General features: G+C 43.6%; 2 protein-coding genes and 1 long non-coding RNA gene across 4 annotated transcripts; 1 reads left to right on the top strand and 2 right to left on the bottom strand.

The window, feature by feature from the left end:
• Positions 1-7,762: 7,762 nt before the first annotated feature.
• CDCA4 (cell division cycle associated 4) lies at positions 7,763-16,678 on the bottom strand. The gene is given in 5 exon segments (XM_062630691.1): positions 7,763-9,735; positions 9,871-9,977; positions 9,980-10,139; positions 11,975-12,055; positions 16,618-16,678. Coding segments are annotated over 4 exon segments (1,062 nt in total). The 5' UTR covers positions 12,014-12,055; positions 16,618-16,678; the 3' UTR covers positions 7,763-8,979.
• A 1,343-nt stretch (positions 16,679-18,021) lies between these two features.
• Positions 18,022-24,486, top strand: LOC134169826 (uncharacterized). Its single transcript, XR_009967019.1, has 3 exons — positions 18,022-18,156; positions 24,181-24,269; positions 24,355-24,486. It is a non-coding gene; the product is annotated as an uncharacterized LOC134169826 (long non-coding RNA).
• A 6,959-nt stretch (positions 24,487-31,445) lies between these two features.
• GPR132 (G protein-coupled receptor 132) lies at positions 31,446-110,656 on the bottom strand. Of its 2 annotated transcripts, none has more exons than XM_062630688.1 (2): positions 110,389-110,656; positions 31,446-34,128 (listed from the first exon to the last, which is right to left on the bottom strand). In XM_062630688.1, the coding sequence occupies exon 2, from the start codon at positions 34,102-34,104 to the stop codon at positions 33,010-33,012; it is 1,095 nt and encodes a 364-aa protein (XP_062486672.1). In that variant the 5' UTR covers positions 34,105-34,128; positions 110,389-110,656; the 3' UTR covers positions 31,446-33,009. The 2 variants fall into 2 exon arrangements, with proteins under 2 accessions (XP_062486672.1, XP_062486671.1); XM_062630687.1 differs by lacking the exon at positions 110,389-110,656 and adding an exon at positions 44,336-44,656.
• Positions 110,657-144,179: the final 33,523 nt, after the last annotated feature.

Below are 144,179 nucleotides of genomic sequence, written 5' to 3' on the forward strand. Positions count from 1 at the left end.
GGAGGAAAGGGACCATCTCTGTGGGGCCTCCTTTCTGCTGCAGTGTGCCGCCCGCCGCCGGTTCCTGGCCACAGCTGTGCTTCGACCGCGCTGCCGGGGTCACAAAGCGCAGGAGGGGAGCGAGTGCTGCCCTGAGAAGCATTAATGAATCCTTTTTGACGCGCTGCCGGGGCTGTGCCTGCGGGAAGGATGCCTCCCGGCACGGCTGAAGGATGACACCCCTATCCCCACGGTCCATCTGCTCAGCAAATGTGAGCAGGGGACCGGTGGCAGCGCTACGGGGGAAGAGTGAATCGAATATCCCTACCCTTGTACCCCTTCCCTTCCCACCATGTGCTGTGGTCCAGGTGGAAGAGTAACTCCAAGATGTTCAGGATTCTCTCTGCTCAAGCCAAGCAGGGCCAAACAGGAGGAATGCAATAGGACCGACCCCTGCCATATGCTAGGGATTATCTCCAAAGAATAGACAGGAGAGGCATACAAAGGGAGCTGGTGTTGAAGGGAGAGATGGAATGATTATGTCTAATGCAGTATATAAAGTGGTAATTTAACCAGCAGCACCAACAAAGTATTTTAATAACTTGAGCAAAAATTAGGTTTTCTAGAGTTGATCCCCGCTGGACAAAAGCACGCAATTTCCAATCAACCCCATAGCGCTGGTACAGGGGCAATTAGTTCCTCTGTACAGCCTCAGTGGGTTAATGCAGTACCAGAGCCACCATGCTGTTCTCCCCCTGTTCAGCTGACCTCACAGAAAGACACCAACACCAATCACCCTGCTTTCCCTGCCCTTCCTTAAGTTATTAACCTAACGTGGTCAGCTGTTCTGTAACCAATTTTTTGTTTGTGTAGTAGAAATCGGGGCTTCTCTCTTCTACAGCAGGGATTTCTAGAAATGTTAGTTCTATTTCACAGATGCTCTGACAAGATGTATGGAAAAAACACTGACTTGTTTAAATACACACATCAGAACATAGGATTTATGGCCTAACATTTTGAGAAGTTAACAGAAGGTATACTGGTTATTTGCAAAGGTTTTTGTCACTTTTTTTGCTCGTGTCAATGGTGGGATTCATGGAATCATAGAATAGAATTACATAATTGACTAGGTTGGAAAAGACCTTAAAGATCATCAAGTCCAACCATTACCCCAACACTGCCAAGACCACCACTAAACCATATTGCTTAGGGCCTCATCTACATGCTGGAGGGAAGGAATGCCATCCAGAGGGACGTGACATGCTTGTGAGGTGGGCTGATGCCAACCTTATGAAGTTAAACAATGCTAAGCGCAAGGTCCTGTACCTGGGTTGGAGCAATCCCAGGCACAGCTACAGGTTGGGCAGAGAAGAGATTCAGAAAAGCCCTGCGGAGAAGGACTTGGGGGTGTTGGTTGATGAGAAGATGAACATGAGCCAGCTTCAGTGTGTGCTTGCAGCCCAGAAAGCCAACCGTATCCTGGGCTGCATCAAAAGGAGCATGACTAGCAGGTCGAAGGAGGTGATCCTGCCCCTCTACTCTGCTCTTGTGAGACCTCACCTGGAGTATTGTGTGCAGTTCTGGTGTCCTCAACATAAAAAGGACATGGAACTGTTGGAACAAGTCCAGAGGAGGGCCACGAGGATGATCAGGGGACTGGAGCACCTCCCATATGAAGACAGGCTGAGGAAGTTGGGGCTGTTCAGGCTGGAGAAGAGAAGGCTGCGTGGAGACCTCATAGCAGCCTTCCAGTATCTGAAGGGGGCCTATAGGGATGCTGGGGAAGGACTCTTCATTAGGGACTGTAGTGACAGGACAAGGGGTAACAGGTTAAAATTTACATAGGGGAAGTTTAGATTGGATATAAGGAAGAAGTTCTTTACTGTAAGGGTGGTGAGGCACTGGAATAGGTTGCCCAGGGAAGTTGTGAATGCTCCATCCCTGGCAGTGTTCAAGGCCAGGTTGGACAGAGCCTTGGGAGAGATGGTTTAGTGGGAGGTGTCCCTGCCCATGGCAGGGGGGTTGGAACTAGATGATCTTAAGGTCCTTTCCAACCCTAACTATTCTGTGATTCTATGATTCTGCATGGTTTCTGAACACTTCCAGATTCCACCACTTCCTTTGGAAACCTGTTCCAAAGCCTGATCACCCTGTCTGTGAAGATAACTGGAATCTAGTTCTGTTTAGCAATGTTTATGTCCCACGCAACTCGCACCTTAAGCTACAGGAGCCACATTCTGTCTCACAGGCTTAATAATTCAGAGGTTTGAGCTCGCATATAAGGTCTTCCCTGACAAAAAATTGCTTTAAAAGGCCCTTACTTTCTCAAATGCGGTCATGTTCCAGGAGTCTTTCATGCTTTCTCATTTTGTCTGAAACTAACCTGGAGGCAAATAGCAGACTTGACAATATGATTTTTTTTTATCATTTAAACATGGTCTTTCAGTATGACAATACTTGCCACAGCAGGCCAGCATACCATTCTCATGAGCAGCATTTTTTGCTTTTGCAGCAAATTTCACATGAACCAGAAAAAAATGAACCCCCAAACCAATCAGGGTCTCTATATAGCTCATCAAAAGGGTTACTAGAGGTCTCTTACTTCCACTTACCTTGATAGCAGGCATCTATTAAAAAACACAGTTCCAGGAACACAGGAACTAGTGAATACTGCTTTCTTATGGATTTATGCCTGTGATTAATTGCCTCTGTGTCTAAGGTATGAGCTCTAATTGAAGCTGGTCTCATGCCTGGAAACTTAAGAGATGTCTCTCTCTTATCTGGATTACTGGATATCAGTACAGAATGCAGTTTTCTTCTATCTCCACACTTAAACAAACAAAAAAAATATCTAAAAGTGTAGTTGCTGTGAGATCTGCCAGATTTGGTTGCAATTAGCTACTTTGAAGCTGGATGACAGAACGATCATGTATGCCATACTTTGACAGCGAAGTCAAAAGGGGTAGCACCTGCTGCACTAAAGCATGGGTAGTTTTTCCACCTCTTTTTGGTGGTGAAGCTTTTGTGAACTACTAACTAATCCTACATTTACTCAAGTTTAAAAAAGCTATGACTCAAGATGGTAATTTGAAAAGAAACAAGCCCACATTACTGGATATTTCTCAGGACACTAAATAAGCCATTATTCTATTTTGTCAAAAGAATTGCAATTTACAAGAAAAAGAACTTTCTCCCTATACCTTTCAAGCAAACCAAATGTTACTAGGCTTCAATTAAAACAAATAACCATTCAGCCATTTTATCTTCAACTTCAGTGAGCTCACAGGTCAACAAAAAAAAAATCCCAACATCCAGTACTTTTTATATGCAGCACATCTCTTGGTGATGATCTCTGACTCTGAAAAGCAACTTTGTTGTAAGTACTGTTTTTCTCCTCTGAGTATTAAAACTTTTGGGGTTTTGGGGGACTGTTTCAGGTTTTTTGTTTGGCGCTTTTTTTTTTTGGCAACATACCTGCTTTTCCCTTCAGAAGTCCTGCTTTGGAAACTTTCACAACCTGAGGTTAGAGTTACATTACACTGTCTTGATCTCCAAAACTTATCTGTAATTGGCACAAGAAAAATACAATATACTGCTTCTTTGTTGTGGGATTTTACTATTGCAGTATGTACTTGCCACTTCCCACATACTCTTAGGGGACTTCCAAACACAGCACATATGTGGATACCATTTCTTTTTTATTTCTGTTTTTGCAAGAAGTCACGTAATTACCTGCATCTTTAATTGTTCTTCCCTAAAAAGATAACCACTGAAATTACCGAATGTTCTCCTTGCAATGGAAAGTTGCCTCTACCTTTATATTTTCCTGCTGACAACGCTGGTTGTGCATCAACACAGTAACTCTTCAGGTCATAAACCACTAATTTTGGGGAAATCTTAGTTAAGCAAAGGAGTAATTTTTTTTTTTTAAATCTACCATACAAAATTATGAAAACCATGTCAGATAATGAAATTTTTAGTACTTTTCACTGGCTTATAGAAACCCTCAAATCACTGCATCTGAAGTAAATCTCTTTTCTGACAATTTAAATAATTCAGCAGGATTTCATCTCTTTGTGTAAGTTCCTTGAAAAAACAGGAAAATTTATCTTAACTGTCAACTTTGCAAGAGAAACCAAAGGAGTTTAGACAGTCCTTGTGAAAGCTTATAGCCGAATAAGCCAAATTAACAAAAATACATATGTTCCTAAAATGTGTATTTCATTTCTTTGGAACTCGGTGGTTTTGTACGTTTAGTATTAGTCACACAGTGTGAAATCACACTCATTTGAGTTGATGAGCAATCAAACTTTGTCATGATCAGTCATGATTTTTTGCATAAGGGACTATACACCATAGGCCTGAGACATAATCATACTTTCACTTTGAACAGAAGTCACTTTTGAAAGCATTTTTATTTGTCTTGTCCTATATGTCAGTAAATAAATAGATTCTTTTTTTCATCCTAGCTTTTTACACAAGTTTGTTTAGTTAGATGGGAACATGTAGTAAGTTGCATAACTGTAAAGCAGTCATACCCTCAAATCAATATCTGACACAAAAGACATCTGTAGTAGTTGGATAATTATAATATAAAACTATACTATCAGTCAATTTGGAATAGTGTTTTTTAAAATGCTTACTAAAGAAGTCCAGACATACCTGAGACTTCAGAAATAGTCTACAGCTTCGAAAACAGGTAATTCCTGGCTTGGGTGAAGGCTCACACATGAATCCCTAACCTGCTCAAGGCTGGACCCTCTCACTGATGTACCTCTGAGGCAGTCTGGAATGGAGCTTTTCATCCAGAGAAAGAACTCCCTCTTCTTGTTTACCAAATCTGTCCTTTAAGCAAATAAGGCTACATTCATAGACACAGGCAACATCTGCTAGATAAACTCACAGAGCTATGGAAGAGAGTGGGGATTAAAAGAAGCCAACCAGCAAACACCAAAGAAACAGGGGAGCAATAAGCAGATAAGCTTTCATGTGCACAAGTGTTAATGCAGCCTGGTTCTCATGGTTTTTGCATTTGCAGAAAGCCCAAGCTTTAGAAGCTTGATGTGTTCTGCATATTCTGGCAAAGGAGAAGGGGAACTAAACCCACAGGCACAGAGGCAGAAGGGACAAATATTCAAGGTCACCTGAAAAGGAAGCAGATTTGATGTTAGCTATTTACTTGAAAGTACTTTCTTTTGTGCAAGTCTGCAGCTGAGTTACGTCATTCAGACCAACAGCCTTGTTTCAGACACAGTGCCAAGTGCCCTGCAAGTTTCATGATTCTTTTCTCTAGGAGCACATAAAAGAAAAAAGGATACTAGAAGTGGTAGCGAAATCTGACAGAAGCCTTTCCTAATTTAGCAGAGGTTAGATTATTGCCCATTTATATGTAGAAATTAATTATATCACCACCAGCAAGTATCATCTCTCACCATTTGTAGTAACAGTTCACAAAATAAGTAATTTAAAATTCACCATCTTACAGACATCCTGTTATTTCTGATGTCTTTCAGCATCTTAGAGGAATACATAGATGGGAAGTGTAGTATATTAACCTTTAAGCGATGCATATGTAACTAAGACCTCTTTGGACTAGCAAAAAAAATTACAATGCAAGGTAGAAAAATAAAGTGTTGGGTTTTTTTTTTTGTTTTTAAATAAGCAAATATCCTACTCCCTCCTCCCCCTCCCCTAAAAAACCCCAAACAACCCACACAAAGCACACACAAAACCCCAAACCGACACAGAAGTGCAGTTACCTAGCATGAGCAGCTGAATTAGACTGAAGCATGCCAAGAAAGCTGTAGGGAGACTAGCCGATTTTAAACTGACCAGTCCTTGCAAAGTCAGACCAGTTCCAGGCACACATCAGTTCTGAACAGTGACAGTGCAAGTTTCAGCAATACAAATTATTATACCTGCTGAAGGCCTGGGCCAAGATACCAGGCATGTGAAAGCACATAAGGTTTGGCATAAGTTTTAAGAACATAATAAAACAGGATATATATTTCTGTTTAAATGCTTAACTACATAAATGCATACTTATTCAACTTAACACTGATGTTCCCTTTATAAACCTTGAAACTGCCTGGCTTTCTGCTTTACCTTAAGGCATCTGCTGCCTAATTCAAAGGACCTATTCACACACAGAGAAGCATCAAGAAAAATATTTTGAAGGAATATCTGTTGCTGCCACAAACACTGCCAAATAAAAGACTGTTATTTCCCCGTGAGATATGACAGTTCACATTAATATTTGTGTCCTCCTGAAGCAGGATGCATGATTGCAGCACCTTTCAGTTATGTGGTACCTCTATTAATTAAAACATGCAATATAGTCTTGTTTCTTTGGTCCCAGCCACATCATATGGACTGAACTGGCAAGTGTCTATATGGTATTTCATCCTTTAATATGAAGTTATTAATCAAGCTTTAATTGAGGAAGCAACACTCAACTACTACAGCAACTATGGATGATCTGATATAACACAAGAAACATGTTCAAATTCACTGAAGACTCACACCAGTTGCATGGTGTCATTCGACCGAGTCAATATGCATCCAACTAGCGAGTTTGAAACATTTAGCAAAATTATACCATTTTTTCCCAAAACAGATGCTTCTGAAGTTCTTGTTGAAACTCTTAAGTTCAGCAGTCTCCTTTTGTGGAGGTGACAGTGAAATGTCAGTCATAGAATGGTCTGAGTTGGAAGGGACCTTAAGATCATCTAGTTCCAACCCACGTTCCATTACACCAGGTTGCTCAAAGCCCTGTCCAACCTGGCCTTGAACACTGCCAGGGATGGAGCATTTATTTCTTTGAGCAACAGATTCCAGTGTCTCACCACCCTCACAATAAAGAATTTCTTTCTTATATCCAACCTAATCTTCCCCCATTTAAGTTTGAACCTGTTACCCCTTGTCCTGTCACTACAGTCCCTAATGAAGAGTCCCTCCCCAGCATCCCTAAAGCCCTCCTTCAGCTACTGGAAGGCTGCTATGAGGTCTCCACACAGCCTTCTCTTCTCCAGGCTGATCAGCCCCAACTTTCTCAGCCTGTCTTCATATGAGAGGTGCTCCAGTCCCCGATCATGCTTGTGGCCCTCTTCTGGACTTGCTCCAACAGCTCCATGTCCTTCTTAGGTTGAGTACTGTGTAGAACTGTACACAGTACTCCAAGTGGGGGGCTCATAAGAGCACAGGGGCAGGATTACCTCCTTGGACCTGCTGGTCACACTTTGTCTGATGCAGCCCAGTATACTATATATATCTCACATTTTTATGACCACCCTTTGGAGATGCTCCAACAGGTCTACATTCTTCTTATGCTGGGGGTCCCAAATGTCCTTAATGCCCCCTTGTCCCCACCCTTCCCTTTTTAGGGGTTTGAGAATCAGAAGAGGATCATGGGTAGGAGGTAAGGTCACTTGTGAGAAGGAAAAGCCTGTCAGATGCAGAAAGGTACTCTCCATGTTCTGCAACTTGCTTGGTTCAACACTACAGAAAACAACTAAATTACTAGCAGTTCTCTTCCCCTGTGTTAGCACAGTGAACGCTAACGCGTTCCAGAAAAAAAGAATCCTTTTCCCCCTTCTTGTCTACCTCACTTTTATTTTGGGGCTCTGCCCCAGTACCAGTTTGCAAAGGTAAACATTTGTCATTCTAGAACAAAACCATACACTGTGAATGACCTATCCCTTTCCCCTGAAAAGGTCTCATAAGCTTTAGCTTAATTATATACACTTTACAATGAATGTACGTACTTGAAGAAAAGAACACCAGCCCATGTTGTATTATCTTTTGTTATTAAAATAAGGCAAGAGGAAACCCTTGGTAAGAGTGAAGCATATTAATTATGACAAGACATCATGACATATCAGTTGAGATCTAAAGGCCATTAGTAATACTTTTTGTAGTAAGTAGTGCAAGAGAGCTAACCCATGAGCAAATATTTGATGGTAGACCTCAGTGCTAAAACAATTCACTTGATGACATTTACATGTAAATATACATAAATAAAAACCTATGTAATTTAGGTTTATAGTTAACAAAAAGTATGGTCTGAAGTGAATTAACTGTATCTAGCTGGATCAAAGCTCTTCTAACGATACTGACGCATATGGGGTGTAAAAAGCATAATTGTACAATTCTCAATTTAGTAAAGTACTACTCTATAAAACAGAATAATGAAAACAGCTCTTACATTTTAATGTAAAGTATAAAATCATGTATTTACAGCTATATACACTTTACTGAACTACACTGGGTAGTTCACGGTAAAAAAAAAAAAAATCCCTTTTTGAAAACCTTTCAAAAAATACATCAACTGCAGGTATGATCAAAAGTTACTAAGTTAGCAGCTGACATAACATCTGTAGTAAAAATATATTTTAGGAAAATACCTGAAAAAATCTAAACACCAATCAACACTTTAAAACTATTCCTGAAGTAAAAATTGTAGCAAAAAAGAGAGTAAACTAGCTAGGATAACAGGAACTATTGCATACTGCTCTTTAAGAGCCATGTAGCGACTTAGAACAGAAGCAGCAGATACGGTAGGAGTTTTGTGATATAACAAAGTGGAAACTGGCAGAAAATAGGAAACCAGTTATCCAACTTGTCTCCATTTATTACCATTTTTACTGAACGAAGTGTAAGAAAAAGATGAGAGAATCCCTCTCACTGAGCATATCCTCCATCAAAGGCTAAAACAATTGGTAGAAGGATCCCAATTTCAAGAGCCTCGGACCAAAAACTTAAAACCACATTTACCGTATGTACTTACAGTTCAATGGACAATAGATTGGCTTATTACACTACAAGTTGCAAGTTAACTTTAAGAGTTAACACTATTTTGCAATATGAAGTGCTTTTTAATATATGTATCTATATAATATATAGATATTTGTAAAATACATGTGCAGATCTGACAGAACTGTGGAAACAGCTTTTGAGTCTTTTCTTCCCATTAACAAACCTTTACATCCTAGATAAGGAGTTTCAGGATTCAACAAGGATTTCCACAATATGATCAAGCTCATTAAGATCAGATTTACAATTAGAGTTAGAAGCCGTAGCTGTTGGAGAAGAAAATGTTTCCAGCCCATCACAATGTCCCATTTTTGTGTTGCTCATCATGCCTGTTAACATAGTATCAAGATCATAGTAAGAATTGTCAACTTCTGAAAACAGATCTTCAACAGAATTAGGATTTTTATTCTCCAGTGTCTCAAATATTTGATCTAATGATTTTTGAAAGTTTCCTTTATTTTCTTGTGGGTTCTCCATTTCCCACACATTGCTTTGCAGGTTTCTCGGAGCTTGCACTGAAGAGACTGTTGACATAGTTTCTGAATTATTTTGTGCCTGATCACCTTCAAAGTCCTTACTGAAAGTACTATAGTCTGGAACATGCTTTCCCTCAGCTTGTTCCCTAGATGAACGACAAAGGATATCTGTTGAAACAAGACGATCCAGGGATGCCTGCCCTGTACTCTGTGTGTTTATCATCTGCCAAGTCCCATCTTGAGTCATTTCCTCTTGGATCTGCCGTACCGTGTTGGCTATAAGTACCGAACGACAAAGGTTAGGTTCAACCAGCATGTGACACAGCTGAAGTTTGACCAAGGACATATCTAAAAGTGACTGCCGCTGAAGATTATATGAAGGAATAGCCTTAATACCAGCCAGAGTTCCTTCAATGTCTTCTTCGCCATCAAAACATTTTCTCTTTAATCCTCGCACAAACATTGTGTCCTGTTTTAAAAAAAAAAATAAACTTTATTGTACAAAGCCAACAGCTCAAGAGGGGGTAAGGAAGGACTGAAAAACAAAACATAAAAATCTTAAACAGCAAATTTCTTAAAGATAGAAACATCAGAATTGTCATACCAGGTTACAGAATGGCCAGTGTGGTACAACAGGGGTCAAGACTGGGTCCCAAAGACGGCACTCGGGAACCAAGGGTGAGCAGGTCCATAAGTCATGGCATCGGAGAGTGGCAAGGGCTCCCAGCTCCTGGCTCCCATTAAGCTCCACACTTGATGGAAGTCAGGAGCCACTGCTTCGCACAGAAGCAAACATCTCAACGGCTGTATTTCACTTACTGGAGAGGCAGCTTCTCCTTCCTCCTCCTGAGTTTCTACTGGCATGCTTAACCTCTAATTTTGGAAATAAAAATATAGCCTGGCACACGATCTTCAAAAGATTTGACCTCTCCAGAACATCAACATGCCTAACAGAGGAACATGAAAAAAACAGCATGTGCAGCATACTTGAAAAGGTTAGCTTATTTTCTCTACAGAGAGAGTAAGATTGAGATTTGTTCCATAGAACTTGAGACATTCAACTGAGGTGCCTAAAGCAGTCCTTCCGGTTCCCTTACTCAGGCGAGTAAATTAACTGTGTAATTCGAACATGAATTGTGCAAGTGCATAGAGATAGGCACAGCCATCCTCTCTATGGGCTTCTGTACTTCTTTCACAGTTGACTATAATAAAGCAAAAATCCTGTAATCCTGGTTTTAAGTTCACCAGCTAGAAGGTGGGGTGCATGCAGGCTTCTCATTATTTACACCTCACCTAAAAATCACTTGCTGAATTGCCCAAGGTATGACTGTGAAGCAACAGCCTCCAAGTCTTGTTCTGATCTGCACTAATTTTGACAACACTGCCCCATGCACATACAGCAGATGATGTCTTGAAATAGAGCAAGTTCTATTTTTTTTTTATGTAGTAGACCTCACTTCTTTTAGTCTTCTAAAAATTAGGCGGAAAATGAAGCTAGGAGTTGATCTTTACATTTTCTCACCTTTGTTATGTCCCTTGTAAGTCTTCCCTGCTTAGAATTCCTCTTTGGCCAGTATTTGGGGATTTATTTTTTTTTTAAATGCAGTGACCCAAACAAAACAAAGTTTTTCAACTAAAAGCTGATAAACCCAAAATACTATTGCAGTGTCTTTCTGTATAATTTTCCATTTCCCTCGGTAAGCCCTAACCTCTGCTTTGCTTTTCTGGTTGCTATGGTATGTTCCACATATTTTCAGAGAGCTTTTTCAGTCACTGAAAATCCAGCAAAGTGCAACAACATCGTTCCTTTCAAAATATATTACATATCTACTCTGAAAACCTGGTGATAGCACAGCAGCTAGATAAACATTTGGTTTGACTCTGTACAATGCTTCTTATATTGCTGTATATATCCATGGATAAACCTTTGTTTGGATCTTCTGACTCTTGAAGAGTCTTTCTACTAAAGGTAGAAAACTCCTTAGAAATCATAATATGCAGACATTGTAATATGCAGATACTACAATACAGACTTGGTCTTATGGTCATTTTTCATAGACTTTTCAAAACCTATCCCTGATTTACCAATATATTAAATGCTTTGGATGTTTCTTTTAATTTTTTTCTTCTGTAACCTAACCTATTTGCATTACTCCCATTAAATACAACCCAAATTAGTGCCTTTTCCAGCTAACCTCCTACTAGAGGACATCCCATTTAATTTTCCCAAAGTCATACATACAGTAATTTCTAAACACACAGACCTTCCCCCATGTAAAACTTTAGAGACATCTTTTGGCACTACTAATTGACTGTGCATGATTATATCATCAAAAATTAAACACTTTGTGCAGAGTTCGAAGCTTCTTTTATTGTAACTTACATTCTTGTGAAGAATAATTAGCACTTTGAATGTTAAGCTGGTTCTCGTACATCTACTATTTGGCATTTAAATGCCTTCTAAGACACATCAACAGAAGAACAGAACACAGCAGAAAATTTAAAAACCAATACATAACACACATTTGGGTGTGTACGAGGAGGGAAAAAAATGTTTATGGATTCTGAAAGATACTCCTGCCACAGGACTCACTGGATTTTTTTTGCTGTAACACTTGCAGTCAGTAACTCACATCATAAAAACAGCTGTCACCCTGTTCCTAAGACCACACAAAATATTACAGCTTCATTTAAGAAGTATTACATACCAGTAATTGCGTTTGATGTAGTCCTTCCTCTTCTCCCATGCTACTGAGCAAGAGTCCATACAGTAAAAGTTAGAGCACCACCTACCAAGTACCGGGAAGCAAGATGTCAGGCAAGTACAGGAGATGCAGGACAAAATAGTTTCCCATTTCCAGATCTTACACACCTTCCTTCAACAGCTCTATCTTCACAACACTCCTAAAAACTTGAATAGTACTATTAAACCAAATTTACAGCTAGAGCACAGAGGTGGTTCGCCCAACAATATCCCAAAAATTTGCAATAGGAGAAGGAAACTGCTTGTCTAGTCCCAGGTTATTACCCTGACCTTCGGACTGGCCTCTCCCTTATCCCTACACCTTTGCTATTTAAAGAGCAAACAAAATCTTGAGAGATCATCTGAAAAATTTAAACATGCTCAAAAGCATACGTGAAAGCAAGTCCTCATTACCTTCATACTATAGAATCATAGAATAGTTAGGGTTGGAAAGGACCTTAAGATCATCTAGTTCCAACCCCCCTGCCGTGGGCAGGGACACCTTATGCTAAATCATATCACCCAAGGCATGCAGGATTCATCTCTGTTGTACAAAACCATGTCTCTCTGTTGCATCTAAAGAAAAACAGCAAGCACGCACAAATACAAAACTGAAACAGAGTAAAACCAGGGAGAATTTTCCTTTACCAGCACAGAAACTTTATGACTAAGATTTACTTTGCAGGATGACAATAATGAAAGTAATGACAGTAATTAAAATATTGTAACTATGAAGGCTGAGTTTTTAAAACACATTTAAGATAAATTAATATTTGATATACCAACTAAAACTACCAAACACATGCAACAATTCCTTTACATACTGAAACAAACAAAAAAAAGCTGTTTCAACAGGCTACAAAAGCTTATACAATAAAATATAACAATTTAGATACTTTTCTACGTGTTTCTGTACAATATAAGACAGTTCAGCATCTGCAACTGAAGTACATACCTAGAAAAAAAAGAGGATGCATATAGACATAGAATCTTAGAACAGTTAGGGGTGGAAAGGACCTTAAGATTATACAGTTCCAACCCCCCTACCATGGGCAGGGACACCTCACACTTAACCATCTCACCCAAGGCTCTGTCCACCCTGGCCTTGAACACTGCCAGGGTTGGAGCATTCACAACTTCCCTGGGCAACCCATTTCAGTGCCTCACCACCCTTAGCTTCTTCCTTATATCCAATCTAAATCTGCCCTGTTTAAGTTTGAACCCGTTACCCCTTATCCTGTCACAACAGTCCTAATGAATAGTCCCTCCCCAGCATCCTTATAGGCCCTCTTCAGATACTGGAAGGCTGCTACGAGGACTCCACGCAGCCTTCTCTTCTCCAGGCTGAACAGCCCCAACTTTCTCAGCCTGTCTTCATATGGGAGCTGCTCCAGTCCCCTGATCACCCTCGTGGCCCTTCTCTGGACTTGTTCCAACAGTTCCATGTCCTTCTTCTGTTGAGGACACCAGAACTGTACACAATACTCCAGGTGAGGTCTCACAAGAGCAGAGTAGAGGGGCAGGATCACCTCCTTCGACCTGCTGGTCACGCTCCTTTTGATGCAGCCCAGGATATGGCTGGTTTTCTGGGCTGCGAGCATACACTGCTGACTCATGTTAAGTTTCTCATCCACCAATACCCCTAAGTCCTTCTCTGCAGGGTTGCTGAGTCTTTTCTCTGCCCAACTGTAGCTGTGCCTGGGATTGCCCCGACCCAGGTGTAGGGCCTTGCACTTCTTTTTCTATTGTGGCTAGTAGTAAATTGTTTTTGAAGAGTGAGTGCTCTCAGATCTGAGGGGAGTAAAAGGTTGACAAAGGACGGGCCAGGGGGAGGGAGGTGGGCAGGCACAGAAAACGTGTTTTTTTCAAGAAGCTGCACACTTGTTAAAATACCACAACAACACCACCCGCCACAAAACAAACAAATGAAAAACCCCTCATAAAATAAAAAAAACAAACTAGCCAAAATATTTGTATTTAATCCCAAAATATTCAGACTGAAATGCTGTTATGTCATGGAAACTGTATTTTAACCAACCCATAGTCTCATCCTCATTTGCAAAGAAACTCACAGCAATATTCAAGACAGAGTCATGAAGCATCTGAACCACCACTCTCTAGTGAGACACCAAGATATCAAAGCAATAAAGTATTTCACCTTGATGATGTTATAAGAGTTCTGGTTATGCTTTCAGAACATCCTATACCTGAAGTGCAATCTCTTTGAGAGCCTCTACATTGTAACTGAATCCCCATTTTCTACTTTAGGGTAGGTGACATGGGAATAAGCTTTGCTTAAAAAAAGCTCAACCCAACAACCTCCTCTCCCTCCCACAAGTACAGATAAAGATGATGCAGTCATGAGAAAAATAACTTAAAAATATCTTCTGATGCTATTTTGTACATCTGATGATTTTAGAGGAAGAGACTTTAGCTGTTCACCTCCCAGAATACCAGACTGAGACAGGTGGGGACTGTTGATGGAACACAGGAGTTATTGGTAAAAGAGCCATTATCACATCCACAAACTTGAAGACATAGTGGATGTTGGCAGTCCAGATCAGTGTGTAGTCTATTAACACACTAAAGGAGGAAATGGTTTTCCCATGGAATTAAATAACATGTAAGGCCTGCTGCATGTGATTCGAGGTTCTTCCCTAGAGCAATAAATGAGCCATGTGGACTTCTGTTAGCATAAAGAATATTCCCATCACAGCAATTATCTCCTCAGATTCTATTAACTGGCATACCAGTGTACCTCAGAACCTACGTTCACAGTTAAAAAAAAAATAATATTAACTTCATAGCCATTATAATTAAAACCTTGCAAATAAATGACCTCCCCCGGACATTGCTGCACTATCACCAACAAGCACTCATCTCAAGAGAATGCTAAATTTAAAGCCTAATTAATTAAAATTTAAGTACATTTCTCTATTGATTTATATATTAACATACTCAAAAAGGCATTAGCTATTGTGTAAAGCTTCTTGGTACATGCCAGCAAGACCGCTGCTGCTTTAGAGTCACAGTATTCAAAATCAACTGCTAATTTCAAGCAGCATCTGTCTCTGTCCAAGAGGCACTTGGACACTCTGTCTAGACTAGCTATATCATCTCCCTTCTTCCACTATTATCAGAGTGTCAAGAGCCCAAATCAAGTGTGTTAAACTTAACCACTGTTTGAAATATCTGTACAAAAAAAAAAAAGCTGTCAAGGAGACAACAGCTATCCAAAGCATAATAAGGCAGGAAAAATGAGTTTTGGGAGTGTAGTATTATGGAATTCACTAAAAGCACTGCTTTTGGAATTGATAATTTCCCAGTCTGCTTTACAAAGAAGCTGCTTGAAATTTGATCCAATTCTTACTAAAGCATCAACTTAAACATTCCAGATTTGCACTCAATTCAGAGTCGTGTGGTAATATGCTGCCAAAGACATACTTGAGTGTTGAATGGAAAAAGTAACTTTCCAATAGTGGGGGTAACAGGAAATTTTACACTGTTCATCTTTATGAGAAAGCAGACAAGAGCTACCTTGGCTAGTGCTGGAGGCTCACTTAAGCAGAGTGCTGTTTCTTTTTGTACAGCCATAAATACCATGATGGTAGTTAACAAGGGAACACAAGGTGTTCTATCTCCTGTCTACCACTCTAATCCTAGTCCAAAACTGAGCCTTTATAACAATTTTAGGAAAAAGTCAAAGCTACATGGAATAGCGAAAAGAAGATGGAAGGCCAGGTACTCCTCTTTAGGCATGTGTATGTACAGTGATCTTCAGTTCTAAGTTAGGCTACAGACACAGCAGAGGGCTGATAGGGCCAGAAACATCCCTATTCGGGCCTGGACAAAAGCACCTATAGCTCCTATAAGGCACGGGGGTTGGGTGTCTCTCTCCAACCCCAGTACAGGGGGCTAGCAGGTACCTATGCAGGACCCAAGGGCTTCGGGAAGGAGCACTAGCTCCAGAGGAAGGGCAGGCTAGGAAGCTGGGGCAACGGCAGACGGTGCGCCGGGCAGAAACCTCGTGGAAATGCAGGCGCCCGAGGCCGTGGCGGCTGAGCGGTGGGGGGGGAGGGGAGGGCTGCCCGCCAGAGCCGGAGGGGAGAGGCGTGACCGGCGGACGCAGCCGAGACGGGGAGCGAGCCCCAGCGCACATAGGCTGGGGAGGGGACGCAGCGGAGGCCGTGGCGGGATCAAGATGCGATGCGGTCGCCCAGGATGCTGAGGGAAGTCCGCAGTCACAGCACACCAGCGGTGGGCGGGCAGCGGCGCCGGACGGGCGCCCGAACGTGGAAGCGCGGGCTGTGCGGATGCAGCGGCTTAGGAAGAGTCCGAGTAGAGAAGAGGAGTGCCCAGCGCCCGAGAGGAGACAGGCTCCCTTGGCCCACCAGCCCCAGCCGCGAACGGCCACAGGCGGCGGTTACTCATCGTCCCGCGCTCCCGGCAAACGGCCCGCCGCCATTTTGAATCGACTCCCTCCTCCGCGGGTTCCGTCGGCACCGGCTCCCCATCCGCGCCGGCCCCACACCGAGCCCTGGGAAAGGCGGGCAGGCCGAGGGCACCGCACCGCGCCGCACCCTACCCAGCCCAGTCTATTCTACTCACCTCCTCGCCACTGCTGTCGCCGTCGCCTACCAGCGCAGAAACCCCCTCTCCCGCCGCTCCGCGCTTCGGGGGGGAAAGGCGGGGCCAACCGTGGAGATCCGCCCCGCCTTCCCCCGCCCGCCATTTTATTGTCGAAGCCCACAAAGGAACTCGTTTCCTCCCCCGTCCACCCGCTGGGGGGCGGGCCTTCCCCGGAAGCCACGCCTGCAAGGAAACGGCGGTTCCTATTGGCTGTCGCCAAACACGCAGCCGCCGTTCGGCACTGCGATTGGCGAAGCGGTTGCCATGGCTCCCGGGCTTTCCCGCCCCCAGGCCCCGCCTACGGGAGGTTGCGGGTTGCCATGGCGCCCGAGCTCTTCCCCTCGGCCGTGAGAGGCTGGCGGCAGGCGGAGGCGGGGAGTGAGGCAGAACCGCCCCGATTTCAAACGGCGCCCAAGGGCCCGCGGCGTGTCTGGGCTCCAGGCCACGGGCTTCGGCGGGAACAGGTTCAGGCCTGGCCCTGCTGCAGCCCACGGGGCGCCCAGGGAGCTGCAGGCGTGACGGGAAGGCGGGGGGGGGGGCGTCTTCCCCGCTGGGCCCGGCTGCCTTCTGCTGTCGAGCGCCGCTTCCTTCCAGGGCGGGAGCCCCCAGCTCCAACCGCGGCCGCCTCCGCCCCTGGAGCTCCCGCCCCGCGGGGGGTGCCAAGCCTCATGACTCCATTAGCAAGGCTTGTGGCATTTCCTGTTTGGGCCTGGCCTCCCAGCCTCAGGTCTCGGGGCTAGAGCACGGGGAAGCCGCTTCCTTGGGGCAAAGGGAAAGGCTAAGGCTTCGCACCCTTCAGGAAGCTGTTCTTTCAACCGCTCTGCTGAACGAAAAAAAAAACAATCAAACATAACAAACCAAATCAAAACCAAACCGAAAAAAAAAAAACAGAACATCCCCTCCACCCCTCAAATGCTTTGGACGCTGCTGTGACCTCCAGCTCGCGGCTGCTGCACATCTGCAAGTACTTAGTCTGAGCGAGCGTTTCTCCGTCACATTCGCGGTCTTGCAGCTACGTGCCACTGTCTCCGAAGTAGCCAGAAAGGAAGGGGACCGGGAGATAGTCGCAGGAACACGGCAGCTGCTGCAGCAGCCTCAGGCCAGAGGGGGTGGGGTGGGGGCTGCTGCCCGCGGTGGGCGGGGAGAGAAAGAAAATGGGGAAAAAGGAGGGTAGGCAGCGTGTGTGTGTGTGTGTGTGTGTATGTATGTATGTATGTATGTATGTATGTATGTATGTGTGTGTGTGTGTGTGTGTGTGTGTGTGTGTGTGTCTGTGTCTGTGTGTCTGTGTGTCTGTGTCTGTGTCTGTGTGTCTGTATCTGTGTCTCTGTGTCTGTGTGTGTGTCTGTGTCTCTCTCTGTCTGTCATCAACTGGTCCTGGGGGTGAGGTTCAGTAGGAAAGGCTGTAAACAGCAGTAGCGTGATACGGGATAGCAGGAGGAGATTAACCCTTCCATAGCAAAGCGAGATCAGCTTTTGGGACAATACAGGTTATGAAGTGCAGTGTTTTCCCCTTGGGTAAGTTCCCCTCACAGTTTCTTGCAGTGGGCTTATGGCATCATGGTGTAAAAATATGAGTCAAAACTTTGAAAGAACAATACCACAAAGAGATGTTCCCATGCTCTATTCAGCTTGATATTGGCTTCTAGTTTCGTTGCAAGATACAGAGAGATAATACAAAGAGGTAATCCCACAACAAATCCTGCAAGGACCTTTAGCCTTTCTGGACTTCCCTTTTGAGGTAGTGTGGGGGGTGTTCACTGGAGGTGCTCAGCTAGAATAATTCATTGGTATTGCTCTTTCTAGTGATAGCATCATCTATATAGTAAGGTATATAATTACCCTTTCTTTACCTTTATATATATATGTGTATATATATATAAACACACACAGTGAGGGGGTCTTGTAATTTTTGTGTTGTGGGTTGTTGGGGTTTTTTTCTTCCAATAAATTCTCCAGTGAAACAAGAGGATCTCTGATTGCTTAAAACCTGTATCATCTATGTTTCTGATTAAACCACTGAAAGAAAAATTGTGAAAGGTTCTCAGCACTCTGTCTTCTTTGAAAAGCTGCAGAACTGTCTTGTCGAGGTATGATTTGATTATTCTCAGGAGGAAAAAACTCCCACATATCACATGTGACAAACAAAACTTGCAAAGTCAAAATGGAAGAATCTGGGCAGACCTATGCAAAACAATGCAGCCCTAGAAAGCAAACAATCCCTGGTAAGACTAAAAGTGTTATAAATAATTTAATCTAATTGTAAACACAATGTGACAAAGATCAAATTTTAGCTATGCACTAAAATTTTTCATCCTCCTACTGGTTTTGGTAAACGGTTCTAACACCAGAGTTAAAACAGGTGAAAACCTGGTAATTTCCTAAACATATTTATATTTTGACAAAGCTACCTCAGTGCATGAAACTCACTGCAAGCAAAAGCAGAACCAATGCCTGTGTTGAAGTTCTAGAGACAAAGCATGGAGCAGAACTGAAAAGAAACGTCTGCCAAGCAACTTTATAGGGGAAACTGAAATGAAGACAATAGCTGCATACACACACACACACACACACACAAGAAGGGAAATTACTGGTCAGAAATGGCAGGAGACTTTTAAATCGAAAAGTGATTCTGAATGTGTATTCAAAGCTTCTAGACAACTGAGAAGCACTGTACCTAGTAAGACAGTGCAGAGCAACCTGCTTGCTGATGAAATGAGTAATACAGGTGATGGGGAAGAAAATTATGTAAATCAGCTCAGCAGATCTCTCATAGGAAGATGGGTCACTAGTGGGCACCTAGCAAAACCTCCAGAGCAAGTGGCAATCCCAAGGGGATTCAAAAGGACTGGCAGCCTTTATAAAGGTGTGATTGTCAAAGAGGGGTGAATGGGATGTCTTTGAAAACAGGAGGTACAGGGCTAGTTTAACAGGAGCAGACATTGCCTTGACCTCTCTGAGAGGGTCCTAGGTGCAGCTCCATCCTTAGCACACGGTGGGGCTTATTTGAGCTGGAGCCGCTGCTGCATAGCTAGAGGACTGATTGAAGTGGAACAGCTACCCCGAGCCCTTTCTCTTGGCAGGCCGTGGTTAGCTTGTGCTCGGGGTGGATGAGGGAGAGATCCAGCTTCAATCTGTGAGAGCTGCATGTGCACACGGGCTCCGTGCAAGCTGTGGTGGCAGCCAGCTCGGGCTCTCCCCATCCCACAGCCCGCCTGTGCCGGCAGAGCCTCCTCGCCGGGAGTCCCTGACTGCCTCTTCATCCAGCAGTGGCTGGTACTGGGTGGTGTGACCTGCGTGCCATGCTCATTGGAAAGCAGCCAGTGCTCCCAGCCCCCTTCCTTCCCTTCTGGCGCAAGCCTGTGATGGGCTGTGCTTGATGCCTTTGGAGCTTTGCTGCTCCTTTCTCAGAGCTGCTCAGCCCCCGCTGAGCTGGCCAGACTTTCGCACATCGGCAGTGCCGGGAAGGCTGGTTCAGAGTTGGACAGTGTTTATAAATCCACAGAAATGAATACAAACTCGATGGCCAGGAGCAGGGCTGGAACTATTCTTTTGAAAGACAGAAATAACCAGACATGACTCAGCCCTGAACTGGAAGCCATGAGCTGTCATCAGTGCAGTGCTGTACTCTGGGTAGCGAGTCTTACTGAAAGACAAGGTGTGTTAGCTCAAGCTCTGTGCTGTACCGGCGTGACTGCATGAGATTTGGAAGTTTTGGCTCTGATCCCGCTGGTTCAGAGCAGGAACAGAGCTTGCTTGCCTCTGCCTGCTAAAGACAATGTGGACTTGGTCTGAGTCTATATTGTTTCTCTCATAATTACAGTTTGATTAAAGCACTTAAGATACGTTTGTCTTTTTAATTTGGCTCCAGAGTAGGGCAGGAGGCCCACTCATAATGTACCATTTCCTTTGAGCCCAACCTGGCAAATTCTGATTACTTGTGAGATAGGCAGCATTATGAAACAGGCCTGAGTGCTTCTGCAGACAAGCACATTCCTGCAAGCAGAGCTAGCCTAAAAAATCCAGGAGCAGATGGAAGAAAGGCTAAGGAGGGTAATTAAATGTGGCTGTTCCCTAAGAAGTAAGCCTGTTGTAGCAGCTCAGGTGGGCCCTGTAAGGCAGGTACAGGATACAACTTAATTGTGTGAGGTCTGCAGTCATGGTGCATTGGGTTTAAGTGAGTTTATATTACAGCTTGTTAATGTGTGGACCACCAAAGATAGCTGGAAGTTCTGCTCAGCATTCAGTGAGGATAAGCTTCTCCTTCACTGTTCTGAGCCTGGAAAGGCTGTTGCTCTACCTGTAGGAGGGGGTTGGACAAAGAACAGCAGGCGTCTGGTGCCTGTAAAACAAACCGAAGCATTCATACTAAGAGTGAGCATTTGTGGGCTAACTGTAGCTTGATGTTGGATGAGAATGATGCTGGCATCAGATGTTAATGGCTTGCAAAATGAGAATAGCATAGTCAGAGCAGTCATTACTCCAACTAATCCACACACCAGATAATACATGTCTGAATATGGCAGCAGTTGGCTGGCTGTGTTGGCTGAGCTGGGTGTTTGTGCTAGTGAAAAACCTAAGAGCAGCAGTAAAGAGGTGATGGAGGGAGGGTATGTGGCTGTCAGTACAGCAGTGGCAAAGAAAATCTGTTCTTAGGCAGAAATCTGTCTGCCTCAGGCCACCAGCCTCAGGCCCTAGGTTTTATGGCTGTGGTTATCTGAATTACCTGGTAGGAGGCCAAAGGGATTGAAAGTGACATGAGCTAAGAAACAAGTTTTCTTTAAGAACTTGTACAGATCAAGAAACTCTGTGAGCTAAAACCACCAACACTGTGTTTATCTAAGTCAGCTACTAACTTTATGGAACCGATAATAAATTGCTAAGAAGTATTAATACGTTTTGACTAGAGGAAATAGAGTGGAAAAACAACACAGGAAAGCTATTAGACTTGTACTAGTCTGAAAAATTTTAGCCTGCCTGGCTAAAGTGGATGTGTTGGAGTTAAGGACCCTTCACAGGCAGCTGTAGAAGCTGCTGACCATATTTCCTCTTATGGTGGCAAGAACTGGAAAGAAAGAGTGCCCTCATATTACAGTATTTATTTATGCTCCTCAACCACTGAGATGTGCAAAATAAAAATAGAAGGAGCGTTTTCAGCAAGATTTACGGTTGCCAGATAAATTGGAGTAAGTGTTCTGCATGGTGGCTGATACACAAACCAAAGGGGCACAAAGCATCCTTGAGAAATTCCAGCCATGAAACCACATAATGTGTATGGGCACTGTCAGGCAGGGGCCAACAGCCAGTACGTGCATTTGTGTTGGTAGTGAACATCTGTGGTAGTAACAAAGCCCAGATGAGAGGAAGACTTTCCAAGTGGACCTAGTGAGATGCTAAACTACAATAGAAATCTCCAGTGGCAAAGCACCATGCACTGTACTAGACAGGAGAAGTCTTCAGATTATGCAGTAGCGGTCAGCAAAGGGATTTTAAAGCGCTGAATGTTGTTTGGGGGTTTATTTTAAGGCTTCTAAGCCCTCTTCTGGATCATCATGGTAGTTCTGTTTATGTTTATAAGGGGCAGGATTGTTTTGTTGTTGCAAAGTGTTGCATTATTATAATGGTTTTCTAATAACTAGAGGAACACACCTACTTCCTTCATAACAAGGATTTTCTTTTAAACATACATTTTGGACACTTGAATGCCATGTTGTCTGATGCTGCTTAAAATACATGTTCCATATCTAAGCATAAATACCATAGGGTATGACAGTTGCTATAGCAACTAAGCATCTACTGTTAAATAGCACCCACAAGCTCAAAAAACATGTGCACCCTGTCACTACACAAGGTATTCCTTTCTTTGCAGCAAGCTAAGTACCATATTTTCATCTCAGCATAGTCTGTTTCTGATAACTATGTTTGTGCTGTGCATGTGAAGATCCTTTTCCCCCCACCACCTCTGCCTTTCTTTGAAAACTGCAGATACTGGAAGAACAAAATAGCCTGAAGCAGTTGCAAGCTGAAGAGGTTAATGAATAATTCCTGTTTCGTATATCCTTGAACGTACATTAGAGTGTGGCTTTCAGATTTTTTAGGCCAGATTTGAGGCTTACACCTTTGCTGTTCTCCATCTTTTCATATTGCAGTGTTTGACTCTTAAAACCAGCCTTTTGGAAGGCACTGTGCTTTTTCTAGAAGCTGTGTCGCTGAAAATTACAATAGCAGTGGGAAACAAATCTCTGCTGTAGTGGCAAACTGGAGAGTTATAATTCAAAAGCACAGTTAAAGCTAACAAAACTTTTAGGAGTGTGTAGGTCAGTTACTTATTTTTAGGTTTGCCTTAATCATTTGGACCATGAAAAATAGAAGGAAAAAGTAGAAAAATAAAAACACTGAGTATGCAGTAGTTTAATCCTGGTGGTTGTGACTTTAGTAACAGCTGTTGACAGCGTTAGTTGTTCTACACTTTCCAAAACAGAAATGTGATTTTCTATTGAATAAAATTGAGCATTAGTAAGAGAAATATGCTGGTTATAGAAGTTAACTCTTTATCTGCAAGTTAAAATGACCCTCTGTGCTCCATGGAAGAATAAGTGAAGGCTGTGATGGCTTGTTGGAGTGTTTGGATTGTTTCCAAATTATGTTTTAGAGTCTGGTGAATTGATAGGTTAAACTGGAAAACGTCCAAAAATTATTGCTGTCTTTCATTTCATGGTGGCTTATCTGAATTACACATTCCTTAAGAAAAGAAGTCATAAATTATAGTAGGAACATCACAATTATAGTTTAATGAGGGTATAAAAAAGTGAGCTTAATTGGGTAAACAAGATGCAAAAAAGAATATTAAAAATGTGATTTTTTTACCCTATTTTTTCCTAAGAGGATGATTGCTAATGCCTGCCTGCCTGATCCGGTTAAAGGGTTAGCCCAATTAAAAGCATGAATATGAACATACATAAATATGAACATACATAACAGGCTGTGAGCTGATCTTGTTCTCGTTCTCATCCTGTCCCATGATGGGAATGACAGCTTTGACTTTTATAGCAATAAATGAATGTTAACTCATGTCTCCTGGTGCTCTGTCAGTAGCCAGTGGTTTCCCAGCAATCATTTCAACATGTCTAATGTTAATGGAATAATAAATGTTTAATTTGCCTTACTTAATCTGGCTAACAAATAGCACTAAACGCCAATAGACTTGGGAGAAAGTCACCTGTGCTGCAGTGAGCAGTGTTGTAGGACCATGTGGAGAGTGGTTAGCTGAGACAGGGAGGCAAAGTGGGACTCCTGAAAGAATTGTTTAGAATTTGCTGGGTGTTTAGTTACTGCAGGGGCTGAATGCCTTCGGTGGTATGTTTATGCAGTCCTGGCACTTGAATCCTCTCCAGGGAATCATGGACAGATCCCTGCAAGTTCCATCATCCTCTATTTTTTATTATGTAATGCAAGGGTATTCTCTCTCTCTTTTTCTTTCCATGATTCTTCTTGCTTGCTTTCACTTCTGTTTTTTTGCTTCTTGTTTTTCTGTGTTTGTAGCCGCCTTTTGAAAAAAGTTGCATATTTCTTTGACAGTTGGATAGATATTATAACCCAACCTTGTGTCTGCCTCAGCAGCTGTCTGTATGGTAAGCATGAGCATAAATACACACAAATCATCCGTACGGACTGATTTACCTAGCAGCACAATGTCTTACAAATTTATGATTACAGGCTGTGCACTTAAGAGATACAAGAGATACTGTTTTTTTTTCTTCCATTGTGAAGTCCATTGGCAGCAGGAGAAATATGGTAGAGTCTGGTGCCCTCTTGTGACTACATTAAACTCGTGGAGAAAACATCATCCCCTGAATTAAATGTGATCGAGATTGAATTACACTGGAAAGCACAAAGAAATTTATCCAAAACAAAAGCTGGAAGTATAGCAAAAGGGAATTGATCTCTCAGGATAATTTCTGAAATGAAACTTCTGCTGCATGATTCAGAATAGAGGCAGAAGACTCACAACCCATAGTTGACTGATGTGTTGAATGTTTCATTGATTTGTTGCTTTCATGAAAGCTTTTCTTCATGCTAGTCAATTAGACATGATACTGAAGCATGGACAAATCAGGATGATACATTAGTATTGCTTTACATCATGGAAGAATATGTCCAAGCTACATTTCTACATTAAAATAAAAGAGATTTTTTCTCCAAACTATGGATGTTTGAAGTCATTATGATCTGAAACTATGGACCAGCAAAAAAAATTCAGATTCATATTTCATTTTCCACAGCTAGTTTCACAGCTCTGGTTTAACTTCATGTAGATTTATTTGTAATGGTATTCAGTAACTCCAGAGAGTTTTTTTTCCTTGCAGAGTGTTATTTTTAATCTTGGAATTTGACTAAGAAACTGTTCTAGTATCAGAAATTGAATGTTAAGAAACAAAAAGACAAATATTTAATATAATTTCCAGCTTTTCCCCTCTCATTAGAGGGGATCGTTTCTGGTCAGAAGAGGGAGTGAATCATCCTTGGATGAAGCATGCAGAGTCCACTCAGCCTCCTATTAGGGAAAGCCCCTTGCTGAGTTCTAAAATCACACATGCCTTTGAATTCTGCTTTTGTGGATACTGAAGTTACCTGCTGACCTTTAGTTTCCCTTTCTATTATTACATTACAGTCTGTCAGTATCTGCTTCATACTGGTGTGTACAAAGGAAGTTCCACATTTGCCCTCTTTTTACTTGTTTCTGATAGAAACTTAAGATTTGTACTTGGCCTGTGTGGAATCTCCTGCCTTTTGTTGACAGGCCATTCCCACGGTAATAATCAAGACAGCAAGAAGTCAGCCATACTCCTGAGTTCCCTTGTTATTTAATGTACATTTTCCTTCTATTTTGCATATTGACGCATCTAGTCTTGAGTTTAGTTTGAGGGTTGTGCATTTGTTATCTTCCAGACACAGCTATTACTGCAAACAGTGCAGTTAAGTGCACCATTTCACTGACAGCTATAGACTGGCTGTTTTCCTAAGCGTTATTTTAGGAAAGATTTGAATGAAAGAGGTAGGCAGGAACCATACATGCAGCTAAACAGAAAATTACAGGATTTTTTTTTTATTACCTCATTAAATGTCCTTTACCCAGCATTTTGTCAAGTCACCTATAAATGTCAAACATACAATAATAAAAACTACCTGTAGTGGGTAGTGTGAGCCTACTCTTCTAGACTACATTTAAGAAAGGCCCCCTACCCCCTGAAATTAATCAAATAAGTAAGCAATAGTGCTGTTGCCTCAAGCATATCAGGCTCAGACTTTCAGAAAACCATTCCAGAAACCTGGTGCTAAGAAAGTGCTTCCCAGCACATGTAAATAATGCCAGGAAGGGAGGAGCCTGAGAGGCAGTGTCTGCATGGTTACATCTCGAAGCACTAAGGATTTTAGAGATTATTACCGGTGGCTTACTGTGTACCCAAGTTGCAACAACAAATGCTATTAGTGTTACTGACTGTAACCTCTCCTGTACCTGGAGAGGTCCTATGAACCTTGTGTGCACTTGGCCCTGAGCGTTTCTAAGTATGAATCGCTGTTACTTTTACCTTTTGTAAGCAACAAAACACCTCCAAACACCGAAATATCCCAGAGAAGAAAAATCCCAGTGAAGTCCACAGAGGCTTAGTGCTCATGTTAACAAAAGGAGACCCAAAGTTAAAATGAAAACTTGCCTTTTTTTTCTTTTCTTTTGTTTTTTTTTTCTTTGTGATGCCTCAGGGTAAAGGGGAAAAAATTAAAGTACTTTGAATCTGCCCCTGAAAGTGCAGACGCATTAGAATTTGAGGTTTAGTACTATTTGCCTCCATGCCATTCATTGCTCCATTGCAGTAAGCTCTGAATATGCACATGACACACCTGCTCACTCTTTCTAGTATCTTCTGCGAAGGCTTGTATTTTAAACTGAGAAGACAGACAATGCTCAAGGGAAGAAGTGTCCCATTTTACAGATGGGGAACTCTGATACAGCTGGGGCATTTCTAAGTAACTTTCTGAACACTCAAATATTTGCATACTCATTCAGAACATCTGCGACTTAGTGTTTACAAGGCTTTTCAGAACTTTGTGTATCATACAACACGCTTTTCCCACAGTACCTCTCTTCAATTTGATTCTTCACCTCCCTCATCAAAATATTTCAAGACAGACCTTTGAACATGCAGGGGATTCTCTGTGATCATGGGCTGAAATGCATGGGCCCTGTCACAGACTGAGGCTGTGGAACAGGATGGATCATTTCATGGTGTACCAAGAAGGCTTATTTTGAGGCTGCTCATGTAGATGATTTTCATGTGATGTTTTGTGAATTTCTTACCACATAACTTATCATCTCTCCTCAGCAGACTTTCCATCTGTCTGCAAGGCTGGTTTTTGATTTGTTATCTCTGAGCATTTCTTACAGGAATAGGAGGGTTAAAACCCTAAAAGTTTTTTCAGTGATCTGAATTACTGATGAGACAGTGAATTTAGAGTCCTACTTTTTCTTACCAATGGCTCATAATGACAGCAACTAACATCTGTTATTAATAATAGTCTAATCTGGGGTAACAGATTTCTCTTTTTTATGGTTCATTTTCCTTTCACTTGAAGATTGCATGATGAGGCCATGGGTCACCCCTGGTGGAAATAGATCGTGAGAAGCGCCCTCTCCTGTGGAAAGGTTAATTGTGCAGGAGAAAAGGAGCACAGCGGAGTGAGATGGAGGGAGCACTGGCAGATATCACATCCTCGAGACACTAGTTGCAGAAGGCATGCTGGAAGATCCATCTCTGGGGATGCTGCCACCTGTATGCTTGCCTGCGCAGCAAAGAGGTTAAAAACATGATTTCACCTCTCTAATGCAATCCCCCCTACCCTTATTTGCTACCTTTGGCTTGTGCTGATTTGAAAACAAGACAGGTATTCTGGCCTGTGAGACAACTTTGGCATAATTTCATTATATAAAGGATGTTTCCTAAAAGATTATTTCCCAGTGTGACCTCTAGGATGACAGCATGCTCACAAAGAAAAGCCTTTAGACTGTGGATGTTTTTGAAAGCCTCATTCTGAGTTAGGTTTCATTACTCACTAGCCAACAGAAATTCAGCATGGGGTTGTACACGATATCAGAGAATAAACAAGATCAGCTACAGGGCCACCAACTGCAGAAGAAACTTTGTCATGCATAGAGAGCCTGAGTTCATTTGTACCTGGTTTTGCCTGTTTTGTGTAACTATCCTCCTTAAGTAGAATTCAGTGCTGAACACGGAAACATTTCTTAGGTAGGAATAGGGTTTTATAAGTGAGTTATTCAAAACAATTACTTAAAAAAATGGATTCTTTAGAAATAATATAAAATTGATGAATAAACAAAGCAGATATATTGTCTGCAAAACCTAGTTTGGCCAGCTGTAGTTCATTGGCAGAAATTATTCACTTCATGCTTCATAGTCACACTTAAAATAACCAGCAATCCAGTTATCTCCCAGGTATGTTATGAATGTCTGACACAACTCTTCTACCTAAAACTACAACTATTCTACCTAAAAGAACAACTCTTACTCCTAAAACTACACCTATTCTACCTAAACCTACAACTCCTAATGAAAAACGAACAATCTTCTTAAAAAACAGCAATCTTCAAGGAAAACGGGAACTCTTTGAAGGAAAACTTCAAACAGCATGAAAACTCCCCTGTCAGCCAGCCCTGGAAACAAGCAGCACAAGGTCATTTCAGTGAGGCTACTGATGGTCATTGTGTTTGCCACGCGCTGGGGAGAGCGGGACTCTGCCGCGGGGCTCAGCCCTGGCTGGGGCTGGGAGCCGGCCTCTACGCGATCACACTCAGCTCGAGTGTCCCAAAGGCAGCGCAGGGCAGCGCGGCGGTGGCGCTTGTGCCGCCAGGATGAGGCCACCGGGCACCGTGTCCCTGCGGCGGGGACGTCACACACAGCCCCAGCCCCAGCGCGGCAGCAGCCAGCCCACCCTGACTGCCAGCAGTGGATGGGGGGCACGCGCTGCCTTGCCACTCATCAGCTGGTATCCATCCCCTCCACATCCACCTCCATCAGTTTGTCCTCCTCCACCTTCATGTCCACATCCATTGGTTCCTCCCCTTCATGTCCACATCCATTGCCTCCTCACCCAGCCCCACTTGGGTCTGCATTTGCTGGCTCAGATACAGTGCCCGAGGGGCAGGGAACAGGGCAGTAGGGATGGGAACAAATGAAAAGGGCCGGGAGTAGGGCAGAAGGGCAGAGCAGGAACAGGGCAGAAGGGATGGAGCGTGCAGGTGGGCGCAGGGGAGAAGTGTGGGGTCAGGGGTGAAGGTTTGTGCTGTTGTCTGGACACGGGCAGTTGCCGCTGTAACGCGGGCTGTGACATCACCCCAGAATTCCAGAACTGCTGTGAGCAGGGGATGGGGACGAGCCCTGAAGGGGCTGCAGCTTCACGGGGGACATTGGGCAATCGTTACGTGACCCCCTGAGACGACAGAGACACACTTTGGTGCTTAAATAATCAATAAAATGTTTGAATGCTGCGCTGGCCATCTCCAGATGTGCCAGGGCCATCTCCTGTGCTCCCTCCCTGTCGCACAAGCAGTCAGTGAGCGACCTGAGCAGTGCTCATGTGCTGCAGTTGGGATGTGTCCATGGGGCTGGGATTCAGCGCTGCCCAGCCATGTCGTCCAGCCGTGCCCATCACGGGTGAGCCCGTGTGAGAACCTGCGCCCCATGCGCAGTGAAGGCTGCGAGGGCAGCACAAGATGTGGTGCCAGCAGCGTGTGTCCAGGGCTGCCTGCTTCAGGAGGGGTCTGCAACAGCTCCGCACCTTGATTGCAGCGATCATGAGATGGTCGAATTCGAGATCCTCAGGACAGTGCGAAGAGCGTGCAGCAAGCTCACTGCCCTGGGCTTCAAGAGAGCAGACTTTAGCCTCTTCAGGAACCTGCTTAGGAAGGTTCCATGGGATACAGCCCTAGAGGGCAGGGGGGCCCAAGAATGTTTTCTGATACTCAAGGATCACCTACTGCAAGCTCAGGAGTGTTGCATCCCAACTAGAAGGAAGTGCATCAGGAGGGCCAGGAGACCTCCTTGGATGGATAAGGAGCTGGTGAGGAAAATTAGAAGGAAAAAAGAGGCTTATAAAAGGTGGAAGCAAGGACAGGTGGCTTGGGAAGAATAAAGGGATGTTGTTCGGGAAGCTAGGGACCAGATTAGGAAAGCTAAGGCTGTGCCTGATTGCAGCACCAGACCAGGTGCCCTGCAGCCACCGAGGGGCTCATAGCAGCCTTCCAGTATCTGAAGGGGGTTTATAGGGACGCTGGGGAAGGACTCTTCGTTAGGGACTGTAGTGATAGGACAAGGGGTAACAGGTTAAAACTTAAACAGGGGAAGTTTAGATTGGATATAATGAGGAAATTCTTTACTGTAAGGGTGGCGAGGCACTGGAGTAGGTTGCCCAGGGAGGTTGTGAATGCTCCATCCCTGGTGGTATTCAAGACCAGTTTGGACAGAGTCTTGGGTAGCAGGGTGCAGTGGGAGGTGTCTCTACCCATGGCAGGGGGGTTGGAACTGGATGATGGTAAGGCCCTTTCCAACCCTAACTATTCTTTGATTCTATGATTCTATGAGTAAGTCAGAGGACAGATCCAAATAGCTGTGTTGAAAACTGCAGATATGATGTAGTAGGTGAACCTTTCTTCACAGCACAAAGGAGCCTTGCATTCTCACTGGTAATGTTCTGCAGGAGAAAAGGATGGAAAGACCCACACAATCAATCCACCCTTCTGATCTGCTCAGACCTGAGTAGTGTCCTTTGCTGCGTCTCTAGCATGTGTCCCTGTGCTGAGGCCTTTCCTTTGCCAGTAAGGCACAGTCAGATACTATGTGACAGAACAGATCACATGTTTGAATTCATCAGATGAGAAACAGTTGGTTCATCTGATGGGATATTTTAACAACGCAATAGCATTTCTCAGTGTCATCACTCAGATGTAAAGCTGCTTTTCCGTCTTTCCAAAAAAGTGAGGATTTGGAGCTTTCCCTTGTGGATACATTGCTTGGTACCTGACTCCTAATCCCTGCAGTAACCGGACACAGAATATTTTACTTTAGAAAGCACCTCTGGAGATCATCTAATTAGATGATCCAAGTTAGATCAGGCTGCTCAGGGCTTTGTCACTTCTAAGAATTTTGTTTCAGAGTGCATCTGAACAAACAAGCTCCAAGGATTTTTGTTAAGAGAAGATGCATAATGACATAGTAATTTAGAACAGCGTATAAATTAGGCAACACAAAAGAATTACAGACTCTGCATCAGGCCCTTCTAATCCCTGTCCCCTGCATCTATGGCCCGGGGCTCCAACAGTGATTACTCTGAAGATACTCATTTTATATCAGAGGAAAAACATCATAGAGATTTCTAAATTAATTGAGGTGAATATTCAATGTGCATCATTTCAATTAGTTCAGAAGTCTGTACCTTTGGTTTCTTGTAAATTCACTGCTATTATTCATCAAAGTTTACATTTTGACTATGAAAATCCAGAGGTTAAGGCAGTTTGCATATGCGTCTCCAAAGATTAATCACCAGCGCTCACCGGCGCTGTTACAAGCAATGCTTGCTGGTGAATTTTTTAGCAAAGAAAAGTTTGATTTTCAGCAACGGAAAGTTTGATTTTCAGCAAAGTTACAGCTATTCAGCACTTTGTAGATCTCTCCTTGATACCTTAGAGAGTTTGATCTCTGGGATGCATGTGAAAAGAGAAAAACTGAATTCGTTAATTAGCATCACAGCAGAATTTTACATTTTTCCAAGAAACAATCTCTTAGTAAGTATTATGTGAACTACTTCTGCGGACACAAGCATTTCATAGATAGATGCAAGAGAAGTAATTAAATAATGCAAAAATTAAATATGTCATAAATATAATAACTTGAGGAAATGCCATTTTAGCACAATGCTTTTCCAAAAAGTGTATAAGAATAAAGCATAATCTATAGAAATATCTATGACAATTTTAACATATTAACAAGTATTCTGTTTACATTAACATTGGTCAATATTAATGCAGAAGTTTGAACATTAATAAGAGTGTTAAAATATTACAGAAATAAAACATTACAGATAGAATGATTCTGTAAAACACTTTACAAACTTGTACTCAAATAAACATGCAATTGATTCATGATTTTTGTCTGTTTTACTTTGATGGCATGAAAATATGAAGAAGCTGTTTAGATAGATCTTGCCAGTTTTGTATCATTCCTATTTTTTAAATTGTGGTTTCAAGGCACAGGAAACTACTATCAATAATTTATTCATGGTGAAAGTGACAGCAGCAGCAACACAATCTGCCCCAGCATAGTGTCATGTGTGCACCAGCAGTGTGTTTGAGGGAGTTCCCTCTCTGGGGCAATGGGACTGTTCTCCATGCTGCCAGCCCTTCCTTGTCAGTAAGGCACTTAACTCTTGTGCAGACTTCTACACAGCAAAAGTTGGATCAATACCAAAAGGGAAGCCAGAAATGAAAGATTAAGCAGAAATGAAACACAAGTTCAACAAATGTTTGGAACTGACATAAAAAGTCCCTGACTCCACTTAGAAATGTGAAAATTTTCTATGTACTTCTGTGCATTCTAGATTTAACTGCAAAAAGTTTACTAATCATAAAATATCAAGCATTAGAATTGTACATTTTAAGACTTTCAGGACAGTGCAGGATCTTGACTAATACAGAAGTACTGTTGTTCTGTGTTACCAGGCCACTATTTTGCCCTCTAATTCTTCCCAGAATGTGCAAGGTAGATAAAGCTGCCTACTGAAGTATTAGGAATGTTTTCAAGGCTCTTGTTGAAAGACTTCCTCAGTGTTAATATTTTCCACTGGTTAACCACAAACGTTAACAACAGAGTATGTGTATGAGAATCTGAATATGTACCTCCTCAAGAACTAAACATTTCAACCACAAAAATGGGCCTTACATGTTCTCCTCAGCAGGTATATTTTTTGGTCCAGCTGAGAAGATAAAACTGGTTCTGTATTCATATGAGTAAGAACCAGACCCAAAATAAGTTTTTAAGATTTCAGTGTGAGTCAAAGTAAATTATGTTGTTTATTCCACATGTCCTTAGCAAAGCAATGTTTTCACCAATGATACTGGTGGGCAAACCTTATTGTAGGAGACAAGCAGAAATAAGAAGTATCTCTTCCATAGCATCCTCAAGGAGCTGCTAGCCTATGTGCTGTGGCAAAACTTCCTACGGACATCAGCATGTAAGTTGCGTGCTGCAGTGTGCATCCTGCAGCTGGTGTTGGGAACAACTTATTTGTGCCAGGAGCTAACTGCTAGCTTCCACCTTCTTGGTCTTTGCCGCTATTGCAGGTTTTCTGAATGTCAGATGAATCTGTTATTTCCTTGTTTTCTTCTCTTACCCCTCCTTCCTGTGATTCTTTTGACATTTTCCATTTTATGCTGTCGCTCTTGTGATTAATGGATGAATTTAGCCTGGATGAGTTCAATCTCCATCTTCTCAGACTCCTATAAAAGTCTTTTCTGACGTTTTCACTAACCAGCACATAGATGATTGGATCAGCAATGCTGTTTGCAGTGGCTAAACACAGAAACACTGTAAAAACTGAATAGATGTCTTCTTCAAATGGACATGAGCAATTTTGATGAAACATGAAGTATATGGATCTTATTATGAGTACCACATGGTAGGGAGCAAAACACATCAGGAAAATGATAATGATGGCAATAGCCAGATACTTCACTTTGGCTTTTTGCCGACAAGTCAAGCTGCTGCTTGTTTTAGTACTTTGGAAAATTTTATAGTTTGTGAAAATGAGGATTATGAAAGGTATGGCAAATCCAAATAAGAATCTAGCAAAGCTGAAAGAAGCCAGTTTTATGTCAAGGGGCAAAGTCTCAAAGCAGGTCTTACTACCTGGATTGTCTTCCATGTAAAATACTGGAACATAGATTATTGTAACCACAGCAAAGAGAAAAAACACTATTATGATTGCCTTTTTCTGTCCTCTTCTCCCCCTTGATTCCAGAGCATACACCAGTGCCACATAACGATCCACAGAAATGCAGCATAAAAGCAGAATGCTGATGTATATGTTGCAGAAAAAGATGAATCCTGTTACTCTGCAAGCTTTTTCACTCATAGTCCACTGGTGATCATCTTGCACATAGAGAATCCAGAGAGGCAAGGTACTTAAATACGTCAGCTCAGACAATGATAAACTGAAAATGTAGATGGCAATTACTTTATTCCTTTGGATTTGTATGAATGTAAGCAGGGAAGTTAAGCAATTTGCTGGAAGGCCTATGGCAAAAACAATGCTGTAAACAGCAACCAGAAGTGTCTTGCTGTCTTTGTAGGGAATTCCTGTGCAAATGGAGCTCTTATTTGTGTCTGTACAATTTTCCATTATTCTTTTTCTGGCTGGTGTTTCCTGAGAATCAGAAGACAAGACAAAAAGTTAGCATTTGCATCACGTAAAAGTATGTCAATAAAGGTTACAGTCCCTTAGGTGCCAACAGGGCACCAGGGGAACAAGTGGGATGCTTGTCTTGGGGAAGCATCTAAGACAGGCACTCCGGGCCACCTACTGAGCTGCTGTGTAGAGGGGATAAAAAAGGGTTCTTGATTTCAGGGCCAGCAGTAGTTCTCTGCCCAGACATCTTCTGGGATGTGGCATGTGAGAGCTTGACCAATGTGAGAGCTGCTGTACACCTGCATACCATAGAGGTCTTGAAGACCTCTTCTATGGTAAAGCACAGCAGATGACTACAACTTGTACATGAGGCAGCTGGTGGCAGGGACACCACACAGTTACACGCCATCTCAGCGGCTGTCTATGCCAGGCACCTTAAGAAAAAAGCCGTCAAGAGTGGTTGAAGGTTTGTTCTTTCCCCCTCTCCCAGGCTTTGCATATGTCCCTTAACCCTGTGTTTGTCTTCACAGTCTCTTTTCTGCAGTGCCTGTGCCTGCTGTTTGTGCTTGTGTGAAGGCATGCTTCCCCCAGTGCAGCTGACAATGATGCAGGGCAGGAAGGAAGTGGTAGAAAAGTTTTTCTGTAGACACATGGTTCCCAATGTTTCTTTCTCTTGCCTCCTTCTGTTACCTCCTTCCTTCCAGCTTTGCTCCAAGTCTCCTTCCTGTGCTTAGCACCCATGAGTGAGCGTCAGGAAGGAGATGCTTGTGACTTTTTAAGCTGCTTGCTTGGAGCATGCTCTTCTTTCCTTGGCTTTTGGCATACAGCCTAAGGCACACAGCAGAGGCTGAGCTGCAGAGACCTTCATGCTTAAGTGACTGTTGGCTGCCAAGCTCAAAGCCCCAGCTGACAAAGTGCAGCCATAGGTGTGAATTTACACTTGGAAAAAAAAAAGCATGAGCTGAATGACTCTCCTGAAGGTCTGGCCTGTCAGCTCCGGAGCCTGGGAAGGATCCAGGAATATGTCCCAGCCTCGTATCTGGAAGGAGGAGAGGGGGTCATCCATTTGCTCCCCTACCACACCTTCTCCTAGCTCTCTCCCTGCCCAGGGAAGAGTCTTCTGGCCCTGGCCACTGCATCTAGCCCGACTTCTGAGCTTCACTTCTCTCTGCTCAGCTCCTGAGGCCTGCAGGAGGTTTCCTCATCAAACTGAATACCAGAAAGCGGCACTCAGCTGACTGTTTATGAAACTTCTCCCTGTGACATTACTGCTCTGTGACTGAACACACACTTTTATCTTCTCCTCAGGCCTTTAGAGTTTGCTGTGTTGATATTTGGCTCAGATCAGAAGATTGCAAGTTCTGTCTTCTTCTGTGGTGGCTGGGCCATGATGGATGTATTCCCACATCTCTCAAATAGAGCATTCGTAACTGTTTTATCTAAGCATTCATAACTGCTTTATCTAAAGAGGCAGCTGGTTATCTGTGAGCACTCTGTCGTTGGTTGCACCCACACTGGTGCAGGACTGGAGAAGGCTATCCTGCGTCTGAGATACTCATTCAAATAAATAATAATAATAATTACACAGCTAATTAAAACAACAACGACCTACCATTTCAGGGTAAATTTTCTGCTAATATTTGTGATGAGCAGTTTTAGTGATTGGTTGAAGCAGCTGGCCATTTGGGTCACATGGAGGTGGGCAGCAGCTCTAGCCACATCACTCTCTTCAGTTCTTTTGCCTTGAAATGCCACTGCTAAGTTTGAAAAGTCTGTGGACTTTCGTGAGTGTGTCAGCTTAGAGCTTATAACTTCAGAGTGAATGTAAAGATCTTTCCTGGAGTCTGGTCCCTAAATGAAGCAGAAAAGGGTCCTGGGAGGTGCAGAGACTTGACTGATGGGTCTTGCTGCTCATTTGGGCCAATTGCAATAATATCTGGTCTTCCCTCAAGAGGCTGAAGTGTTTTCACTAACACTGAGGGGTAAAAAGGGAAGTGAAAACAAGGGGGAAAGCAAAAGGCTTTTTTTGTTTGTTTGTTTTTTTGCCTTCATTTGTCTATAAACTGCTAATGAAAAACTGTTTCAATTTCCAATAGAGAAGTTGCAGTGATAAAAGTACCCCTATTAGGAGAAGTAGAAAACTGAAGATATAGTTGCATGGAAAAGAGGGAGAAATCAAAAAAAGAACAGTATCTGAACAGAGAGCTGGTTGAAAGTCTTTGGGTGGATTCACCTGAGATACAGGGGGACAGAAGAGAAAAAAGATACAGTGAAATCCATGAGTGTAACTACATCAGTGCAACATATTATTTAATATATTTTTCATCCTCCTATAATTTTCTGATCATCCTTCTATGCCAAGGATTATTGTTAGAGCTGAAAGTTTTGAGAGGTTCGTGTGGGTATTAGGAATAATTTTTAAAAGCTCCATGCTTATAATGGTTAAGATAAAAATGAACCATATTTTCACACCTTCCTTCCAGCCCCAGTGTTTGGAAAGGGCAACAATTTACATATTTTGAAGCATAAATTAACCTACAATGAAACAAGATCTGAGTTTCTCCCTAGGGGTTTTGTGTGCTTTCCTTAGTAGCATGCAGTATTTTAAGTATTTGACACGAGTGCTAACATGATGTCAGTCTGACCACTCAAATCTAGTACTGTAAGACATCAATTCCCAGATATGAGAGATACACCACCTACGAAGTACTCATCACCAGCAATATCACCCCTCTTATGAACCTGGGATTTTCTTCTTATGCAGAACCTACATTACTTGCCTGTGAAATTTATGGACAATTAAACTTTCTGGCCACTAGCACTTGTGTCTGTTAACTTTAATAGAAAGTAAGAAATTTGCTGTGGATTATTTGCTCTGCTGATCTTGAATGTATGAAAAATATTTGTGCTATCTTTGTGAATAAAAATAGATTATGACCCGTTAGCCCAGCAAGTCAGTGAATTGGCTTTTTTGTTTTTGTGATTGAAATTGTTTTTCCATTAGAAATAAACAAATTAGTAGATGAAGCCACTCCTATAAGGAAGTCTCAGCATACAAAGGAAAAGCAACAATGGCTCTTCTTAGTCTACCCAGCAGACACACAAAAGATAGTGGGATTTGAAGCAATGCATTTTGAAACTTGAATAATAGAATACAATATATAATTTTGAAAATATTTTGTTTCTAAACTCTGTAGAGAAAAAAGGGTAGATTAAAGTTATAGAACTATACTGTGAATCCATCCTGAGCACAACTCCATCTTAAAATATCTACCTTCATGCTAGCGTGATTGGAAACAAACCGCTGATGGGATTTGAATGTAGAGACAAATAAACATGGTACAAAGCAGATTTAATGCCTAGTCAGGAAAAACAAAAATTCCACATGATTCCTGAGAGTGGTAAGTTTCTTGTATTTGCTAGACTTCTGCTTGAGTTTTATCCTCTTTTGAATGCTCCCTGGCTGCTGCAGCAGTGAAGACTCTCAAGAAACAAGAAAGTCATCTAGGCAGCCTCCTGCTTAAAACAAGTTATGGAGCATTTGTAGGCTGAAATAAGCTGCTGTAAGGAAGCAGCAAGACCTTGGGATTAGGTATACGGCTTTAATATTTAACTCTATACTGCAGATACAATAAATCTTACATAAAAACATACTTGCTGGGAGATAGAATATATTCATCATCTGCCTTTCAGGAGGGGAAGTCAGCAATCATTTCTGATGAGAGGAAGGTGTTTGATTAATCTTCTGATTCATAGAGAAGATCTCTCAGCAACTAGAGATTTTAAATACCCATGTGTGGGCGTTTATGTAGATCCACACATCCACTTCCCCCTTCCCACAAAGTACAACTAAATGTACTATTTTGCTAAAATGAGCAATGAATTGTTATAATTCAGGGTTGACAAAGGACCCGACTTAAAATAGTGGTCCTTCCATAAATTGTGTGTGTTATAGTACCTGGTGAGAGACTGCACAGAAGACAAGAATGACAGATGGGTAAGAGAGAAATGTGTAAAAGAAAGGTCCTGCTGCAGGGTTTAAAACAATCTTATTCAACACATCTAAAAGCAGGTAAACTTCCTGTCAGATACAGTAGATAAAGGAAATTCACAGGTGAAAGATAGACTGCAAAATCACCCTGTACCAGTGGACTTTTTTCCTTAGTCTTATGCTTCAGAGGCTGTGACTCATGATTTTGGGACTTTTGGACATAGCAAAGTTTTTTAGTCTTCCCTGAGAGCATCAGAGAGTGGCTGTTGTAGGGCAGATTTACTCCCTGGTACCTACCAGCTTGTCTAGAAAAGGTCCTGGAGCCAAAGGAATGGCTTCATGGCCAGGAAGCTATCGGGAACGCCCGAAAGTCCATCATAAATTTGGGGCTAACTATAAAGCCTGTCAAGTCTGAGGCTGAGGAAAGCATAGGGTTTGGAGCAGCAGCAGTGAAAGTGAACACCTAAGAGCAACCCCAAGACTGGAGACTTTTGTGCTGATTCACTTCCTCTTCTTCACACTCCTTCTTCACACACACAACCAACAGGCCTTCACGCTTGATGCCTCCCTAAAGCTGTCACAGCTGGACTGGCAGCTTTGGCAGTGGGGGCTATTAAAATAAGTCTTCTGTTACTTGACTGGCTCATTTGGAAAGCTAACAGACTTTCTTGCTGGCTTGTGTTGGAACTACGAAGTCTTGGAAGAAGGAGATGAGCGGAGGGATTCTGATGCACAGTTTCTCTGACCCATCCCGGGATGCTTCTGGAGGTCAGAGCATAGCTGAATGCCAGCATATTTGACACCAAGGTTTGACACTGCTCTGGACTCCTGAAAGAGCAGGCTGGGGTATCAGGGAGCAGGCTGGTTTTACAAAGCAAGGAGTTCTGGCCATGTTGGAGCACTGCTAGAGCTCAGGGTGTCTAATTGGTAGATTTAAGGGAAATCTGACCTCAAGTGGCTAAACAAAGAAGCACTGAGACCTATATTCAAACCCACAGGTGCAACCCTTAAAAAGTCATCCTTTAGATTTCAGGATCAGGATCTCCCCAGCACCTACCTGTGGACATGTTTCCTCCTTCTTCTTGGCCTTAGCCATCCAGGCCTTCAGACAAGAGACTCCTGCCAAACCTCTGGCACCTGCAGTTAGAAACACACTAGGAGCCACAGAATGGCCTGTACTAGAGCTGTTTTCACCCCAGACTGTCATGACTCAAAAGCGTCTCCAGGGCAGCAACTGTCTACCTGGGGTTGCTAGAGATTTCTGGACTGAGGCCATACATCTCTTCTCTCCTTTTGGTGAATGCCAGCAGCTGGCTACGTGTGACACTTGAACCAATGCAAGGCCTAAGTAGAGCCTTCGAGTCCATGTGTGAGCAGGTGAAGGATAGCCACAGACACGCTGTATCCAAGAGAGACACTTGTTCCTGCTAGGAGGAATGTCATGTCCAGGGGTGTGAACATTCGGTTTTATCACGTCTCAGGTAAGCCAGATGGTCAGAGTGGGAATGGAACAGCCATACCTGTGGCTTGCCTTAGCCCTTCAGTGGCGCCCAGCACCTCTATGCTCCTGGACCCACAGAGCTCTGGGGAGCTCAGGCGATCGCTGCCACACATGAACAGAGCAATGTCGTTGTATCAGAGCTGGGTTAAGGGTATATGTTTTAGTGAACATGCAGTTATCCTACCTTGTGGTAAGTTTCTTCACTTGTTTCTAAATTGGTTGTGGATTGTGGCTGGCCAATGGTTCTGTTTGTTTCCCTATATTGGTTTGTTTTTAATAATGGTCAAGGGCTGTGTCCTGCATGTGGTTGGCCTGCTGCTGCTGTGCCCTGACCAGGCTCTGTCCTCCATTGCTGGCTTGGTCACATCTTGCCAGCCTATCATCTCCTGTCTTTCCCAATATGCGGTCTCTGCACTGCCATGGTTCACTCCTGCCTTTTGCCTTCCTACTGATGCTTTCTCTCCCTCTGTCCCAAGTCAGTCAGTGTTTTTCAAACCACTGCTGTCCCAGGAGATCCACAAATCATAGATTCATAGAATTCTTGGGTTGGAAAGAGCCTTAATGATCTCTGTCCTACAAGGGACCTACTAGTCTTGGCACTGCCTTTGTGAATCTGTGCAGGAGCTGCTGTGACATGGGAGCTGCATGGCTGCCGGTAGCATCATCAATACTAAACAGATTGCTGGGGAAAAGCAGAGCAAAAAGAGGCCCAAAATAATTTTGTGACCTGCCAGACTTGGCCTCACTGACATACTGTTTGTCACTGAGAGGTCTAGTTAGTTTCGCCTCTAAAGTGAATGTGTCTCAGCAAGTGAGATCTGCAAAGTCTTGTGAAAACCACAATGCACCCATGACACTTCTGCACGTGAAAGAATCCTGTTTTTAACAGAGCAGTTAAAGATGGTCTTTGCAAGTGCTCTGAACTCAGACACCAATGTTTCCTCCTTTTCCATTTACCATGAAATGGAAAACTTCTTTGTTCCTTCTTGTCCTATGTTTTGTTCTCAGTTGGAGAACTAAGAACTAAAAGTTTTCCTTTTTTTGCCATCTAGGTCACCTCCTATAGCTAGCCAGCTCACATAGTGGCAGGGTTTTCCCCTCAAGATCTTAGTTATACCAGCAAAAACTGTGATGCTCAAAGATTCCTCTTTGACCTTACATGTTTCTGACATCTCCGTAAGCCCACTCATAAATGCTAAGTCTCCTGTAGTGTCTTCTCTGAATCCTCAGCTGCAATCTCTTCCAGCTATTAGTACATCTATCTCAATGGGCAGCTCGTTCTTCATTGGTACTCTTAGAGTCTACCCTGGAAGACATTAGCGTAAAAATCCCAGCTATCAGCTATTCCTCAAGGAGTGTTTCTTTAGGAATATCAAAATCATATGTTGTTTCTGATAGACCCTCTTCTGGATTTCTCACTCCTCTCAGAGCTTTCTGCTGCAGTCAGCCTCTGCTCGACTGTGCAGTGATACAACCCACTTCACTTTCCACTTCAGTTTTAATACTGGACCTTTGGTGTTTATGGACTCCAGATCCACAGCAGTATATTTGTTTCTTGTAGAATGTTTTTGTCACATGCTCTGCATCACCAATAGCCAGGTCTGAACTTCAGATGTGTTTGGTAGTATCTATCTGCACTAAATACCCTGCTTTAAAAATAGCCTTCATTCATGAAGGTGGATGAGATCAAAGTAGCTGTAGTCTGAGACAGACTCTGTCAAGTCTGATGTGCTCTACAGAAGGTAGCTGTAAGGATGATGGGATTTCTGTCAGTATGGTAGGATCCTTGACCACCTCCTTCTCCTCCAGTGCTCTGTTGTAGGTCCAGTATAAGAGGGAGAGCTAAGTCAAAATAGTGTTCCTCCAGCGGTTCAGTTTAAAGCAGTGGTTTTCACCCAGGGAGGCATATCTCACTCAGGAGGCAATAATGTGGCAGAAGGATGTGAGAAGGTGTTCTGTCTGCTAAACCCTGCCAGACCTGTCCTAGCTCTATGTGTGAGACATGCACAGCAACCCTGGAGCCAGCAGCGGTCGGGACAGCAGCTTTTGGACAGGCATTTGAGTCTATGCAGGGGTGGAAAAGGGTCAAAGGAGATAAAACAAATGCCAGGTGGAACTACACTGAACTGCTCATTGCTAATTGTAACCCATGGCACACTGAAAGCACATTAGGCTTGCACTGAGGAGCAACAAAAAGAAAGCAAGCAAGCAAAACCTGAGCTTGTGCTGAACTCAGGCCAGATGCACAGGCACTAAGTCAGAAAGCAGCCACAGAAACTTGTCTTCATGCTGTCTGGCACAGCAGTTACTGAAGCTGCCACTCCAGCCACATTCCTGCTGCACTGGGAGCAGCAACTGCTAATGTGAGCAGTGGCATGACCCTCTTTGTAACTGCAGCAATACTGCTGTCCACTTCCCCACTCCCAGCTTTTCTGGTTTGAAAACCACTGGCTTACATGCACTTTTATAGCCTCTTGTATACAGAAATAAAGGAACCTGGATGGGATAGCCAAAAAATTCTGTACAGAGCTGTGAAATTTCCATTTCTGTTCCAAAGTGGAACTGAGCATTGTCAGGGCAGCCTGAGATAGGTGAAATGCTGCCTTCAGGCACTTCTAGTTTGATGGCAATGCTGTTTATGTGATCATGATGAGGCTACAAGATCAGTGTCTCCCAAAGAGACATGGGAAATGCTGAGCTTGAAAGAGCTGTCTGCAGTTTCAGGCAGAAAGCTGTACAGAGGGGGTGCTCAATTCAGACTGAGTATTTGTTTAAAAATAGTGTCCTGTGTACAGAACTCTGGGAGAGTCCTCAGAAGAAAATTAGCCTTGCCCATTGAGTGCTAAAGAGCAGAACCAGTGTGTGGGTTTTTTTTCCCCTCCCCTTCCCCCTCCCCATATGAGGTTGCTGGAAGTTAAGGAACTGCTGGTTTATGGGCAGCAGCCAATATAAATGGGATTATGGGAAGAGGGGGTTAAAACCAAGCCTAGATGCTCCTTGGTCTTTGCCAGAGTAGCAAACTTTATGTTAAAAATTCAAGAGAAGTCAGTAGCCATCATCTGTAGTGCTTTCTGTTGCAACACAAACTCAAACAAATGGGGAAGTGTCATGGTTTAAACCCAGTCAGGCAATTCGTTCACTCACTTCCCCCCCTTCTTGCCCTCCCCCTGCTCCCAGAGGGACGGAGAGGAGAGTCAAAAAGAATGCAACTCCCACGGGCTGAGATAAGAACAGTTTAGTAACTAAGGTATAACACAAATCACTACTGCTACCACCAATGATAATAATGATAAAGGAAATAGCAAGGGAAGAGAATACATCACCTCACCACCAGCCAACCGATAACTTTGCCCCCCCCCAGCCTGACCAAGCACCGACCCATACCTCCTCCAACCCTGCAGTCTCCCAGCCCTTCTGGCTAACTCCCAGTTACATCCTGGGCATGACGTGCTGTGGTATGGAATACCTCTTTGGTCAGTTTGGATCAGGTGTCCTGTCTCTGCTTCCTCCTGGCTCCCCCTCCTCCCTGGCAGAGCATGAGGCTCACAAAGTCCTTGGCCAAACCAAAATATCCTTGTTATCAGCTCTGTTCCCAGGCTGAAAGTCAAAACACTGCACTGCACCAGCTACCAAGAAGGAGAAACATGACTGCTACTGCTGAACCCAGGACAGGAAGGTAACAAGGAAAAGAAAACCATCTAAGAAGACCCTATGAAAAACTAAATTGAGTTTGATCAAGCCGACTAGTCAGCCTGGCTGTTTACCCTTTGCTAAATCTTATTTGGCATAGGAAGGATCCTCTCCGATCTCAGAATGTCTCAAAGCAAAAGTAGGCTTCTTTAAAGTCTTAGAGGAAAGAACCCAAACTAATTCATTTTCGCCACCTACCAGTGTGGTGTGATTGCTGTTACCAGCCTGTGACTTTATGACAAGACTTGTAGTCTCCTTAAAGCTGCAGGTACTACATGAAATAACAGCTACACTAAATGCAAAGAAGTATCAGCTTTCATTTAAAAGCAAGGTCTTTGGATTACAGAGGAGAGCATCAGGCATCGTCCCAGTATTTTGAAGTCTCAGAGAAACAAGTTGACTCCCAAAACATTTGACAAAAAAGAATAATCTTAACTTAGACTCCAGATTTCTGAGTGCCAAAGTTCAGCAGTGGCGTGTAAAAAAAGACTGAGAAAAAGAAGAAATGTAGCGTATCCACTTAGTCACTATAGGCCAGCAGGTAAACATCATAGCTGTCTTGCTTTTCCAGCAGATTAAAGATGAGAGGAAAGGCTGGTTGCGAATTCTCCTTATGGAGAGAAGGAAGCCCAGCATTTGTGTTTCTAACATAGCACGTTTCATGCTTTGCAGGGATGGTTAAATCTGACTTAACAGCCACCTGTATCCTGCCAAAATCCTTCAGTCCTAATTATCATCTATCCCTTACAGGAACTAAAATTGATTTGTAAGAGAGAAACATATTTTTTATAGGAAAGGGAATTCGTAAGGAAAACAGGTAGCAAGGATTCCATCAACTGCAATGAACTCTAATTAATACAGACCCAACAATGCTTTATGTCTGTTGTATCAATCACAGGAGGTTTAGACTATGGTGAAATATCAACAGAGCCTACATTTCTGAAGCACAAAAGCACAGCACAGAGAAGTAGTAATCAAGCAGAACAAAGCAGAATAGTGCTTAGTAGAAATAATGCCTTGCCTCAGGGACAGAAATCTCTTACCTATTTTTAATCTGGCTTTTGCAGAGGAGTCGATGAAGGGCTCCAACTTATGCTGTACCCACAGGCTGCTCTGTAAACACTGCAGGAAGTTACTAGTGATACCGTGAACAGTCATAAGCAGTGTGAGCTGAAAGAAAGTGGTCTGCTGATGACTTCATCAGGCTCCCAAAGTGTGTCACTTGTAGTTAGGCGCACAGTTATAGATAGGGTTGTGATTGGAATACCCCAGCCTTGAAAATCTTAGTCCTGCCACCATTTGAGAAAGTGACTGGATAAAGACATCTATGGTAAAGAATATCTTTGGGGAAGATCTGCACCTGAAAATATACTGAAAGAGTGAAAAGAGGCAGAAGAAATTATTTACTAGTTACTCAAAGTGAAGGATAGTAAGAAAAGTGAAAAATCAAATGGTCAGAACAGGAAAATGTGGAATTATCAGGAAGACAGAAGGGAGAAATGCATTGTGATGGTGGATCTGTGTGTAAATGCAGACCAGGCACTGAGATGTTACTACCAAGCAGAGCACGCAGGGTGTCAGAGTTTATTCAACATTTCTGCAAAGTCAAAGCTTTTGAGAAGTCTCTAAAACAGCCTGCTCCCATGCTGTCCCCTGTACTGCTTTCAGATATGAAATAGCACCCATGCTCCTGCACAGTGGGCTTGAGCAGCCGTATGTGGCTGCTGCTTTTCACAAGTCAGTGGCTTGGCAACCACAGCTGCATTTAGGAGGTGGCCCATGAGAAGAGCAATGCTTCCTGCCTCTCTGTGCCAAACCAGATAACACAGCCTGGCTGGGGGGACTTTGGGCTGTTGCTGTTTGACTTCAGCTTCTGTTTAATCTATCTTTCTTGCTGTGCCAGCAGAGGTGGGAGACATGCATAGTTATGCTTGGGCTATTTGCTGGGTATGTGTAGCCTTGGCACAATGAGCTGCTATGGCTGGCTGATGGAGGAAGCCGAGGCTGAGCAGTGCAGTCAGAAGATTAGCTAAGAGAAAAGAAAGCCTTAACAAGGGGAGCGATTCCTTTCAAATTCTGTCACTTGTGGCAGGGGTGAGAAAATGTAGGTTCAACTCTTGTAACTGCCAGACTCCATTTGTGACCAGAATTTTCATCTCTTGGGCTCCTATTCCAGGTGTACTCCTTCATCATTGTGCTAATGTGCCCTGGAGGAACAAGAGACCAAGGAACTTGGGCTGCCAGGCCCTGTCAAGAACAGGATGCCCACTTTAGATGCTTGTTCTTTGTACAGTGGAGATACCTGCTCTGGGTGCTACACATATATTCACTTGAATATGTATGAAATGGCTAGGTATTTAAATGGATGCAGAACGGTATTAAAGCCCAATAGAAGGGGGTGGTGATATGAAGGAAAGACCATTCTGGTGCCAGTTTGCTAGAAAAGGCTGAGTGCTAAAGAAGAAAAGATAGTGTTTTGAGAGCTTTGAGAAGAAGAGTCCATTTGCAGGAGCTTATTGATGGCAAAGAGCACTGATATGAAGGAGCCTGTGAGCTTTAGCAAGTGCCCTAGCTCAGGCTTTAGGCAAAGGAGGAAGAAGATCCCAATGTTATATTGCCAGCCTAGACCTTGTTTGTGAGACCTGTTCCATGCATCATTGCAGATGCTATGTATGACTCTGTGAAAGTCACTTATGAACAGATTTATGAAGGCAACTTGCTGGTCAACTTCTACTAATTCCACCTCTGGTAAGGTGCTTGCAGCACCCCATGAGGGTCTGTCAGTGCTTGAAGATTGCTGGGGGGCTGAGGTAGGACAGTGAGGAACTGGGTGGCAGTCTAAGGCAAGCAGATAACTGAATTTGCGTTTAATAACTGTATTGAAAGTGAAATATTTCTTTTGTAAAATTAAAGAAATGCTTAGTGTGTACTTTCATTCTGGGGTGAAAAAGTCACTTTGTTCCAGTTCTGCTAGAGAGGGTTTCAGGGGAAGAGTCTGTGAGGATAAAATCATTCTCAGAGCCATAAGGAACTGGGAAAAAAGAGCCTGGAGGCAGCTTAGTAGCCTCCATTTGCAGAGAAGAACAGGTGAAATTTCTGTCTGCACAAGCTCAGCCTGGCTGGACATAGTGCTGGACCCAGCCTGTGCACTGCTCTAAACTCATGATTTCATCATTATACTCCTCTGCATCAATATAAAACTAAAAGGAAACTGTAAACAAGGGTGGGAATAATGTTTCTGAGATGAATAGGACTTATTTCTCTGTGTAGATGGCCAATCTTCATTCAGACATGTGAGACAGAAAAGAGCAGAGTGCTGTCCATCCTGTAGAACTGGAGCTTTCATAGGGACCAGTGGGCTCCTCTGTGGTATTTCTAATGTACCAGATCACAGTTCTCATTTGGGTGTAGTCAGTTGTACAGTGCCAGATTATGCTCTCTGTGATGCTTACTTGCACACACTCATACAGGGTTAGGATATTCAGAGACATGTATGCATTTGCCAACTAGATTTTATGATGAAATACTGAAAATTGTGTGGTGCTCCATAGAGAAATGGAAGACAACACATCTCTGGCCCTTGAATCTTCCAGACAGACCTGAAAAAGCATTACTATTTAGAGTCACTGCTGCTTCATGATTCTGTTAGTAATACGGCCTCAGTCAGCATCACCCACAATCATTGCCCTAGCAAGCTGAAGACTGATGCCAAGATTTCACATTGGAAGATGCTTTCAGAAACTTTTGACAAGATCTTCTGTGACTGGAGATAAAAACAGAGTTAGCGCTTCCGTGGGTGGCAAAAATAAACCAAACATTTCAAGTAAGTTTAGTCTGCATTCAGTAGAGATAATACAAGCAGTACAGCAATATAAATTTTGGCCTGAATTGTATTTTACTGATGTCATGTCCAAGGAGAAAAAAAAAAATCAGATAAAGAACCATTTATAGCAGAAGGCAGAAACCCTCTGGCCTTTGTCTAAATCCAGTTGAAGTAAATGGAAATGTTTCTTTGAGCATCCATGAGTTTAGATTGGGTAATTTTGAGCATTTTTCCTTCTGCTTTTTAACTGCTGGGCTCTGTTTAGATAGTTGCCTTCAGTGTGGTACATTTAAGCAAGGTAAGCTGCATATGAGATATATTCTCTGCACTCTTTGTCATTTTCCTACTGGGGTTCAGAGACCATCTAAAGAATAGGGGAGGAAAGAGTCCAAATTTCTTTAACTCCCTGCTGCATAACACACATCTTTTGGGGGGATTTTCACAGCACTATGAGAGTAAAAATGCTTGTGCACCACTGGGCAGTAAACAGAAATACCTGTGGAAGACTGATGGGGTCCAATGTCTTTGAAAGACTTTCAGACTGAGTTTTTCACTCTCCTTTTTAATTTAAAAACTGTTAAGGGAAAAGCTGGTAGGATATTTGGCATTTCTCCGTTCCACTGCACATGAAAATACCATTAATGCTGTCTTCCTGTGGTCGTGACCACCAAGAATCTGTGAATGGCAGAAACCTCAGATCATCTGACTCTTCTATGTCCATGTACAAATGAACAAAGTCACAATCCCATAACAGCTCTGCAAAAGTTTACCCAAGAAGACAATTTTTGCACAATTGTGTGTCTTATTTTTTTGTAAGCAACTAAAGCCCATTTTTCTTGGAAAATTATTTGCTTTAAATTTTGCAGTGTGGAAAATGAGCAAATGAAAAGAGGTCCTTGAAAGTATGGGTTTTGGTGGGAAAAAGCCAAATATCTGGCTCTTCTCTTGTCACCTGTCAGCACACTGAAAGGGACTGAGCAGCAGACACGTCTGGGGAATGCTCCATCCCTGGCAGTGTTCAAGGCCAGGCTGGACAGAGCCTTGGGTGACATGGTTCAGTGTGAGGTGTCCCTGCCCATGGCAATGGGGTTGGAACTAGATGATCTTAAGGTCCTTTCCAACCCTAACTATTCTGTGATTCTATGCTGCATGTATAGGATGCTTAATGATAAAAGCAAGGCAGGAAAGTGCTAAAGAGTTTGTCTAGGACAGTAGTGACCAGCAGCTAAGGAGTGCTGAGGGCTGGAGTCTGCTCAGCTCTGTGCTTTTCTGGCCAAGCACTATACAAGTGCCCCTGCACTGGTATGATATACAACTCTGGCTAAGAGAGAGCCTCAGTAGCTTGTGGTTCAGACTTGGTTTATCTGTGACTGGCTGTGATGGTGTTGATTTGGGGCAGGGACAAAAACCAGCCATGGTGTTTTTTGCAGTTGATATCAGGATCAGTCACAGGTTAGATCCCTCAAGCCAGATAGTGTGGGTTGAGATCTGTGCTAAAACCGAAGCTCAGCTTCCTCCCAGCAACCGCTTACCTGCAGAGTCTTCCTGCTACACATGTAATGTAGTTCCACCTCACCCTGGCAATCAAGCCAGCTGGGTGGCAAAACCATTGAGCTGAGCCCAGCACAGAGCTCATACAGCTTTTTGGCTTCACATGCATATCCAGTTTACAGCACACCATCTGCAGGGAATGCAGAAACCTTCCTGTTCTGCTGCTGGAAATCAAATGCAGAAATGCAGCTGCTAAGATATTTGATGCACCGGCTTTTCTACATGTGATGCATGCTGTGCAGTGTGGAATGACATAGATTCCTTCTGGCTTGTTAGGCTGCATAGATGCGTGCATCTCACATCTATGCTTTAAAGTCCTGCTTTCAATGTGCCTGTGTTTGTGAGTGGTATGTAGAAATTTGGTCATCCTCAGTTTTCACTATCTGGTGATGTTCTGTCTGCTCAGGGGTGGAAACCTGTTAAGTCAAATATGTAATTGACCATGCCCTCTTCGGAGAAACATCTCCCACCCCAAAGAGAAAAGTCCTATCATGTGTGACAGTCCTACCGCTTCATGCACTGGGATTAATATGTGCCCTGGCAGGAACTCCCTGGCATAGTGCAGCTGTTCACACAGTGCATCTGAGAGATCTTTGACTCTATTTGACTTCTGTGGGGCAACAACAGATTTGTCTTCTGTATGGGAAGAGTCTGTATGGTAAGGTGCCATTCTGTATGCTGGGGTCCTTGGGGCAAAGTGGGATACACAGCTATGTCATATCCAACAGCCTCTCTGGGAAGCCTGCTGCCAGTGATACACCCACAGCAGAAGCTGAGGGAGTGTGCTGCAGCCACAGTGGATTTGGCTCTGTGCTTCAAACTCCACCTCTGCACATGCACAGTCCCTAAACATCCCAGCCCATCCACGTCTTTCTTTTGTTCCTCCTGAACGGTCAGAATAAAAGGCAACTGAAAACTGTGAAGTTGGATGGCAGATGCCAATCACTACCTGGCCACCCTGGCTGCCACTCTGCACCCCTGGAACCTCTCTGGCACTTGCGCCATGCTTGCCCCAGTCACAGCCTTTTGACAGATAGGTCTGGCTTTCTTTTTATAAATACCTCTCTTATACTAAGAAACTAACACCCACATTGTTACAGAGGTTACAGTTGTTAGTGCGTAGTGGAAGAAAAGGTGTGGTTCAAAGAATACCCGTTTCTGATTTTTTTTTTTTGCCAACCTCAAAAGTAGCAGCAGTGCTGGGCCAACACCTAAAGTGGTTTAACCTTAGCAAACTCATAAGGAAGAACCAATTGCACATCTATAGCATGCTTTATGCTCCTGAGCAACAAGATTTGTCCTATGGTGCAAACATACAGGAATTTAAGCTGGTTTTGCACCTTCTACATGCAGTGCTGTAATTTCAAGCCTCAGTTCATTTTTAACTGGGGAGGCTTCTGTGAGAGAGCCAAAAGCTGATGAAATTCAGTATTTCATACACATTAAGGGGATGATTTACTGAGGAGGCATGACTTTTTAATATGGCTACACAGACCTCTTTGCTACTTGCATTGCTCTTTTATTTTTTTTGGTTATTATATTTCAGATTAATACAAAAACTGTGTCAACATGGAAACAAAGTCATTAAATTTCTCCTCTTGTTCAAAATCCCCAATAAGGTGGGTGGCTGAAGGACAGGGAATTGGCATGCACAGAGTGCGTGCCTTGGACAAACCTGGATTTCTGAATAACTGGATCCCACTCAAAGACCTCTGCCACATACCCAAAATATTTTTTTACTCTTTTTTTTTTTTTCCCTTTAACCTCCAACAGTTTGCCCTGCAGCTATGCTTGGCCAAGCTGATGCAGCAGAGATTCAAGGGGCTCTGGTGTTTACACTGTATGAGCTCCTGCTGTAGTCAGGGAGCCTCATTGACAGGTCTTAGCAGCAGAGACAGTCTACTTTGGAGAGCTGCACCAAGTCCTTGGAGGGTGAGAGGTGCTAGGAAGCTTGTATGATGCTAGGGGAAACTGCTGCTGAACTGGCAGGCGCCCTGGCACATCTGCGCTGGGACTTCATTGCTGAGGGGCACCTTAGAGAAATGCTGCAGACAGGAAAGCAGGAAATGTTTTGCAAGCAGAGATAACATTGAAAATAATACTCTGTAAATGGTTTGATTTACTGATTGCATGAACAGGACCTGCCATGTAAGCATCTCAGGAAAAGGAAATAGGTTGGAGGAGGAGGGGGAGGAAAAAGGCAACAGGACAAGAAAACAGGTTGGCAGATTTTATTTGGGACAGGACACAATGTCCTGGGTTTTCTGTGTCATAGAGGTCTGTGATCACGCATGGACACTTAGGATGTGAATTCTCTGATTCAAAACAAAATGCCTATATTTATTTAACAAGATGGGCAACTTGTGTAATCTTGAGATTCTCCTGCACTGGGAATTCCCTCTTGTATGCAGCTGGAATCATCCTGGGCACGCTAGACCTAACCTAGAGAAAACTGGGACCCTGAGCCACTGCTCTGAACTTCAACATCTCTGTGTAATGAAGTGAGTGCAGAGCAGGTGTGTGATGGTAGAGTTGTCACCCCTGTGCTCCATTTCTCAGGTTTTCTCAAAAGCCCCTTTTGCAAGAAGGTCTCAGAGGTCTGCATGACTTCACGTGAGGCGAACCCCAGCCATGATATGAACCTCAGCAAGCAAGGGGAGACGCGCTTCCTGCCAGCAGGATGTGTCTCTATAAAAGCATCAGGGAGAACCTCTCTGCACAACTGAGTTTTTGAGCCCTTGCTAGACATTCTGTGATCTACCTGACTGTATCTCAATGGGGGACCGCACAGGGCTGCACCAGCTCTACCTTACAATTACGTATTTCTTCATTTTGCTCTACTTTCCTTGTGTCACTAGCCTCTACTGGGGAAACTGAGGTTCATACGTGGGTGATGATCTGGGTGATGATACCACTCTGCAGTGGCCAGGCCATGGAACCACTTTCTGCAGAGTTAGATGGTTACCTCTGATACTTTTCTTGAAGCATCTTCTCTGAGTCTTGAGGGATGCTGGTAGGTGTAAAAGGCCCCTTTCAGTCTCTGCTTCTGTGTTGTCACAAGCAGCTTAATGTTTTGGAGAAAGGAAAGTGCCTGATGAAGGCATGACATTCAGCCTTCAATTAAAGTGAAATATTTAGTGGCCTCCTTTTATGCTTCACCTTTTTTCAAATAAATTCCCTGATACACTCTGAAAACTGAAGTGTGGAGCTCCTTGAGATTTCCAGGTATGTATACACACTGAAGGAAAAAAATCCAAGCTTTCCCCCATCCTTTCCTGCCAGTTTTTCAGATCCTCTTATTGCAGCATAAAGATGGGACAGACAACAGAAAAATCTACTGGAAATCACCGTGAAAACACTGATATTTGAGGTCTGGCACAATTTTCTCAGTATAAATAGATCTTCCTATAAATTGGTCTTCCTATAGACACCTGGGATTTTGGCTTGTGTTCAGCAGCTTCCATTCAATTAAACAATGCATTTGCAGCCTCATTTTCCAAACACTATTTCCATGCTCTCCATGCTCTACTTGGTGCCAGGAATGTATTTTTTGAAAATACATTTTTGAAGCAACCATATGAATTGGAAAGATTCTTTAACATTAAAAGACATCCCTTTCATTGTCTTTCCTCCTGACACTAGAAGCTTTGATCGTTTTGTAAACAGAGCTACCCATGGAAAGATAAATGGTGTAGCTTCACCTGGTGCTGGTGTAGTACAGGCATATTTTAACATGTGAGACTATATATGGGAAGTCTGTCTGCCCTGCAGTCTGTAGCGCGTGAGAGTGATAGCTTTTCTGGAGCGAGTTTGCTGAGTGGAAGCAGGTGGACCTTGACACCACAAAGTTCTGTGTACTCCAGGTTACCCAGATGTAGGGTGTTTTTGAATGAAACTTTAGTGCAGGCAAACCTGCAGGCTTCAACATTTTGAGAAATGCAAATATTTGATAATTCTCCCCCAGCTTTGGTAAGGTATGTGTCCAAATATTGGGAAGGAAACAGACACAACTCAGTTCTGGACTGATCCTGTGGATTCTTTTCATTAATTTCATTTCTGCCTTGATCTTTGTGTTCACCATTTAAAAGACATCTGTGATGTCTACTTCCTTTAAAGGTATTTTGAAATGAAGTGACAAAAACATCCCGTGTGAGACTCATGTATTATTACAAATTAAATAGAGATACCTACACATAATGAACATAGTGAAATTCACACAACTCTACAGAAATAAATGTCAAGACTCCTACTGCCTTGACTAGGTGGGGGGGGTTGGAACTATATGACCTCTAAGGTCCTTTCCAACCCAAACCATTGTATGAATCTATGATTCTATGACATTGTATAAACTACATACAGCCAGGCAGTCCCTTTGCTCAGGATGTCTTTAAAGACCAAGAAAGCAGCAGCCACAGTGTTGGTCATCAGCCTCCTGTTACCCACCTCAGGTGATTCACGCTTCATACGTTTTGCTCCATATGAAAACAGCCACTTGTGCTCTCAGTTTGCCCCCCAGCAGTTTCTATTGAGTCCAGTTTGCAGTATTTTCTATTTGTACTGTTGCAGTTGGCACCTTGCTTTGTGGACCAGACCCCCTTTCTCAAAAGCACTGTGCAAAAGCAGCAGGAGTGGAAACCAGAACACTGTGAGCTGCAATTTAACATGGCATCTCAATAACTGCTTGAGGGCACTGCTCCAGGAGGCAGGCCTAGCCAACATCTCTGTCTGCTTCTATCCAGAGGGGAAGGTGTAACATCCTTTGAAAAACAAACAATGTGATACATTTCTGCCACTTTAGTGAGGAAAATTGGCCTAACCAAGGCTCTAACAAATGCCAGAGATGGTACAAAGGCGGTTGGCGGCAAATTGCTTTGTTGGCTCAGCTGCCTGCGGAACTGCAGCTTGTACCAGTCTAAAGCATGTGCTTAAAATGCTTTATGAATCAAGGTCATTACTGGAGCAGAGCTACGGAGTTAGATCTGGCCCACTTTAGTAGGCGGATCTTTATTAGGATAGCATCAGGCTCCCAATAGCTGTTCCTATTAGCATGCAGGAACACAACTTAAAAAGTGCTTTGCTTCTGTCTGCTGGCTGGTGGAATGACAGCTGGGGATGAGTCAGGTAATTCTTTTGCTTTGAAATTTTATTAAAAAAAATAAAATAAAATAAGAAAAAGGGCACGGTATATACCAGGCCTGTTTCCTTAGAAAGCTTCTTAGCAACCCAAAGGTATAAAAACAGGAGAAGGCTGACGTATTTCTGAAAGGGACATCTGGTGTTTTCTGATTTTTCTATTGTTCCCTGATAGTGGTTTGTTGTAACAAATTACGTGCCATGGTGATCTAAAATTTGGGCACTTCCTCCTAGAAACAATGTTTTCTGTTAGGACACCATCTTTTATCTCCTTGTTAGAAGAGGTCTTACTAGAAGCACTGCTGGTAGGACAAGAAAACAATAAATAATCACCTTGTGATGCCAAAATCCTTTTGAAGAAAGGTGGTATTTACTCTTCAAAGTCTAATCCATTAATTTGAATGAAGAGAAGGAACCTCTTGCAGTTAAAAACCTTATCAAGCTCAATCACAAAATCAAATGAAAACTATATTCAAATGCAATTTACTTTATAAGGTGAGTTATTACTTCATTGAATAAAAATTCTAAATAATCTAAAATGAAAAATCAGATTCTATCTGCTCTTGGCCTTTTTTTTGGTAACCACCAGATTGCAAATAGTCCCTACTTCCATGTCTGCTACTGAATTTCAGTTCACTTTATTATACCATAATTGAGGGGGGTTTATGGTCTAACTAAAGGGAATTTCCAGATGGAAAAGTTATTACGTATGAAGCTGAACTGCAAGCTTTGTTTTTAAGTTTTGTTTTTGGGTGGTTGGTTTTTTTTCTGAGAAGGAAAAAACCCCAAAACAACAACCATTCCCTTTTACTGGTGCTTTTTCATCTGTCTGTGTAGGCGGTATGTTGAAATAATGGTTTGATAGAGATTAAAGGAGCTATGACTACTGTGTAACTTCTATCAGGAGGGGGAATCCCAGATCTTTAAAGAGCGTGCACAACTAGACATGGGTAGTGCTATTATAGAGTTCAAAAGAAAAACCAGCCCAAAGAAACCCCTTCTCGCAAAACCTCCTCTATATTTCCAGTAAGTGTAAAAGTGGGCCAGGTCTTCGGCTGTGGAGGTTTCTGATGGCATTGGTGTATGGTTGCTGAGATTGAGCTCTGCGTCTCACCCTCTTTTCACCCCATTGCTCTGCATTGAGTCTGAAGACTTATCACCGGGCTAAAGCACATCCTGCGGAGATGCGCAGACTTGCTCTGGAGATGCAAGGAACCGAGACCCCACCAGCTATGTTTGGTCACTTCCCATGGTATTCTGTCCCAGTTATCAGAGCACTGCTGAAAACTCCCTCCTTTCTTCCACTCTCAGTGTGTCTGGACTCAGCAGAAGCTAGCGCATCAATTATATAGAGGGAATACACCTATCTAATACATAAGAAACACCTATTTCAACCTTCTCACCTAAAGTAAAGCAATCTTTAGTTCCTGGTATTTTTTTTCCGTGTGAATTCAGGGCACAAAAAAGGCGTAACTCCCGGAAACCATTCTTAGTAGAATAACAGACACATAACATGAAATAACAGACACATAACATAAATCCCCCTTTCTATTAAGCCCACATCTAACCCACAATCTGTTTCCTTCCCTTAGAAATCATGATTTTTATCATCTGTGGCCTGTAGATACCTTCAGCTGAGTCTTCCCATGTGCCCAGTGCTGAGCAGCAAGGCACCTAATACTAGTGTGGCTAAAAACATGTGCTAAAACCATGGTCCCCCATGGAGACTCTCCCAAGAGTCTCAGCACAGCAGATCTACGCTGGGGACAGCCATGTCACGTCAACAAGTCCTTCCAGAAAATGCTGCTGTACCCAAGATTTGCTTTTATATTTTATTTTATTTATCTTTGCTGTTATCTTTTTTGCTATTAGATGTCAATCCAGCAGCTGTAGTCCTTGACTCCCCATCTGGTCTGTCCTCGTCAGTTCCTGTGAGCATCTTGGTTGTTTTGGAGAAAAGATGTGATAAAGAGAGGAGGGGTGGAAGAGGGTGAGGTCTGTACTCCCACTGAAAGCATGCTGAGTATATGGAAAATACAGTTACATATCAAAAGGAAAGCAATTGAGGAACTGGGCTGGCCATGGGGAACTTGGCTCTCAGCAGGAAGTCCCAGTCCCCGATGCCAGGGCTATTTTTGACTTTTAACTGACAGCTGTAGTGGGTCAAACAGAGAGAATACTCTGACATGGGGCCCAGCACACAGCTGCTGCCATGCACCCTGCCACAGGTCATGCTCAAGGCCACACAGGAGCTGGCAAGGCCAAAAAGCTGTGGTGATAGCTAGGGACTCACCAAAATGGTTTGTTTGTGCAATTAACCTGCACACGGTCACAGGAGACTGAGGAGTGATTTAACACGATGAATAACAGCTAAAGCAAGTAAAAAAACAAAAAGCAGAGTGAGTCCTGAACTTCACACAGGATGGTGTTTGCTCTGGTCTTTATAGGTTGCTGGGCAGATAGTTCACAGTTTCCTTTTCTGAGATTGCTCTGAAGAATGCACACATGGGAAGTGTGTGGACAACATAAGACAACAAGAGTGGCTTTACTGGGGGATCAAAGGTCTGTCTAGCTCAAGATCCAGTCTCCCATGGTGGCTAAAAACAGTCCCTGTGGAAAAGAAGTGTAATAGAGGCAGCACACAGTATTGTCCCCCCAAAACCTCTCCCTGACGCCATAAGTCAGGACTATTTCAGCATTGATCTTTCTACTGCTATGCATAAATGTGCAAAGATAAAATAATTTCCCTGCTTCTCTGCCTACATGTAGCACCATATACACACTCATAGTTGCTGTATTTCCTTATGTTATAGTGCTATACTTGGAGCCCATGCTGTGGTCATTCATTTGTATTTGAAATCTCTCACTTCTCCAGCTCTCATGTCAGTTATAGGATAACTTCAAGTGTTTCACAGGACACGTTTTTGTTTCCTGGTACAGCATCCAATGCCTTGGAAAATTCTGAATCCATCATGTCTGGGCCAGACTTGGTGGGAAGGTGGTCACAAAAGCTGGAACTCAGTTTGGCAGATAAACCACGTTGTTCTTTGCGAGATACCTATTGGCATTTGCTATGCTCCCACCCTTAGGTCACAGTTTTTTGCATCTGTGACTTCTGTTTAACCGTATTTACCCAGTTCATCCTCTTTCCCCTTTTAGAGTATTGACACTATGAGCACTTCTTCAAATGGGAGCAGGAGAGACATTCTGTCATGTCTTTCAGGAATGCTAATTAGCCAGAGAGCTCATCTTAAATATTTTCCCTACTAGAACTTTTTTATCATCTGCTTGATATTACTGAGCAAAAACATCCATCAACAGCCCCATGTTATACATGTACACAATCTGACTTCTTCCTGAATATAGCCAAATAGCTAAGTACTCTCTTTTTTACATTACTATTCATTTTACTATCTCTCGAGTGATATTCCTGCACTATCGTTAAGCTACTTTTGTTCTTAGCAAATGTTAAAATACTTTCTTTGCTCTGTTATAAAGTGTTTCCAGATGGTTCTAATTTCACTTATACATTTCTCATACTTAGTTACTTCTATCTTTTACTAATTGTCAGCCATTTCCCTTTTTCACATTTGCAATAGATTGCTTTTCTATTCCACATTGTTTACCTCACTTTTTGACTGAACCAGGATGAGATTTTTGACATGATCTGTTTGACCTCTTGACTTGGAAATCCTGACTTTCTGACCACCTGATAAGCCTGATAACTTCACCAAAGGACTGAACTTTCATTCAGATTCTTCTACCTGCATTTTTTCTATAAATGAATCTGCATAGTAACTTTCCTTGAGTTAGAGAACTTATCTTTTTAATGCTGAGTGCTTAGGGCAGACTATGCTACAAATAATCATGATTGCTGGTCTTCAGAGAGTAACCAATAATGAGTTGACCATGGTGTGTTATAATGAATGATCTCTCCTTGGGTGTAGTACCTGATAGGTTAGAGAAGTCACCTGGATCACCTAAATGCTATTTTGCTATTGGCTGCGTACATCATTAGCATATGTCTCCTACTTTGAAGTCCTCCATGCATACAGAACTTTTCTTTCCACAGATTGGATGAAGGTTTAATGAATAATGAGTTTAAGCAACAGCTAGGTTTTTTAACTTTCTGACTTTGATGGGTTGTAGGAGATCATTCTGCAGATATACTCTCTCTTTTACTCAGCATCTTGTAAATCTGACTTAGCAACTCACAGGCTCATAGTGATGATACAGAAACCCACCCGCATTCTGCCCTTCATAATCAACAGTTTTATTACAGTAACCAGAAAAGTTATCTAACCAGGCTTCTGCGGCGTCAGTTATGTTAGATTCCTCCACACATAACATAGCTCCTTGTTCTTCTCATTTGTTACTGACCTTTTTAACACCAATATAAATGACTACAGGTTACCATTTTTTATTGAGGGTGTCAGACAGTAACAGCAAGTGAATGTGTATTCAAGAAAGTGAGAAACATCATGAGCCAGACAGCCACCCACTTTGAGAGCTGCTGCAAGCTGCTGCAAGCAGCACTGCATTGCAGCACAATGCCCAGCAGCACTGTCCTAGCTTCTGTCTCCCAGCTCCCACACCATAGCAAGAGAGACAAATCCACCCAAAACTTGTCCAAGTAGAGGAGATGAGCTTGCTTCCAGCTGCAGAGCTTAGAATGGGCTGGAGGGACATAATGGAAATCATGGGCCAGATGAAGGCACCTTCTGCTTAAAGGCAGAAGGCTGCCAAGGCAGATGGATGCTAAGATCCCATGACCCATAGTATGGATGCTGCATTAGGTAGTGTAGTGGGCTGGAGGGAGCCTCCTGAGAGCAGTAAGGAATCTAAGGATGGGAAAGAGTTGTCATTTTGCCAAATCTAGATAGTCAGGACAAGACTTGAAGGTATTACAGTCACAGGAGGCACAAAAAGAAAAGACAGAGTGGGATGGTGCAGGGAGGGCAAGGGGGTTTTCTGTAGCAGTGGCATTTTGGATGGGAAGTCAGGGGAGAGGAATTTATGCTACTGAAGGTGGGGATGGTGAGAAATATGTGGGCAGATTTTACTATGAGCAAGATGAGAAAAGCCCCAGAGTTTGCTGATGCTATAAACAAAGACAGAAGTTACTGAATCTGAGTGCAGGGAGAGAATAAGAAGACTGAAGAAGAAAAGAAGAGTGAACTTGGCATGGGGGTGGAAGAGGGAATTAGCAGGAATGGGAATGGATCTGAAAGAGATGTTTATTGTAGAAATCTCAATCTTTGAGCTGGTGGTGGGACACGTCAGAGTTCACAGTAACAGAGAGCTCAGACTAACAATGTAGATGAAACTGTTCTTATTCGAGAAATGGTTGCTGTGATAAGGAATAGGGACAAGTTTGCCAGGAAGGGACTGGAAATGGTGGTAACACCTTCACCAGTAAGGGCTGCAGAGATGACTTGTGGGACAGACACCAAGGGATTAAAGTCCAGCTCCTGCAGTGTACAGGGCTGAAGGTTCACCATGAAAGATCTGGATGAAGTCAGCTGTACCCACTGCCAGCTTTGTTAGTTTCTCCTTGGAGATGACAGCGGTGGGGATAAGCTCAGGAGGAGCGATGGGCAGATGAGCAGGCAGTATCAGTTGTCCTGTGAGGTGAAGCGCAAAGCCATTAGTTTTCTGAAATGAGACATGGCGACTAGAGAGCTGAGAACAACTGCCCAAAGTGGGGAAAGGCACTGGGAAGCTACTCCAGGGATTTAAGGAAGAGAACCCAGGAGTCCCTCCAGGAGCAAGCCAGGAGGGACCTAGTGATGGCCAGGGGCATTGCAGGTTTTCTGCCTGTCTGTTTGGCTGATGGCATTTCAGTGCATTCCCCTGACTCAGGAAATTTCCCGAGGCCGTGATGGAAGTCCTCTCTCTGCATGCCTCAAATCTGTTTCGTGGTGGCTTTTTGGGGAGCGCTAAAATGCAAATAAAGCTTTTTAGCTCTTCTCTGACTGTCTGTCTACCCGGAAACAGAGTAAGTCACTGGGAAAGCACATGTTACGGGAAAAGTGTCTGTCTGTTTGTCTGTCCCCAGGAGGGACCTCCTGGATGGTTGGAGGTGCAGAACCCTAACTGCTACAGCTGCCACTACCTGGCTGCCTCACCAGGGTCACAGCTCCAGGTCTGAAAGGCTACATGAGATATGGTTTGAATGCAGCACTTTGTTTGACAGGAAATGTAATTTCTAATTTTTAAATGTAAAAAAAATTAATTTTTACTCCCTAAAAGTAAAGATTTTACTTCTTTACTGCTTCTTTAATGCTAGTGGACAATGACTGCAGCCCCTTTCAGATGTAGGCACTTTCTTTCCTCATGGGCATGTATTTGGTTCCATGTGTCCAAAGGACAGAGCCTGGACCCCCACCATTGGAGGAGCACGACTTTACCCCGGAAGCCGCTGGGCTAGGAGCAGCACAGCAGAGCTGCCTGCTGCTGACACCAAGCTGCTTTTAATTTTCTACTTCGTTGTTTACTAAGAGACCCTGCAGCAGTGGTGAGGAGCCTGTGCATGCTCTCAGTGTGAGAGCACTTAGATGGTGCTCATTTATGTTTTGCCTGTGTTGTGTTAGGCTGGCTGCCTCATTAAATATCCTCAAATGCCTGCTGCTCATGCAGAGATCTTCTTGTTCTTGCATGACTGAAGGGAGCTCACACACTTTCATGCTGAGGACTCAGAGGTGGCACATTTCAGTCATCTGGAGGGAACATTTCAAAGCAGTCAGGGATAGCTTCTTTTTTTCTCCTGCCTCACTCATTGTAAAACTATTTGAGTTACTCAGGGATAGGGAAAACTATCAAAGACTTTAAAAGAGGCAAATTCAGACATGCCTTGGCTGTGCAGGCTGCACATTCAACCTTTTTGCTTGCAGAAAGAATGTAACTGTTTCCACGTTGAAAAGATAACGTGACTAAGATGTAGTGTATTTGAATAATAAAGCAACTCAGTCTGGGCCTCACTGAGTGCTAAAGCAAGACTCAGCTTGTAACGTGTGGCTTCAAAGTACCTTGTACTTCTAACTGATAGGTGATATTTTGTCTGAACCTTTCATACCAGAGGAATTCAGGAATGGCCCAGGCTGACTCTTATAGAGTTCTGGTTCAGCAGAATGGACGTCATCCTTGGGGCATGGGGCATGACTGTTCTCACTGAGTTGTCAGTCTGTCCCCCTGCTCCCCACAGCTAGAGCTCCCCTTGGCAATGCCTGGCTGGATGACTTTGGTCTTGGTAACTGCTTAGTCTTGGCAGGGAAAATATCTGAGACACTGTGGGTACAATTAGCAAAGCCAGGAAGGCTCCTGTTAGCATCAGAGGACAAAAGTGAGATACAGAGAAAGGTTTTGTGTACCTTTGTGGCTGTCACTTGAGACAATGGTGAAAAAACATTGGAGAATGCAGTGCCAGCATTTGGACTTCGAGGCCATTTGTTTTTCTCCCCAGGTGCATTGAAAATGTTGGATAACACTCAGATTCACTGCTTGGGACATTTGCCTTTTTCATTAGCCTTTGGAAAATACCAGAGCACTCTGGACAGAAACTTAAAGCGCCCCACAAACCCATGAATGATTCTGGGAGGCCACTTTCAGCTGCCATTAAAAGGTTTTCAGACAGATGTTCAGCACCCCTGAAGAGCAGTAGCTTCATCTGAGTGATTGACACTAGTTCTATACCAAATTTGGACTGGTGGGGGACTCCATCTCCAAGGTAGGAGACTGCTCCCCTAGCCCAGGCACAAGCTTAAAATCACAACCCTTGATCGTATTCCCATGTTTTTTCCTGTTATTTTCTATACAGAACTGGTAGGTGGTCTCGTCCCACACAAGATTTTATAGACTTTGTTTTCCCCAACTCGGTCAACATGTTTTTCCTAAACCACTAGCACTACCACCACCATCAATTAACAAATAAATAAATAATCCCACATCCCAAAAGCAAATCAATTATTCAGGGTACTTCCTGGGTATAAAATCTCTGGAGAAGCAACATTTAGGAGGCTGTGGATCAGCTACTTTGCAGTGTCATGAAAATTTCACGCTCACTTGGAAAGCAAGTTGGTGAGTCAGGCAAATGAGCTCTTATGCCGTCTCCCTGACCTGGATACAAACATACACAGTTTCAGATTACTGCTGTGGGTGTACAGCTCAGACAGGCAGAGACCCAAGTGTGTTCAGGCCTTCAGCATCCAAGGAGACTGAGGTTCAGATATGCAACATTCTTAGGGTTTTTGTGAAAATTTCAGTCCTGCTGCCCCTATAATATAGCAGGATCCTATAATATAGATGCATTCTTTGTTTCTAAATGCAAAAGTTCAAGTCGCGCACAGAGCATCCACCTGAAAGTAACCTTATTGCTCTGCTGTGACTCACTCCTCCTGCTCCTGGCCATTCCTTTTACAGCCAGCAGGACTGTCCCATGATTGTGTATATTCCATCTGGTCTGTGTAGCATGGCTGGAGGTGTCAGATGAGTGGAAAGAAAAAATATGTCAACTAGTTGCTAAAGTTTTGAAGTCTGAAAAAAAGCCAAGAGTGGGGAAAAATGAGGGAAAAGAAATAAGAGAAAACAACATTAGATGCAGTAGGGAGGTTTAGTCTCAGCAGAACCAACTAATACAAACTGTAAATCTGGCCATTTGAGTTGCAGCCCTGCCTATGCTCCTGACCATCACACTCCCACGCTCTCCTGAAAGGCATCAGGACCAGCTCATTCACCTCACAAACCTTTTCTGCTTCCCCGCTCTGCTCCTGCCAGCCCACGGATGCTCCGGCCTTGAGCTGGAGGACTCATACCAGATTTCACCAGACGATGTCATGCTAATCCCGCAGATGCTCTGCTGCTGGGCACTTACCTCCCAGGCACAGACACTGCAGTGGAAGATGCCTTTCCTCCTGCTGCATTAATGCTTTGTCTAGCTCTCCTTTTTGTACCAACCACGCGGTACAGAAGGGACCATTAAGGTTTTAAAATTTAATGAGCTCTAATAAAATCTCTCCCTGTGATACACAGCCTAAGCAAAGGCTGTGCTGCAGGAACGTCATAATTGTGTATGCCTTTGTATCTTTCCATCTTCTCTGTTTTAACTATATTTTCTCAATCACTTAAATAATATTTCTGCAGCTTTATGTTGGGGAGTTGTTGCAGATTAACTCCATAAAGGTAGGTAACTTGTTTCCACTTCGAGCCTAACTCTTCACACAGGGACATCGGCCCCTCCTAATTGCAGTGTTTACATTTCTGACATGCTGATATATGCAAACCTGCCTAAATCTTGGCTTGGCTGAAATGATTGTGCCTGAATCCTGCTTGATGACTTCCCATCCCATGGAAACAATCAGGAAGTCCATCCTTTCTCCTGATTTGACTAAGAGTTCATCCTCTGAATTTACAGGGCAAAAGATGCTCTGTAAATGGCTATATCCCATAAGCTTTCCTAGCACACCAGTAATCTCCACTGAAAACAGATGCCACTGGTTTAAACCCTCTCCCAGGCTGTTGGAAATGACTGAGTGAACATCTATTTCCTATGGTTTATGCAGAAGCTCCCACGTCCTGAAAAAGTGCTGTGAGCATCCAACTGACAGATCCTCTGGGGTTTGGTCTCAAAGTCTCCTGCTGAAACTGTTCCATATTGTATAAATAATTAAACAGTCACTGGACCAAGAGAAGAAGTAGAAGATGGACTCTCCAGCCCTAAAGTCAGGACACTTATGTGGGCGATGTGGGAAAATCACATTATAGGTTTCTGAGCCAGTGAACAGCTAACTAGCAGAACAAACTGGACCAGCTCCAACAGGAGAGGCTCAGACTTCCCTTCCCAAAGACCATCCAGGGCCTGCTCATTTGGGCATTTTCTTGAAATAGGAGGAGAAAAGAAAAAGCCACCTGCAAAACCTGCGAGTGTCTTAGCTGCTGATATAAGAGCAGAGATGTCTTTGTGGGAAGAACCTGGGCTACCCCACAGAAAGTCTGAAACACGAGCTGGGTCAGAAGGGTCCACCCAGGCCCATGTCTGTCTCCAGCCTTGGCTGAAGGCAGGTGCTGGTGAAAGAGCAAAGCCATGGGGTAAGTCCTTCATGATACCTCCGCAGGACACACACTGGGCCACCAGAAGTGATGTTTTTCCCAAATGCATATAAACACATGGTCACAACTTCTGGGTTTCCCATGGGTTATTCTTGTGCCTTAGCTCATTTCTTATGACCTTAAGCCCCTCATTTTAATTATACCCTATGGCAGAGGGCTGGACACCCAAATCTGAGCTGGGAGATCCCTTCAGTGTGCCTCTGAGCTGTGCTGGTTTATTGTTGTGCAGCACCAAGCATCATGCATGTCTGAAGGCCACATGCACCACCAGAGCACACACTGAGTGCTGTTTTTGTGTTTTACCACCATAAGTGACTGGTCTGAAACAGAAAACTCCAGGCTAAGTTTAGGAGCTTCTATTTCAGGCCTGAAAAATAGTGGGAGTATTTGAACTTGTCCAGGTCAGTATTGAGCTAATGAAGAATATTCCTCTGCAAATGTTTCCCAAAGGATATCCTTACATCACCTCAGTTGGCAGTGAGACTCAACTGAAGCGAATGGAGCTGCATGGGTGTTAAAACTCACTAGTACACAGAAGACCAAGGCTGTCATGTAGCCTCCTTGTTAGGAAGGCTTTTAAGCATTTATAAATGTGTTTGCAGTTCTCCTGACTTCAAGTCAAGCCCCACGCTTAGCACATTAAAAGGTGGAATGACTTAGCTTTGGAAGCCCTGGAGACTTCAGGGAGAAGTCGTTTGACCTCCTTGTGCCCAAATCCATCCAGAACATGAGAGTGAAATATAAACAGCACCACATTAAAAAAGAAATAGATAGTGTGACTGACCCGAGTTTGCCTTGGTAAATAAATTACGAAGCCATAAAACTGCTTGAGGAGCTGCTTTGTCCCTTTGAAACAACACCCACTTTAGACACTTTCTAAACACATCAAGTTGGGAGTAGCGAAGAGTAATTGCCAAGGAGCTGCTATCATTATCTACCTATCAAGCCCCCATACATTCTGTCTGGGATCACGTCTGAGCTAAGGAGAAAGTACGAACCAGTAATGAGAGGTCCCAATAAACACCAAAAGAGAATGATTTACCCATGAGCTATCCCAGCTGTTCTTGCCACACAAAAGCATCCCAAGCCCATAAATTTATGCCTGTGTCCTCCATACCCAAAGAGCTCACTTTGATAGTTCAGCTACCCTGGGCATTTAGATGCTGATGCTCTCAGTGCTGCTTGTTGAGATGCCCTATATTTCCTTGGTAAATATCAGGGTTTGTGAATAAGGAGCTGTGAATAAGGTTTTGAATAAGGAGCAAAACAGTCAAAGACTGGAGTGATCTGGGATCTCAAAGGTTAAAATGAACAGCCAATCAAGCAAAGTTTGGGGCTGATATGAGACAGTTTAAGCACTGGTGAGGCCGCACCTTAAATCCTTCAGTTCTGGGCCCCCCACTACAAGACATTGAGGTGCTAGAGTGAGTCCAGAAAAGGGCAACAAAGCTGGTGAAGGGTCTGGAGAACAAGTCCCATGAGAAACGGCTGAGGGAACTGGGGTTGTTTAGTCTGGAGAAGAGAAGGCTCAGGGGGGACCTTATTGCTCTCTACAACTGCCTGAAAGGAGGTTGTAGTGAGGTGGGGTTGGTCTCTTGTCCCAGGTAACAAGCAACAGAACAAGAGGTAACAGCCTCAAGATGGGCCAGGTGAGGTTTAGGTTGGATATTAGGAAAAATTCCTTCACAGAGATGGTGATCAGGCATTGGGGTAATGGTTGGACTTGATGACCTTAAAGGTCTTTTCCACCCTAGTTGATTCTATGATTCTGTGATTCCATGAGATGACAGAGCTGGTCTGAAGGAAAGTCAGTGCCTCTATTTTGGCACCAAATCTGAATGCAAATTGGAAAAGTCCATGGCTGCAATAGCGAAATATGTCTCTAGAGATGCATTTGTAGGATGTTCACTACAGATGGTAAATGGTACTAATATAACAGGACTCAAAGCGGGGAAAGACTTCATATATTGCCCATCCAGATGAAGCATGATCCCCTACTACCACACTGCTTCAGAAGCAAACCAAATGCACAGCATCCCATCAAACATAGTAAACCTTCAGCACCTTCACCAGTGCTGCATGGGTTACCTGCCCATGACCTGAAACTCTCTTCCTGCCCATTCTGTCACCCCTTAAGAGCCATTGTCATTTTGAACACAACCTGCTATGGATCACATGAACAGGTTATTGTGGCCTAGAATTTTAGGCTACATAATTCACTGTCCTTGTGCTGTGTCCCATAGACAGGTAGGATGGCAATAGGAATTTTCCTCCTGTGTGTAAATATGACTTCCCAGAAAGTCATGGTCCTATTAAAGAGAAGGTGCAAACTTGGTTTTCAGTAGTCACAGAATCAGTGCTTAACTAACACGGCGAGGAAAGATATAGTTTCTTGGCATGGTCTTTCTACACTAGCTTTAAATTCTTGTGTAATTAAAAAGAAGCAAGGAAAAAAACCCAAACCACAACAAGAGCCAATTCTTTGTTGTTCCCCTGTGCTCAATGAAGTCCTAAAGACTAGAGAACTGTACAGACAAGACTCCTGAGCATGGCAGACCAGAGCTTATGGGTTGTATCCAGTCTGTTGCTGGCACTGCTCACAGCCAACTGCTGTTAACATGTGACCACAAGAGATCTGTAAGTGGTTCAGGTCACTTATTATCCAGGACTGCAAGGCTTTGCTACAGTGAGTGGAAAAGAACAACATGTGCCACCTACATTAGGTATCCCAGTGCCCTTTGTCTCAAGCAGGAGGTGTGATTTTGTGTGTCTTGTCAGGTGCTCTCCCTTCTGCTTAACTGCATGAAAAGCTCCATCTCCACCAGACATAGGATGAGGATGGAGTCTTATCTTTTTTTTTAAATAGCTGAGCAGCTTTATCGTGCCTCTGAATGAGATGAGTTTGAGATGCATTTGAAAAGCAGCTAAGTGGTAATCTCTGGTAGGCAGGATTGTTTGAAAAGTATCATATTCCTTATTTAATTTTGTTATTTGACATTGCATAATGTTCACCCTGAGGTGGACATTAAAAAAAATGCAACGAAAGCACAGCATTCCAGACAGAGAAGGTGAGTTATATTTACATTATACAAATATTCTATTTCATGCATCAAAAAAGCTGTTTTTCAGGATGAGCTAAAGCGTTTGCTGGCCTCCTGTAATGGCAACTTAGACCAGACCAGACCCTGTGGGCTCACTCTCAGAAGGATTTCTTGATGCTATCAGTAGGGGCAACATACTTGCAAAGGTTTTAGAGATATAAACCTCCTTGGCTAAGCCACCCTAGGAACCCTTAGAGTTACCCTAGCACACACTGTCATCCAGCTAGGTCTTTTGAGCGATATGGATGACTCTATGGACAGATTTCCTCAGGCTTACGCATGCTGAGCTGTATGTAACTAATGGGACAACTTGGAGAGTAAGAGGTTATTCACTGTAAGGACTCGGGACTGGGCGGGACTTGGAAATACCACATACAGTTAAGATCTGCACACTCCAGCAAGATGGTTAATGTAGTTAATGCAGTTAAAATCAATGGGCTGTGTTAATTTACCTCAGCTGAAGACCTTGGTGTCTGAATTTTACATGGCTTTTCAGTACTTCCTTTAAACTCTATTAATTCTAATGTTTAATTGCAAACAAACTGACTGATGGATCAGTTAAAGAAAAATCAACTGTAAAGGGTCAAGGATTTAACCTGTCCTGTTTCTATTACCCCCACAAAGAACTCTCAGACCAGTTATTTGCATATAATCTAATTTGAGTTGTTCATCACACAGGTGAGCTTTCTTTTTCTTTTAATGAGAGATGTGACTTCAGGGCACTATTAAATTCTAATTAAAAATCAGTCAGAAGCACCCTTCTCTTCATGTTTTTGCCTGCAGCAACACTTCCACTGTGGTATCAAAAGCTCAGTTCATTACTTCTTAATTAATTTTGCCTGGAGAAGCTCTAAGTTCTCAGAGAACCAGTTGGATTTTCAGAGTGTTGTCTATATAACATTGGCTTGTATGCAACAGCCACAGTCAAATGACATCCAGATCAGGAATTCTTACCCATGTAATCCAATTTCATACAATGGCCGCAGCCTGCCAGCTTTGGGGAATCTGAAAACCCTTGAAGCTCACAACACAGAGGACATCCTGCCTGGAGCTACTGATCTGGTAGGGATTTTCCCATCTCCCCGTTCCCAGTGTGCATATTTTGCAGTTGAAAAGATTGGCATATAGACTGTTTGGGTTGGTTTTTTTTTGGTGAAGAAGATCATGATGAATAAGAAACTAAACTTGCTCCTGAACCCAAGGAAATCTTGTTTGGGAGTCCTTGAGTTGACCAAGAGTTTTTTGCTCCACCAGGCTCCTGAAGAGGTGCACATTCGTTTTCAAGATAAGAATCCTGCAATCATCATCTCCCACTGCAAATGATTCATTTCCCCTCTTGGCCCAGCTATGTGTGCACGTGGCTGAGGGTGGTGAGCCTGGAGCTGACCAGTGCCCTGGAACAAAGAAAGGAAAAGTAGGGGAAGGGGTGGAGGAGAATAATCTACCCAGACTCCCGAGGTGCCTTTTTCACTAGGGCACTTTCACCTAAACAGGTTAGTGATGAACAGAGGCATAAAAGGGCTCAGGGTGGCTTGAACATCCGAGTACTCCCCAAATTCTGTAAGACAAGTTTGACAGAAGAATGTGAACCAAACTTGCAAATGTCCCTCTGAGCTGGGCTGAGAGGCACATCTGTAGCTGCTGTCTAAGCCTTGAGAGACCTGGATTGTATGAACTTTCTTTGGAAACCTTTGTATTAAGCCTTATTTTCACAAGCAGACCCTGTAACTATCAAAGGCAATAGTTCAAATCTACTTTCATGTGTATCCAAGTCTTCTTGCTGCAAGGCACAGAGTTAGATGGGTGTGACTGAGGGACCTGTGGATGAAAAACAGTAGAAATAGGGAATGGAGAAAGTTTAAAATGAGGTTTTGAGGCAATGTCAGCTTTCAGATTTCCTTTCAGAGAAAGTGCACAAAGAAAAGGGAAAAAATAAACATAGAAAGGAAAGAAACCTTGGTGACTAGTTGAGGGCAAGGCATTTTGGACCCTGGGGAAATTCCTCTCCTTTCTTCAGCAACACTTTAGATAAAGCTTGCATCTCCTTTTCTCAGACGCTGATTGAGGAGGCAGAACAGCAGCTGGATATTTTGCTCCTCCTCCCTTCTGCTGGGGATGGTGAAGGAGATGAGCAAGAAAACAGACCAGGCATATTAAGAGGATCAGGTATGAATTATCCATTCAGCTTTCTCTTCTCGGAGTCTCTTCCCACTGGAGCCAGCAGAAGCAGATCTCAGGGCTGAGGTCCTGAGCCTCATGCTTGCCCCTTTCTTGTTCCTAGAGCTTTAGCAATGGATGGATGGATAGCTCCATAAGGCTCAGTTGATCACATTTGTATGTCATGGAGGCCAGGAGAAGTTGAAATTTCAGTCCTTGGTTTGGTCCATAATTTCTAGGATTTGATGCTCCTGCTATATTCCAGCATCAGCACTGAAGGCTAAGGGGCTACCAGTTGAGATGTCTGCTTGCTGTCCTCAACAGAGTCAAAATCTCAACCTTCTTGATAATAAGTCAGTGTGTACTCTTCAGTTGTTACCAGTGCTATGTTGTGCCATCATTGTCATGTCAATCCTAGAAAGAATAAGCTGGAATCCTCCCCCTTTCTGATTTTTGAGGTTCAATGATTTTACCAACATTTTATTATTGAAAGGCAGCAGACCTGACTATGAAGACTTAGTTGTCTTCATTCTGATGTCAAGGATCACAAAGGCTGTGGAGCTTAGACAGAATATGGGGGGGAAGAAGGTTTGTATTCTTACCTGAGGTGTAGGAACAAAGCTGGCCTGGCTTTCCATGGAGGATGAAACAAAGTACAAGACTGTGCCAAGGCCATAGTGGAATAAAGATGGCAGATCAGGGCAGGGAAATGGGGAAGCCCTTGCTCATTCCATATGGCAGGATAGGATGATTTTTCCTGATATGCTCTAGGGTCTTTACAAGTAATAAGATTGTAAGGGGGTGCACAGAAACGGCTGAGGCAGAGTGTGAAGAGCCCATGGGCTGTGCAGCAAAAGAATCTGAGTAGACAGCATAGGAGGGGAATCTGCCTTATTCTTGGTATGCATGCATAGGCTGACTTACTGCTTCCATGCCTTCCCAGACTATTTCCCCTCTGCACTGAGTGCTCATGAAAGGGGAAATATACTATGCTCAGGGAACCTCAGAAGATGATAGCCAAAATTTGGGTGGGGAGGTGAGCAAGGCTGCAAGTTAGTTTTAGCAGGAATCCCTTATATATTTGAACCTTCCCCCTTTTCCTTTTCTGCCGATAACCCCTGGCAACAGGGCTCTAGCTGCAGTCTGTGCAAAACCTCCTGGCAGGGAAAGCAAGTCACTTGTGAAAGACTTCCTAAGGGAAATGCTTACATTGACTGAGGTTTAGTGTACTGGAAAATGTACAAAACCAGAAAAATTCTTGTGTAGGACAGAGGATGGCCTGGGTAAGATAAAAGATCTTGTCAGGCTCTCAGAACCTTTCTGTTTACTTACACTATATTGCATCAAACGAGGGTATATTGGCATCTTTTCAGCCCATACCTCCTCACTTGCATCTGGGCAGAAACCTGTCAAAGAGGCTGAGCTCAGCTGCAGAGCTAAATGCACGTGTGAACCTCCTCCCTCACCTCCTGCTTCCCCCTCCTTCTCCTCTCACGTCCCTGCCACTCTTCCACCAGCTGGCACCAGCCAGAGCATGACCCTTAGAGTACGTGCCTCTGACCATCCTGCCTCCAAGTTGTTTCAATGCCGAGCACTCAGTGCCCTGGGATTACTGGGAGTAAGTTTCCAAGGAGTTCATTTGTCATTGCTTGCAAAATAAATGGAGTCTGATAAGAATCTGTATTCTGTTTCCATAAAAACCTATAGATGCTGTATCTGGTGTTTAAGTAGTTTCTCACAAGAACATACAAGTCACTCATTCTTTTCCATAAAAGCCGGAAAAGACTGCCTGGATCAGCTGTTGTGGTTAATGGTTGGGAGGGAGGCCTCTGCACTTTCATTATCAGGAGTCACCATGAAGTGTTGGACAGGGAGGGCTCAGCAGCACAGCAGGAAAAGGGTTTCATATCTGGAAATAATCTTGCAGAAGTCTCTCCTAGGGCTGAAATTCTTGGCAGGAGCCTTTTATCCAAATCCCCTGAGACAGCAAGGCAATGGGCTTTCATCCTTTGGTAAAGCCTGGCAAGTTTTACATGGTTTCGAAAAGTAAAGTTTTTTTGTGGGGTTTTTATTTTTGTTTGGTTTGTTTGTTTGTTTGTTTTTTAACTACATATAACAGGAACCATAGAAAGAATACATCTAGTCCCTTTTTATGGTGAACATAAACCAACATATTCCACAAATGGCATCCTCAATATTCGTCATAGGAACAGGTTTAGCTTACATCTCCAGAACACCTGAAGACCAGATCTTTAGATGTCTAATTGCTGCTGAAATCAGCGTGAATTAACTACTTAAGTATCTTTTCAAATCAAGACTGTACTGCCTTGCATGCATTAATACATGTATCCTCATGAAATCTCTATGAAGCAGGACTGTATTTCAAGGGTTGGGGTACAGGGGCAGCATAACATGTGGTGACACTTTCTGAAGAGCCTGGAGTAAATCACAGCAGTTTGAAAACCGCACCCCTGCAACTTGTCCAAACTCAGAGAGAGTCTGGGGGTACATTCACATCTCCAGCCTCCAAACCTGGAATTCACAGGGCCAAGCAGGCACCAGCTAGAGCTTGTTAGCTCCAGTAGTCTTTTATTTTTTCTATTATTACATATACTTTTTCTATTATAGAAACATCAGGCATCAGGGGGTGTGGGGAAGACTTTTGTGCTTCAAATAGGTCTTGACAAAAGAGCTAAGAAAAATCCTACAGAACACCCAAGATAACATTGTTGTCTGTAATATTAATAATGCACCCAAAATGGAAAACATTCTTGTTGTGAAACTCTCAGGTTGCTGTTTTGTTTGCTCCTTATTAAGAGTTAATAAACAAAACTGTTTGGGTTAATTTTGTCATGTGTACTGTGAGTTGCTAAGTAACATGGCTCCACTCTGCCTGAAGTCTGCGCAGTGAGGCAACTGAGAGAGGCATTAAAGTGTTATAAAAGAAATGGGATAGACCACATTATAGAGTACCAGACCCTGGCTCAGCATTTGGAGTGTGGATTTTATTTTCCCTTTCTTTGTTTTATGTGTAGAAAAAACAAAGATACAGATTCCACCTGACATACGAAGGGCAAAGAGCAGGTTATGTTTTTGGCTGGTGAAAGCTGTGCAGATCTCACTGGGAGATGATGCCCACAGATCTCTGCCTCTTGCATGGGCTGGGGATGATGTGCAGCAAGGGCAGACACCAAAGGGCCAAGGAGGACAGTGAGAAAATTGCCTTGGTTGTCTCAAGCTCTGGGAGGTTTATGCACAAGATTTTGGATCAGCAACAGAAGGAGGGCTTGATGTTTCTGGAAAGTACTATATGGTGGCTTATCACAGCAAAGGTGGCACAACACATGTTGTGTATGTCTGTGGTGTTAGGGGGGCTACAGTCCTGCTAGATTTCAAAGAAAAGTTACTCTGAGGTGGCTTTTAGTTCCTATCAGGGCCAGGCAGGTCAGGCTGGACAGCTGCTGGAGCAGGGCTGGGAGAAGGGAGGAGCTGATTAAATTGTGGTGATGAGAGATGCTCAGAGCAGAAACCTCTGGGATGGGGTAACGCAGTGATTTTGCTGCAGCTTTCAGACAAATGGGCTTTTCTTTAAAATGGTGACTATCACTGTCATATGAATGCAAATTGAGAATTATTTTCTTCAGACAAGTACAAAAAAAGGTACCATGTGTACGTTCTAATTTCATACTTAAAGCAACCAGCAGAGAGAAAGACACTGTTTTAACAGCAGTAGAGATGGAGCATGTTTATGGGCTGGGAATTACCAGGGAACTCTTAAAGGTTTTATCAGACATCTTTTGTTTAGTTAGCAGGCATTGTTCAGCTTTTGAAAAAATCCTATTTTGGAAATGAGAATTTCAGTCTTTCAAAGGGGTGTTAGCAGCGTAGCTTGTCACTGCCTCAGTCTTTTCCTAGGTCAGGTTGGTCTCAAGAAAGAGGTATTTGATTTGGGCTGAGAATCCTAAAGGAAGAATCACATACACGTTGCTTAGGGCTATTTCTTTTCGAGGACTGGAGATGCAGTCTGAATAGTGCAAATCATTCTAGGAAAGTCTTACATTGGTCCACTTGTGTGGTGAGACACAAGATTTTAGGATATGTCGCAGCTTTCAGAATTATTGTTTTCTTGCAAAGACTAGTGTTTTCAGGATACAGTTTTCCAAATGTGAAGTTTCCTCTTGAATTCTGCAAATCAAGCAGGGGTCAGGGGAGAGGGGAGTGAAATGAAACCCAGGGATACCAGCCAGTCAAGGCAGATGCTAGAGGAATATGGTGCAAGTTTCAAACTTTGAGGGCTTACCAGATTTCTCTGGGCTAAACTAATACAAATGACCTCTTCCAGAACATACCTAAAGCCATTTCCTTCCAGTAGCCAGCCAGACATCCTCCAAGAGTCTGCAGACAAGAGGAGAGCTCCTAGTACCATTTGGGGTTGCGGATAAAAGCACCAGGTTGGCACTTCCCAAGATCCTACCAATAATGCTTTAAATGATACATGGAGTTCATTTATGGCTTCTGCAAGCAGTGGTTGGGCAGGATGCATTTCATACAGCTTATGTGTAAAACACTTATAGATCATGTACATGCAGTCTATTTTATTTTGCCTGCAGTGCCTGATATAGTACTGTCTGACAATGAATCATACAGATCCAAACAGTTCAGTGTGCTGCAGATTTAAACATGTAAGTTCCATTGTCCCCAGTCCAAGGGGTGGGTGTAACATCAAGTTAAAATAACAGGTCTGCTACTAACAAAGCTGACAGAGTCTGTATTCAGCACAGCTGCTTGACAAAACACATCCATGAGGCAGAGGTTCTCATCTGCTGACATAGGCAGCTAAACCCAGCCATGCTGGAGCTGTGAACATGCTTCCCAGTCTCACTGGAGACCCTGTAGAAATAGTGAGATGATTAAGACAAGATAGAACAATACAACTAATACAACAATACAACTTACACAAATCTGGTACTGATGCTGCTTCTTAGAAATGCTGTTTTGTGCATTTCTGCTGGTGGAAGCCAAGCTAAATCACTGGCACTATGTCAACTGGTCTGCTTATCTGTATGAAATTTGCTATGCCACATGGATGCCTGCTCCAGGGAATATGTAGACACCTTCAGCTCCCGGAAGAGAGACGGGGGACACCTATTTTGAACAGGAGTGTCTTGGGAAAGTAGAAACCACAGCAGTTTGAGGCAGTGGGGCGTTAGGGCATGGACAGCAGTCCTGCCAACTGCCAGCAGGAGGAGGAAGTGTGAGTGACAAAACTGCAGAGCAGCCAAAGGGTCATTTGAATGCTGTTTATTCAGCCAAAGGTGTCAGGGGGATTATAGATACTTGTGATTGCACATTGTGTATTTTAAAATTAATTGTATTCTGACTTGGAAGGGAAGATTTGGTGCCATGAGTCTGCAAGGCTGAAATCCCCCCAGACAGACCATAGCTATGCAACTGATGAGTATTTGCTGGACCAGCCAGCAAGGAACCAGAAAAAAAAGCATCAGTGAGAACTGAGGCCCAGATTCATTTCACCTGGATGTAAAGACTTTACTAGGTGTCCAAGCACTGTGGCTTCCTCCAGAGAGAGGTATTGGGAGACACCTAATCCCCATCTGAGCAGTCCTTTTATGATGTCTGTCTCCTTGCGGGTTGCCTTTTAATGCTTGGCATTGCAGGGAATGAATCCAGGACTGAGCAGAACATGAGAGTGCACATGGAATGTTCCTTTCAAAACACGGTCTTTCCCCTGGCAGTTGTCTTCTGCCCATCTTGACTTTCACTGCACCCTAACCTTGCTTTTTACTGGAACTCCTTGACAACCAATCTCCCTCCCAAAATGCACACCCAGGAATGCTAACAGAAAGCTTTTGAAATTCTGACATTTCAAATTTAGTTTTTGCTTCTGCAGCCATTGCAGGGAGAGTCAGTAGCTGCTATGTCCCTCTGATTATTCTCTTTCCAAGAAAGATAAGCAATCTGCTGGCACTGCTGGTCTGCTTGCCCACCCTGTCCTCATCTTTGTTTCTCACTGCAGATGATCTCACCCATCTGGTGCAGATAGATCAATAGGCACAAGCCCATTTAACTTGGGACTGGAACAGTACTTTAAGTGACATGTAGGCCTCTCATGGGTCCTTGTGAGACCAACTGAATTTCAGTTCATTGAGAGGTAAGTTTCTTTCTGAGCAAGCAAGAGAGAATTGAATGGGGCTGTGCTCTGCTACATGACACTGAGGTTGATATGGCAACAAAGGTTCTAAAATGATGAAACGCAAATTATATTCTCCTGCTATATAAATAGCTGTGTCAAGTTGTTATGGAAACTGTCAAGTAAACTAAGTTAAGAAAGGCTACTTTTTTTGCTCTTTTTTGACAGGGCTTTCTGACACATTTTGTACCAGCATAGTAAAAGAAAGGTGATCTACAAAAAACTGGGTGATCAGAACGTCTACAAATGAGGTGGGATGGCGTTACAGACTCTGTCCTCTTGAGAGGCTGGGACTTTGAAGTGCTGTACTTGCTCCACTTCCACAATATACTAGTTGGAAGACATGACCTGGTCTCACCAGAATCTGCTCCAGGAAACCTGGGGCCTGGTGCTCTCTGAAGATGATGCTCTGTGGGTAGATTTTTTCTTCTGAAGGCCTGGAGCAAGCATTTATGTGGGTGAACAGCAGATGGAACTGCAGTCACAGCTGTGCATACAGTAAAGCACTTTTTTGGGCATGCAGGTGGAAGAAGCTTCCATCAAGATTAAAAGTGTAGTTCAGTGGGTTTTGAAACCAATGTACCATCTGTGAACTGGAGAGGCACCATGTATCCTTTGATGGGAATATAAAAAAGGTGAAAATCAAAGCAAAAATGTTGAATTACACTTTGGGCACCAATCTTTTGTCTTAAAGATATTCCAAGAGTAGATAGATCCCAACCGTCCAAACCCTCTCTGAAGGATCCTTCTGTTCTTCAGGTGAGAAGTTGCTTTGACATCTTGTTTTCACCTCAGTCCCTTTTGTCAGCTGCACAGAGGGATCATTTAAATTAAACTTTTCTTGTGAGATCCCCACTGTGTTGTATTGTCAGATGGGTGATTTCGAGATAATGCACTTGTTCTTCATTCATTTTAGGTCCTTAGGAATTTTCCAGTAATGAAATGGAACTTGATCTCTTTGAAAGACACCAAGCAGGTAAATTAACCACTCACCCTATTAAAGCTGTCCTGCTATTGTCACTGCATCTGTCCAAGAACATAATTCAAGCAATATAACTGTTTATGGTATGCATAGCCTTCTTATCTTTGTTTCCACTGATACAGTTATCTGGCACCTATCCCTCTCAACACAATCAAGATGAGTCAGAGGGAATGAGGCTGTTGAAAGGTTTTCCTTTCATATTCCCAAAGACATGATAGCAAAGGGAATTTTGAAAGGGTATGACTGTGTTGATGTACAGTGGGTATTCAATCCCTATAAAAGCTCTCTATTATACATTTGATTCACCTTGCTAGAGTTTAGCAGTTACCATGCAGAGTTATGCCACAAGGGGTTAGTGGAATGTACTTTGTTCCTGTGTATAAATAACTAGCTTTTATTAACGTGCGTTCAAAAGTATGCAGAAGTGAACAGGATGTTAAGTCTGAGAAATCCTTTTCCTCTGGAACTGTGAAAAAAAGAAATAAAAATAAAAAAAAATCACACTTACAGAGGAAAGAAAGTAAAACGCAGAGAACAGGCTTGGTGCCAGCATTACAGAAAGGGGCAAAAAAAGGACAAGAAAAGTTCCCCTTTCTGTCCAGGGGCAAATTTTTGTCTTTATCCTTTCAGTGAAGAAAAATTGACATTCATTTGGCAAAAGAATAATATAAACACAGTGGGGATAGGCTGCAACTCAGGGGTCAAATGGTAAAAACCATGCCCTACAAATCATTTTCAAAAGCTGGATAGGTGGCACCATTGTCATGCTGGGATGGAACTCCCATGGAGAAGGACCTGACACAGCTCCAGGCCAGGACAGTACTGCATGGTGTTTCAGTGGAGGGAGAGATCTCCTGCCAGCTCCTTGGTGCTTGCTTGTGAAGCAAGTGGTATTGTTCATGTCACACTTCGTTACAGTGTGGCAGGCAGGGGAAACCACAGTCAGGGGCAAGGAAGACACTTGTGTGGTCCTGATGAGGGGTGCAAGCATAGTGGTCAGTCCTTCTGCACACCAGGTATCCTTCTGTCTTGGCCATTACAATTGTAAACTTCTCAGATAGAACAATAGAATGATAGAATGGTTTTGTTTGGAAAGGACCTTAAAGATCATCCAGTTCCAACCCCCTGCCACAGGCAGGGACACCTTCCACTAGACCAGGTTGCTCAAAGCCCTGTCCAGCCTGGCCTTGAAAACTTCCAGGAATGGAGCAGTTTTCCCTGTGGGCCTGGCACAACTGGGATATGATTCTGGCAGTGATCTCTCAGTCCTGAATTGTATAACAATATTAATAAGTAATGAAAAGTAATAAGGAAGAGGATCAGATGCTGTGGGGATGTGCAACACTAAAAAGACCTGAGATTAGCAAATGTTTCTAAGTGGTAAACTTTTCAGAAGGAAGGAGGAGAGTATAAAACAGGAGAATGAATAAGTACACAACTAAGAGAAGGATAGGGTCCTGGTAAATGAATCCCTGCCAAGAAGATGTTTAGGCAAACAAAGGAAGAGAGCAACATTCAGTCATGGGGGCAGCAGTGCAAGGTGTTTTGACGTGCATTTTATATGACAGAATTGAGGATCTAAAGAAATCCATGAAGGAAGCATTACCCTCTTCATGTGCTGGAAAATGCAATGTCTGTCTTCCTCAGATGGCTACAACCCTGGTAGGGAACAGGGGAATGAACTCTTCCATCTGCACCACATCTGAGAGACTAATGGGATAAATTTTTAACTAACGGGTTAGAACTTAAAGAGGGGAAGTTTAGATCAGATATAAGGAAGAAGTTCTTTACTGTAAGGGTGGTGAGGCACTGGAATGGGTTGCCCAAGGAAGTTGTGAATGCTCCATCCCTGGCGGTGATCAAGTCCATGTTGGGCAGAGCCTTGGGTGACATGGTTTAGTGTGAGATGTTCCTGCCCATGGCAGGGGGGTTGGAACTAGATGATCTTAAGGTTCTTTCCAACCCTAACTATTCTGTGATTCTATGATTCTATTCTATGGCTCCCTCGGCAGGAATTTCAGAGGCTGGTGGCTGTCCTCCCATCTCTTCAAGCAGGGTTCTTTTGCCCCACCGCTGGCTTATGCACAACAGGCATAGTGTACCATTTTTTCTTGCCTTTTGCTGATTTGGTAAAAGAGGTAGGACTATACTGTATCCAATCCTTTTTTTGAAGGCAGGAATGTCTAACTAAGCTAATTTACAACTTCATATTTGTCTATCTATCTGACTTTTCTAAGATGAGTTCCAAGTGGGATTGTGGGTGTAGGTGATACATGGCATGAATAACACTGCTTTTTTAACATTTATAGTAGGATTTTAGAACGGAAACTGGCAGAAAGGTGCTGGATGTCTTCTGCTCCTGCGATCTGCTGAACCAAGATAGACCCATATGATGATCTGCTTTCAGCTGTAAGCCATGCTGATTATAAGAAGTACCTGCAGAATTATGCCCAAAAGATGGGCACATAGAAACTGTATAACATGGTTACAAGTTTCTGTTTTGAAGGAGTCTAGCAGCCTGAGACTTACTCCATAAAAATGGGAAAGACTGTTGGCACAACTAAGTGCCAAGCAGAAGCAGAACTACTGAATTGAACCAAACTTTTATGTTTCTTGTGTTTTTTCCAGGTCATTTGAAGGGAGATCTCAGTGGAAGAGGAACAGTTCTTCAGAAGTCATATACGTCTTAAGCAGCCCCTGGGAAAAAGAAACAAACAAACACCTCCTGTATCTCAGGGCACTGTGCAGGGATTTTCCAGTCCTTTCCAATTGCTTCACATTGCGTGGGCTGAGCAGTGATTGGGAGCTCTTACATTTTAATGCCAAGTTTCAGAAAGATCTTTCTCGACGTCTACTCCACCTTTGTTTCCTCTTTTCTTTGTGGTTTGGGTCCACCCAAGCTCAGAAGCCAAAGAAAAGTGGATGGGCTGATTCACTAGACTTTGCACTTTAACAGCTTCAGACATTTTTCATTCATTCCAATTCTCCTTGGAGGCATTCATAACATTTTTTGTCTTTTTTTTTCTTTCCACAGCCTTACATGTATATACATCACGCTATCAGATAGGGTGCTAATAAGCATTAAAGGAGTATGCTTGTTCACGTCTTCAAGGTGATGTAAGATAGAAGTGTAGCCCTCAGCTCTCTGTAGCTCTGCAGCCACTCAGAGACTGCTCATGGCAACATCTCCTGCTCCCTGAGCTCTGTTTCTTAATTTCATGTTCTTCCTGGTACCATTGTTTCTCCCTGAGGTCAGGACGCCTGTCCCAGTCTCCTTTTATTCCCACTCAGCCACATCATTTTAGCACTTTATTTCTGAACTGAAGCTATTATCAAATATGTTCCCAAGTATGATTTGTGGTCATCCCTAGAAATACAGTCTACTCTCTCACAAACCTAGGAAAAGTTGGCTCTAGAGAACAGACTCATGATCCTTGCTGTTTTCTGGCCTAGTGGGCGCTAAGAATTCCTCCTCAAGTCCTCCCAGAAGGTACAGTACCTTTCAGAAATCTCCTCCCCTCTTTTCTTTTTCCCCAACAGTGGAAATGCTTTACATACTTTGCAGATGTGTAAGTCTGTTACGTAAAGCATCACATGAAGGCAAGGGCTCTTACAAATAATAAAACTGCAGGCTAGTTGAAACTGGTCCCCTTATTTCATTTTCCTTAACAAAATGTAAATCTACACCCACACAAACTATGTGTGCTTGGAGCAAAACAGTATTCCACATTCTGCGGTGGGGAGAGAGCCGGACTTGTTGAAGGGCAGCTACCTTGCCATGCTTCTTCTCCACTGAGCTCGTGCTTCTTTTCCATACCAGATTTGATCAGCCTGGGCATCTGCATGGTGCTGGCAGAGCCACTCAGGTAAGGAAGTGGCTTTGCCCATCCATAACTTACTGGGCAGTCTTCCTTGAGGATCTGCCCACCCCCATGGGCTTTGCAGATGTGGGCTGGAAAGCGCTCAGCCTGTTTTCCTTCAAGCAGTCATTCATGTCTCCAGGAAAACTTCCCGACAGATGCACTAGTGCTGACATAGACATGAGTGCAAGGAACAGGCCAATGCTCATTCTGAACCTTCTCCATTTCTACAGCCCAGGTCTGCCCTCCTACTTCCACTGGAGTTGTCCCAGTTTCACACTAGCTTGCTTTTTCACCACCCTTGGGTCTGGTTTAAATATGGAATAATGATAATAAGCCTACTTTCCACCACCTCTTCCAAAAAAATGAAAGATGTAGCAATCTAGGAGCAACACCTCATGGGCACCTCAAAATCACTGCCACAAAATCATTGCCAAAGAAGTGACAGGACAGCCTGCAGGATGAGACATTTCTCAATATGATGTCCTAAGAAACTGTGTAACATCACTAGCTTCAATCAAATTAATAGTCTATTATTCAATTAAAAATAAGGAAGTAAAGAGACAAAACCTTATTTAATTTCTTTCTGTCATCAGCCTATGTAATCTGCAGTTTAATGAACCTGATGGGTTGTCTTCAAATGAATAAAGAATTTTTCCTCGGGCCACCTACTCCAGTCATCACTGGGGGATGGGGAAATCTCAGCTCCATTAACGAAGAAGCCCAAAGGTGCTGCTCTGCAGATGGGACAGGACAATTCCCCATTGCTATTAAAGTGCCCTAACTGAAAGAGCACATTTGGGCTTTCAGAGGGACAACATACCCCATTTTCTAAGAGCAATGACTTCCTTTTCTCACATATATTTTGTGACAATTCATTTCCCCTTCTCTTCCCAGAGGTGACCTGTTTTATATGCAGTTGTTTCACAATTTGCTGTCAGGTTCCAGGAACTGAAGTGTGGAGAAAGACACGTGCTTGTGAAGAAATCCTTTCACTGAGCACTGATGCATTGGCTCAAACCTGGTCTCTGGGAAAACTGCACGGAAACCCTTGTACTCTGCAGAAAGCCTAGAAGAGGAGCACAGGATGCCTGCAAGACACTTCTCTGCTTCTCCCAACTCTGGACACCAACTCAGGGCCAGGATTAGTGTCCCTGACATTATACTCCTAGAGAAAATTAGAAAGCCTCATCTGCATTGTTTTGCCCCATGTAACACCAGCCAGGTTCCTTTCTCTAGCAGAGTTAAACGACGTAATTTGAACTGTTTCTCCATGTTTCCTGCACCTACACACGATGTTTCTGGTCCAGCTGGAGAAGATGAAGTTCAACAAATGGTCAGTTAAATTGACTTCAAAAAGTACAGCCAGTGGTAACAGGAATGATAAGGAAAGGCTTTAGTGGAAATGGTACACCAGGGAATCCCAGATAATTCAGATGCTGGTGGAGCCGGAGATGGCTGCTACAATTACATCTGCCCTACTGCATTGCAGAAACAGGTGACCAAGGGTCACCAGTTCAAAAAATCTCTTCCATTTTGTCCTGACTTCTGAGTCTCACCCCTTTTTCTGTGTCTTTAATGAATGTGCATACACACATTTCATTACATACTTGGTGTGCATGCCATTTCCCCCATGTTTGTAACACCCTGTCAGCCATGTGGGCCATCCTTCAGCAAACACTGTAGTTTGTGGAGACTGTTGGGCCAAGAAAATGATCCCAAATCATTCACGATGCTAAAGTGAAGCTGCAGCATTAACAGACTCCCTGGGGTGACAGTCCCAGCCTTCATGGGAATCCATGCTCTCTTCTACCTTCATTAGCCTTCTATAACGTTGCTCAGCTGCAGCTAGTGTGACACTGGCTCCTTTGTGTGACTCTAAGGCTTTTGTGCATCAGCCAAAATGCAATGCTAAACCAATCAGGATAACAAGCTGCTGACTGTTCACACGCTGCTTCCAAAAGCAAGATTATATACTACTGCATGCATTATTGTCTGTCTGTGGCTGGGGTAAGTCAGAGACAAGGTGGGCTCATCCTAGGGCAGATTTCCTGGTCTGGTAGTTCTACAGCACTGGATACTGGGCTCTGTAAGCAGTCAATGGACAAACTCCACTTGCTGGACAGCAACTTTATACTGGTGGATGGTGGGAGCCAGTTACTGCAGTACTTGTGTCTCCTTACTGACGTTGCCTGGTGCAAGCAGTGAGAACCAACATTTTTGGTGGGATATTGTGGAAAGGGGAAGAAGGAGCTCTGTTGTGACTCAGGGACTCCCTTTTCCCAAGCAAGATGCTCTCGTGAGATTTGAAAGTTTGTTTCCCTTGGCAGAAATTTCCTCCAGCACTGTGGAACCAGAAAGGTGGGTGCAAGAAGCCTGGGAAGTGCTTCCGCTTGGACATTCAGGATGAACCTGGCCTGAAGCAGTTAGAGCTATAGGAAGGGCTGGGCTTTTTTTTTTGCCCCTCACACAAAAATAAAACAGAAAGAAGGAAAAAAACCCCACAACTATAAAAAAAAAATACAGAAAAGGAGGTGTGAAGGGGTTGCCCGTGAGTCCAGGCTCTGAGAAGAGAGGTCAGATAATGCCCCATGAAGCAACTGGATATTAAGAGATCAGATGATAAACTGTCCAATGTTCCTTTAAGTCAGCATCTGGCTTTGCCCAACTAGCTCTCTGGCACTTGAAGCACTGTGCAAATAAAGATAACGTGACATGACATCCTGTTGGGAAGCTCGCTAATTGGTCAAGGAGCAATCAGGATGAAGCACTATGAGTGGATTTTGGCATTGGAAACACAGCCACTGAAGGTGGCCTGCACTGTGGGTAGGAGGCACCTCTGGTGTCCAGGGTATGGGGTTTGTAGTGGCTGCTGTTGGCACGGACAAGTCCCAACTTGCACCTTGACTTTCCCTGGTGCATGATGTATGGCTGAGGGGAGGCTCAGGCATGTCACTGTGCTTGGGATCACTGCAGAAGGTGAAGGGGCATTTTTGGGTGCAGAGCAGCTCCACTTTCAGATTCCTGCTGTCCGTAGGAAAAACCCCTTTCCTGCAGCTTGTTGTTGTGGATGGTGGTGGTAGTGACTGGGTCTGCAGGCTCATCTGCACATCTGCCACCATGCACAGCATCTCTTTTCTAAAGCAGGAGGGTCCTGATTCAGAAACCAGACTATTTCTAATGGAAATAGTTTTTAATCACAAGCTCAGCTCTTTTGGTCTTTTTTAGCACATGCTCTGAGGTGTAACTGGTGTGTTCCTCTGTGCAGTGGTCAACAGAAGTTCTGTTTTTAAGTCATATATCTGAGAAACCATTTCCCCAGATTTTAGCCAAAAAGGAAGGCTGGTTAAAGGTATCAGTCAAGAACTTCAGCTCCTAACGTCTCACACCTTGGGCAACTCCAGTTACTATACCCGGCTCCAACAGCAGCCTTTGGCCAAGCTAACCCCTGAATTGCAGCACCCCAAGAAGCAGAGCAGAGCAAGGTTTAGGATGTGTAACGCCAGGCAATTTCTGCTTGTTTACAATTTGGTGTGATTGTGACTGCCTCCTCTAGCAATCACCCAGCTACTGTAATTTTACTCTAAAGCATGTGACTCCTGTTATCTTCTCTGAATTAAAACATGTACTTCAAAATATAATATTTTTCTGTATGGCCTGAAAAGCATATTCTTGACTGGGTATGACTTGACACCTTTCTGGATAACACGACTACTTGTCTCTTAATTTGCCCAATGGGAATTGTATATTACCAGTAAGCCAGCATGACATATCAAACTCTGCTCCCTGAGTAGAGCATATTATAACGCCATTTTTACATCTCACATTATGTTTCATTATGCATTTACAATTTTGACAGTAGCAGTGCACAGAATGCATTTCATATGCTAACTAAAACAAACTTTTTTTTTTTCTAATTTGCTGAAAAAATATTATGGTATATCTATGACACTATGTTTCTGGAGTGAGAAGAGCAGCAGCATCAGGCATGTAGTCTGTGATCTTTGTTTTGGGTGCTGATCATAATTGTACACTCTGTTCAACATGCAGTGACAGGAATTTCATCCAGTGTTGCTAAAGAACCATCCTATTTTATGTATTTTTGTGTAATTTTAAGAATTTATACACAACTCTGTAAAAATACTTGCTTATCTATCTAACACGTGGTTGGACTGGATGATTGTTGTTGGTCCCTTTCAATTGAATTATTCTATTCTACCAAACCTATTTGCTATTTAAGTAGGTTATTCTCATTGAAGATGACACATTTTTTCAGATGGCTTGTAAAATTCCTAAGCATTTCTCTCAAGAAAGAGAGGAAAATGTGAACCTAGGGTTATAGTTTACTCAAAAATATATGAAAAATCATTTTGTCTGTTAGAGGAGGATGTGCAGTTTAGAACAGGGCAGAGCAGAGACCATTTCTCTTAAAGCACATTGTCAAATACGAGAGACTGCATTAGTTTTATTTTCTTGAGCTGGTCTCATGGCCTATTTTGTTTACTCAAGGAAGGAGGGGTATAAAGTGTCATCACACCCCTTGGTATGGACAGCAGTAAGATAAGTTGTGGCAGCAGGGAAGTGTCATCTATTTGCCACCTACTTTTATAATGTTGCTTTCCGTGTTTCAATCGGCTCAGCTGGAACTGGGTATAACCAAACAAATGCTACTTCCTACCATCATCAGGGACAAAATCAGGAGCCAGGGAGTCATGTTGTGCTTCAGGTGCCTCCTGAAAAAACTTGAAGAACTTTTGTTTCCAACACTGCTCTCTAGACCCTGCTGTCATTCAGGACTGCCTATATCCCCACCCTGAAATAGCTTCTCTATGTCATCTGTCTCTATGCATTTGGCCTGAAGGCACCCAAGTGGCACCTCATTTGCCTGTTCTGTGTGTTCATCAAGCAGTTCATTCCTAGTGCTACTAATTCTTACAAATACCTCCTGCTTTTAAGCAGCGTTTAGACACTCATCAGTACAACAGAACAGATCAAAGATCTGTTTAAAATATAGTGTTACACTAATATATGACTGACGGGGATGGTGTGTAGTGTGCAGGGGTACCATGCATATGACAAGGCTTTGAGGACACTGAAACACCAGACCCTGTCTGCCCACACTGCAGATGAGCCCAGATGCTCCATCTCCCTGGGCACCAGCACAGCACCTATTGGCAGCACTGCACTCATTTTGCCTCGTGTCAGGCCAGCAAAGCATGATAAGAGATAATTGGGATTAAATTGCAACCTTTTATCTTGGTAAATGACAGTTACTTCCTTGTAGGCTACCTACATTGACAATGAATGTTCAGGACAAGCTGAACAAATCTGTTTACTTTGATCCTGAGTAAAAACCTGGGAGAAGCTTCCCAGTCCTTAGGCAAGGCAGGATGGCAGACTCCAGCAGCATTGGCTCCGCGGCCCCTGGGAGCCTCCAGTGAGGAGTTTTGCTGGAAATAGGTGCACACCCCGACTAACATCTCCCTCGGTCGGGCAGTGCAGCAGCAGAGGGCAGTAGCTCAACGCGAGGCTTCCTCCACTGCAGGCCACTTCGCATCTTTTCCTACAGGCTATTGCAGCCCCTAGGTAGCTGTGCATGCTGTTAATGTTAATCACGCCTTTTCAGTAAATCTGAATGTCCTCTGCAGGAAAAGGGGAGTGTTTGCCTTTATCCCCAGCCACAGGCAGCAATGAGTGCCTGTTGCTGACTCAGTGCCGCAGGTGATTTGGTGCCTCCCCATCACCCCGGGGAAATGGAGATGGCACAGGGGAATTAAGGCCCTATGTATGATGTGCAGGGAGGAGCAAGCACCCTGGGAACTGAGACTGAAGAGTCAGAGTGGCTTTTGTAACTCATTAGGCTCTCCTTTGCAATGGATTTGGATCCCACACAAGAGGCCAGCAGACTGTCTATGCAGCACAAGTAAGGCTTTCAGCAAAACCTGTGTGGTGGCCATAAGTCCTTGGCCAGTGCTGGCTTCTGCAAAGTACTAGATGTCAGCCACTGGGAATAAAACAAATTCCTATCCTATTCAAGTGTAGCTTCTGATCTAATACAGGGCTTCTGATCTAATACAGACCTTGCCTCAGCAGCATAAAAATTCCCTGTTTACAATCTTCTTCCTTGTGGATAGAGTTATCCTGAAGCCAAAGACTCTTAGGACACAGCCTCATCTAGAAAAACAGGCAGAGGCACAAAACTATGATTCCTTCTAACAGTCCCAAAAGCCTCTTCAGAAGCTTCAGAAACCCCAGCAAAGAGAAAGGAAACAAATCATGGAAACCTGTGATGAACCCCACCCTGAAAATACCAGTATACACGCTGTCGGGGCAGAGAGTAATAAAACCAATACACATGCAGCAACATGGCAGGCGGGTGCTCACAGCCACATTTTACACAATCCAGTGCAGGTATGTGAGTTATTGCCTAGTGCCCTCTTTCCTCTCTGAGACACAAAGAGCTGCACAAACACGTTGAGGGAGCTGCAGGTTGTATCTTTGCCTGCTTTGGCAAGCTCAGTTTGGCCATTATCTGGGTGAAAGCTCTGCCTCACAGCAGGTCCCAGGAGCTACCTCTGGCCCAAGCAGTGCCTGGTCTATGGATGCTGACATGTAGTTTTTTTCCCCCGGTGCAGTTCCATTAGTTGTAGCTCAACCCTACCCTTCTTTGGTTCCTGAAAAGCCACAGTGCAGGGGGGCTGCTGGCTGCCATTTTGAGCAGGAGAGTCATGAAGAGGGACAGGATCCTCCAACATGGTGCAAATCAGCAGGAGCAGCATGTTTCCCTTGTGTCTGCAGTGTCTAGCTGTCCTCCAGACCCATGCAGACCCCCAGGAGGGCTGGCACATGTTAATCCCCCAGTTTCCCACAGGTCTGGAGAAATCATGGGCAGTGCTTGCTGCAGTTTCCAAAGAATCTGGCTTTTCCATGTCTGCAGACGTCTTTACTGTGTGCCCTGCGGCTGATCTGCATGCTGAACCTATAACCTTGCACAGACCTTGGTCTTTCCTGCCCACTGCCATCCCAGGGAGCAAACACAACAGGAAGAAGGCCATCACGCTGGAGCGCTTCCTTCTCACTGCCACAGGGGAACACCTGGCACCAGCCCCATCCCAGTGACAAGCTTCCTGCTCTGCAATCCCTTCTGCAGGCCAGTGCATACACTTTGCATCCAGACTTTCCAACTGCAGTTTGCTTGCACCACATACAGAAACACAGCATTTATTTTTAACCTAAATGGAGTCATCCAGGGTAGGGTTTTGTATAAAGATCCTCAGAGCATTCAGGATGGGTCAGGTTTTTAAAGATGTTAGCACATTATAAATCTATACATTCCCTGCCTACTTTCTTCTCTTCTGTTGAAAGAGAAGGCCCACCCAGCATCTTGAGGTCCCAGACAGTTTAAGTACCACCAGGATTAGTTAAAGGACTTTTTTCACAATGTCTGTATCACCAGAAGCAAATGGGTTCCTATCAGCCTGGTTGTCTCAAGGTATTTCTTTGTCCACTTCTTGGGCTCTGGCAGGAACAGTACTTGGCTCTGGACACTTAACTGTGAACCTACTGAAATCAACAGAAAGATTTAGGATCAACCCAGGCAACCTTTTTCCTCCCTTAAAGGAGCACTTCACAGCTCTGCTCTGTCTTAAGACAGCCACTGGGGTAAAATGATGTGACTAAGGGCGTGAAGCAGCTCGGTTGCAGAGACTCTAGCTCCCTTGTGCCTTGTACAACAGGAGTACTGATGTGCATAAAAATATCCCAGACAGATCATCACTGTTGATGTCACATGAGTATTTCAGAGCCTCATGGGACTGAAGGAGAGACAAAAGTCTCGTGCAGACAAGGATGAAGAATCAAAGCATGATGTAAGAATGAGGCAGGAAGAGATCACTTGCTGGATAGCCTGAAGCTCCTAGAGCTTAGACCTCTCTCTTGATCTCTGGTCAGATGGCTGGAGACTTGAATCTCCCTGACATTGAGGCAGCTCATGACACAGACCTGCAGCAAAGCCATCTTGATTGACAGTCTTGTGGTGGTGAGTTCAAGGACAGTCTTGGGACAGAAAACCAGCAGTCCCAGCTGCCCCCAGTGTTTATCAGAGCTGGAGAACGTACTGATCATGGAGATTTAAGAGGAGGATTTGGAATTAACTGGCTGCTAATAATCCCCAGGCACGACCTGTTGCTTGCTCTGTAGATGGCAGCACAAGGAAACCAATCGTGAACTCAGTGCAAGGCAAGTACATAGGTCTGTCATTAACAGGGTCAACCGAGGGAGTTATTTCACCTGAGACTTGAACCACTTTCAATTTTTAACAGCAATGGGTTAGGAAAACAAGAAAGAAGCCACAGCTGCAAACAACTAGTAAAAGTAACTTGCAAAGAAGGAGCAGTCCTATGTCACGTAGAGATAGCCTTCATCTCATAAAAACCTCTGATGGTTACCACATAACTGCAGATCAAGAGAAGAAAGCCACCTGAACAGATTTATTAAGAGTCTGTGTTCATTTGGGCACAAACCTGACCTTTATTCTGTGTTTAAGTAGCAAACAGGGACTCATGTTGATCCCCAAATGTTTTTGCAAAAGGGGCTGGTATGGCAAAATTTATCAAAACACACAACATGTTCTAAAGTGCTTGGAATTTCCATTTGAAAAATGTGGGTAACTAATAGTTCCCAATCAGCTCCTTTGTGTACCTGCCCTGAAATCATTTGGTTGCATTTTGATAAAGTTTGGCTTTGCAATTTAAAGCCGTAAATACACCCTCCTGTATTTCTATACAGGGGTTTTGTTTTCCCTTCCACAGGGTGCATTTGAGAGGGAGCCTGGAGGGACCTTCATCTTGTGAACTCCCAGAGCTGCTATTTCTGAGCACTGATTTCCTTCTTGGGATGTAGATCTTGACTTCCATGCCCTCAGCTGACTGGTTTGCATAAACAAAGAGCATCGCAAAGAAGTCAAAGCCGGATGTACCTACAGCAAATAAATCTCTTCCTTTCTGACAAACAGAGAAGGAATTGACCTCTTGCACGTCATGTCTGGTTGTCTGACCAAGACTGTCAGTCACAACTTTCCCTCTGGAAGCCTTCGATGAGACAAGGGATAAAAGGGACATAAAAGTGACATCAGTAAGACTAAAACAATGAATGACAGGATTTCCTCTACCATCTCCATTACTTGATTCCTACAAGTTTTCCAGTCATGGCTGCTCAAGTCCCAGACAGTGTCTGTGTGCATTTTTTTCACCATGGTGGACTAACACACCATTGCCTGTCACTCCCTCCCTGGGTCCCAACCCCATTTTTGCATCCATTTTCTGGAAACAGTCCAGCAAACAAGTTCACCAGTTGAACATTTGGGCTGGAGTAAATTTTAAAGCAAACATCTGGGATCTCTGCAAACAGGAAATCCACCACACTCCTGGGCTGAGAACATTTGTAGTTGAGAACCAGGCACTTTCTATGCTTGGGCCATGAGATTCCTGGGAGACGCCCTGTAATACACACATCCAATCAAGCCCTCGCATTTCTCCTCAGAGTTCAGATGGTGAATCCTAGAAGCACAACTCTAGGAGTCATACCATGAATTACGGCAGGAATTATTGTATCGTGAGTCACCGGAAATTAATCTGTGAGTACTGGACATTGCTCCTGGATAATTTGGTCATGCCCAGACTACGGGATATGTGAACTGCAAGGCAGAGCTTGCCTCCTCTCCAGCCTCATGGAGGCAGTCCTTCCTCAAGGTGTTGGGAGGGGGAATTGTGCATGGCCAGTCCTTGTCCTGGCACTAATCTGGGGCTCAGCAGGAGAGCACTTGCCATTCCCATGTTGACTTTGTTAGCAATGATGTGGCTGCATCTGTTGATTGGGTGATTTAGAGTCAGTTGTTTGCTCAGCGTTAGGAACAATGCAACATGCAACAAAATGTCACAGACAATTTGATCCCAGTAACATTTTCAGCCTTAGTCTCACATAGCCATATTTTCTGGCATACACCAGCTGGCCTTATTGGCCTGATAAGGCTCTGGCCCAGTAACCTCTGTAAAATTTATGTGTATATATGAATGAGTATCAATCACAAAGCTGTTAGGCATATCTCCAGTTTGCAGGATCAATATGCAGGGCAGCTTGTAATGACAAGCACCCTCATATGGGTCATGAAACTGTGGTGTGAGAGTTTACAGTACAAGTACTGCCCCTTGGGTAATAGCCAAAGTTTTGGGACCCTCTCCCAGCCTTCCAGTTACCTGTGAGATGTGGCAGGATAACTTCCCCATGGACACACCACTGGACTAACCAACCCCTGCCAAAGCCTTCTTCCAGCCTGCCCTGGGAATGGGGAAACTGAGGCAGCAGCTGCTGCAGAAAGACTCTGTGAACACATCCCTTTCATACTGAGATGGTCCAAGACATGCAGAGATATCGGGGCAGTGCACCTGGGCTCCTGGGTGTACACTTAGCTCTGTTCCCACATCTGGGCTGAGCTACTGTGCTGGGGTAAATCCAGGCTAATTTGGGCCCCACTAGTTCATGTGGGAATGCTGCCTGGAATGCACATCTGTATAGATTTTGCCCTTTTTTAGGCCCCGTCAGATTCCAGGCTTGTGAAGAAACAGTATGTTGGACAGAAAAACTCTGCACCATCGAACAAAGCAAAGAGAGGGTCAGCATGCTGCTGGGAGATACTAAATTGTCTCCATTTTTCAGTGAAGCCTGGAAACAGGGGCTTTTTTTCTACAGCCCCAGAGGTTAAACTAGGAATCCCACCTGAATCTCTGAGGCTAACATCTGAAAACCTCTGCTCTTACCTCTGGAAAGGATGTGCCTTTCTGTGGAAAGAAAAATAAGAATAAAGAAAAAAGATTCTGATTCAAATTAGAAGGCAGTAGGGTAAGTTAATTCCTGGTGGCCCAGTTGCTTTATATCCAAAAGGAATGTAGCCCATGCATTTATTTCCACCCTTCCTATTCTCCCTGCCCTGTAAAGGCTAGTATCTTTCCTTTGGAAATATCATGTCTAGAGCAAACCAGAACTGTAGTCCCTGCAGTGCTTGACATGTTTCTGCAGGAAATTTGGAAGGGAAAAGCATGCAGGTTGTTGTCGAGCTGGTCACAGGCTGTTTCTCCATTTCCGATCTGGATGCATGAGGCTGAGCCCTGCACAGGGGCTGAGAGGAGATCTGGCTCCTGGTTGGGTAAAGATGACCCACAGGCTGCAATCAGTTCCCTAGAAAGGCCCTGGGTGCATCCTTTGGACTTTGCATGTGCTTCCCCCCATGCAAACTGGTCCTATTCCTGCCCTACAATCTGCTTGGAATCACTGAAATGGGGGGAGGAGACAAGAGAGGAAAGAGAAAAACATTAAAGAATGATGAAGTTTCCACTCAGCTACAACAGCCTTCTGTTTTCATGGATCTTGAATTTAAGAATTCCTCTCTGTCTCAGAGATTACTGGTGCAACACAGCAACCCACAAGCTGGAGGAAAGTCCTATGCCTCCATTCAATCAGCTCAGTGCTCCATGGCTTCCTGGCTTCCTCTGGCAGCCATGAGCACTGAGTGATGATGAAGAAGGCTTCAGAGGGTAGGTGAGCATCTCACTCATTTGTTGGTTGGTTTGGATGTTTTAAGACCGTCATGGTCTCCTTTTCTGCTGCCCCAGAAGCCAACTCCCAGTGCTGGCCTCAGGTTTACTGTGTCAGAAAGGCTTGTAGTATACACCCTCAGGCACTACCTATTTATCTACACAACAGGGCTGTGGGAAGGGAAGTGCTGTTAGGCCTTAAAGAAAATAAATTAATGTAGAGTGACTGACAGGCAGGTGAAGGCTCAGAACCCCAAAGGAGCTGAGATAAAAATCAAAGGGAGGTGAGGAATAAGGCTGTGTGACTTTTCCAGGGGTGGCGCTGGTAGGACACAATTCCTGACAGCCTGGTGGTCCATGGAGGATGAACCAGTCCCCAGGCCACCCGCTGTCCATGGCATGAAGTGCTCAGGAAAGAGCTCCAAGAAGAGCAGTGGACTGACATGCAGGAGAGGTCAGCCATTCTCTCGTATATCTTAGGATGCAGCTAGGCTAGTATCATATCATGCTGGGCTAGAAATCGCATTTGCTTGCTGAGTTCCCAAGATAAAGCAGCATATAATATCTCAGTGATTTTCCATACATCCATCCAGTCTCATACACTCAGCATTTACTATTATCAACTTTATTGTCTCTTCTAATGCAAACAGCCCCACAGTGCAGCTTTTATCTTCGCTTCCTTATCTCCAGGCTTCCAGGCTAGGGGAGCCCTCTGGAAAAAATGAGATTTTTCTCAAAGAGAAACATGATTGCAGGCAGTTCACTTCAAATAGGCCCTACTACGTCTCACTCTTGTAGCAGGGAGGCAACCCTCTCACGAGCCCATTTATTTAAGAGGAACATTTCAATAGCTGGGAAAAAAGCCTATCCTGTCGCTGAAAATGTGGGAGATTCACATTACTCCATCCAGCAGAAACCAGGAGAACCATGTGGCCCAACAAAATGGACCTTTCATTGCCTGGTGTTTATTCTGAGCAGGGCTTTCTGATAGGCGCTTTCCCTGATGCGATGCTCCTTTCCTGATCGTGTCTCATACACCAGCAACCAGAACATGAGAAGACACCTCCCATTTTTTTCAGATCAAGCAGACTACAGGGCGCCTGGGCCCAGGAAACATTTCTAGAAGATGCAGTGAAATGGAGCAGAAGCTCCTCCAGACCATCTCTTGTGGCACTGAGGATTTAGGGAATGACAGCACTCAGACCATGCTCAGAGCAAGGCTTGCTGGCAATGATGCTCAGAGCAGCGTAGAGATTGCACTGCTCTACGTGCTGAAAATTGTACCAAGCACTCCATTCACTTGGTTCATTTTCTTTAAAAGGATTCAGAGAAGCTGAAAGAAGCCTTGACTTGGAAGAGGAAGTGTGGATTGAAATCCTAAATGCTTTCAATACTCTAAGTCCACATGTGAAGCATGATTTAAACTGAGATATGTATTGCCTAACCCAAATGATTGTAGTGACAGTTACATTAACCTCTCTGGCACCAGGGAGATCACATCCCACTAATACCAGCTCTAAACAACAAAATACATGCCAGTTGAAAAGTTAACACGCAACTGGCATTAACTCTGTTTTCTATCCAGTCTGTGCCAAGATACTCTTTTCTTACAAAGACTCGATCCAACTCAATTTAGAAAAAGAAAAAAAATCAGTTCTCTGAACCCTAGCACTTGGCAAGCTGCGCCCTGGTGAGTGCACTTCTCTAAGCAGGACACATCTTGTTCACTGGAAAAGTTTAAAACCCAACACCTCAGGGTGCGTTATTGCAGGAACTTTTCATCATGAGGAAGCAGTTTCCTGAAATCACATGGTGAAAAGAGTGTGGAAAGGTATGGAGCTTTTCTTCAATTCTACTCCAGTGAAAATACTTTCTGCAGAAACAAGATTACTTGCTTGCAGGTTAGACTTTAATTCTGCACCCCTGTTGTTCTGTGGGCATGTGGCATTATGAAAAACAGCTGAAATTTGGCCTGTCTCAAGGTCAGTGGAAGTCAGGTACCTGGTACTCTATTGGAAGGAACATGCTGACCAGCTCCCACATTTGGAAAGTCCATGATTAAGCACAGCTTGCAGGCTGAGTACATCTTCAAGGTTTAGAGCACAGCATGACCTCTAGAATCAGATCACACAGAAGCAGAGCTGCCATAATATAATGCCAAGAGTATGGACTGTGTATATGTATATATTACATATATAAATGTCATTTCCAGTGATTCACTCTTCCCACAGATTCCTGTCTGTGCCATGTTTCTATTAGTGTTATAAGCAATTTGTGGGTGAGATGGTGTTTTACCAAGGACAATATCTGTGAGTCAACACTTTCTTCCATCCTGCTAGTTGGAAAACATGTGAAAGAGACACTTTTTGCAGTTCTTCCACATGCTGAAAGATGTGATTCCTGAATTCTCACTTCCCTGACCCAAACATTTTTGCTTATTTGTACTGTGGCTCTTCCTAGAAGCTCTGGCTGAAATTCAGGTTGTGGCTGTGCTGGGTGGCGTTCACAAACGTGCCCCAGATGACACCCTGGCGGGAGCAGGGAACAAGCTAATGCATATTGGCAAACTCTTCTTCTCTCTCTAACACACACTCCACAACCACTTTTATTTTCTTTTTTGAGAAAACATCCTTGTTGCTTGTTCCCCACATTCCCAAATGAGAAATACCGAAATTGCCTGAGTGTGCAGCTCCAGATGAAGCTGTTGCTCTGAGCAAGTACACACAGACAGAGCGATTGCCATAGCAACAGAAGTTATGTGTGAAATCCCTGCGAACTGGTCCTTCTCCTCTCCCACCCATTCAGGTCCCTTTTCAGATTTGTCTCATTTGTTTTTTTTCCCCCAAGGTGCCAGTATCAATTCATTCCTTGAGTTGAACACCTAGTGAGATACTTTGAAAACAGCCCATTGGGTTAAGATAGCATGCCACCAATTACGGTAGTGGCGGGACAACTTTGTGGAGCATCATATTGGAAAAATGCATCCCGCTGGGTCTCAGGAAAGTCTTAATAGGCCAAATCGAAAGAGAGCACATAGTGGGAGGGTTGCTGACTGCATTTAGGACCTCAAGGGCATATCCCAAATTTGTTCCTGATCAAATCTTCACTGAACTGTTTACTTTTTGAGGTGCTAAGTCAACAGATGTGCATCAAAACAAATTAAAGCCATTTAACATCAAGCTGCTAATGGCTAGAACCACACAAAATAATGCAGGTTATTAACCCCATAATAAGGAGCTCATTAAAATGTGAATTACCAATTAGTTTACTTAGGAATTCCATTAGGAGAAACACAAGCAACAGCAAAACCACTGAATATTTGCCAGCTGCTGGGTGCAACACACTGTAAAGACCGATGGCCAGGGAGATGTGTCCAGCTGGTGTAGACTGGCAGAATTGCCAAGGGATGCAACACAACCAAACTGTCTTAAACCAAAATAGGATCAAGATCAAATAGACTCATAGACTCAACTCAGGGCTTGAGGAGGAGTATTTTATGCAGTTAGTGCTGGAAGTGTCATTGATCTTCAGGGTTACGGATGCCAATGGTACCACTCATACTTGAGTTTGGATTGATATTTAATTCCCTTGTCAAGCAATGCTTTCTTCAGGTCAAAAGGAGCATACCTAAGCACCCTCTGGACATGACAATCAGCCCAAAACTTACCAAAGCTTGACTTTAACAAGAAGGATGTTTAATTGGCCAGCTAAAAGCAGCGTAACCTTCCACACTGGCATCCTCAAACTGCATTGGAGTTTTACTACTCAATTCTGTGCTCTGCATTTTACTATTTCACATATAGCTCTGTAGTTTTAACTTATTCTTTCCAGGTATTAGCATTTCTATACTACCTGGAGGGAGCTGGCAGCCTTCTAGAGCTTGCTTTGCTTTATATATGTAAAAATGTATTTTCCCCAACATACTGAAAATGGCACGCACAGAGACCTTTAAGCTTTTTTTGTTGCTGCATAAAAGCAACACGGCAATGTGCTCGTGTTGAAATCACCAGTTTCCAAACAGCATCCTTTTTGCTTCCCCACTCACACTTCAGATGATTTCAGATATTACCAGCGAATCTCAAAAGCAACAAGTGCACTGCCTGGCAGACAAGCTGAGGGTATTGAAAGATAGAGACAGAAATGTGTGTCAGCTCTGTTTCAGTCGCACACTTAACTCTCACAAACCCCAGACGTGAGCTGAATGGTCCAAAACAGGCTTTTAAAGATATCAAGAATGGGATAAAGATTTAAAGTTTTCTGACTTACAAAAAATGTCAAAAAAAGTGTCCAACTTTTTTCCTTCTGAAGGCAGGGAAAGTCCCAAAATGGCAGGCACTTCTCCAGATGGGAGAAGGAAGAAGTAAGATGCTCCAGGAAAGCCAACGGTGCTGCCTAGGTACATGAGGCAGGGTTTATGACAGACACAGTTCCCTGAACCTCTCTGAAATCATCCAAAAGGGTAATTTTTTTCCTCAGGGCCAGTGTTGACCCTGGACAATAGCTGTGATAAACCCCTTCTGCTGCACAGCTGAAGCTCAGGGATCACACCACCTAGGGACAACCATTACAGTCAACCTAAATGGAAGCCTTCCCGCAATGACTGAACACTCAGGAAGAGGTACATTTAGTTGAGTAAATCACCTTCCACTTTGGCAACACCTGTCTTTATCCATGCTTCAGCTTAATCACCTGAAATTTGCTTTATGTTCAGTCCTTCTGGTTTTATAGAGATAGCCAGTTACTATCTGTGTTTCCTTTTAAATTAATAAATATATTAAAGAAGAGCTTGGATGAGCATGTTCGCTCTAGTCCAGGCTGTGGCTGGCTGTGGAGCCGAAGAACAGTGATGGATATCTGTAAGGTACCAGAGCACACAACAGCAGCTCCCATGAAGCTGAGCTGTGCTTTCCCATCAAATCTATAGGAAATCTCTGCAGTGCCAAGCTTGGTGGCATGTCAGGATATAGCACACTGTGGGTTTATACTGCACTGGCTAGTGGTGGGGTGAGTTCAGCTGGGAAAGTGGAAAGTGGCTTTTGCTGTACTGGAATGTCAATCCTGCAGCTGGCACACATTTGGGAAAGCTCCATTCCAGCCTCTGCTTAGGCCAGCTTGCAGTCCCCATTGAGAGCCCTGCTCATAATGCTTGGTTTCATTCATGGTACCAGCAGCCATCCCAAAGACAACAGGGCAAAATGGCGCCATGGTGGGGGAGAACACATAGGAGTTAGCTGTTCCATCTCAAAACATCATTGTTCTCTGACAGCCCCCCAGCCCCCATCCCATGGGGGACATCAGAGTGTAGAAGTAAGAAAACATAGAAGGGACCGCCAGCACGTGGTTACTGCAGGCAAGTACAAAGCCCTGCCAAAACACTACTTTACATGGGGGCATGAGAGCAGTGTGTACGTGTAAGTCTTTTTGATATAACTAGACTGGCACTTCAATGGAAGAATTTTGTGAGTGTATCAGTAACATCTTTATGCAGCTCAAGGTGAACACTCAGAAATTACTTAATAGGCAAAACTGTGCCTTGAACAGGCAGCAAATCAAGGTAATCTCATTCAACAAAATCACAAAGAACAGCAGAAGTGTTTAATCAGTATGGTCATATATTTACAGTGAATAATTTAAGCAGCACCAGAGCTGAAGCCAAAAAGATTTGCTTCAATGCTTTGAATTTAGCTGTTTTCAGAACTACTTAACATGGTAAATTATGTTCTTCTATCCCGCAGGTTCTTACAGAAACTTACTCCTCTACTATCATTGACTTTGTAAAGGATATTTGCCTTAAAAATTGGGTGGGAACTGGTCCTGTTCTCTGTTGTCTTCCCCAAGATGCTTTTACCCATACACCTTACTGAGGACAGAAACTGAGATGAAACAGGTGACTTTACTAGCATTGTTCAAGAAAAGATTAAAAAGACATTAAGTATATTTTAAACTAGAACTGTTCTGTAATCTTAGCTGGTATAGACTGACATCGAGACCTTGGGTGATACGGTTTAGTGTGAGGTGTCCCTGCCCATGGCAGGGGGGTTGGAACTAGATGATCTTAAGGTCCTTTCCAACCCTAACTATTCTATGATTCTATGTTTCCAATAGTATAATGGACCTATGCCAATTTATATCAGCTGGGCACAGCATAAGATGCTGAAACCAATTGGAAAATCGCATCTGATATTTAAAACCAACATATGGGAACAGCAGAGACTCTAGGAAGACACTCCATTTAGGATATTCTGAAGACAAGATATATCCTACTGTAGTGCCAAAGAAGGTGTATTAACTTGAATCTATGTCCTATGGACAGCAAAATTATAATTTAAATGTTATTCATATTGCTTCACATCTTACTGGACACCCATTGTCATGGCCTTTCAGGGCAAATGAGTAGAAAGCAAATGTTGCATTGACACGTGTGTTTTGGGAAAACAAATTTAAAATGAACCAACAGAAATACTCACCCTGACAGGACTTGCTTTTGCAACTCAAATGCTGTTGGTTGTGAGGAATATGTAAAAAGTGTAGAGAACCAGATAGCTACCGAACTTGAAGAAGCTAGTAATCAGTGACCATAGAGGTCATACTTGACAAATAGACTGGTAGCTGTGAACTGCTCCATCTTCCTGTGGGAGTGACGTTATCAGTGAGTTCAGCACAACCATATTCAGCAAAGTAACCTCAAGAGGACATCAATACAAGTTGGAGAACTACTCAGCTGGGGCCTGTCACACATTTGGGTTACATGAAAGATTAATCTGCAAGCTTGTCAATGCTCAAATGCACAAACGGTGCTGTTTGTAGAACAGACACTATGGGAGGATGACACAGACAAACATGGGAATAGCACCTGTTTTCTCACTTTTCCTTGGCAGCACGTTTAAGATCACAGTGCACATTTTATAGTGATTCAGCATTTGTCTACCTAAAAAAAAATAATAAAATCCATATTGCCCACTTTGTTTCCCTTATTATCCTTTTACTTTAAAGAAGCTGTGGTGATGAAAGCCTTATCGTATAGATTAGTATCTATAAAGGCAAAGTGAAACTGTGATTTTTGTTATAAAATATGATCCTGTTATTGCTACAGGGCTTATGAAAGAGGATTAAGTTAGTCCCTGTGAAAAATTCAGTAGGGTATAAGTGTTAAAAGGTATTTTGTCATTGGAAGTAATCTTGAGACAGTTCAAAGTTTGGCATGGCTGCTCCAGCTTGACTAAAAATCTTATGCTTTATCAATATAGTCAGCATTTTTAGACATTGAGTCTATCACAGACTTGCTCTGAAACCCACAGATTTCAGTGTGCTCTGTGTCAGGTCATTTACAACTGTTAAGAACTGAAACAGAAAGTGGCACATATTGGACATAAATGGAAACTGGCACATCAATTCTGCCAAGAACTCCTGGTTTGCAAGCACTGATACCCCGACCCCCCCACCCCCCTCTTCCATCCCATTTATTAAAATAAATTCATGGAGGAATGAATAAGAAACACTGAAATGGAAATTTTAAACTGCCCTTCCTTACTACCTGGCAAAAGGAGATGGAGGACAATTAGTCTCAGAGGTGTCTTCAACTCAATTCCTGCAGAATGCTGAATACAAGGGCACAGCAGATACCTAATCAGGTACTTTAGGCTTATGCTTCTGGACTTGAGAGCTGTATATGACCTTGTGGGTGGAAGGACGGACGTAAATCACTGTTTCCTTGTAACTGTATAAATCCCAGGGCAGTTGATCAACCTGAACCCAATGGGTGCAGGGGCAGTTATGTGTGAACTCCTTTGTGGTCTGACAACTTTTTTTCTTACCAGATTGTCACTTTGTGATATGTTCTTCAACTTAAAATGTTAATCACCCTGCCTAGTTGGCAGCACCTGTGACTCTTCAAGTTCTTAGACCATAGAAAAAACACACGAAGAATTGCTTAGTGGAGTTGTTTTTCCAGTGGCTATGGTGCCTAACACAGATTAAGCTCCTGACTTTTAAGCATCTGAGACTGTATGAGATGACTGCAAGCCTGGATGTGGCCCTGAATGTCCTCAGACGTTTTGGAGAACAAGCCAAACCAACCCAACCAGGCAGCAGAACCTGCTCTCCACCATCACAGCAATAACATAGGCCCATACAAATGCTGCACTCTTAGCTTTAGACAGGTAAAAACCATTAAAGTTAAAACCCATATCATATGCACTGTGTACAGCAAAATTACTGGTTTATACCATTTTGTTTTGATTTCCTCAGGAAAACTAGGACAATTAAAGGCAGGAAGGAAGATTGTAAATTTTGAAGAAGACAAGGGGATAATCTCTCACCTGAATAGGAAGTTTTAAATAGTCTATCACTGACTCACCACGATTTGGAAAACAGTATACGTATACTTTTACTCTTGCTTGCAAAGCATAGAATAGACATTATTCTATGAATTGAAATAGACTTGTGTGGTAATCTGTGCCCAAACTGATCAAATACCTGTAATTAGTTTTAATTCTACATGTTACCCTTTCATGGTGTAGACATGTAGTGAATAATAGCTAGTTCTGGGAACCATTCCATGAAAATGAAGAGTTAGACTTCAGTCTTTCTGTCACAATAAACTCTCCATCACAAAACCTTGCCCCTTTGTAAACCACTCAGGCTCTAACACATTGCCCACATGTAGACAGATATATGACAGAAAGACAGACCCATGTGATATTTAGTCAGCTGTGTTCCACAACAGTTTTTTTTCTGTAATAGTCTTCTTTTGTTTATGAGAACTTGGTGGGACAGCTTAAATTAATATAAATAATGATAGTGTATATATCCTCAATCAAGACGAGGGGTGTTTCACTGTGCAGGAGGTAGTGCATCTCAAATCTCTCAATGTGCCCCATTATTTAATAGATAAAATGGAGGAAGTGTGAAGAAAGGTAGTATTATCCTTGTCTCCTGATAGGGAACTGTGGTCATAAGGGTAGGAGGATTAAGTAACTTGGGTTCTGGAAGCTTGGGACAGAACTAGGAATTGACCTTCAGCTACTTGTCCCACTGTTTCAACCGTGAGTCTGCACTTCCTTTCATTTAGTAACACCAAAGTGGTATGCAATTTGAAGACTAGACAATGTAACATTTACTTTGAAAATATAATATCAACTTTGTGTCCTTGATTGCTAGTCCCAAATCCAACAATTGTTCACGTATCTGCTTATTCCCTTTTTGATTGTTTCTCTGAAACAATACTTATGTAAGCACCACATTGCCCAGTCAGAATAGCAGTCCTGGAGCCTTGAGATGCCCCTTAAAAACTGTTTTCAACAGCTCATAGCTACTGTACACAGATGGCTCTTTCCTTATTTTCATGCTCAAAATGCAGCTAACTCGGCCAGCATTTGAGCAAGATGGTGCCTTACTATGGCTTCTGTGCCACTAAAACATACTCCCAAAACCTGCATGGTAACCAGAGATCAGCAGATCCCAATATTTTGATAGGCAGAGCCCCATAAAACATCAAGTTAGAAACTTGGCAGCCCACAGACACCCATGGATTCAGTGGCTGCTTCAACCTGTATCTAAGCAGCAATCAACATGAGTCAAGTGGTGGGAGTCAATTTCTCATTCCCTTCCTTCAGAGCTTCCGTTAGTGCTGCTACAGTCACTGCTATGGCACTTGAGTGGTGCTGTATGATTATAATATGCTGTCACCCTCCCAAATGTGTAGGTGGATTTCATATCGCTTACATATAGTGAAAGCCTTCCCACCAAGAAGAGTTGACAGGAATTTCTTAGCCTACTGTGAGCAATACTGCCTGAGCAGAGAGGGGAAGAGCTGCTACTGCTGGTGAAGATCAGATAAGAATGAGGAGTGTCTCTACTGGGTGCAAAGTCAAGTGCAGAGGGCCTGCTGCAGATACATTCTGCCTTAGGCTCCTGAAAGCCCCATGTTAATAAAGACTTGGAGGTGACATGTGTGAAAACAAAGAAGAATTGGCTGGCAAACCATGCACATTTTGAGGTTTCTGGATCATAGCTTGCACTGTGAATCCCAGGCAGAAGTCAGTGGACAGCTAACAACACAGAGAAATGGGGGCATGGCAGAACAAGTGATCCAGCACTTTTGCAGGGTAAACACTGCAATTATCAATAGGTCCTCTAATATTTTGCCAGATTGGGTGGTGCTGTCCACAAAGGAAACAGAGACGTTGAGGGATGATGGACAAAACTAGGACTAAAGTGTAGCATTAGTCTCCTGAAAATGGTGAAAGTCTAGCTGAGGTTGTGAGTTAACAGGAGTTAAGCCCTTGAGGTATGGCAGTGTAGCTTTCTCCAAGTTTCCACATGGAAGAACCATGGTACTACCACAGTAATATCAAGAAGGAGCTGAGACTGATCTCCTCGCTGGCCCATGTCGACTGGTCTCCAAGAAAGGGGAACAAACAACACCACTACAAAGAACACCTGCAATCCTCGTGCTGGGTCTGGGCTTCTCCATGTGATAATTCATGTCCTTTTCTTTACCTACCGTGCATTTGCCTTGGTCACCCCTGGCTGTATGCACCTGGAGTGACCTAACCCCATGCATCTGGGATTTTCCACCTCTTCTGCAGCAACTTTCCTTCCACTTACCATAACCCTTTCCTTCCAGTATTCAAACTTTGTTAATTTTTCTTCCATTTTCACATCTATTGGCCCAAGTAATGCTGCTGAAGATTTGTCTGTAAACATGCCTTGAACTCAGAGGCAGCCAACTGGTGACTCCATGTAGGAGGAGAACAAAACAGGACTGGAATGTATAGTGGTTTTAAACCCTGTTCTTCTGGACAATGGGTACCTTTCCAAGCCAATCCTGCTGGAGATCTTGTCAAGTCTCAGTTTGAGTGTGGCCCTGCGTGTGTAGCTCCATCACTGCTAACTGGTGAGTCCTGGTTCTCCCTCCCACTCAGCAGCATTCTTTCATGGTAAGGCTTGTCTCCATTGCCTCCCTTTTTTCCAGGTGATGTATGTGTTTATTTCCTTTGATCTTCCTAGTAAATAGATAATTCCTTCCACCCTCTTGTCTATACCAGTTGATCTATAACATTATCTGTTTGCATGCACTTTTTTCAGTAGGCCGTGCCTCAAGTCGTATTCCTATTAGCACTTCAAAAGTGGATTGATCTGGGTTTTTAAATGAATTATCAGTTGTAGTTTTCTATCAAAATTTGCATCGCAAAATCTTTTCTGGATTACTGCTCTCCACAGCCTCTGGTTTACTGCTTTGACCTCCTCCCAGTGAACATTGTTACCCTGTGGATGTTTCTGTACTTAGAATTGTTCAGTTTATTTCTATTTCCATTGTGTGACACTCTGCATTTCTTGAAATCCCTTTAGTATGGTGCTTCTAATAAATGATTTGTAATTCACACTCCAGCTGGGTGTTATCTTTGAATTTGATTGATGCATTTTTATCCTCCTCCCTCAGCGCTACTGCAGATGAATATAATGTCCAAAAGAGCAGGAGTCCCTGAGGAGCCCAACATGACAATATTTACAAGCATACTCGACTTTCTATAATAAGGGCTGATTTTAATCTTTCATTATTATTCTCTGCATACACCCTACATCTTTCTAGTTCTGCTCTGGGCCCAGTCCAGCCACTGTTAGAGTCAACTGTGCCTGCACAGAATCTCTTAGGGATGGACCAGAATCTACAGGAATATTACGTCTGAAGGAACTGAATAAAATTACTCACTGAAATCAAGGAGGTCTCTCCAGGAAAGCTCTCTACAACCAGTTATCTATAAGTGAAACCCTTAAGGGCAAATTTACTGAGTGACTCAAGGGACGGTATCCCCCTTTTCCTCCCATCAGCATGTCCCACTATGATTTATACTCCATCCCATATGATGGATAAGCAGATGCTTATTCTTTGCTCTCCCCACACAACACACCCCCCCTGCGGTTTTCCTCCTCCCATCAACACTGTGAGTATAATCTGGCTGTAGAGTCTGTATCACTTGGATGTAACTGCTTCTCTTAATGTAACCTGTCGTTGTGTGTAACACGTTTGTTTTGCTCTTTCTGCAGAACGTCTACCTTCTGATTATCAGAGACCAAGTTTCACCTGGAAAGGATGTTAAGTTAATTGATCTGCAATTCCCCTTTTGGAAAAGAAGCGTAGTGTTTTTCCCTCTGCCAGTTATCAGGGATTCCTCAGTTCTCCTGGAACTCTTGAATATAATGGATAATGGGCCTAAGAGTTTTGCAGATAATTCCTTTAATACCCTTGGGTATGTACCATCTGGCCTTCTGTGCTGATTTGAACACATTGTGCTCTTAATATTTCTTTGCTGTTTCTTTAATGATTTTTCTAAGTTTTAGCTCTCAGCTTCTTGGCTTTCCTTTGATTTCTCATTGCACACAATGGTTTTAAAGGAAATTTAGAAAACTGAAGTAGGTGATGATTCTTTTTAGCTCACTGCATCCATGGTAGAAATGAACTCACTTTTAAAGTTCACCTTTCATCAAGAATCACTGTATCTTTAAAAGTCTGAGCTTCAACTATTATTTTTTACCTTATCCAAGCAAGGCTGCATCTACAGATAATTTTCTGTTATTTGAAAGGTCGCATTCAAGAGAACTTTCTTTTAGTCTGAGACCCTATGTCCAAGTCTTGCCTACTAGATATTGGTAGGGAATTTTCCCTTCTTCCTATCATATACTGTTTTTTTCTCCCTTGAAGCACATCTATGTGACCCTGCCTACATCCTTCAGATACTTGTAGACTCATGTCTGCTATTTTCTTATCTCTTTGCTAGCTTATATCTAAGCATCACTTAATCTTCATAAATCAAACCCACACCAAACGATCTGATCATGTCTCTACTCTTCTTTGAGGCCTCTGATTTTATTGTGTTTGGCATTGGGATGCCAAGAAATGAACAGCAACCTTCCAGCTGTATCTAAGCCAGGCTGGTTAGTGTGATGCCCACTGAGAATGGCATGGGTCTTTTGCAATGAAAGGTGACTGCCAAAAGTTACATGTCCTCCTCTATCACTTTCCAGCCTTTCCCTACATGGCTGCTTCTGAGTATTCTTTGGGGATGTTTTTTCCTGAGTGCTGGTAGCCTATACTATTCCAGTTTCATTATGTCACTCCTGGCTAATCTCTGTAGGTGCCACAGGGTAATTTTTCTGTTCAGTAACATTCAAAACTCCTCCCATTTTAGCATCAACACCATCTTGTTGCACTGTGCATTTCCCCTGCTTATTTATATATGACTTGCTTTCATTTTTCTCCAGATTTTTCTTCCTATGCTCCCATATTCTTCCCAGAATAATTTCACTTTAAAAGGACTTCTACAGAATTTTGTTTTCCTAAAAAAATATAAATTAAAAATAAGTTACTCTCCTTTCTATGTATGTATGTCAGATACAACAAGTTTATACTTGGCCACCTCTAAAACATAGTCTCCTTAAAATAGCTACAGACAATAATGGGTCTACCCACATGCTGAAAGATGTAGTAAAATGTAAGTAAAATTCATTACATGAAACAGCAAATAGGCTGCACATTTACCAGGGCATGATCCTGGGATTGTTTTGGTTTGGATGTGAATTGTTCCCTATACAATGTACCAAGGATGGAGGGGGACATCCCTCCTTACTTCTTGCTTTTAGCTACCATTAGATGAGAAATATCCTGTCTTATCTCAGGTCAAACTTGCCAAGGTGACCTATGCTGGAGCTGATTTTCACTTCTGACTTCCCTCAGTTCCTGCATGGGTAGGGGGACAGGAGCAGATCAGTTCAACCTCCTGAACCCTACCACCTTTCATGATATTAATACAGTTAGCTAAGGCTGTTCTCAGGACCAGGCTTGCCTCCTTCCTTTTCACAGAACACACACAACATAGCCATAGGATGCTCTGGAAGGACACACAAGCCCCTCATAGCTCTTCATCCCCAACACGCAGAGACGTGGGGAGCCACAAGGCCCTTTGCTCAACATGAGTGAGGAGACCCTTGGGCAGTGGACACCACAAGTGGCCTGCAGACCTCTCTAGAGGTTTCTGTCTCTGCCAAGTGGACATTGTCTTCAAGCCCACTAGCTGTGGTTGTCTTCCCTTCACCTGTACTTTGGAAAATTGTCAGGCCATGGTCTCCAGCATGCCATTCCTTTGGCACGTCCAGTGAGGTGGTGTCTGGATATGGACTAGTCCATGCCTATTAAAATGCTGGGTGGGAGGCAAAGCAGGATCCAGAACACTGGATAACTTCACTGAGCCTTCAGGCTCCGGAGAAGAAATGACCCTTTTTTTATCTCCTGAAAAATGAAAGATTTGCAGAAACAATATACAAAGGGCTGCATTAAAATCTCTGTTTGCAGGAGATTGTGAAGATTTCAGTGATACTGTATTCCTCTGCAGGAGAAGGGATTAAGAGAGTTACAAGACAGGTTTGCAAGCCCTGGAGAGAGTAAGTATCCGGCAGAAATCTTTCGCAATCCCCTTCCCTTCCTTTTCTGGGTCTTACCTTGGTTTCTGGTAACACCTAGAACAAAACCACCAGCTCTTTCTCATTTTAATGTGTTCGCTATTTTGCCCTGAACGCAAATGAAACATGAAAGATCTGGCTCAAGCACTTGCAAGTAAAAATAATTCTAAAGCAAATATATTTAAGGCCCTTGAATAATATCTCTGAAATAATTCATCCTAAGCCCATGAGAGGGGAATGGTGTTGTTTGTTAAAAGAATGTGTGTTGTGCTGATAGCAGGCAGTACTGACATGTAAAGATGTCATGTGAAGAATAAGTGATACTGCAAAACGAAAGGAAGGTGAGAAAAGGGGCATGAAGACTGCATTGCACTGTGCTGTGGAAAAGGAGCGAAATATACTTAAGATAAAAGCCAGTTTCAAGCTGCCTTTATTTTCTCTTCCAATCTGATCCTTATCTTCACTTCTTAGAAATTTAGATTTGAACATGTCTTTCTTGGTACAAGAGAGCGGTAAATCTCGGTACATCTGTGGTACATGAGAGCATGACCCTCTCTCTTCCATGTATTATTGCAATTTGTTTATTACCACCCAGGACTCATTTATTCTCTGTGATTTGCCCTTTTCGTAAGTAAGATAAATCAAGGCTATGAAAGCACCAAACAAACCCTGTGGAATCCCTTTGTATCATCCTTTGTCTCTATTACTCTGTAGTTGAACAAAACACTACTCTTTCTATTCTGTCACTACTAACTTTTGCTTTAAATTCCTTTTCTTTGCACATAAATAACGTTTTCTCTTTCCACCTTCTAGTAACAAGGTAGATGCACCTTTGCAACTGTTATTCCACATGGTTTACATCTGCACTTTCTCCTGAAACTTGCTCAGGAAAAGCCTGAGCCACTGCAATACCATTACCAGGTAGGATTTTTTGAAACAGATCACTGTAAATCTTGCCTTCCTCTGATCTGATGTTTTTCATCACCATTTCCCAGAAAAAGTTTCCCAAATGTAGCATTTCTAATTGCTCTTTCTCAGATATGGCGGAGGGGTGCCTCAGGGTGTTCCACAGATTCCTGCCTGACAGACAATTTATGAAATCTCTAGAGTTTTAAAGGAGGCACTCTTTATTAGGATGGTACTTAAAATAAGTAGGAAAGTGCTCTTGCTTTTAAGCACAGATACACACCCTTCAAAGGCTGCTACATACAGAAACCAACTGAAGTGAGTATGTCCTTATGGCTCACCAGTGAGGAACATGAACATGGCCATATGGAGAGGATGCAGGTTTCAAACCACTGTATGTCAGCGGTGTAGTCTAGATTCTTGTTAGCTGAGCCAGAGAAGAGGAGAATAATGGATCAAAATTGGCCAAATACAGAGGGACAAATGCTGGAGGGTGTGAAAAAAAAGACTGATGCCTTGCAGCCCTCAAGGCTGCTCTAATAACATGAGGGCTTGCTGCGTTTATTTAAGCAGGATGAACAAGATAAAACAGCTTGCTGGTGTTGGATGCTGAAACAGTGTTTAAGACATCCCTGACTCACAGCTCGCAAGCTGGGACTCGCTTTGCAAGTTCAGTCCTTGTTCAGATAGGATCAGGGAATGTCTCTGGGCTGGATTGTGAAGGAAGCAGTCTTGCCAAATATGCTCTGCCCACAGCACTGTCCAGACCCGTCAGATGATATTTCTTCTAATTTTACTAATGTATGCTTGGCCCCAATTTCACGCTACCTGAGGCTACAGCTGTAATAAAAACACGGCACACATTCTGTGGGTGGGTGCATGCAGCTGGTGGGGGTTGAGGCACGTGAAAATGAAAAACACAATCTTTTCTTAATTGCAGCATAGAAATCAAGAAATAATATTTTTCTGATTCCCTGCCTTCTCCCTCTGTCTGTGGCACACCCTCGCCCATAGTCCATGTACCCACTTTGTGGGTTACAGTGGAGGGGGTGTTGCTGCCTAATCTCTACCTGAGAATGAAACCATCAGGCTACCATCCTGCCATAGTCATGCAGGACATCTGCTCCTGGGATGGAGTAACAAGCCATGAGCACACATTTGTCTTTTACCCTTGAGCTGCTTCTCTGTGGGTGGTGGGTGGTATTGCAGCTGTGGGCAGTGTGAAAATCTCACTGAGCAGCTCATGGGTTTAGGAAAGTAGGACTTCTCTGGGCTATAAGACTTCCTGAATATGCAACTTGTAACAACATCACCATTGTGTCTGTAGAAAAGAAATTAAAACTGGGGCCCAAGAGAAGGCATGGGATTGATGGAGAAAAACAAAGCTAGTATTAGCATCCATGGGATTGTTAATGAAAAGACATGGGGAACCTACTGTCTTTAACAAAGAAACAGTGCTGAGCCTGGGACCAGACCTCTGGTTGTTTCTGGGCCAGATGTGCTGCTTCGCTGAGGTTGTTTGCCCTGGGGCACATACCTCCAGCAACCAGTACACCCACACCCTGAAAGGGAAGGGGCAAAGAGGAGCTCCTGGATGCAGTCCTTGTTTCTGCTCTCAGGATTTAAACACAGGTGTCAGAATGGTACTCCATCAAAGGACCAGGACATGTTGAGGTTCAAATATCATGCTTACCACTGAAACCAGACAGCCATGGCAGCTCTTGACCTCCCTGCCATATCACCCCACTAACACGTACTCCTGATACCACTTGTTAAGGGCCACCTTGTTCTCTGACAACTTTTCCCACTGGAATTTCTTGCAGAACAAATAAGCATGGGTGAGAGAAATCCATGGGTAGTGCTGAGAAGGCAATTTATGGGCTGGGAAATTTGGGATTTTTATGGACCTTAGAAATTTCAAGCTTCTGACATTAGACCAAATCCTTGTTTCCAAGTTTAGAGTGAGCATTGCAGGTATCAGGAGCATTTTCTGCCTGAAAATTTACATTCATCACACATAGTGCAGTCTATTCATGCTGACTTTCAACAACAGCACTTTATTTACTGGCAGCAGTTTTTACTGGCTGATGTTTAGCAACTCCACTAGCTGATGCCCAACCCTGCAGGAATGAAATGCAAGTAAAGGCGATGTAAGAAATTGAAAATGGTCAGTTTCTTCTTCCATTTCTTCTTCTGAGTGGTTTCACTCTCTTGGTCTATTAATGATTGGCTTTTCACTGGTCTGTGCTGTCTTTTGTCTTAGATGCCTTAAAAACACTTGACCAAGCAATGTTCTGTCATGTTAGAAGGAGTTTCTTTTCCTCATTCTCTCCAGAAGAACCTCCACCCCACTCCAGGCAAAACACATGAGATGCTAAGGCTTAAAATTTATGGAGCCTGGTTTAAAAGCCAGGACGTCTCCTGGTCTCAAGGGAAGGGAAATGACCCTTGGCTCATTTTGCAGTCACTCCTTTTCAGAGAAGGAAGTGCTAATAAGCACTCACTTGAGGCACAACAAATTAGGACCAACAAAGGCCAAAAAGCAGCCGCATAATTGCCGTGACTGGGAATAAAGGGAAGCCAAGGAGAACACGTGAGAAGCTTCCCTTGTGAGCAGTGACACATCAGCAGTCACGCTAATGTCTGAGGTGGGAGCTACCGAACATCCAGTGCTGCCCTGGGGCACTGCTTCCCTCCCAGAGCAGCTCAGCTGGAGCCTGTGTCAGGAGCTGGGCACTGGGGACGGGACCATAGCTGCAACATGGGAGAGGCGACAGAAGGGAGAGGCACCACTGGGAAATAGAATTGCATAAAGCATGCTGCAGATATTGGTAAGAGACATGGAGAGAGCACGTCACACACCCTGCAGACACGTTAGTGCCCGAGCTGTTTGAGAACAGCTCTGGAACCTGGTCACAATCACCCAAGGGAAACATCAGGTGAAATTTCAAATCACAGCATCCTTAAGCTCTCGGGACTCCTCCTGAAGGTGTCCCTGGGCACTCGTTTCAGCTGCACCCAGCACCTTCCCCTCGTGAAGAGCCTTCCCACAGCCTCCCTGGTGAGGACCTGTCCCCTTGGCTGTGCCACCTCTGTGTGCTGGGTACCACTCCATGCACACCAAAACTGACCGTGCTCCAGGCCCTACAGGACACCACAAACACAGAACACCAGATCCAATGCATGAGCTAGCTGGAAGTCAAAAGGGGCCATTAGTTTGTCTTACCTGGCTTGGCAATCACAGACAGTCAGATTTCACCTGAATACTGGGTCCGGTGACTTTGTTAGGCAAAATATCTTGGTCCTCTTAAGACTATAGGATCTCAGTCAAAAGTCTGGGAATGGGGTAGACTGATCTTGCTGTTGTCTGATGCCTCGTCAGTGGCAGAGAAGGGCTTGGGTGAACTGTACCTCCATGGTACCAGCAGGCAACAAGCAATCCACTACTGTAAAAGAAGGCAAAAGGAATCCAAGTTCTTGCTCTCCGATCTGACCAAAAAAAAAAAAGTTTTAAACCTGAAATACAGTATCACTTTGACCCTCAGGAAGTTAGAGTCAAGAGTCAAAAGGGGATGTGGCAGCAATGCCATGTACAACTGTTACACCACTTTTCCTGTTGCACTTCCACTTATTGCTCAAGCACAGTTTACGACCCTTTTGGCTAGGATTTGTGAATGTTAGACTAAGTAAAAAGTCAGAGCCATAGTTTATAATGTTCTCGTTAGTAACTGTTAATAGTTCCCAGACAACACGTAAAATGAATAGAAGTAATTTCTTAATGAAGGACATGATGCACACAAAAACTTGTGCATGCCATTCGAATACTATAAAACACTTGCAAGAAAATAAATTACCAGGCAGTAAATCTGGGAGTTCTCAACAACGAATTCTTTTGTGTTCCTCATTTATACGGCCTCTTCTGCTGTTGAATATTTTAAAGACTCAGAAGGGGGTTTGTTGTCGTGTATGTATATAAACACATATTCCCACCAGATCTTTCAGAGATGGTGCCCCTCTGTAGAGCCCCAGGCTTGTCAGTGTTTGAGAGGCATTTTGATGATGCCCTTAATAACACTCTTTAACTTTTGGTCATCCCTGAAGTGGTCAGGCAGTTGAACTAGATGACTCCTGTAGGTACCTTCCAATTGGAATGGAATGGAACAGAAACAGAACAAAACAGAGCAGACTAAACTTGACTAGAGTAGACTAGAATGATCCCTTTGCCAGAGACCATTATCCTTAGCACTCAGCTTCTGTCAAAGGCTCCTGATTGCCCTCTGCACATGTCATGAAGTCCAAATCACCTAGGGGACAGGCTGATCAAACTGAACCCACAAGAGAGAACTGCTAAACCACAATCTTCTCTCCCTCTCTTTGCACTGGTTTGGTGAGTGTAACCGAGTGCAATCTGCCAGCTCAACCACCTACACTAATGCTCTGTCCTGGGGAAATGACACCTGAGCATTTCCAGTAAGTGCTTCATCCTTTCACTGGCTGCTTCTGGGAACAATCAGCTGAATCACTCAACTCTCTGCAGATGTACATGCATTTCCTATTTCTTCTCTCTGCCTCTAGAGAAATGAGTCTGTGTGCAACCTCTGTGAGCATGTGGGGTGCACCAGCAAGGCATCAGCCAGACAGAACAGTGTTTTCAGGGACACTTCAGTTTGCAGGTTGGTCCCTTTTGCTGTCATGTTGGAAACTGGAAGCATCCTGAGCCTTTAGAGGAAGGTGGGAAATGAACAAAAAAGATACACTCTTAGAATACATCTACTTCTGTAGGAGCCACAAGCTTGTATTGTTGTCACATTCTGAAGACAGAGCCATGTATATGATAACCACATTGAGGACAATTGCAACAGGCCTTCTCCATAATGTCCAGAAAGAGGGCGAATTCCCTCTGAATTCAGAGAGAATGGTACTCCCCATGCAATCTTGCCCTGTCATACATACTCATTTCATCGAGGAGTTTTCCCAGTAGCTGGATCAAAGCACATCATGCAGGAAAACATCCTTTCTTGCTAAAACCAAAGTGGAAAAGTGAGATGTCATTGGACTCCTTACTGTGAGACTGGGTTTGCCAGGCTTCACATTGAACATATTGCACCTTGACTAGCAAGAGTGAAAAGCCTCTCTGATTCCTCTCTGTTAGATCTCTTTCAGGTGGAATCACCCACCTGCAGTGATGAAGTCACTTCTCAGCCTGCTGTCTGACAAGCAAAAAGCATTCTGGTCCTCAATCCACAAAGCTATTTTTCCAGCTGCAGCCTCACTTTGCTAATTGTCCTTTATATCTCCAGTGTCTTCATATCCTCTTGCTGCCCTAGCACAACCCATTCTTGTAACAAATGCAAGGTTGCTTTCCTGATTGCATGTCACTCTGCCTTCCATTGCTCTGTGAAAGAGCCAGACTTTTCTTGTCACCTGACTACATATAGAGGATCTCTTAGTTTCTTTGGCACCACTTTCCAAAGCAGTAGGTAACCCAGGGTTTGCTTGAGATGGAGAGATTGCAGCTGTGCCAGCCTTTCCAGATAGCATTTTTCAGAGCATATGTAGTTTAAGCAGATAGAAATGTAAAGAGTAGGCTGACTATCGCTACCCATCGCTAGCCACGTCCTGCACATGTTCCCCAATAAAATTCCCAAATGAGGTCAGGACATTAAACTCATTATCATCATGGAGTTTCCCCCAGACTGAAGGGTGTCCAGACAGATGACAAACACTCTAAGTAACATGGATCACTGAAATCTACTGCTGCAACACAGCTGCTTTGGACTGGAACACAGCAGCTATCTTAAGCCAGGAGTGTTACACAACCGTTGCCTCGAAAGGAGGAAATTAACAAAACTTCTCTGCTTTAAATCACAACAGAAAATTAAGTAAACTAGAACTGGGCTTGGCCAGTGATACTCGGACTCCAGTATCTGGGAATGGGGGTTCTAGTGGCCACAAGCCACCAGGAAATTAAAAGTAGCTTTCTATCTGGGAGGATGGAGGCCAGCAGTGCCATGGCCCCTACCAGCAGTGAATTAGTCCTAGGCTGACCCAGCCTCACAGCACTTCCTGCAACATCTGGATTTTCTTTGGATGTCTCTGCCAAGTTGCACGTTGTTCCAAGACTGCTGAGTTCATGTGGCCTGAAAACAGATAGTTTTTTTTTTTTTTCTGAGAGCTGGCAGCATCAAAGGCAAAAACTGTGGTGAGAGCCTGGTTATCCATTTGTCTGCAATCACCTGGGCATCTGCACAGACCGGGCATAGACCACCAGGGATGGTCCAGACTCCACTTGCATTAGCAGCCCCACCATGGTGTGGCAATGACAAGGTTGCATGGGGACGGCCAGCTCCTGTCTCCATCCCTGACAGCTTTGCCTGGGGTGGCTGCACATGTAGAGCAGTCTGCCTTCAAGCAAGCTCCAACAGGAGCTGCTCACAGGGAGGGATTTGCCCTCTGTTACACAAGCTGACAGTGCAGGAGGGTGAGTCATGGCAGCTGAGCAAACAGGGCTCCCCAAGGAGAGATGCACCTCTGTGTCTCCCTGGTTGTTCCCGATGGCCCCTTGGGCCAAGCTTGTCCATGGGCACTAATTCCATCTGAATATCTATTGTGCAAAATCCACCAAAACAGAGTACTTTTCTATGGATCTTGGTGTTCTCCACAAACCATGGGGCATCTGCATTTTAACAACACAACAGATTTAGTTTGCAAAAAAATCATCCTCTATCAGGATCTTCCTACAGGACACACGAATGCATAAGGACATGAGTGAACACTGCAGTCCCCAGTGGCACCCATGGTGGTGGGTCACGATGGCTGGTGGAGCCAGCCGGGGTGTCCATGCCGGAGGTGGCATGGTGGGTGACACTCATTACAGGTGTTTCCTCATCACTGCAGTCTGCTTGGGCTGAGCTGAGTTCTTGAAGAAGAAAGCAAAGCCCTGGTGTAGTGTTTTTGTGTACATGGAGGGCGTGCTGTGGAGCCAGAGTGTCTGGGACAGCAGCGGTCAGAGGAAGCTGCTGTGGCTGCTCGCAGAGGAGGAAGTCAGTGTCCAAAGGCTGGAAGCAGGGAGAGCACTGGTTTTTCCTGGAGAGGAGGGGAGGTGTCAGGGGAGGCAGAGAAGGGAGCCCAGCCTAAGAAAAGAGCACTGAAGGAAGAGGCTCAGAAAGTGTGTTGCTGGTGCAGGCATGGAGGAGAAGGCTGGTAAAGGAGCTTGTGCCTACAGAGATAAGGACACAGATTTTGTGAGATGTGAGAAAGGGCTGAAGTTTTGAGCTGGAGGGAGTGAAAGGAGGAGGGACATGTAGGGCAGACACAGTCAGGGGAGGTGAAGAACTGCTTCCAAGTAGAAAATAAGCCACAAAATGGTGGCTGGAACTAAAGGGTAAAACCCAAGTGGACTAGGAGAGAGGGAAAATGTCACTAGCAACTGAGAATCATAAGGCCATAAAGGCCAGAGCTGAGAGGCATTCTGGAGCAGCCAAGGTGAATAAAAAACAAAATTTTTGCCCTCAGGTATCTGTAGCAAACATGCAATCAGTCTTGTCTCGTGTACCCCTGGCTTCATTTCAGCATCATTTCTGTTTTTCTCATTTAAAACCCTTAAGCTTTACCTGGCACCATTTAATTCTGATGAAAAGGAGCACAAGAGCAGGGAAGGGACATACATCTTTTGCTGGAAAATCCCCACTTCCCTGTACACAAGCAGAGAGAAGACCAGAGTAGTGCAGTTAGGAGCAGGCTAGGAACTTTCAGCAGTATGTGGGGCACATCACCAACATATGCTGTAGGCATCTCCTCCCCTGCATGGAGAAGCCAAGCCAGAAACTACTGGGGTACACAGTCCCAAAAGCAATGGCAAATAGCCATGGGGCAATGCTACAGCAGGATTTCCAGGAAGCTGCGGCAGGAGGTCTGCTATGTTGCAGCCACACAAGACAGCTCCCCAAAAAGGCATGAGATAATGGTGCTTTCTGGGTATGGGTTTTACCAGTTAGTTCTCCTAAACCAGATCCAAGTGCGTCCTGACCAGCCCAGCCCAGCCCAATCCAGGACTAAAAACTATGCCTGTTGTTTTGTCCTAACACCTATATCCCTATGAATGTACCCTAGGGATGTCCTAATCAGCTACTGATTGAGCAAACTTCTTACCCAAGGGCAGTGCAGTTTTTAGCAACAGTGCAGATGGCAGCACCCAGGATCTTTGTTCTGCATGGCAGACCCTTGGTTTATCCTGCCCAGTCCTTGCCACTCACTGCCATAGAGGAGTCTGCAGAAATTGACTGGTGCTAAAGCTTAGCTGTGTCAGGACCAGTCTGCAGGAACCCTGCATTTGGCTCAAAGTGGCTAGAGTTGAGCAAAGAGATATGTAAGTGAAGAAGTATGACTTTTTGATGTGGTTCATAAATTGTGAGCTGCAGGCTGAGTTTCTCATGTTGATATCTGATGTGTACTCAGAGAGGTTTTGAAACAAGTTTGAAACAAGTAGCTCCAAGAACAGCCATAAAGGCTGAGCTGAGCTGCCCAGGGCTCTATGTCTTGTGACTGGAGACTCCGGGGCCTAATAAAACATAAGAAGTGGCTGTGGCCAGGCCATTACAACATCTGCAGACACCCTTTGTGCCTGCTGTGGTTGAGGTCATTTTGCAGGTTTTCCCTTCAAGCTAATGAGGTTTCTCTCTCCTTAAAGCAGAGACAAAGTATTCACAAAAATATTAGGGCTGTAGCATATGTGAGAGCTCTCCCCTTCTGCCAAATGTTTGTTGCAAGTGGCCAAAATGATCAAAAGTTGACCTGGAGGGAAAAAGAATGATACAAACACGCTTGCAAATCCTGACTAGAGAAGCTGCAAGAAATTAAGCTACAAAATTGTAACATTTTTTTAATTAAGTAGAGTTTTACTAAGGAGTGGCATGTATTGTGGCTATCACATAAAGAATTTGGATGTATTAAATATTTCTAAAATTATATGGCACTCTGTTGTGTGTTATTATATGTCTATTTGGGGTTTTTTGCTTGTAACAGCCCTCACAATTAAGTCTGTATAATTCTTGCTAAACCATCCTGCAAGCTTGGAATTGTGGTCTGTGCTTCAGCAAAGAGAAGAGCTGAGGTCTGTGAAGAACAACTTGCCAAGCTGGAAAATGTATAGCACCTGCATTCTCCAATCACACATGGAAGAACAGATACTGTTTTTTTCACACCAGCATTTTTCCTAAGAGTGTCTGCAATACCTCTTCTGAATACCAGCATCTTTGAGAGGAGGTGTCAATATCCCAGGCACCACAGCATTTGTAATAGCATAGAGCTGGCAACGAAAGTGTCCAAAAATGGCTTCCTACAAACAAGATCTAAATTCACCATGTCTGCTTCTGATGAGCAACACCGTAGGCAGTTCTGGATGTCTGCTTGCTTTTTAAATGTGACTTGGAGACTGTTAATATTAATTACAAGAACCAAGAGCTTTGCAGGTTCTGCTGATTTGGGTGGAAAACCAAAGTATATCCTGTCTCATTTCGTGATTCAGCCTCATAATTGGTGGTTTCAGTTCTGATAGCAAAAATCACCATGGTAGTAAAGACGGAGGAATAGTAAGCCACTGTTCAGATTCCCAGCCTGATCTTTACTGTCTGAGTTGCAAACTTGAAACTTTTATAAAATAAAAGCTGCATCATCTTTCTTAGCAGAGCACAATATACAATTGCCCTACAACACATATTTCTTCCTTTAGGAAGGGTGAAGTCTTTTGCTAGAACTTTCCTTTAAACATGGAAAATTTAGCTTAAATGGATTAAATATTTGTCATAGAAAAAATCTTGGCAAATATATATGAATTTATGTATATATGTACACATACGTGTGTGTGTACATATATACATGCACACATATATACATACATAAAACCACACATATATATTTTCATGACTTGGCCATTTCCAACTGCAAGAGCTTTCTGTTAGTGCTGGGTGCAGGTGTTTGCCTGCTAAAAATAGTATATGTATGATGTTCAGGCAACAGTTCTTATCAGCCCTGCCTGCCAGTGGCTGGCTGCATCCCCCAGGTGTTACCAGTCTTTTACAACCTGCCTGAATAGCCGAAAATAAAGACCTTAATTAAGAAAACTCAAGCTGGCCAGAGTGATCTTAGGCACCTTTGTCCCTGCTTTCAGTCTGAAAACAACTTTCTATGAAGCAGAGAGGAAAATCCCAATGAGAAACTAGTACAGGATAAGGAATGCACTCAATACAGAGATCCAAAGGGAAATAAAGGTGTGGCTTGTGTTTCATCTTTAAGCATGAGATAAGAGCGTTGCCATGAAATACCTCAAATAGAGACATTATCGCAGCCTGAGCCATGTTTTCTCTTACAGCAGCCTTTGTTCAGGGAACCTGACAGTATGGTATAGAAATCAGAGGTAATGCTAGGTATATACCAGAAGGGAATTTTTATACCTGTACAGTCAATTCACAGGACCAGCTGTGATGGGCATCTATAGATTTAAACAATATAATCAGATTTTGCACAGGTGCAATAGAGAATGGTAAAAATGAGCAGCAAACTGCCCAAAAGCCTGTTCTATTTTACTCAAGGAAGACTGCATGGTCATTTGATGAGTAAGCACATTCCTGGGGAAAGGGCCTATTCATGCAGAGGTTTGGAGCCAGAATGGATTGAAGTGCAGGGTGATGTAACCCCACCAGCTCAGATCTGGAAGCTGCACTGGGCCAGCACATTCATTTCTGGGTTTGACCCCACTGCAGCAAACTTCCATCTGCACCCACCGTCACCAGTTGTGCCCTACCTGTGAGAGAACTTACTCACTGGAACAAACTGGGGAAAGAATTGTTAGCGTCTGCCCCTTTGGTCTGGCTGAAAACATAGTTGTAACCTCAACAGGGGCTCAGCTCAGGGGTCACTGCATGAAATACGATGACCTGTAACACGCAGAAGGTCAGTCTAGGTGACCTAACTGTCCCCTTTGGCTTTATGCTCTATGAATACTCCTTCAAGACCAACTGCCTTAATCCCTTACCAAAGAGATGGGGGAATACTGATCTTCTCTCGTAAGACTTTCCATCTCTATTATGGTGCACACTCTTAAGCAGCTCACGTTCACCCATATGGTCAAGCACATACTTTGCATTTGTCTTCTGCTCTAGTGTTAATGATCCTGCCAGATGCATTCATATATGACTGCAGGAAATTCATCCAGAATGTGTAGTCATTTCGGAGCAGTGCATTGAGTAAGAGATACTGGCTTTCAGGGGGTCAGCATGGGGAGCTCATATTGACTCATTCTAGCAAATTTCAGGGAACAAAAGACAAATAGGTGAATTCTTTTCTTTCTGGTAAAGTTTTCTGCTACCGACACAAGTGTTTCTTCAAACAAATGATTTTACCCCTCATCAGATGTCCTCAGACACTGAATTTGTAATATCTGATAACACACATTTCCATAGCAACAAACAGTGATGACCCAAACACAGGATTATGTGACTTCACACAGAGTCAAGCAGAACATTAACAAGGATACTGATAGCTAATACTTTCCACTTCTGTGGCACCTCCCTGCAGAGGATTTCAAGGAGCTTTATGTGTATCATCCCCAATTTGAAGATGGAGAAATGAAAAGAAGTTAGTGACCTATTCTGAGATCAAGAGAAGAGGCTGGGCTCAGAGTGTCCAGGAGGGAAGAAGAGTTGCAAAGACCAGGTCTCCTGGGCTGTAAGCAGCACAAAGAATCTTAGAATCATAGAGTCATATAATCAACTAGGTTGGAAAAGACTTTTAAGATCATCGAGTTTAAGCATTACCCCAGGACTGCCAAGAACATCACTATAGCATGGAGCTGATAAGATCCTGCTCTCCTCATCCCTGAGAGCCTCTTTTTTCAGATAACATGTCCACCTGGCTGCTTCCCATCTCCTCTCTGTTTTCTCAGAGGGTTCACTGGGTTAAAATGAGTTTCGTACATCCAGCTGCTCCCTGTAAGCCTGCGATGGGCTGGCATTATCCCTCCCTAGCAATCCCCAGGCTGCTGGACCTGTTGTGAATGGGCCCAAAGGCATGGAGGTTTCAGTCATACAAAGTGATTTACTTCAGGTGATGTGAAGGCAGTTTACAAATACAGGGTGCCTGGCCTCAGACCTGAAAAACATGAAATGCAGATCCAGCAGATTAAACTTCAGCAAAGGGGTATTAAAAACGCAACCATGTGAACGAGCACCGTGCAATGCTCTAGTTCAGTCGAGGGAAGGGGGAGAGATTCCAGTGTCTGAACTTATGCAACACATCATGGAAAACAACTTGTATCTCGCTGATGGCAAGTTGAAAAGACTGTTGCATCTTCAGAAACTCAAGGTGTCTTTTAATTTCAAAAGAAATTTAATGAAAATGATAAAAGGAAGCGCATCCCTATCTCTCCTCCCTCGGATAATTGGTGTAAATACCAGCTTCTTTTCATGCATCAAACCTTTTATCTGTAATTAGAATTGGCTTCATTCAGATCCACTGGTATCCCATGAAAAGAGATTTCTGATGCTGTTATAAAATGCCATGTTATTATTTATTTATTGTTATAATACATGTCAGAACAACTTCCAGCGATTTGTCTGGCTTTAGAAATGAAGCACTGAAAGGTTGCTCTAAACTGAAGCCCAAGAAGAGATCCTTTTCCACGTTCCTGCGATACTGTGTTATCATGGTTGTCTGTTCCCTATGTTCAAACAGAGGGAATTCATTCAATGAAACACTTGGGCATGCATTTACCTCCAAATACTGTAGGAAGTAACTTTAGAAACCAGAAGAAGCTAACCACACGCTTAAACCTCATTTGGAATAACCTGATTTTTTATGTTTGGCTGTGAGTTTCAGAAAACCCATAAAGCTTTAAAAAAGATTAAAAAAAATGTGGGTTTTTTTCCAGCCGTAACAATCTGTTTCACCTGGAACTACTTGAAGACTTTTTTTTACAGGAAAGCAAAAGGATAGTCTGGAGGGAAAGGGGACCAGAGTTGCACAGGTTTTTGGAAGTGTGTGTAGGATAGTTAAGTAGCGACTGTATGCTGCAGCCTAGTGAGTAGGTTGCCCACCTACTGCATGGTATTCCCCTTTTGCTGCACCAGGAGGGCCACATAAAACTAGGTTCTTCCCTCCTTCCCTCTGGGTGAGTGCCCCAAGCACCTATTTTGCAGAGTGCTGATTGCATGAAACCTGTTTTTTAGGGTTCCGCTCAGAAGGCTGTAGCTTGCAGAGGGGCTGTTGCAAATCCATGTGATGTGACCTTGACCCTGAGGCAAATAAGGGGTTTCTTATGTTATTAATGCTGAGCCAGATAGAATGGGATGAGGGCTTCTTTTCAGACCTCCAGATCTGACACATACTACAAGAGTGCAAGAAGAAAGCATTCTATACTCAGTCTGCACCTTCTCACCAGAAATAAGCCTCCCATCACCTTTTCTTCCTCCCATTTGAAATAAGTTTGGGGTTTAAAAAAGCCAAAAGTATTTTATAACTCTCAGGGCCTTTCAGAAGGAACTGATTATATTCCATGACAAAAGGTCTGACTGGGTTTAGGGTGGAATTTCTGAGCGGCAGACTTTGCTGAGGATTTGAGGCAACCCTGTATCCAGTTGCCATCCTGGTTCAGGAAATACTGCCTATGTGTAACAAAAAAAAGGTGGAGTGTAAAGCAACTGACTGTTAAAGCGCTAAGTGAGCTCATAAATTAACATCTACTATGAAAGGAAATACGTGTACGTTACTGCACACAGTTACTACACATCTCTGCTGGAGAACAGCTGCAAAATCCCTGAGCAGCTACTGGAGCCACAGTATTCACTGCCCAAGTCCAAGAGATTTTAGCTGTGGCCCACATACCCGCCAGGGAGTCAAACTAGGCTTTGAAAAAATACCCCCAACCAAGCCCACATTAAACCAGTCTTACCTTGGACTTTCTGCATGTGACTTGAACAGTAAGCCTGTTAAAGGAGAATTGCTTTGGTTTGTAGCTCCAAACAACATTTGCCTTCTAAAGAAGAGGCATTTGTTATTTTTGAATGACATAGAGTGTTGATAGAATTTGCAGAACATTTTGATACTGATAAGAAGCAATTTTATTTTTTACCCCTGTGGCTGGAACAAAGTGGACAAACGGTGTTTTGTTCAACAGAAGTCATATCACATTTCTACCCACATGCTAAAATGTCTCCAAACCTTCAAGTGAATTTAGGGACAGAGGAATTTTGCTCTGCAATTTTCTTCCTGTGAGCATCATGGTACTTATCACCTGCCATACTCTTTTTACTAGTGCTAGCCTAAAAAAAAATGAAGGGAATGGGAATTTTGTGTTGGTCAATGAGCTACCTGAAAAACGTAAAAAAACCCAAGGGACAAAGAACATCTTTCAAATAAACTAAACCCAGCAGTCAGAAGTGACTTGGAAGCCAAAGTGCACAAGGTGGATGCCTAAAGCAAGCTGCAGTGCATCCTGCTGAAGTCCAGAGGGATCTTCCTACCCTAAGCTGATTATAATAGCCTTGCAAACTTGCCTCACCACCAATAGACCTGCTACAAGCAAGAGGCCTGCCTGGAAACTCAAGCGCATCTCTGGCTCTTCTGATACATCTAGCTAGATATGTGGACCAAAGAAGATGTCTTGATTCCTGGACAGATGTCAGCCACATCCCCTTGGACTTCATTTGGGGCCCACAGTAGTGCCCAGTGCGTTTGGACCTATTGGCAGACCTGTTGCTCATTGTTTTCTTCAAATAAAAAGCAGAATATGACAGGCTGATTTTTGCCCTGAATTCTGTGGATAGGATGACTCAGAGACTGGGATATTTCGGGGCGGGGGGGGGGAAGCAGGCAGTGTTCTTGCTGGGAGAAGGAAAGTCTTTGCAATAGGGAAGCTGATGTAATTAGACTTTGCTGTTAGGAAGCCTGCACTTGGCTGCAGCAGCAGGCAGTCACTTCTCCTCACCATGTCACTGCAGACATTTCTTCAGTTAAGTCTGTGAAGAAACACCGCAGGGGAAGTGACTTTGATGTTTCCTGCGGGCAAGTATATATAGACCAGCCAGCGCCTCATGCCTTACGTGCATGGTGAGGTCAGGGTGGATATTGCACTCAAACATGCAAGAGTTGTAATACAATGGACCTGTGTGTGATGGAGGGAGTGACCAAGGATGCTTCCTTCCCCACCCTGCCCCAGCAGTGGCATGCACAAATATTGCTTCTTCTCCTTCCCAAGAGTATGGCCACATCTAACTTCAGGTAGCACTTTGCCAGGGTTCAGCTCTAAACTGACTACCATGCACCAGGCCTAATTTTCACCTCTATGTTATATAGAATATTCCTTGTTACTACTTTTTGTGTGAGATGGAAGAGAAAATACCATTGGAAACCCCAGACCACTTAGAACTTTTGAAAACAAAGTGTCTAATTTCTTTGCAAGTTACCTAAACACTTAGTAAAAGCTTGGAAGGAGGGGACTGTGAAAAGAGGATGAGAACTGAATGAAAAGAAATACTAAACCAAAGAAAATTCAAAATTTTGTAATCTTGTTTGACCTTTTTATCATCTTCTTTGGTCCCCTGCATCCTTCCTCTACACTGCACCCTTACATAGCATGTGTTTTTATTTGCCTGGGCCAAAACTCTTAGTAAATTCTACCTGTTTTCATGAATAGCATTGATTTCTCCAAAACTCTATTTGTGGGTTTCTTGAATGGACCAGTTTGCATAGAAACCCCATGCATCTCTAATACTTCAATCAGCAGAAAGCTATAGGTACACTTCTCTTTCCAAAAGTTGAGTATTAAAGGCTTTGTCTGTCAAATCCTCCTGGATTTTTGATCCCTAAGGCTCAAATATGGGCTGAGGTGTAACATCTCTATTGCTCAGCAGGGAGGCTTCTCCCCAAGGTAACTCGCACTGGATAAGTTTGTTTGCCGTAAAAGTAAACACCACTATAGTAACCTGCCCTGTGCAGAATGGCCCCTGCCAGCAGATCTAATAATTCACTGCATTCACAGAAGTAACTGCAGGGCAGATGCACACAAACTGCCTTTCAGTGACTCACTTTTGAGCAGCGCATTGCTCAGTGCACACTATTTTTCAAAGCTCATCCCTCTGTCTCCAGTTCTTGCTTGCATTCTGGCCCAAACAGTCCCAGCTGCTCTTCCCCCAGCTGCCCATCTGAATGGTTTCTCTCTTGCTTGTCTTTCCCATTATTTCCTCACACCGTCTGCAGTGAATCCAGCTTCATTCTTCTTGAAGTCTTTTCTCTAAGAAAAGACTTGGAGAAAATTATTTTCCTTACCTTGTGGTCACAGTCAGTCTTGCTAGATTCCATTTTGTACCAGAACTCTTCTTCAGACCTGCTTTGCCTCTTTACCTCCTCCTGTCATTTCACTGCCTATTCCATCCTCCTTGACTAAGCAGCCACCATCTCCTCAGCCCCTAGAAAGAGCATGTTTGCCCAGCCAGGCGAAATGTCCTCCAACTCCCTCTGCCAATGGCTTCCTGCCTCTCTACCAGTGCAACATCATTCCTCTCCTCACACAGTTTCTGGAAATCCTTGCTGCAGGGTATTGGAGAGGTCAGGCATTTTTGTTAAGTCAGTTCCAGAACACAACAAAAGAAATTATTGAGTGCTACATGGATTCAAGTTCTGGCCCAGGACAGAGTGCCATAGAATCCCAGAAGCTAGCAATATTCCAGCAACATGCACATCTGACATATTTTTATCTTTTTACAAGCACCACGAACAGTAGACCAAAGCCAAGGTTTCTGGACAAGATGGATCTGATGACTGAATTGGTACAACCCTTTTGTTTGCATGAACTTCTCCACATCTACCCTTCCAGAATGAGCTCCCAACCCCCAGCACTCAAGTCAGTTGGCCACCTCCTTTATGCCACCTGTGTCAAGTTGATAAGAGAAGGGATAGGCAAAGTAAGTTCAACCAGTTTGAAAGGTTCATCTGCCATATGTCTCAACATCAACTTGCCCAGACCTCTCCTTGGTGGTCTTCCTCTGCTGTCCCAAGCACCAGTGTGAGCACAGGGCTTGTCCTGTCCATGCTGCTGTTCCTGTCCTGTGCTCTCCTGTTTTTGGATGCTGCTGTTCCTGTCTTGTGCTCTCCTGGTTTTGGAGGCTGCTGGCATTTCTCCTCCTGCTGGTCTTTACATCTGCTACAAATTCCCACAGCAGCAACTCAGGAAGACTGAGAACTTTTGGACTCCCTCCTCCTGGTTTTGGAACAATCTTTGGTGTATTTTAGGCATCTCTAAAGAAGCAGGTAAGATCTGGGGAAAGCTGCAGGGTCTGTGAACATACCCACTAGTCAGTACTTTCCTTTTATTGATTATCTATCTTACACAGCCAAGCTTTTAAGTCATCCCTATACACATCTCTAAACTCAGTCCTCAACCATTCCAATTAGGAGCCACGGAGAGGCAATCAACTCCCTCCTTATCTTGTGCACACAAAAAACATTACTGTGTTAGGACCTGACCTCATAAATAAAGCATATGTCAGAAGTTTTCCTTGAATCAGACACAGTCAACAAATGCATTCAGCCCTGTTTGTGCGAGAAGACTTATGTGCCAATCAGTGCCACAGGAAATCATGTTTATACCTGCACAGAAATTGCTCAAGAACACTATGTCCTTTTGAAACTATTACCTGTGTCCCCTCCCTCTATCCACCAACCCCACCACAGTCAAGGGGAGCCTTGGGAGAGCCAAGGCTATTTGGCTACAGCATTGAAACTACACAAGTGCAGCATGTCTGGCTGCCATGGGTCTGTTTGTTCACTGGCTCTGAGCACTCTTCTCATTCCTCTTCCTTTCTGGTTGTTCTTTGCTCCTCTCATTTTTTCCTGGGTCCAGATTGCAATGGGAGCTCCTTTTTCCTTCAAAAGTCTGGAGAAATTCCTAGGAGGAGAAAATGACCTTTTAGAGTGAACAGGGAGCAGGCGGCAGGGCTGCAATCCTCTTCCATCCAGCACCCGTTTGGCAGCACAGCTGAGCTGGTGACAGATGACAATTTGCTCTTGGCTTTGGTCCCTAGTAAATTATGACAGGAGCAAGGAGGGAAGTGGGGAGATGGCCGGAGATGCAATCTGTTGGTGTAAACCAGCGGCGAGCAGCTACTCAGAGGCAGGCTGCAGACTCGGGATGTCTACTGGTGCGCAGCAAGCCAAGGAGCACAAGCCCTGCCTGCCAAGCAGATCAGAGCCACAGGACAGGTCTTGTCCTGGAAAACGTCTTCTCCCAGTGTCCCGAAATCTCTTCACCCAAAGTGCATGTTGCACAAGGGCTTTGCTGCACCTGGGTCATGACATATAAGACCTGGAAAGGGTCCAAAGTGCAGAATAGCAATGAAGATAAACACAAGAGAAGCACTTTAACTCTTCACAGATGTGATCTCCAAGGTACAGTCCTGTACATCCTCTATAAAAAAATGAAAAGGAGGCTGATTTTCTGGGGTCTGCCACTTTTGTAGAATGAGTGTGTGTAAGCGGCGAGGAGAAGCAGACAGGCCAACCCAATATGGGTGATAAGCAACTTCTAGTTTATTTGTGACGCAGTTCACACATATATAGGAGTGGTATTCAGCCACTCCTTCTTGGCATAACAGTATTGGTTAGCCCCCACAGCTTCCTCCACATTCTCCTCCCAGGTCTGGTCTCAGGCCACCTGTGGGGGCCACCCCCTGCCTTGCTTGCACAGTCCTCCAGAACTCTATGGTCCTGCTCTTAGAGTCATTCTGCAACAAGTGTGGACTCACCTCTGTGATCCCCAGTCCTCTGCTTTTGACTTTTTTTACCTGCTGTGATCAGCCATCATGAGGGGTTGTATAGAAAGGGTTGAGGAAAACACCAAGCTCAGCAGTTGTCCCCTGTGTTGATACTTATGAAGTATCACCACAGAAATTCTGTTCAAACCATGCATGTTTATGTGTACTAAACTCATCAGCCTGGGGGAAGACCATAGCTGGATCCAATTTAAAAGCTCAGAACATCACTGGCCACTAACAATGGCTGGGAAGAGGTGAAGATGCATGTGACTGGCTAAAATTACAGAAATCTGTCTTCTCTCTCTCTTTGTTAGGAAAGACAGCAGCCTCAAATAGGTTTGTTTCTTTCTGATTGTTTTTTTCTCCTGATCTGAATTGCTGCTATCCGTGATGGAGCACAGGGGTTACTGAGCATCATTATTTCTCCTCTGTGTCTGAGGGATTGCCAAAACCCCACTTTGCCACAAATGTTTTCAGAGCAGGGGCATCACAAACCAGGACCCCTTCATACCAGGGAGTGACCTGTCCATATGCACAGAAGAGCTGGAACCAAGCTGAACCCTCAGCAGGGCTGTGTCCCTGTGATGTGTCCCTGGGAAGAGGACACTTCACTCAAGAGGGACAGGTGATCAAATACTGAAAAGTCCATGAAAATAAAATGGATGCTTTCATTATTATTTGGAAGAAAGCAGTGATGATAATCTCTTCTGCTGTTCACATCATGACAGACATCAAATGTACAGCACCGATTTATCACTTGCACAGAAACAGAGGCTGGTGTGAAGTGAGAGGATGTCAGCTTTCCCTGGAATATCTGTGGGAACAGTATGAGCTACCACACAGCTCTTTTAGTTGAAGCTACTTCACATTCCAGCTGCTGAAGTCTTGCTGTGTTTAGTAGACGCACTTGCAAAACCTGGAGCTATCACTCCTTGGGTAATTAAGTTGATCCCATAGAAATGTGTATAACACACCTGAGTAAATGAAAAATACAGCATGCAGGAAGGCTGTGCTCTATCTCTTTTGGTGACTTTTGAAACAGAAGCTGTTTGTCAGATAGGGTAATAAGTATGGCACATCACTGCACATATCCCCTTTACTGAACTCAGAACTGAATCAGAAAATCATGGCTTGACAGAGGGTTAAAAAGATCTTTCTGATCATTTATGCAGGTAATGGTATTTCACTTCACAGTTCCTGCTGGTGCCCTCGTAATTTCTAGCTGATATAAAGCAAGCCTTTCAAAAATCATTTGATGCTGATTTACAAATTTCAAGTGTTAGGAAGTCTGTTGTATCCCTTATCAACCTCCTACAATGATACACTGACTTCTTCGATCAATTAAAAAACAGTACCTGACTTATAAGCAGGTTTTGTCTACATGGACCTTCTGGCCATCACATATGTCCTTTACTCTCTAGTTATTTAATATTTAAAAATTGGGTTAGTCATAGAAATTTAAATGGAAGTAAGAGTAATCAGTTCTATTAAAATCTGGAAGATTTGTTAGATCAAGCAGAAAAGTTATTGAGGCAACCTATTCGACCATTCTGAGGATAAAGTAATCATCTGCAATTTTTACTAACAGAACAGCTTCTCATTTTGTTATTCTATTATAGCACGGATCACACTGTAAGAAAATCTTCATACAATATCCTGCAAAATGGAAACATTGAAAAATCAAAATTAATCAGGTCAATAGAATGAACTAAAATCACAGAATCACAGAATCCCAAGGGTCGGAAGGGACCTCAAAAGATCATCTAGTCCAACCCCCCTGCAAGAGCAGGGTAACCTAGAGTACATCACACAGGAACTTGTCCAGGCAGGCCTTGAATATCTCCAATGTAGGAGACTCCACAACGCCCCTGGGCAACCTGTTCCAGTGCTCTGTCACTCTCACAGTAAAGAAATTTTTCCTGATGTTCACATGGAACCTCCTATGCTCCAGTTTACACCCATTGCCCCTTGTCCTATCACTGGACATCACTGAAAAAAACCTAGCTCCATCATCCTGACACTCACCCTTTATATATTTGTAAACATTGATGAGGTCACCCCTCAGTCTCCTCCAAGCTAAAGAGACCCAGCTCCCTCAGCCTCTCCTCATAAGGGAGATGTTCCACTCCCTTAATCATCCTTGTGGCTCTGTGCTGGACTCCTTCAAGCAATTCCCTGTTCTTCTGGAACTGAGGGGCCCAGAACTGGACACAATAATCCAGATGTGGCCTCACCAAGGCAGAGTAGAGGGGGAGGAGAACCTCTCTTGACCTACTAACCACCCCCCTTCTAATGCATCCTAGGATGCCATTGGCCTTCTTGGGCACATTGCTGGCTCATGGTCATCCTCCTATCCACCAGGACCCCCAGGTCCCTTTCCCCTTCACTGCTGCCCAGCAGGTCAGCCCCCAACCTGTACTGGCACATGGGGTTGTTCTTCCCCAGATGCAAGACTCTACACTTGCCCTTGTTGAATTTCATCAAGTTTCTCTCCGCCCAACTCTCCAGCCTGTCCAGGTCTCGCTGAATGGCAACACAGCCCTCTGGTGTGTCAGCCACTCCTCCCAGTTTAGTGTCATCAGCGAACTTGCTGAGGGTACACTCAGTTCCCTCATCCAGGTCATTGATGAAAATATTAAATAGCACTGGTCCCAGCACCGACCCCTGAGAGACTCCACTAGTCACAGACCTCCAGCTGGATTCTGCCCCACTGACCACAACTCTCTGCCTTCTTCCTTCCAACCAGTTCTTGATCCACCTCACTACCTGATCATCAAGCCCACACTTCCTTAGCTTATCTATGAGGATGCTGTGGGAGACTGTATCAAATGCCTTACTGAAATCAAGAAAAACCACATCCACTGCTCTACCATCATCCATCCACCTAGTTACTTGCTCATAGAAGGCTATAAGGTTGGTCAAACATGACTTCCCCTTGGTAAAACCATGTTGGCTGCTCTTAATGACCCCCTCATCCTTGATATGTCTAGAGATGGTGTCAAGAATAAGTTGTTCCATCACCTTTCCAGGGATGGAGGTAAGGCTAACCAGTCTATAATTACCCGGGTCCTCCTTCTTGCCCTTCTTATAGACTGGTGTGACATTTGCCATCCTCCAATCCTCAGGCACCTCTCCTGTTTCCCATGACTTACCAAAGATGATGGAGAGTGGCTCAGCAATGACCTCCGCCAGCTCCCTCAGCACCCACGGGTGTATTCCATCCAGACCCATCGATTTATAAATGTCCAGATTGCTTAACTGATCCCTAACCCAATCCTCATCTACCGAAGCAAACTCCTCCTTTATCCTGACTCCTTCTGGGGCCATAGGAATGTGGGTCCCCCGGGGAGAGTCTGCAGCAGTAAAGACAGAGACAATGAAGGCATTCAACACCTTTGCCTTCTTTATATCCTCTGTCTCCAGGGCACCCACCTCATTCAGCAGTGGGCCTATATTGCCTCTGGTGTTAGTTTTATCTGCTATGTATTTGAAGAAGCCCTTTCTATTGTCCTTGACCTGACTTGCCAGATTAAGTTCCAAGGAGGCCTTAGCTGTCCTAATTGCCTCCCTACATCCTCTAACAGCTGTCCTATATTCCTCCCAAGTGGCCAGCCCCTCCTTCCATAATCCATAGATTCTCGTTTTCCGCATGAGTTTGTGTCATTCCTTGTTCCAGCAGTTCCTTGTTTAGCCATGCTGGTCTCCTGGCTCCCCTAGTTGACTTCCTACTCACTGGGACACTCTGATCCTGAGCTTTGAAGAAGTGGTCCTTGAATGCTGACCAACTGTCTTGAGCCCCTTTACCACCTAGTACCCTTTCCCATGAGACTTCCCTTAGCAATTGATTGAAGAGGCCAAAGTTGGCCCTTCGGAAATCCAGAACTGTGGCCTTGCTAGGTATTCCATTCCTCCCGCACAGGATCCTAAACTCCACCATCTCATGGTCACTGCAGCCCAGGCTGCCATTGACCGTCACTACTTCAACCAGACCCTCCTTGTTGGTGAGTACCAGATCCAGCAGCGCTCCTCTCCTAGTTGGTTCGTCCACCATTTGCATTAAGAAGTTGTCATCAATGCACTGGAGGAACCTCCTAGGCTGTGAATGATTGGCTGTGTAAGTCTTCCAGCAAACATCGGGGTAGTTAAAATCCCCCATAGGGAGCAAGGCATGTAGTCGTGAGGCTGCTTTCAGTTGCCTGTAGAAAGCCTCATCAACTCCTTCATCCTGATCAGGAGGTCTATAATAGACCCCCACAGCTGTATCACCCACACCAGCCTGTCCCTTAATTCATACCCACAGACTTTCCACTTGCTCCTCATCTGTCCCTGGACAGAACTCAATACATTCCATTCTCTCTCTCACATAAAGAGCAACTCCACCACCTCGCTTTTCTGACCTATCTTTCCTAGAAAGGACATAGCCATCCATGGCCACATTCCAGTCATGTGAGCTGTCCCACCATGTCTCTGTAATTGCCACCAGATCATAACCTTTAGACCGCACACAGACTTCTAACTCCTCCTGTTTATTCCCCATGCTGCGTGCATTGGTGTACAGGCATTTCAGGGAGCGAGCAGAGCACACTAGTGGCACCCTTAGGAGGCAGGAGGCCTTCTGGTCTTCATTAATACTAGAACAATGCCCCACTAGTTCAAACCCAGCTACAACCCCCCTCACACCTTGAATCTAACCTAGGGCTCTGTGAGTGAGCTCTGCTAACTCTTGCCCTGGTACCCCTTTTCCCCTGCAGGACAGGGTTTAAACAACTACCCTTTCCCTCAAATGGAACAATAGATTGAGAGTTCTCCCTAGTCTGCCATCCTTCAAGCCCTAGCATGTTTCACTTGGGCTTGTCCCCAACAGGCCCAGTTATCGCCCCTTCCCCCTTCATATCTAGTTTAAAGCCCTGTCAATGAGCCCTGCTAACTCCTGCCCCAGAAACCTTCTCCCCCTCTGGGACTGATGTATCCCACCTGCCACCAGCAAACCAGGTGCTGCAACTATAACCTATGTTTGTTTGTTTTTTTTTTCCCCAAAGTTTTTTCTTACAGTAATTCTGAAATTTCAGGTTTTCAACCCCAGTCAGAATAAGGACAAACTCTGGAAATCTTCCAGGGGACCACTATCAACATTCAGTAGGACATTCCAAGATTTCTGTTGCTGACCCAACTTATATTACCAGGACACATAATGTGACTGTATCATATACGGAGCTCCTGTCATTAATATATACACATCTACATTTGGGGTCTCTGCCAATACAGCTATTTCAGCACAGCCTCTGAATGAGAAGCTCGCCCTCCATCGCTGCTTATCCAGTCTGTTCCTGTTTAACTTCATATCTGTACACTGGCTCAGAAATGTGCATTTATCTAAACTAAAATGTGAGCTTTGAAGCTCACTTGGCTTGCAAAATTTGGTCCTATCCACTTTTATTTTGTTTGATTTTTATATACATATATATACATACACATATGTACCTGTGTATTCACACATACACAGAAACATACAATGTCAGAGACTAAATATAGGCCTTTCCTAATGTTTGCCAGGTGTTTTTCAGGTCCAACACTGAGTATTTGTTGTTTGATGGTTGGTTTGTTGTTTTTTTTTTCTTTCTAAAGTGCTAAGTGGATAAATATTGCAATTTAAAAACCAAACTTCCTCAAAATTGTCCTTTCTGTTCTGAAAGATTGTCTTGTTCTTTAGGTGATTTATGACACCAGTCTGTAACTACACGTGTGTTGTTCAGAGTGTTCAGCAAACAAGACATGAGTGTTTGAAATACTTCAAGGCAGTAAGACACACAAAATATGTCCTAGTCCTAGTATGGACACTTGACATTCAGTGTCTTCTTTCCCATTGATGTATCTCTTGTTGTCATTGCCTCTTCATATCAACATAAATGAACATTGACAGGCCAGCTAAAGCAAGGCATTTGCTGTGCAGAGACTAAAACCAGTCTAAGCTAGATACGTCCTCCACTTTTTACACCATTTGCCAGATGGACCAAGACCATTTGATGTTTTTTGAGTGAATGCGTATTTGATGCCCAGCCAAAATTCCTACCAGATCTTTGCAGGCCTTCCATACTAGGGCTGGCAATGAAGGAACATGGGCTAGGTAAAATGCTAGAATGTGATGAGTATTGGGAGACTAGTGTATCATGACCATGTAAACCACTGTTTGGTGGCAAGGTTGGGCCAGTTCTTTCTGTGGCCAGTTAAATTCCAGGGTTCCCACCCAACTGAGAGTCCCATAGACTTTACATCTGAGGGAACCAGCATTTATTTTTCAAGGAGATGGGACTAGAAAATCTCCAGGAAGAAGAGCAAAGAAATATGCCTTAAAAGACATGAAATGTGAGAACATTATGGGAATCCTGAAGACCACAGCCTGAGTGTGGCTGGGCAAGAGGGGAGAGCAAACCCATCCTACTGCAAAACCAGCTGTGTTAGGAAAAATGTGAGCCAGGTGGGGGGGAGAAGAAAGATAGGGAGGAGTAAAAAGGAGAGCTGGTAACACAGAGAACCAAGGAATAATTAAGGCTGAGATGCACTTCTGGAGACCCCTCAATCCAACCCAAAGTAGGGCTAATCAGAATAGCTTGCTCAGGGACGTGTCCAGTCCAGCCCTGAACACCTCACAGGATGGGAGATTCCACAACCCCTCTTGGTTACTTGAGCTACATTTGACCACTGTCATGGTAAAAATTTTTTTGGCCTTAAATCTAATTGGAATTTTCTGTGTTCCAACTTGTGACATTAGAGGGCACATCCCTGCTTGCTCCTTTTGTTTATGAATATGTCTAATCCCTCTGAGCCCTTCTGGCACTTCTTGCCTCCATAGCCTCCTGAAGCAACAAACTCCCAAAGCTGACTACCAGGTGTGCAAGAAAGGTTCTGGCTCAAAAGTTGATCCTGGTGGTCTAAACCAAGAATATCCTTGGAGTGGTAGCAGGGATAATTCTCTATTCATATGCCTTCATCCTCTGTTAAGACTCATTTTTCCATCATAACCTATTTTCTAAGTTGGGGTCTCTGGGACTAACAGTTCCACAAGCATTTGATTTGCCCGAAGAATATTTTAGAGCTTATTAATTTCATCAGTGACTGATCTGCATAAATTTGTTCAGCCCGCACTACAATAGCTCTTTCTGGCCAAGTCTGAATGAAGTACACATCTAATATTATATATCTCACACACATTATATATGCATTATCTACATGTACATGTGCCCACACATACATTCATCGCCTTCATACACCTTTTCATGTCAGGTATTTGAATTATTTTGCTGATAAGAAACAAAGTTCCCTCCCTGTGCAAGGATTAAGAAAACCTGCGTTCCTTTCCTGGCTCTCTGTGCGATCACATGTGATCTGGCCAAGTCATTTCATGTCTCTGTGCCTCTGCCTCCCATCTGGAGAACAGAGGCAGCAGTTCAGAAGAAGCAGCATGGCTCATTCTCATCAGAGCTGTATCCTGGAAATGCTGAGTGAGAAGAGCAGGGATGTGTCACTATCAGCAGAACAATGACAATTCTGACATTCCTAATGCCATGGCAATATGAATATTCAAAATAGCAGGAGCCTTTGTTAGAGATCCTGATTAATCAGTGATTAATATCACTGTCATTTCCTGTAGCTCAGAATAACCTGTGCTATGCTCTTATCTGAAGAAAAGGGAAAGAGAGGGAGGAAAAGCTAGTGTTTGAACGTACCGGTACCTGGACTTTAATTGCATCTATAAACAAAGGCAGGAGACTCATTTATGAAAAAACCACCAGTTCCTAAACGTTCCTTATTCCTGTGACATTTACACTGCTCAGGCTCATGTACTTAACACTCAGCTCCAGTCACCCTCCCTGATTCTCAAGTGGCGGTGGTGTAAAGTGTCACATCCACCAAACTCTGAGATGACAATTACACACTGCAGCTATTTTCATCTTTCTCTTGCAAACACACCATGTCCCTTGACTGATCCAGCTTGGCAAAACTCTCCTCTGAGCCACAGAGCACATGGAATGTCTATGTTGTACCTTATCATAATATCCGTCACTGCTTAAGCTGTTTCAACAAGAATGCATTTTTGAAGGACACAAATATTTTAGTGCAAAATTAAATTCTTAAGCAGTGTTTGGAATGTTTCTGTTTCACTGGAACATCTGAAGCTAGCTTTACCATCAAAGTGAACATATCACATAATTGCACCCAAGCAGCTGGGCACGGTACATTTCCAGTGTATCTTCTGCCCAGACAGAATTTTGCCTCAGATTCTTGTTATGCACACATATAGTGCATATTTTCTTACTTAAGAGAGCTTAGCTGTATGCCATTGTTCCACAATGAATCACATCTCTGTGATTTAACTACAAAGGCCCACTTAGAAACTAGATGCAACATAGACCCCAAAGGACAAATCCTACACTTTCATCAAGGCAAATCACAGAAATGACTTAATTATAGCAAAACATGGGCAAAAGCACTAGTAACATTTATTCAGAAGAATCCAGATTTGACAGACAGACACATCCACTTCAACCAAGAAGCTAAGAAAAGAATCTAGTCCAGTATCTGAAATAATCAAATGGAAGAGCTGGGGGGTGGGTGCAAATTTTGTTCATATCTAAAGTCTGTAAATTAGGTTGCATATGAAGATGTGTGTTTCTAAGAGGACACTTAAGCAAAGATAAGCAGTTAAGTACTCACAGCTTTGTTTTTGTCAATGTTATCTGTAGATACTCTTTTTTCCATAACACTCTAAGTAACTTTTTAATGTATAGATAACACATTCTTTAAATGTAGCCCATATACATGCACTGTGAATGTCTATACCACTAATAATGCAAATAGAAACATTATCTCTTGCAGGATTCTTCTGTCTGATTTCATTTGATGAAGCCTCTTTAACCATGCTGAATTGAGTATTTCAGCACTGCTGCGATAGCCTGCCCTGCCTGCTGAGAAAGGTAGTGGCTCTCTTTTGGTAGCAAAGGGGGAAGTTTCTTGCCATCAGTCTCACACTTGGAATTCTTAAAAAGGGCAGAGACAGGGACTACAGGAGGAAAAACTAAATTTTAAACAGATGCAGACTGCTTCCTTGTTAAAAACAGCCAGATCCGTCTAAGTTCTGTGGGTCAGGAAGGTTCTGGGGTTTGAGGGAAATTCTTACGTTCTGACTGTTCATGTTTTTCTTTATGAGGGCTCACTATCAGCAATAGCCAAAGTTAACTCCCCATTTTCACTCCCAGTCCACTCTTTTTTCATCTTCCTCCACCACTTTCGACAAACTATGTACCCTGCCCTTAGTGCTCTACTGACCATGTTTCCTTCCACTTTTATGGTACAGTTCCAACTCCGCGACTTGTTTTTCTGTAAACTCATCCATCCCTGCTTCAGGTTTTGCCAAATCATGCTTGTTTTCCTCATCTATAATGAAAAATGCTACCAGAACCACCTTGCCCTTAACTCCCTTCTGGCCACTTCCTTTGAAAGGGTGAAAGCAAATGGATTGGGAAGGGTGGAGGGAGGATGGGAACATTGCCCACAGGATTCGATGGCAGCAGGATGGGGTGTGCTCACACTGACACTGGGGAGTGGGGGGAACAGCGTGTTTCAGAGGTCATGATACAGCCTTGAAGACATTTCAGTCCATTGCTGGTGAGCGCGCACAGCTTGTAGCAGAGACAAGGTCTGGCAACCCTCTTCTGTATCAAGGTTCTGCTGTTCCCTATATATCTCACTTGCAAGTGATTAAAGGTGTTGCTGTTTTTGCCTTGTCTCAGCTGCATCTCCTGCCTGCATCCAAGTGTTAGTTCATAGCACTGGCTATTTTCTCCATACCTGATACAGTTGAATGGCTTTTGCTAACATGGGGTAAACAAATATAGTTGAATGGCTTCTGCTGACATGGGATAAACAAATATGTATCTCTTATTCACAACTGATCTCCAATGCTGTAGTGACAAAACCAACAGCAGATTTTTTTTCCTTAATTTAACTTTATTGATTCTAGCATCTGAAAACTTAAAAAATATCTGCAGTTAGCAGATATTACTTTTCATATATATATATAAAAGGAAACCTTTTATATATATATATGAAGATACATATATATATATAAAAGGAAACCTTTTATATATATATGAAGATACATATATATATATATGCATAGATATATCCTAGTTCAAGTAATTTAGAGAGAAAGTGTAGAAGAAAGGAAACGTACACTGCAGTGATGGAGAATTGAGAAATGGGAGAAATGTGGGCACTTAGCAAGGTCACACAGGAAGTCTGTTGCAGTATATGGACTGCACAATACTCAGGCAGCAGCTCAGGCCTTTACCAAACAACTATCCAGCTTTTTAAAATATTCATAGAAAAAAAATCAGGCTTGCTCAATAATCCACAAATAAGGAAGAACAAACAAAAAGTCATTACCCTGGTGTAGCATGTCAGGCTGCAGAAATTGAATTTGAGGGGTTATTATCTGCTGGTAGAAAGCTGTAGATATTGCCAAATAGTAATTGTAAAATTTTCTGTTTTACAGTGCTTAGAAAAAGTGAGAAACCTTATTCTCTACTTTAAGCATTGCAGCAAACTCAGTGGAGTTAAACTGGCAATGTTTGCAATCCAGGGTTCGTAAGTCAGTACTTTATCAGATTTTCAGAGACATATAACGTTTCTTTCTGCTGCCAATAAAACCAGATGCAGAAGTATCTTTGTGTGTTTATTTAGCACAAGGTTGTTAATGCCTGGGAGTAGCATACACTGGGGTGTGGCTTCCATGTCTTGCACACAGAAATCAGTGCTAAGAGACTAGAACTAAAACAGACCAAAGCAGAAGTGCAACAGACTGACCTTGGAGCCAGCAGAGTGGGAAAAAGGTTATGAAAACCTAAACACTGCAGCTGGGTCAAGGCTAATTTTTACCCCTTGGAATTCAAAGGTGCTTGATACAAAACGTTAATATAAGTTCTTTGCTTCCCGTTTCCTTAAGGAAACAAATTTTCAGGCTGTAGGCAGTCCTTTTCATCTCAGCTTGAAGGGAAGAGAGAAAATCCTGGGTTGGCGTTTTCAGTGAAGAACTTTTTGCATAACTTTATTAAGACAAAACAAGATGCCATTATAGATTAAAGTAAGGACTTCAGTGAAGCAGGAGATTGAACAAACCTCTAAATGCAGTTCTTGCTTCATGCCCTAATCCTTATTTCCTAACAGACTGGAGGTGCAGTTTTCTCATCTGGCTCACCATGGCTCAGCTTTGAGTCTGTGCATCACTTGTTGTAAGCCAGTCTGGCACCTGCAGCCTTAACTGGGAAAAAAAGGGATGTTTCTCCAAGATTACTTTGGTGGGAAAAAAATGGTCTCAGTGTTGCCTCCTCTCCCACCCTCTCATCAAAAAACAGCAATGCATACTGAGTTTTCCTGTAGCACACAAGAGCATACAGGAGTAAAACATCCACAACAGGAGGGTCAGCATGCTGTCCCATTTACAGCACTTTACATTTTGCTCTGCTTCAGCCTTAAGAAGGCAGCCACATGCCCAGCTAAGTCTTTGGCTGGGATAAACAGTGTGATTGATCCTGACCACAACTACATTCCAGTTCCAGCCTTGCTGAGGACTCAGACTGGGGTTAAAGCAAAAGTGAGAGTAGAAGGTCCTATTCCAGAGTAAGGTGAAGGCAGAACAGCATCTGGCCCACCAAGGGCAGTTCTGGAAAAAATCAAAAAATCAAAACTTTGCACAGAAAATGCCCATGTCCAGCAAAATCAGCATCCTTACCAGTATTAGTCCTGTTTAAAGCAATAAACCCCCTCACTCTGCCTCTGAAGAAGCAGCAGCAGTCTCTGATAAATGGGAAGGGAGGGGAAAAGTGTTTTACATTCTCATGGTTCTTTGGCTTGCTTCAGCACTGTTTGATTAATCAGGAGCAAGATTTATGTGCTATTAAGTGCTCTGGGGAGGCTGCTGGAGCCAAAGCTCTGCACCTGGGTTTTGAAAGCCTCTCTAAAATGATGAGAATATCTGTCTATTCACATCTAGGAAAAGAAAGCCCTCCTGAAAACCAAAAATGACTACTGCTTTTTGGCAGAGCAGGAGAGCACAATTTCACCTAGGAGGGAGATTTGCGAAGATACCAACAAACACTAAATGTCCTCATCCCACGGAAACTGGATGTGAGCTAACCATTTACCCCTGGGGAGAGGTGTCCCTTTACCCCTGATGAGTTTGGATTCTTCCAGACAAGGAAGATTAAAGAAATATCCTATTAAATTATTTCAGGATTGTTACTGTTTTTTTTTTAATCTTAAATTATTCTACCGAGTATAATCCCATGGAAACTTGCTCCAGAAGACAAAGGAGCTCAGTGTCTTTCAGTGGTTAATGGGGTCACATTCTTGTGTGACATCTGCCTATAAAATGATTACTTGAGAATGAGCACACCAGCAGGACTAGCAATGTAACCAGGGATGTTATCAGTCTCTCAACAGACTTGGAAATTGATTTTCATCGAGTATTGTTTAAAAACTATTGTGCTGAGTGTTGAAATTGGCCCATCTTACAAACAATTATGCTGTGCTGATGATGTTTTCAAACCCTTGTAGAGCCATCAACAGTCTGCAATATCTGGGTGTTGTGCAGTCTTTGTCTGGAAATCACATCCAGTCTGCGTGACTTCTGCAAACTCTGACCAAGAGAAGGCTTTTCAAGGGGACGTGTTAGCACCAATTCCCATTGAATAAGGTTTCTTTCAGAAACATGCTGCTGCCTACTGCCTGTTAACATCACATTTGCTCAGAGTCCTCATTTGATTTGCTTCCTATTTCAGGGCTAAGCACCATGGCCTGGGCTCAACTCTACAGCCTGCAAGAGCCTTGATTAGGGGAAGCTGAGACAAACTGAATGCCCTGGGTCATCTCATCTCTGCCACCACTGAGAACACAACTCCAACACATTCTGGAAGCCAGTGTCTTTTGGTGAGAGAGGGAAGGAGGAAGATGATACTGTAAATGGAAAAGATGCAGCCCATAGGATTCTTTGCCTTCCCAGCCACCTCTCTGGCTCCATGCCTCCACGCCAGTGTTTGTGGTGTGACCTTAGCAACCCATGCCTGGATGGCCATGGGGCACAGCCACCTTCTCTCAGGAAGGGTAGGGATCTCAGCCTAATTCTTGTGCACCCCAGGACTTACAATGACACCAAGGCAACCAAGGCACCCAAAGAGGTAGTGATTGACTGGCAGTGTACTGGGAGAGGCAGAGGGTTTGGGGTGTAAGAAGATGCCTTGGAAGGAGTTGAGGGTGTTTGAATTTGGGTTGGAAGACAAAACTGCTTTTTCAAAATCACTTGGGGTCTCCCTTCTGGCCCACACTGCAGGATCTGTAGTGTCTGAGGCACTCCCTGCATTACGACAACAAATACTGACCAGAAACTGGCATGACTTTTATCTTCTAGCATTTTTGTGACAAGATGCTACCATTACTTGCTATTGATGCCTCAGCCAGCCAGCCAGCATTGCCCTCTCTATCTCCTACCTCTGTACTCAAGCCAAGCCATTCAACTGCACAAGGTACAAAATCTGCATCTAGTCTTTGAAGCAAAAACTGTCTCTCAAGGGCTTCATATGGACTAGGTCATTAGATCACCTCAGTTGGACAAGAGGTCCCTGAAGGGTCCGGCTGGAGACCAGTAACGAGTGGCATCCCTCAGGGATCGGTGTTGGGACCGGTCTTGTTCAACATCTTCGTCGCTGACATGGACAGTGGGATTGAGTGCGCCCTCAGCAAGTTTGCCGATGACACCAAGTTGTGTGGTTCGGTTGATAGGCTGGAGGGAAGGAATGCCATCCAGAGGGACCTTGACATGCTTGTGAGGTGGGCTGATGCCAACCTCATGAGGTTTAACCATGCCAAGTGCAAGGTCCTACACCTGGGTTGGAGCAATCCCAGGCACAGCTACAGGTTGGGCAGAGAAGAGATTCAGAGCAGCCCTGCGGAGAAGGACTTGGGGGTGTTGGTTGATGAGAAAATGAACATGAGCTGGCTTCAGTGTGCGCTTGCAGCCCAGAAAGCCAACCGTATCCTGGGCTGCATCAAAAGGAGGCTGACCAGCAGGTCGAAGGAGGTGATCCTGCCCGTCTGCTCTGCTCTTGTGAGACCTCACCTGGAGTTGTGTGCAGTTCTGGTGTCCTCAACATAAAAAGGACATGGAACTGTTGGAACAAGTCCAGAGGAGGGCCACAAGGATGATCAGGGGACTGGAGCACCTCCTGTATGAAGACAGGCTGAGGAAGTTGGAGCTGTTCAGCCTGGAGAAGAGAAGGCTGCGTGGAGACCTCATAGCAGCCTTCCAGTATCTGAAGGGGGCCTATAGGGATGCTGGGGAGGGACTCTTCATTAGGGACTGTAGTGACAGGACAAGGGGTAACGGGTTCAAACTTAAACAAGGGAAGTTTAGATTGGATATAAGAAGGAAATTCTTTCCTGTAAGGGTGGTGAGTCACTGGAATAGGTTGCCCAGGGAGGTTGCGAATGCTCCATCCCTGGCAGTGTTCAAGACCAGGTTGGATGAGGCCTTGGGTGATATGATTTAGCGTAAGGTGTCCCTGCCCATGGCAGGGGGGTTGGAACTAGATGATCTTAAGGTCCTTTCCAACCCTAACGATTCTATGATTCTATGATTCTAAGGAATGCAAGGAAGTAAGTGCTATTTCATTTGACTTTGAAAGAAGTCAAGATCCACGTATCTAACTCTCACTTGATCCCTGCAATTACTCAACCTGGGTCAAACCTAAAGAGGACTCGAGGAAAAAAGAAGCTATCATCTGCATGCAAATTGAAGAGACCCTCAGTTCAAACCAAGTGATATTTGACAAAGACAGCATTGCGATATGACTAGTCTGCAAATGTCCACAGTGTCTGACTTGTTTCTGGGTGTCCAGGCTTCTTGGGACTCAATGTTCCTGTGAACAATGAACACATAAATTCTTCAAATGCCTGGCACTTGCAGGTACTGGATGTCTTGTACTTAACTGCTCACTGTGCAGAGCTCACTGCTAGATGATGCTTAAATCTTTGGAAATATCTGCAGCCATCCGCACCCTATTATCTAAAGGCCTCATAGTCACCTCACCTGTCATCTACAAGCTCTTCCGGGAAAAAGTGGGTCACCAGTTTTTGCAGGCATGATGGAGGAGATAGATGAGCCATATTTACCTTCAGTAGCTTCAGACCTGTGCACATTCTTCTCTCAGGAACAGAGCTAAATCGACAGCAGTATCACAAGTGCTAGTAGACCCCATGGAAAAAGTCAGTCTTGCTAACACAGTCACTGTTGTTTTGTTTTCTTTCCAAAGGGGTTCTCCTGCACAGAGCTTGTTCAGCAGTCTTTGGATGTATAAACTGTCCTCTTTCTGAGGCTGAAAAAAGCAGATTTTTTAATTTCTCATGGTACTGTAGGTATACCTTAAGACCATTTTTACACATAAGTGCTCCATCTCATTTTGGCATGCAAGATAGGTAACTGTACATGCAGAAGGACTTTTCCAGATTTATATGTAACCAGCTGCTAAATTGGAGTGCTCTAATCCAACACTATCCCATAACCATGAAGTCCAAGAGGAGATGATTGAGCTGGAGAAGAGATATTTCTGATGATGAATTGGTGAAGCCGGTAGTGCAGTCTGGGCCTATGATGCTCCTTTTCTGTCAACATGCTAGCCATAACATTGTATCCACATCCATACACATACTTACGTGTATTAATCTTCTATCTGGACTGTAAATAGGATGTTGAAGCAATCTAAAAATGAGACATAGTGCATACTGAGGAATGCAGGGGGTTTATCTGGAGGTTTATTTGTAAAATGCTGGAATTTAAATTAAATTCACTTCTTAACTTCTGTAATCAGGATCCTCAGCTGGGGATAGATTGCAATGGTATTGCTTATTGCAACGGAGTTCCAAGCACAGGTCAGCAGAACACCCAACCCATGCAGAACAATACGACTATCAATTCCTCTGTTTTTTTGTTTCCTTGTGAAAACTGGTGTGATTCCTCTCTCTGATGAAGTGAAGTGGCAAGCCCGTCTTCCAGGATACCAGCTGGCATGGTATAAGTCTGTATAGTGTTCTCCCTTGATAGAAATTTATGAAACTTTCACAAGAAAAGGATTAACTTGTGCTAGAGAGCTCGATTTCTTGAACCTCGAATCACATCTCCATGCATGCAGAGAAATCAGAATATAAATAATTCTCATAGTGTTTTATAAACCATTCTGAGTAGCAAACATCATCTGCTAACCTTATTTGCAATTGGTACATGCAGTTAAGGGAAACAAATGAACTGCTGCTGAATTAATTTGCAGCCCATCCAGGAACTTTTTTGCACTTTGTCTGGAAAGCTTCCAGGCAGCAGAGCAGCTGGCATGCAAAAAGTGGGTGGCTTCCTAGGAAAGGGGGTTAGCTTATTTTTAATATAATTTGTTTACAAAAATATCCACCTTTGGTCAGATCTAATTCTGCCAACCTGCCTGGAGTAGGCCATTTTAAAGGGAACATGTTGAGTCAGACTGCCTTTGTTTATTGCAGATGGGGCAAGCTATGAGCCTATGAAGAGAAGCATCTCCTCTCCATATTCCCCTTCATGTGAGAAAACCTCCTCGAGGTGTCCACTGCCCAAGGTGAGACCAAAGCAACTCCTTTAAACTAAGCACTTAAGTTTTTCATGGTCCCTGGTAGACTGGGAAGACTGTGTGGCTTTTCTGGGGGGTTGTTGGTGACTGAAGGTGAAGGCAGACTCGGTGTGTGCCTCTCCCATGAGCTAGCGGGCAGACCACAGACAGGCTACAGGAGGATTCTGTCTAGGAGAGACCATTATAAATAAACTTTCCTGTTTCCTAGGAACCTGCCCAATTTCTTACACCAGTTGTGCCCTGTGTTTGGGGTAATTTCGGAGGTTAATAGGCAGGATTTGCCCTCCTGACATGTGTCCCCGGAGGCAGAGCAGAGAAGTGCCAGGCTGACCCCTAGCACTATGGTTCTGGTGCCAGCAAGAAGAGGCTAGACAGCATTTGAGGGAAGCAACAAAAGGATATTCTATTCTTCCTAAAACACCTCCACTTCCTCAAAAACTGTACCTACCAAAAATACTCCTTTACCTCTTCTGGATGAGTTTGTTGACTATTGCTGGTCTAGGTCAGGACCCTATTGCGCATGAGGCAGGATGTGGCCCTGAGCCTGCCTGCTTCCATGGCCCTGAGCTCACACTTCTTCCAGCAGTAATAGCAACACTGCTAATAAGGATAATGACCGCAGAGCTGTAAGAGTATATCTGATGTTTTCACAGGTGATGTAACTTTTCATGCTATGGAGATATGGCTCAAAACCCTTCGGCTATACTTTTTATTACACTCCATTTGCTTTTATCTTTTTTTTTTTCCTTTGAATACACTTCTGATTCTAGTGTAAAACAGTTGACACACACATAGAAAGGCAAGTTTCCACAGGCAATTAAAACTATAGGCGCAGACACGGGTGCCCTATAAATGACATTTCTTTTGAGGAAGGGAGGAAACACAATGGGAGAGAAACTGTTTTAACTTTTAAAACAACAACAATAAAAGTTTGAAGTAATTTCCTAGAAGAGAAAACAATTAAAAGCTGAATTACCAAGTTGAGTACAGGATAAATCCTTCATCAATAACAAAAAACAAACAAAAATCTCAGGTGGCTAAACAGACATTCAACTGCACAGGGATGAAGATGGCACTGGAGGGAAGAAGGCACACTTGCTATGCGTGGTCCTCTCCTGGTGCCAAGGTGCACTCTGGCATTGCTATTGAGGTTGCTTGGAAATGTGTTAAGCTGAAGGCTGATGTCAATCACAGCAGCACAGAGCTGGAGCAGCTCAACTAACTTCAGCTAGAAATGCTACTCTAAGTTCTCTCATGTTTGTGGATGGTGAGAGTTTGGTCCTTTTGTCCTGGACCCTGCCCCACCGCATGCTTTTCCCCTTCCTTGCAGCAGCCCATACTGTGTCGCTGTAAAGCATCACCTGCTGCCTCAAAGGAAGCAAAGGAAAAATTGCACATGTGATTAATGCCTGAAGTTTTTACAGATGCTCACGAAACATCACTTTTTGTGACTCTGTGAATTAAAAGTTTAGTCAGGGTATTAAATCTAACATGTTTGCACTGAGATCTTTTGA

Source organism: Pezoporus occidentalis, unplaced genomic scaffold, assembly GCF_034315485.1.
Source record: "Pezoporus occidentalis ecotype Australia unplaced genomic scaffold, CSIRO_AGI_Poc_V1 ctg36, whole genome shotgun sequence".
Classification (NCBI taxonomy): Eukaryota; Metazoa; Chordata; class Aves; order Psittaciformes; family Psittacidae; genus Pezoporus; species Pezoporus occidentalis.

What these genes read in the sequence shown, in the direction of transcription:
- GPR132 (XM_062630688.1), bottom strand. Translation starts at nt 34,104, where the DNA reads ATGGAAAATTGTACAGACACAAATAAGAGCTCCATTTGCACAGGAATT.